The 141,689-nt window shown below is 52.0% G+C and overlaps 1 protein-coding gene across 1 annotated transcript; it reads left to right on the top strand.

The window, feature by feature from the left end:
* The first annotated feature begins 35,858 nt into the window (after nucleotides 1-35,858).
* On the top strand, nucleotides 35,859-135,837 carry KIRREL1 (kirre like nephrin family adhesion molecule 1). The gene is made up of 15 exons (XM_041003186.1): nucleotides 35,859-35,978; nucleotides 118,200-118,349; nucleotides 119,965-120,114; nucleotides 124,613-124,770; nucleotides 126,388-126,538; nucleotides 128,379-128,484; nucleotides 128,610-128,758; nucleotides 128,883-129,010; nucleotides 129,924-130,050; nucleotides 130,133-130,233; nucleotides 131,624-131,822; nucleotides 132,854-132,961; nucleotides 133,119-133,258; nucleotides 133,714-133,791; nucleotides 133,945-135,837. Exons 1-15 carry the CDS (start codon nucleotides 35,927-35,929, stop codon nucleotides 134,419-134,421), a joined length of 2,274 nt encoding a protein of 757 aa, XP_040859120.1. The 5' UTR covers nucleotides 35,859-35,926; the 3' UTR covers nucleotides 134,422-135,837.
* The last annotated feature ends 5,852 nt before the right edge of the window (nucleotides 135,838-141,689 follow it).

Below are 141,689 nucleotides of genomic sequence, written 5' to 3'. Positions count from 1 at the left end.
CAGGCATAGTGGCTCAACAGGCTAATTCTCTACCAACAAGCACTAACATTCCACGTGGGCACCAATTCCTGGCCCGGCTGTACCACTTCCTACCCAACTCCCTGTTTATAACCTGGAAAAACAGTAGAGGATGGCCTAAATCCTTGGGACCCTGCACCCATGTGGGAGACCAGGAGTAGGCTCCTGCAGGCTTCCAAGGCCGTTCTCTACTGCTTTCCCAGGCCTTAAGAAGGAAGCTGTCTGGGAAGTGGAGCAGCCAGAACATGAACCAGCATCTGTATGGGATCCTAGCACTTGCAAGGCGAAGATTTAGCCATTGAGTCATTGCGCTGGACCCTAAAAATATGCAATCTTTTAAATCAATCAACCTTTCATTTTTAAAGAAAGATTTGGTTTTATTGGAAAGACAGATCAAAGGGAAGGAGAGACAGAAATAAAAATCTTTCATCTGTTGATTCACTCCCCCAAGTTGCCACAAACAGCTGGAGCTGAGCCTATACGAAGCCAGGAGCCAGGAGCTTCTTCTGGGTCTCCCATGTGGGTGCAGGGTCCCAAAGCTTTAGGCCGTCCTCTGCTGCCTTCCCAGGCCACAAGCAGGGAGATGAATGGGAAGCAGGGCTGCCAAGATTAGAACCAGCACCCATATGGGATCCGGGGAATGCAAGACGAGGACTTTAACCACTACGCTATCATGCTGGGCCCTAAAAACTTTTTTAATAAAGTCCCCAAAGGCTTAACAGAGTTTCCCAGAGGAAAGGCAGGCTTATGTTTGGAATGATCTGGCCATCATGCTTTTTCATCTCCCAACTCGTCTCAGGCAGGCCCAGTCTTTCTCTCCACGGAGACCAATCTGTTGAATATTCCAGACCTTTTTCTTGACCACCTGCAGCTAGATTTGGGAAAGAACTTCCTGATGAGCAAGAGCCATTAGACCAGAGGTAAGAAGTGGCACATTGTATCATCTCTTCCCACTGGACAGCTGAAAACAGGGGAAATCCTCTGACTTAGTCTGTCCTTGGGCAACAGTTGGTGTTAATACTAAGAAAGAAAATCTTACTTGGCTGTTCTCAACCTCAGAAAGTCACAAGAAAGCACAGTAGTCTGGGCAGTTCTTTTGGAGTCTGGAGTCTCCCTAGAAGGCTACGGGTGGGGTAGCTGTGGCTTGGGGAGAATCTCCAATGAGAGCGCACAGGGAGGCTCCTGCTTTGGAACTGCATAATCCTCTCTGGTAAACCCGGCCCAGATTACTCCTCCTCCTTCTCAACATGAGTTCCTCTGTCTGCTTAGAGTCAGAACCTCAAAAAGCCTGGGAGATGTGACCCCACACATGCACTGCCTTTGAGATCTGCGGAGAAGCAGGACAGAGAACAGCTAACCTGACAACTCTCTTCACCATCATTGGCATCATTGCCACCTTCATCATCAACCACCTGTGCTTACTGAACTCACTGTAGGACAGGCTCCAGGGTATTGCGGAAACCCGAATCCTGGCCCTGAGGGTGTGCCCTGTGTCGCTGGGCAGACTTAGCATGTGCCACCTGCTTAATATGTGCCTGGAGCTTTGTCGGTTCTGGAAAACTGTACTGAGGGGCCAGTGTGGCTGAGAAAGTGTAAGAAGACTTCATACACCAGTGAGCTCTGAGCTGAAAGACGAACATGAAAGAGGAGCTAGACAAGAGAAAGAAGAATGAAAAAACAGGCAGGAGGATTGTAGTCAGTGAATGCATGGGAAGAGGGCTGTGCTTGTCCGGCTGATGACGAGATACGAAATGAATGGTAGGGCTGGGAAGAACCTGGGCGCAGTTCTCACAGGGTCTTAAATGTCAGACTGCAACATTCAGACTCCACGCTAGCCTGAAGAGCTGGAGCTTGTCTTCAATCTGCCTAAACCTAAGTCCTGGGATTCTTTTCTTATGTTATTTTATTCATTTGAAAGGCAGAGAGAGAGAGAGAGATTCTATCACTCCAAAAATGCTGAAGTGGCCAGGAGCCACCTACTGGGTGGTTTGCAAGGATCTAAAGTACTTGCCCCATCTCCTGCTGGCTGCCCTGGCTCACATCAGCAGGGAAGTCAGGACTGGAACCCAGATGCTGCAGTAGGGGGTGGTAGCATCCTAAATAGCATCTCCACCATTGTACCAAATGCCCACCCCAAGACCTGCTGTTTTCAGGTCAGTCCTTGAACATCTTGCTCCCTCCCCTCACTGTCTCTCACAGGTTAGACCAGGAACCAAAGTCTTGGCGGACTGTGTCATCCGTCATACTGAGAGTGGAGGCCCTTCTTGCTGGAACCGGACACCTGCCTCGGGCCTCCAGGAGGTCTCAGTCTCCGCTCCTTCCCTGGCCTTCACATTCCAATCGCCTGGCTGTGTACTCGTGTGAGATCATAAGTCACAGTACCATAAACCACTCCAGAGTGTGTAATAAGTGAATTATTTACCAATGACCCTGGCTAAATGTTCACGGGGATAAATGATTAAGCCGCAGATCTGTCAGAAAGTTCCCATAAATAAGTAATTCAGTGCTGCCTTAATGGGCTTTGTAAATTACTCATTCACGCCACTGCTGGATCACTCTCTGGGGTAAATTCCTCAGACCGGCTGATTTACTGCTGAGGTCTGTGCAGGGTGAAACAAATCCTGCTAGCCAGCTGAGCAGACACCTCAGGTGCCAGACCACCTGGCACAGACCTCGGAGATGAGGTTACTGGAAACAGGTTATTTGCCTGTGTCACCCCACAAGAATGTAGGTAAGCTGAGCGTCTTGGCCATCTGGAGTGGGTCGGGCAGAGTAGCACCGCAGGGACCTTTGCTGCGGACATTCATTGAGGGAGTGTGTTCTTGGCAATCCTGGTGTCCCCAGGTCTGTGCTGGAAGCTTGGATGCCACAAACACGGAATGAGCCCCAGTGGGTTCAGACTGGTAAAGGAGACACAATGCATGTAAACTACAGCCAGAGCCACACTGAAGTGCTACGTGAACCACTGCAAGACCGGCTGAGTCAGCAGGAGAAACGGGGCGCCTCCTGGCTCCCAGAGCTTCCAGCCAGGAGCTGGGTAGGATCCGAGTGGCCAGAGCAGGTCCCGTAGTTGTGTTTGCGTTCAACTGAAATAACACTTTCATCTGGAGAGAGAAGGAGTGAGTGGGAGGAAGGGTTGATGTGAACAGCCCCAAGGACCATCCATGTGCAAATAAGCCTTGGCTCTGTGACCTGATCAGCGCCCCCTTTGGACTGCATCTCTGTGTCCCCTCAAATTCAGGTGTGGATGCCCTCATCACCGGTGTGGTGGCTGGCAAGGTGAGGCCTTGCTGAGATGACTAAGTCCTAAGGACGAGACCTTCACAAGTGAGACGAGTGCCTTAACTCCTGCCTTGGTGGGCTACATGGTTGGCAAAGGTCCAGGTACTTCAGTCATCTTTCGTTGCCTTCCCCAGCACCTTGGCAAGAAGTTGGAGTGAAAGCAGAATAGCTGGCATTTGAACTGGTACTCCAAAATGGAATGTCAGCCTCTCAAGCAGCAGCTTAACCTGCTACACAACAGAGCCAGCCCTAGGATCGCATATGAAGGAGGTGATGCCGCTGTCTCCACCGTGTGAGAACACAGCATGCAAGTCAGGAGAACAGACTTCCCCAGAAAGCAACATACCCACACCCGGATCCTGCACATCCAGTCTGCAGAACTCTGTGAAATAAATGTCTGCTGTTCTCACTGCCCAGGCCACAGTGTCTGATATCGTGGTTCTCAGCAGCCCGAGCTACAACAGTAGCCGTGCTTCTGTGATCAGATGCCTAAAATTCTTGACTTTGCATTTCCTCAGCTATAAACAGCAGTAACATTGACTATCCCATATATATATATATACTCAGTGAGATCATCCACATAGCATTGTGCCTGACACCTGGCAGGTGCTCAGTAGCTTTGCCAACTGTTGCTAGTACGCATATCATGATCATGGTAGTTGTAGCATCCTTGTGGAAGTGGACTCTGGAAGCAGAATATTAAGGAGTGGGTCGGACACACAGACACGCTCACCTTTACCAGTCAACTTGCTCAGGAATGAACTTCCCTCCCAATTTTTTCTCACCGTCACCCCCATCAGCACCTTCAGCCAGAAACAGGCAGTGGTGCTGGGCAGTGCGGCAGGCCTGAGCTGAAATGAGCTCCTCCTCCATGTACCCAAGGCAGGTGCTGGCTTTGCACTCACCCACTCAAGGCCTTCCTACCAATTGCTCTGCGAAACCAAGAGTGGGGATCTCACATGAAGACCCAAGAGCTGAGCTGGAGGGTCCTTTGAATCTCCCACTTCCAAGCTGCCTCCTTGCAGCCTTCCTGGCCTATGGCCCTGAGCTGGTCCTCATAGGTGAACCCCCAACAGCCTGGGTGATGCACCGGGGCGAAATGGGAGGGTTCTTCAGCTGTAGCCTGGCCTTCCTGTGCTCTTCCAAAGGCCAGAGAGCCATCTGCTCCTGGGCTGTCGCATCGGCAGGAAGCGTGTGCCAAGGGAGCAGGAGGAAGGCAATCATGTAGGCTGGCTTGTTTTCATGTTCAGGCTGACTCCTAGAGGCCAGAGAACACCACTGCGGGGAGGGCTCTGAGCTCTTGTTGACCACTGTGGCTCCCTGCCTCCATCAGCAGCTGGCACCGGGGACTGTAAGGCTTAATGAGCTGACTGTTGCTTCATGGATCAGGGGTAGGCCTGCGGGCCCGCAGGTTGCAGCCCTGCCCGAGCACGCCTGAGGTGCTTTGCACTCCACATGGATAAAGAATACATGATTTCCCATCTTTCATAATCGAAGCAACTCACACTTATTCACAGCATGGCAGGCTTTCAGCACTGCGTGAGCATTAGTCAACTCCTCATGCAGTTCATTTCACGGCAAGTCCCTGCCATGAGTAAGCGGCTGTGCTGGGCAGAGGCAGGTGCTCAGACATCTCCACTGTGCTGCCTGTGCCTTCTGGAAATGGATAGACCATCAGCGGAGACAAGACGGAGGTATTGCAAAAACGGTAATCTACAGCGAAAAACATCCACAGTGGCAAAGGCTGGCAGAAAGACAACAGAGCTCTGATGACAACCGGATGAAGGGAAAGGCTCATGGCACCAGACGCTCCTCTCAACCACTAGGCAGCCTCACCGAGAGGCTGGGCCTGGCCTTGGAGATGCATGCAAAGGCGGGTGGGGGGTGGGATTATCCAGCCTGCAGGCATCGTTTGGTCCAACTCCGCCAAGGCAGCAGCAGGCGAGACTCAAAAATCCAATAAATCAATAGCAGGCTAATTTTTAGCTTGATAATTTTGTACAGCCCGCAAATGATGTTATAAATATCCAAATGGCCTTTGGCAAAAAGAAGGCCCCCCGCCACATGTCCAGGGGAAGCTGAGGTTCTCACCGCTGAGGAGGGCTGCACTGGACAGCAGTGGAGTGAGAACAGTGCAGTAGATGGGGGCAGCAGTGATGCTGTGTGGGTCCCAGGGCCAGACCATTTCAGAAATGACAGCAAGAGCTGGTCTAACAGGATATGAAAAATGGGGAAATTGGGAGCATTTTTTGGTACCTGTCCAATACTTCTGATATTGATATCAAAATAAATGTGGGGTTCTTTTTAAAAAGATTTATTTATTTGATAGGTAGAATTACACAGAGAGAAAGTCAGATCTTCCATCCACTGTTCACTCCCCCAGACGGTAGCAACCGAGGGGCTAGGCCACTTTGGAAGCTGCATCTGGGTCTCCCATATGGGTGCCACAGGTTCCAAGAACTTGGGCCATATTCTGCTGCTTTCCTAGGCACATTAGCAGGGAACTGAATTGAAGTGGGGCAGCTTGGACTTGAACTGGTTCCCATGGGGAAGTCAACGTTACAGACAGCAGCTTAACCAGCTATACCACAACACAGACACCAACATGAATGCTTATTTACATCTACCAGGTGTCATGTACTGGATTGGAGACTTTAATTCTAATATTTGATTTACACCTTACAGCAGCTCTTTGGGTGTGTTTTACAATGCCTGCTTCACAGTAACATGAAGCTCAAACAGGTCCAGTGTGATGACTTAGTGGCTAAATCCTCAACTTGCAAGCACCAGGATCCTTTATAGGTGCCAGTTGGCTCGTATCCAAGCTGCTCTACTTCCCTTCCAGCTCCCTGCTTGTAACCTGGGAAAGCAGTGGATGCTGATGCAAAGCCTTGGGACCCTACGCTCACGTAGGACACCTGGAAGAGGTTCCTGGCTTCTGGCTTTAAATCAGCTCTGCTCTGGCGGTTGTAGCCATTTGGGAAGTGAATCAGCGGATAGAAGATCTTTCACTCTGTCTCTCCTTCCCTCTGTATCCCTCTGTAAATCTGCCTTCCCAATTAAAAAAAAAAAAATTCAAGTTCAAGGAAAGAACCAATTCACACACCAAGTGTGGAGCCATAATAAAAATCAAGTCTTTTGAATCCCGCCTGGATTCCTCCACAATCATCCTCCACTAGGTGGCCACAGAGAGCCTCCTCACCCGCCCGCTCCATCACGCTCCACAGCCTAAAACCCTGCGAAGGTTTCCATTGTTCCCAGAACGAAGTCAAAACTCCTCGGTGTGGCGTCCAAGTCCGCCCGGCTCTGGCTAATTCTGTCTTCAGTCTCATTCCATCGAATCCTGCTTCATTGCCTGTTCCCAGTAATTAGACGAGCTGGCATTTACTAAGCAGCTACAATGTGCCAGGCAGTTACAAAAACTTCACATGTATTGATTTGTTTCAACCGCATGACAAGACTTCGAGGCGGACTCTGTTATATGGGGTTGAGGAAACTGATTCACAGAGTGGTTTAGTAATTTACCCAAGGTCGCATATCTTGCAGAGCCTGGGAATCCAGTCCTGGAAGAGAAATGCTTTCAATTCTTGCACACAGCCAGCTGTTTCAAGCTTCCATGCTTTGATTCACCTTCTCCTTTCTACATGAAATTCCTTTCTATTCTTCCCCCCTCCCCCCAGAAAAAAGTCTAGTTTAATTTATCTCTTCAAAGCCCCCTCCCCTCCTTCCCTACCATCACCCTGAAACTAGGTGAGAATTCTTTTCATCTTTTCTAGATTGGACCTATCACTTCCTTTTTGTGGGTCCGTATGACTCCCACACCCAGGGGAACTTGAGAACAAATCCCTGCTCATTCTTATTTCTCTAATCGTAAGAGGAAAAAGGCTTGACCCTGCGCTCCTCTTAGAGCCCCCACCCATTTCTTTCCTTTGTTGACAGTGTAACTCATTGGATTGGGGGGGTAATTAATTAATTTATTTGATAGGCAGAGTTGCAGAGTGAGAGGAGGAGACTGAGAGAGATCTTCCATCCACTGGTTCACTCTACATGGCCACAACAGCCAGGGCAGGGCCAAGCTAAGCCAGAAGCTTTTCCTGAGTCTCCCACATAGGCGGCAGGCACCCAAGCATCTGAGCCACCTTCTGCTGCTTTTCCCAGGCCATCAGCAGGGAGTTGGGTTGGAAGTGGAACAGCTGGGACTTGAACCAGCATCCATGTAGGGTGCTGGTATCACAGCTATGCCCCAGCTTTTCGGTGATCTATCCTCACTGGTCCTAATGTCCATCTCCCATTCTTTCTTAAGGCCCGGTGAGCCAGACTTCAGCATCCCGACCTCCGCAACCAATGCTTTACGTCAAAGTCACACATGACATCCTCCTTTTACTCCTCATCTTGACCGACCACAGTTCTGATGACTCTACTGCCTTGCACTCCGCTCACCCTGAGTCAGGAATACCACACGCCCTGGTTTGGTCTCCGCTCTCCTCCAAGGTCTCCTCTGCTGGTCTTTCCTCCTCCCCCTGACCTCTGAGTACTGAACACCCCCAACTTCAGTCCTTGGAACTCCTTTTGTATCCACATTCACTCACAGCTTAGGTGATCTCATCCGGTCTCATGGCTTTAAATACCATCTATATGCTAATGATTCCCAAATTTATATCTCCTGCCCAGAATATTCCTTCCTGAATTCTAGAATCTGTTATCCAACCTTTTATTAGCCATCTCCACTTGACTGTCTAACAGACACTTCACACTTTACACATCCACAAATCAGGCCCTTAACCTTCCCTCACACGCTGCATTCCCACCTACCGAGACCAGTTCCTTTTTCACCTTGCACAACGTCTTCATCCTACCAGCTCCTCAGGCCACAAACCTTGGAGTCAGCCTTGACTCAGCTCTTTCACACCCACATCTAATTCTTTAAGGAATCGTGCCCATGCATCTGCAGGATAAAGCCAGAATTCATCTCCTCACATCACCCTCACAGCTCTGCCCCTGGTCCATCCTTCCCACCCTTAACTTCCGTACTATTCAGCAATCTGTGCTATTTCCCTTTGAAGTATCACTCATTTCTTTACATTTTATTTGAAAGACAGAGAGTGACAGACAAATACCTTCCATCTAGTGGATCACTTCCACAAGAGCTCACGGTAGCTATGGCTGGATCAGACCAATGTCAAGAGACAGAAGCGCATGGATCACCCACATGGGTGACCAGGACCCAGGTACCTCAACGATCATCTGCTACCTTAAAAGCAAAAAGCTGGGGGCCCGGCGGCATGGCCTAGTGGCTAAAGCCCTCGCCTTGAATGCGTCAGGATCCCATATGGGCACCGGTTCTAATCCTGGCAACTCCACTTTCCATCCAGCTCCCTGCTTGTGGCCTTGGAAAGCAGTTGAGGACGGCCCAAACCTCGGGACTCTGCACCCGTGTGGGAGACCTGGAAGGAGGCTCCTGGCTTCGGATAGGCAGCACCGGCCATTGCATTCACTTGGGGAGTGAATCGTCGGACTGAAGATCTTCTTCTTTATCTCTCCTCCTCTCTCTATATCTGACTTTGTAATAAAAATAAATAAATCTTAAAAAAAAAAGAAAAGAAAAAGCAAAAAGCTGGATTGAAAATAGTGCGGCTAGGACCGAAACTCAGCACTACAATATGAAATGAGTGTCTCAAGTAGGAACTTACTGCACCACACGCAGTCACTTCTTAACATGGCAGTCAAAATGTCCCTGTTGAAACATGAGTCAGACCACATCTCTGTCATTCTCCCCACTTGAAACTTTCTGCTGAGAGCGCATCTTATTGGTATTAAAAGGCCAGGGTCTTGACTAGGATCTCTAAAACCCCAAGTGGCCTTTCTGTCCTTTTCTGAGCTTTTGTTATTCTCTTCTCCCTCTGGTGCAAGTCACACTCCTTGTGGTGTCTTTCCCCACCCGCTTGCCCATCTGCACACACTAAGCAACCTCCCCTGACCCAGTGTCCGGCCTTACACCACCCTGCTCTAGTGTAAGGCTGCCTCCCCACCCCCAATTTCTACCACTTTATATATATTTTTTAAAGATTTATTTGTTTTTATTGAAAAAGTCAGATTTACAGAGAGAAGGAAAGACAGAAAAATCTTCCATCCGCTGGTTCACTCCCCAAGTGGCCACCCCAGCCAGAGCTGAGCTGAGCTGAAGCCAAATGCCAGGAGCTTCTTCCTGGTCTGCCACATGGGTGCAGGGTCCCAAGGCTTTGGGCCGTCCTCAACTGCTTTCCCAGGCCACAGGCAGGGAGCAGGAAGGGAAGTGGAACAGCTGGGATACGAACAGACTCCCACATGGGATCCTGGGCATGCATGGCACTAGGCTACTGGGCCAGGATCCCCAGCAACCCCTGATTTCTCCACTTTAACTCCCTCACGTCCCACAGTTCTTGATTTAGCAGTGACTCCTTTACAGTGACTTCTTCCCTAGATAACCATTCCCCCTCCCAACACTGTCTACTCCTCCTTTCTACTTCATTTCCCAAGGCTCATCATTAAGGTACGACATACCTTATTTATCATTTTGTTCATTTCCTCTCCACAAAGGCACAGATTTGTATTTTTTTTTTTTTGACTATGTGTACCACTATCGTTTCTCCAACACCTAGTACAATACCAAGCACTTAGTAGGGGCTCAGTGTGTACACTGCTTGAATGAAAGAATAAATCCGAGTCCAGCGCCTACATAGCCCCTTAAGCATCATGTTTCCTTACTGGCAGAACTCTGCATGTTTTCAAAGCATCAGATGCTACTCCATTCACATGTAAATACAGAAACATAGCCCCTAGCCAAAGAGAAATTACTTTTGTGTTCTCCTGTCTGCTCGCACTGCCTCGGCCTCAGCCTATCTGTCAGTGAAGGAGCTCTGACAGTGGACTGGAATGTGCTTCCTGACAAATAGAAGAAACAGCTCGAAAACCAGCTATTTGATGAGCAAAGTTCTGGAAAATGCTCTCTTCAGAAGGAAAGAGGTAGTTTCTGGCTCACCTGGGAGGAAATTTCTGGTTTATTGTGTTTCTCTCCAAAGTTACGGCTTTCCAATCCTGCCAGAAGCCACCGAGGGAGCACTGCCTTTCAGAGTGGGGCTTCCAATTCTGAAAAATTAATTTTAAATAGAGACACATTACACCTCCCCACAGAGCCCTTAGCTGGAAAGTGCTACTTAGACTCAGCTCACTGCCAAGTTAGCTCAGGCTGGGGTGGCTCTCGGTCCCCCAGCCCATTCTCCCTGGCACAGCTCCTCCTCCTGTCCTTAAACTCTGCGTGCAGCCATCTCCTCTCTCTTGCTCTTCATTAGCCATTTAAGCATTAGACATATATTAAATGTCTTTCACTTTTTGCCTTGCATTGTGCTAGGTAACAGGGCAGGATATGAAAGCAGAATGAAGATTCCACGACTAGAATTGGAGAAAACATACATCATTGGGTCCTTCAAGGGTCGTAGTCTTCATTTAAGTATATTTACTGAGTACAAGCATGGAACCAGGTGCTAAGTGTAAGTGAACAGGTGAAAATGTACAGGTAGAAACACACACACACACACTCACACACCTTCAGATGCAAAGCAAGCTAAACATTTGTTAAAGAAATTCTGACCACCTGGTTGGAGGTCCTGGGTGGCCTGAAGGCTGAGAATGCTGAACTTGCTCCTGCCTCTCCGAGATGATGCGCTGTGGGTTCTCATCAGGCAATGGTGGTCTCAGGCATTTAGTCCAAGGCGGAAAAGGGGACGGGTCTGGAGCAAAGATCTGGCTGCTCACAGCAGGAATCTATTCAGTAGTGGTGGGGGCAGGTCAGACAAACATGGATGGGGAAGTGATTTTGCAGATATAATTGAAGTCCAAATTGATCTGGGTCCAGTTGATTTTGGTCCCGAGTGAGCTTGTTTAAGAGAGGAACACAGATCCCCCAACCTGAAGGAAGAGACTCAAGGCAGCTGGGAAACTCTCCTGCTGACCTGGGAGAAGCAAGTTGTGAGATGAACCACACTGGGGAAGGGCTGGCTTCCAGGAGCCCAAGACCTCAGTCCTATAACAAGGAACTGAATTGTGCCAATGACCCTGCTAAAGCAGGGGCAGGACTGTGAACTCCAGGTCAGCGTGTATCCATCTAACTCCCTAAATTCATCCAGAATAGAGTATCCACGCACAGTGTCCACACCACAGCCTAACTTTCCTGTTCCTAGTTCGCCGCTGTCCCCCATACCACATGCTGTAAATTCCCTGGGCTACTTATTGCCTGCCTTCCCTAATTCTAATATTATATCTAGCTTTTATTCTGCCAGAATTTCCACAGAACGGCATGGCTTTTTGTCCCCTAGTTCCCCAAGGCCTGCACTTGAAGATCCCTTCTGCCAGAAGGCCCTGGTATCTTAGTGTTAGGAAGCCTTGGCTGAAGAAGGTTTTCAAGTCTGTCTTCTTAAGAGGATACATAATGGAAAGACCCCGAGGAGCCTTCTTTTAGGAGTTGGTTAAATAAATCATATCATAGCCATACAACAAAATACTTCACAGTAGTTAAGGAACAAGGTGAAGCCAGTAGAGGGAAATTCCTGGATGGATTAATAGATTAAAAAAAGAAAGAAAAAGGGTCCAGCACTATGGTCTAGCAGCTAAAGTCCTCGTGTTGCAGGATTTTTGACTCCGAGTACGGCAGCAACCTCAAATTCTTGTCTCGCAGGAAAGAAGAATTTTCATGCGGACACAGTTTAGTTTTAACGCAAGATTTATTAGAAAAGCTGAGAAGAGAAACTCCCGTCCTAGCGACGGGAGGGGGTTTTGAGATAGAAAGGACCCTTACCCCCTGCCACTATGGCAGGAGGAAAAGTAAAAAAAGAACCCTAGTGCTCTGCCATAGTGGCAGGAGGACAAGAAGCAAAACCCGTATCAATGGTGGGGAATGCACCTTTTAAAGGTTTCCCTCAAAGATGTTTCTTCATAAACAAAGAAAATTCCTGGTTTCCAAGGTACCTGGCCTTGGGACAAAAGGTCACAGAGGTGCCAGACATAGGACATTCCAGGCCTTGGGCAGATGTGTATTACTTCTTCCTGCTCTCCTTTCAATGATAAAGAGATCAGCCTGAGGCCCTCCCACAATGGCCAGAGGGGATGGCCGATACTTCAGGTGGGGAATTGATATGCTAATAGCGCCCCCCGTCCCTTGGAAGAGACGTGCTCTGGTGAATCCAAGACATGGTGGGGAAATTCTCTTTTACTCGGGGACCCAGAATACCCTAACTGCCTACTACCCACTCTAACTCCTCTCTCACTCGCCTTGAACGCACCGGGATCCCATATGGACACCGGTTCTAATCCTGGCTGCCTGCTTCCCATCCAGCTCCCTGCTTGTGGCCTGGGAAAGCACTTGAGGACAGCCCAAAGCCTTGGGAACCTGCACCAGTGTGGGAGACCTGGAAGGGGTTCCAGGCTCCTTGCTTCAGATCAGCACAGCACCAGCCTTTGCACTCACTTGGGGAGTGGATATTCGGATGGAAGATCTTTCTCTCTGTCTCTCCTCCTCTCTGTATATCTGACTTTCCAATAGAAATAAATATTTTTAAATCTTTTTTTAAAAAAAGAGAGGGCCCAGCGCGAAGGCGCAGTGGTTAAGATCCTTGGCTTGCACACCCGGGATCCCATATAGGAGCCGGTTCTAATCCCAGCAGCCCCGCTTCCCATCCAGCTCCCTGCTTGTGGCCTGGGAAGGCAGTCAAGGACGGCCCAAGGTTTTGGGACCCTGCACCTGCGTGGGAGACCTGGAAGAGACTCCTGGATTCCGATTGGCTCAGCTCCAGCCATTGTGGCCGCCTGGGGAGTGAATCATCGGACGGAAGATCTTCCTCTCTGTCTCTCCTCTCTGTATATCCGCCTTTCCAATAAAAACAAAATAAATCTTTTAAAAAAGAGAGAGAGAGAAAGAAAGAATGAAATAAAGAAAGAAAGAAAGAAAGAAAGAAAGAAAGAAAGAAAGAAAGAAAATAAAAGAAAAGAAAAGAAAAGAAAAGAAAAGAAAAGAAAAGAAAAGAAAAGAAAAGAAAAGAAAACAGAAGCAGCTCCTGGGGGAGCTGGCACTGTGGCATAGTAGGTAAAGCCACTGCCAGAAGGATTGCCAACACGTATGGGCACCAGTTGGAGTCCTGGCAACTCGCATTAGTTTCCTGCTAATATACTTGGGAAAGCAGTGGAAGATAGTTCAAGTACTTTGGCCCCTGACCCACATGGAAGACCTGGAAGGAGCTCCTGGCTCCTGAATTCAAAGCAACCCAGTTCTATCCATTTCAGTCATGTGGGGAGTGACCTAGCAGACAGAAAATCTATCTCTCCCATTGTCTTTCAAATAAATAAATCTTAGGAGAGAAAGAAAGCAACTCCCTGCTGACGCATCTGGGAAACAGCAGAAGACGGCCCCAAATACTTGGGCCTCTGCCATCCATTTGGGAAATATAGATGGAGTTTCAGGCTCCTGGCTCCAGTCTGCCCCAGCCCGAGCCATTGTGACCATCTGAGAACGAAGCAGTAGATGGAAGATCTCTCTTTCTCTCTCTGATTGTCCATCAATCTCTGCCTTTCAAACACACACACAATCAAACTGAGCAGCTTCCGTAAGGGTAGGGTAAGAGCCGGGGGATGGGGATAGGAGGAGGGGAAGCTCTAACTGCCAGGTCATGTAGATCTGGGTGGCCAGTGACTTCTGAGAGGCCTTGGACACGTGAGGGAAATGTTTGGGTGTATTTGCAGGTAGCACTGTATTCAAGATAGGCTGTTGCTATAACTGGAGGCAGAGCAGACTGGTCTAGACACGGTAAGTGTTTTGGACTGAACTCAGTCCGCCAAAAATGCATGCAGAAGACCTAACTCAAGTACCTCAGAACTGATTGTACAAAGAGGTGATTACGTTCAAATAAGGTCATTGAGGTGGGTCTAATCAAATAGACCAGTGTTTTTGCAAGACCAGACATGCACAGGCGCCAGCTCTGCGGCACGGTGGATTAAGCCACCCCTAGGAACACACAGACAACCCTTCTGAGCACTGATTCAAGTCCCTGCTGCTCCACTTCTAATCCAGCTCCCGGCTAATGCACCTGAGAAAGCAGTGGAAGGTGCTCCAGTCATTCGGTCGATCAAAAAAAAAACTAATAATAAGATGTGACAAGCACAGAGGGGAGACTGAAAACACAGCAAAAAGGTGTTACTTACAAGCCAAGGAAAGAGGCCACAGGTGGCGCCATCCTCTCGGTCCTCGCGACTTTCAGCCTCCAGAGCTACCAGAAAACACATTTCTCCTGCCTGAGCCGCCCAGTCAGTCTGTGGTATTTTGCAAGGCAGCCCCGAGTAACAAAAGGCAGTGAGGAGTTTCGCCAAGAAAAGGCAGGAACTTGGAGGTAGTACTGGCATGGGGCTGGGTGAACTCAATTTAAGGGGGAGACTGTGGAGCAAAAGGCAAAGTTGCCAGAAGAAAGCAGTGGAGGGGTAGGGGAGGTGACAGGAGGCAGCAAGTCTGTCTCTTTCTTAAGATTCCCCCTTCCCCGGGGCCAGCCCTTCCCCGGGGCCACGCTCTCCCGTCCCAGCGTTCTGGCGCAGGAGCGCGAGGCTTGGCTCTGAGGCGAACCCGGAGCAGAGCTCCGCCCGGCCCTGCCCACCATCTGATAGCCTATTGTGCCCCGGCAGCCGGCCGGCGAGGAGCTGAGGGGAGGAATTCCCGCCGTTTCAATGCGGGGCGAGGAGGGGGCGCCCGGAGGCTGGGGAGGGGCTGCAGTCTAGACGCTCCCGGCGCCAAGGTTTCGCGAGGCCTCGCCCCTCCTCCATCGCCCTCTGTCCCTTCGTTCCCTGGCTCCCTGGTCCTGCTGGCCCCCAAACCCAGCGGCAGCTGGGCCCGTGCCCTCCCGCCCCCCAGCCTTTTGTGGCTCCGGTTTATTTTCCAGTTAATGAAATAGGGGAGGCCGAGGCACCGCCGCTGCCCCTGGAGACGCCGGAGTTCCGAAAGCATCTTGTCCCCTTGCCTCGGCACCTCCGCCTCAGGCTGTCGTTGGGGTCCCACCTGCCAACGGCCCTGGACACAGGCCAGTGTCTGGGTTTGAGGAGGAAAACTCCCACTTCTGCCCTGCACCTGCTGTGCGTCTTGCGGGTTGCTGCTAGGCCCCTCTGAACTCTGCTCAGTAAGGAAAGGGGAGGGAAGGCGAGGATGGAAATAAGCCTGGCTGAGAGCAGCTCTAAGAAGGTTACCTCCTCTCCTCGGAGGATGGACCTGTGCAAGGCTCCAGGGGGTGGATTCCTGCCGGTTCCGGAAGGTGTGCGGCCCAACAGTGGACGCTGGTGTGCAACCTTGCCTTACTGAAACACACGTGGTGGGGCCTGGCCACGTTGTGGCCTAGCCGGCTCTGGCCGCTGGTTCCAGTCCGCGCTGCTGCATTTCCGATCCAGCTCCCTGCTAAGACACCTTGCAAAGGCTAAATGCTTGACCACCTGCACAAATCTCAGACTACCCTGATGATGCTCCTGGCTCGTGGCCTTCTTAGGAATGAAGCAGCAGATGGAAGATTTCTCTGGCTGAGGTTCCCTCCCTCTATAACTGACTTTCAAATAAGTAATTCATTTTGTTAAAAAATGCTAACGTTCTGGGTAGAGGAATTTATGAGGCCAGCCCACACTCAGGTGAGGGTGGGAAGCTGACCTGGGATAAAGCAAAGGAAAACGAAACTGTAAATGCCACGTTAGGTAGAGGAATACATTTTCATTTAAAAAATAAGAAAAGAGGGTCCTGCCTGGTAGCCTAGAGGCTAAAGCCCTCACTTTGCAAGTGTCAGGATGCTATATGGGTACCAATTCTACTCCTGGCAGTCCCACTTCCCTTCCAGCTCCCTGCTTGTGGCCTGGGAAAGCAGTCAAGGACGGCCAACGCCTTGGGAACCTGTCCCCGTGTGGGAGACCCAAAAGAGGCTCTTGGCTCCTGGCTTCGGATTGGCCCAGCCCTGGCCATTGGTGGCCGCCTGGGGAGTGAATCATCAGTTGGAAGATCTTTCTCTCTGTTGCTCCTCTTCTTTGTATATCTGCCTTTCCAATAAAAATAAGTAATTTTTTAAAAAAAAATAAGAAAAAAATTCACAGTAAGTTACAAATGTTGAAATGTTGACAATTCAAAAGTCATTTAAAGTCTAGAATAATATTTTACTAGTTGACACTCGTAGGTAATGTTTTTTCTACTCCTTTTGGCTGCATACTCATTGATTCTTCAAAATGATTTTATAATGTTTTTTGTAGCGAGAATAGAAAGGTAATTCAGTTTTCCCATGACATGGTCGATGAAAATTGGTTTTTTTGAATTTATTGATAGTTTTTAAAAGCATCTTTCAAATTTGAGATAGCCATTAGTAACACCATATATAATACAATTTAAGGTAGTCAAACTTGGAAGAAACAATATACTTTTTAAAAATGATTGAACTGTGGGCCCAGCGCGGTGGCGTAGTGGTTAAGGTCCTCGCCTTGCACACCCGGGATCCCATATGGGCGCCAGTTCTAATCCCGGCAGCCCCGCTTCCCTTCCAGCTCCCTGCTTGTGGCCCGGGAAAGCAGTTGAGGACGGCCCAAAGCTTTGGGACCCTGCACCCGCGTGGGAGACCCGGACGAGGCTCCTGGCTTCGGATCGGCATAGCATCGGCCGTTGTGCTCACTTGGGGAGTGAATCATCGGACGGAAGATCTTCCTCTCTGTCTCTCCTCTCTATATATCTGCCTTTCCAATGAAAAAATAATAAAAATAAATCTTTAAAAAAAAATGATTGAACTGTGAGGTGTCAGGATGGTTCAAATTTTCTTATGTAGTACCAACTCATCTGAAATTCTTGTTAGTAAGGACTGTAGTCACTCACCCCTCCACCCTGGTCAGAGCGACTTCACTGAATTGTATCAGTGCTGTCATTATCAGCCCTCTAAGAAATTTAAAACTTTCTTCAAGATAGTCATATGAACTATTCTTCCCCATTAATTGGATGATTAACCTAACAACCTAAGAGCAATGTGTCTCTCTTTTTTAAAAGATTTATTGATTTTACTTGAAAGAGTTACAGAGAAAGGGAGACAGACCTTCCGTCTGCTGATTCACCCTCCAAATGACCTCAGAGCTGGGCTAATTGAAAATTGGAAGCTGTGAGATTCTTTCAATTCTCCCACTTAAGTGCAGGGGCCCATGGCCTTGGGCTGTCCTCCTCTGCTTTCCCGGATCATTAGTAGGGAGCTGGGTTAGAAATGGAGCTACAGGAACTTGCACCTAAAACTGACGCCCGTATGGAATGCCGATGTCTCAGGTGGAAGAACTGAGTTGCTACACCATGCCAACCCCTCTTCTTTTTTATTTTTTATGATTGATTTACTTGTTTGGAAGGGAAAATCACAAAGATAATGAGAGAGACAGAGAGAGATCTTCTGCCTGCTAGTTCATTTCCTAAAGGGCTGCAACAGTAAGGGCTGGGCCAGGCCAAAGCCAGAAGCTTGGAACTGCATTCTTGTTTCCTGTGAGGACAGCACAGGCCCAAGCACTTGGGCTTTCTTTTGCTACCTTTTCAGGTGTGTTAGTAGGAAGCTGAGTTGAAAGTGAAGAAAACAGGATTCAAACTGGCAGCCATAGAGGATGCTTGTATCACAGACAGTAGCTTCATTTACTGTACTACAACCAGTACCTGACCCTGTCTCCTCATTACGCAGAATCTATGGATAATCTGAGTTTTATGTTACAATGTGCTTCTTATGTCAGAATAATTTCTATCTAATTATTTCATAAACAAAGAGCTGGGAAACGTGTTTATATGATATGTTTATAATTGCACGCATTAGATTATTAAAGGATGTTCCTGGAGGGCAGGGGTTTCCATTTTGACAAATCATCAGTGAGAAGCAGACCTATGGCTCAAGAAGTTAGGCATCCAGTGATTAGAATTTTCTACAATCTGGCTTCTGGTCTCATCCACTTCCAATGTGGCTTCCAGATGCAGTCACTCGAAGGCATGTTCCAGTCACCGTGACGCCACGTGTCACGACACCGTTGGAGTGAGCTCAGTGCCTGCGGTAGTATTCCTGGAAGCCATTCCTGCACCAAAGAGTTGGCGACTGTGGCACAGACAGCATGCTGTGGGTCACATCACAAATCCTTTCAGTCCAACCCAGATTCTCAACTCAGCTTCTTCTTGGCCACACCCTCCAAATGCCCATGCACTTTGTCTCTCAAACATCCGGGGAGGCACAATGAGGGAGAAATCGTAATGGAAAAAGTAAACACACATAATCAATTGTGGTCATAATCTCTGACTCTCGCATCTTTGAGACTGAACCACATGAGCTCCTGGCAGGCTGCCGCCCGGTGCTTTCAAAGGGCCCTAGGCAAATGAGCTTGGTTAAGTTGTGCTAATTCTGCCTCTGGTAGAATTTTTCAACTGGGTATAATTTCAGGGATGCTAGGTCTCTAGAACACTCCCTCAAATGCCTTCTTTTCCAGTCTAATATGTGTATAATTACACTGTCCGAAATGTATTCCATTACTTAAGGCATTGTTCCAATGGATGTGGTGATCCCTCTATATCTCTCTCATCTCACAGCAACTTGAGAGGCTCCACACTTAAGGCTTTGTCCCCAAGCAGCAATTTGTATTTGTTTCATCTCTGCTTTCAGGAGGAGGCCATGGAAATGTTGAATCCTGGTTGTGGGGAGCTGCTTCGCCGGGTCCACAGACTGATGCAGCAGCAAAGGAATAAAAAAGTCTGAAATAGAGTGTAAAAGTGCGAGTTCGTCTATTCTCCATAAACAACAGAAGCTCCCTCCTGTGGAGGAGGGGCCCCAGAACTGGGCTTTCCTGTCCTTGCAGGCTGGCCTCTTTTTTTTTCTAAAGATTGTTTTTATTTGAAAGGTAGAGTTACAACTGAGACAGAAGGAGAGAGATCTTCCATCTGATGGTTAACTCTCCAAATGGTTGCAACAGCAGGAGCTGGACCAATCTGAAGCATCATGCTTCTTATGGGTCTCTCACATGGGTGCAGGGACCCAAGCCCTGATCTTTCCAGGCAGTTAGCAGGGTGCTGGATGGGAAGTGAAGCAGCTTTGACTGGAACAAGGATCCCTATGGAATGGCAGCATCACTGGTAGAGGCAGGCTTAACCTGGTAGCCGTGGCAGCAGGCTGGTCTCTTATATTGCTTGTTTTCTCCTTCCTCACTTATTGGTGGTACTGGTCCCACACCTATTACATGAGGCAGGCGTTGTGCTTGGATTGGCTCTGGCATCTCTGTCCTCACTCATGGAAGCGGTGAGTAACTGGTCTGCACCCCTGTTCACGAGCATAGGAATGGGCCGACAGTTCGATCCTACCACCATCACCATCTCTGTCCACCCGTAGGAAGGGTTGGCAGTTGGTTAATATTTCCCACTCTCTTATCATCCCTCTTCCTCAACTTTGATTCTATTCTAAATTGTATTTTTTTACACTTTGTTTTCTCCAGAGAGATGAAATTTTCCTGGAATTTGTCCAAAGTCCTCTCTTTGTCAAAACCTTGCCTCAGGGGGCCTCTTCCCCTATGGAAACATGCACACATCCTCACAGCATCGTTATGAAAACAGAATCTCTTCCTTCTGAGAGAACTGGAGGCAGAATTCTTGCCCAACAGAGCTGTATTATCATTGATGTCACCATATTATCAAGGGCCCTAGGGGTTCCATGTCACAACCATGTAGAAATTATGCAGCTTCCAGAACACACTGAATTTCGTTGCTTCAAGGGCGGTATTGGATGACTTCCCTACCACCACAAACTTCACCTTGGAGTTAATCACGCAACCATACACGTTGTGGTTCTCCAAGAGCCGAGCAGGCCCAGTAGAAGCTCCCTCTAGTCCACCAAGGCCTTCCCCATGCAAAGATCTTCCTGCCCACCGCATCGAGGCCTGTGTGCATTTTCCATGGGGATGCCATGGATGTAGAGGAAGTTTTCCAGGAGTTTCATGGTAATTAACACCACTATCTTGTGAGGTCCATTGTAACACACCTTTGGTGGGTAGGGAGGCATGGTATATCCATTCAGGCAAGTTTAAGCCCTTTAGAGAGTTTCCAGTGTTGTAAAACAGATGTCCCAAGGGTCAATTTCCTTCCATTCAAGCTCTGCATGTGGAAAGAATAAATAGGCTAAGTGAGGGTGAAGAGGTAGAGCAGGGGTGTACCCATAAAACATCCAGCATTATTTCTAGCTGAGAGCAAGTATGAACGATAGTAGACAAGAATGATTAATAATGTGTAATGGAAATTTTGTCTTCTTAAAAGAAAGATTTACTGAAAAGGCAGATTTACAGAGAGAAGGAGAGAGAGAATAAGCTTCCATCTGCTGATTCACTCCCCAAGTGGCCACAAACACCTGGAGCTGAGCTGATCTGAAACCAGGAACTAGAAGCTTCTTCTGGGTCTCCCACATGGGTGCAGAGTCCTAAGACTTTGGGCCATCTTCAACTGCTTTCCCAGGCCACGGGCAGGGAGCTGGAAGGGAAGTGGAGCAGCTGGGATACGAACCAGTGCCCATATGGGATCCCAGTGTGTGGGATGTTGTCCTTGAATTTCTGCCTACTACCTACCTGGTGGGTGTGACTCACAGCTTACCTGCCCATGACCTGAGGCACAGCTTTCAGCTGTGCATGAATATTACTATGACTTGGTTGGAGGATCTGGAGAGATAGACATGCTTCCAAGCCAGTTACAATGTCATTGTTGGGTGGGAATATTTCCTTCTCCTTGCCCAGTCTATATAAGTTCGTGCTCCCTTTGCAGTAAATAGACATGCTCTATTAGACTGTCCCCGCTGGTTCTTGTGCCAGAGGAACATGGTCACCTCACCCCCTCAGTGGTCTTGGGACCTGCAAGAAATCCTGACAAGATGGCACATATAAGGCAAGAAATTTAGTCACTAGGCTACTGCACTGAGCCTGGCAATTTTCTTTTTTAAAAGATTTATTTTGAATGCAGTTAGAGCCTATGCAATGGTTCAGTGGCTAAAATCCTTACAGTGCACACCCTGGGATCCCATATTGGCAATTGGTTTGTGTCCCAGCTGCCCCACTTCCCATCTAGCTCCCTGCTGAGGTCTGGGAAAGCAGTAGAGCATGTCCCAAAGCCTTAGGACCCTACACCCACGTGGGAGACACAGAAGATGTTCCTAGCTCCTGGCTTTAGATAAGCTCAACTCCAGCCACTGAGGCCACTTGGGGAGTCACTAGCAGACAGAAGATCTTTCTCTTTCTATCTCCTTCAAAATTAATTCAGATAGGAAGGGAGAAAGAGATCTTCCATCTGCTGGTTCACTCCGCAAATAGCATCAGCAGTCAGCTCTGGGCCAGGCAGAAGTCGAGAGCAAGGAGCATCTTCTGGGCCTCCCACAAGAGAGACAGGGCCCACACACTTGGGCCTTTCTCTGCTGCTTTTCCCATGCCATTAACAGGGAGCTGGATCAAAAGTGATGCAGCCAGAACTCAAACTGACAGCCATATGGAATACCAGCATCTTGGATAGCAGCTTTACCACAACACTGGCCCCCTTTAACGACAACTTTTTTTAAGATTTATTTCTTTTTATTGGAGTCAGATATACAGAGAGGAGGAGAGACAGAGGAAGATCTTCCATCTGATGATTCACTCCCCTAGTGAGCACAACAGCTGGAGCTGAGCCAGTCCAAAGCAGGAAGGTTCTTCAGGTCTCCCATATGGGTGCAGGGGCTCCCAGCCACAGGCAGGGAGCTGGATGGGAAGCAGGGCTGCTGGATTAGAACCGGCAACCATATGAGAACCCAGCATGTTCAAGTCAAGGACTTTCTTTAGCCACTAGGCCACTGTGCTGGGCCCTACCAACAATTTTCCAAAAAATCATTTTGCTTGGTAAATATTTTGGATTTCATGCAAATGACTTAGTTCAGAATGAAAGACTTGTAAGTTTTCTATTTCCTTTGCTTGCTTCTCTACCATCACCTCTCCACACTTCCCCACCTCAGGTTGCAGGAGGCCCTGACACACAGGTGCCAGGCTCTCTGAACAAGCACCCATCTCCCACCCGCCCTAGTTAACTTTTGGTCCACCTGTTCTCTGATGATGATGATATGTGTGTGAGAGAGAGGGGATCTGAGCTCACCCTGGCTTCTCTCTCCATTTAGACTTGAGTCAAGGTGATGATCAAATCACACAGGAAACTCGGAGAGCATGGCGAGGAGAGGAGTCAGTGTCGGCAGCAGTGGGGAACTAACAGCTGACCGTTTATCTCAGTCTCTAGAGCTGACTCTGAGCTTTTCCTTCCCATGGAAATGACGCAGAGTAGGAGAGGTCCCCCTGGCAGGGCTGGGGGATTCCCTGATAGCCGCTTCCTTAGCAGCTTCCTCCACTTTGATAGTCCCACTGCTGGAGCTGCCTCAGCAAACCATGGTGGAGCCCGTGGCAAAAGGAGGGCTCCCAGCAGGCTGTGTGCAGTGTCATGGAGAAGAGAAGGCAAACCTTGGAGTCCAGGGTCTGCCAGAATTGCAGGGTTAGAAGAAGCCTGGCAGAGATCGACCTACTGCATGAGGACACTATGGTCATGTCCATTCACAGTGTGCCTTTGTGGGAACCCCTTAATCTTTGTGTGCCTCGGTTCCCCTCCACACAAGTAAGCCTGGTGACACTTCCCTTATCATTTTTTTAGGATTGAAAATAACACCTGTACTGAGCCATAGGGCCAAGGGAGACTGGGTTCACTGAAAGGATTATTTTTCCCCCAAAAATCTCTTTTTCAAAAGATTCATTTATTGTTATTTTAAAGAGTTAGACAGAGATAAGGAGAAACAGAGAGATCTTCCAATCAGTGGCTCACCTCCCAAATTGCTGCAATGGGTAGAGCAGAGCTGATCCGAAGCTGGGAGCCAGAAATTTCTTCCAGGTCTCCCACATGGGTTTAGAGGCCCAAGCACTTGAGCCAGCCTCTGCTGCTTTCCCAGGGCATCAGGAGGGAGCTGGTTCAGAAGTAGAGTAGCTGGGCCTGGCACAGTAGCCTAGTGGCTAAAGTCCTTGCTGGGATCCCATATGGGTGCAGGTTCTAACGACTCAGCTCCCTATTGCGGTCACTTGGGGAATGAATCATCTGATGGAAGATCTTCCTCTGTGTTTCGCCTCTCTGTTTATCTGACTTTCCAATAATAATAATAATAATAATAAATCTTAAAAAATAAAAGAGCAGTCAGGACTTGAGCATTCTATATGGAATGCTGGCATTGCAGGCAAATTCCACAATGCTGGTATGAATATTTGGTTGAAAAAATGCTGAGCTTCTTTCACTTGGAAGATCCTGAAAGACCCTGAAGGGGATGGCTCTCCAAATTTGATGATAGAAAACGTGCACACATAGTTATCATAACAGGTGGCCTCTCCGTTAGCATGAGAGTTGGGGATAGGAGTGGAACTGACCAAGCATCTGCACCCATTGGTGCACTGTGGGCAAGCGAGTGCCAGGATGGGTCTCGGCTTACTTAGGTATGTGAGGGGCAGCAGGAGCAACATTTCAGTGCTTGTCTAGAGGCTCGAAACCTACCCCTACCCTAGGTTTCAGCCTAAGTCTTGAGACCCTTCCCCTGTCTCAGCGGCACCTTGAGATCCCTATGGACTCATGCAAGTGGTAAGAAGCCCAAGGCTGTCTGGGTATTTCCTTCCCCCTCAACCTCTTCTGGTAATTTGGGTACTTTCTAATGATTTGGTTGCCTCCTGCACCTGCCTGCCCCGGCCCACACCCATCTTGTGGTAGACTTATGCTAGTCTTGCAATAAACAATTCCAAGATGCAGGTGAGTTACGTAAGTTGTGGTGGGCTACACAGTGCCACCTGGTAAAGTACTTAATGGTTGTACTGATTGGCTAGGTTTATAATATGTGATATGCTTATATCCAATAGAAATACTATTGCTACCTTGAGACTTATTTCCCTGGACCTGGACCCTCCCTACATAAGTTGTACTTGGGCCTAACATGGTGGCCTAGCGGCTAAAGCCCTCACCTTGAACGCGCCTGTATCCCATATGGGCTCTGGTTCTAATCCCGGCTGCTCCACTTCCCATCCAGCTCCCTGCCTGTGGCCTGGGAAAGCAGTCGAGGACAGCCCAAAGCCTTGGGACCCTGCACCCGCATGAGAGACCTAGAAGAAGTTCCTGGCTCCTGGCCAGCACCAGCCGTTGTGGTTACTTGAGGAGTGAATCATCGGACAGAAGATCTTTCTCCCTGTGTCTCATTCTCACTGTATATCTGACTTTGCAATAAAAAAAATAAATAAATCTTTACAAAACAAAAATATATGTCTGTGCTTGTTTATTAATAAGTGGACAAGTTCGCCATAGCTGTCTCTGGTACTTCTCTGCTGAGAATAATGCCTTGCCAGTACCACGTTACCTGGGTAGGTAGTCTATGGCCAAGACCCGCTGCAGTGCATGCTTTGGTTGGTGCAGGGGGCAGACCTAATCCAACCCTGCACCTGCTGGCACACCTAAGAGCAAGGAATGAGAACCTCTCACGTGGGGCTTCTTGGGGGCTTCAACCATGCTCTTCTTGGAGACTTTCATTCTCAGGGAAAATCACACAGACACATGGTCCAACACATTACAGGTCCTGGCCACCTCGGTTGCTGACCCTCACGCAAGAATGGAGAGCATACCCAGATGAACACACCAAAAAACAAGTGAGCCAGTTCATCTTAGCTCATCAAAAAATGCAAAGAAGGACACGTTGAGCAATACTCTAGGCCCGACTCTATAACAAGCACTGGGATCTGTGAGCACATTGAGGTAGACAAGGACAGCCAGCAGACTTTAGAAAAAATTTTGCAGCTCTGATATAGCAAAGTCAGTAACCTCTCAGAACAATCAAGACCACTCAAGTAACACCCTTGGAACATTCTTCCCCACAATAGGGCTTCAATGGATGGTGGTCTCAGTCCCCAGGTTCTGATGTAGTGTGTCAGCAAGGAGTGGCGCCCTACCCTCCTCCCCAACCATACAGGAGGGAAACCTGAAGCATCCATCCCAACAACTTGCCCCCCAACCCTCCCATGCCAATCAGAATTGGAGACCCACATTGGTTTGTAACACCCTCACCTTTGTAATCAATATTAAAATATTTAAATAATAAAAAAGAGGAGAACCAATGGTATTTGCAAAGACAGAACAAAGGGCACATCATCTCATCTGGCAGCTCAGAGGATAAAAAAGAAATTTAAGGATTTACTTGTTTGAAATGCAGAGAGAGAGAGAATCTTCCATTGCTGGTTCATTCCTTAAATAACTACAGTGACTTGGGTAGGGCCATCCTGAAGCTAGGAGCCAGAACTCTATCTGGTCTTTCACATGAGTAGCTGGGGTCCAAGCACTTGGATCATCCCCCACTGCTTTCCCAGGCACATTAACAGTTGGACCGGAAGTAGAGCAGTTGGACCGGAAGTGGAGCAGAGTGTACTCAAACACGTGTTCACATGGGATATGGCATTATAAGCAGCAATTAGTCTGCTGTGTTTACAACACTGGCCCAGAGAAAATGTTGTATCTGAGTTGAGCCTTGAAAGGGGAGTTTTGGGGCCCAGCACGATAGCTCAGTGGCTAAATCCTTATCTCCCATGTGCCAGGATCTTATATAGGTGCCAGTTTGTGTCCCAGCTGCTCCACTTTCCATCCAGCTCGCTACTTGTGGTCTGGGAAAACAGTCAAGGATGACCCAAAGCCTTGGGACCCTGCATGGGAGACCCAGAAGAAGCTCCTGGCTTCAGATCAGCTCAGTTCTGGCCACTGTGGCCATTTGGGGAGATCATTCTGTCTCTCTTTCTGCGTATAAAATCTGTCTTTCTAATAAAAATAAATAAACCTTTAAAAAAAAAAGAAGGTGGAGTTTAGGTAGAAAAATCCACCATGTCGGGGTATGATAGGAACCAAGGCGATAAACAGCTGGAGACTATTTGGGGGAAGATTAACGGGTTGAGGATTAGAGTATGTATGACACATGTGAACAAAACTGGAAGGCCACAAAGCTGCCACTGAAGCTAGGAGGTAAGTTAAGGCCAGAGCATTTCAGGCCTGGAATACCCGGCTTATGTGTTCAGAATTTGATGGGAAACAAGGAACCCTGGCAGGTTTTTGAATGCCCAGTTTCAGAGCTACTGCCCCCCTCTGTTACAGCATCCAGATCCCCTAGAGCAGGGGCCTGGCCCAGCAACCTGCTTCATCAGAGAGCAGGCAGACGAGCGAGGGCAGGCAGGCAGGGAGAAGTACTAGTGAGTTACACCGTTATAAATACACTTTAGGACCGTGTGACTCGGCCATAAATCGCCGAACTGTGCTCAGGTGATGTCACCCAACGCTCAGTTGTATTTATAGCTTTGCTCACTACTCCATGGGATTTTTTCTTTCACATTCAAGGTAGTGTCTCGCTCTCTCTCTCTCTCTCTCTCTCTCTCACACACACACACACACACACACACTGCACAACAGAAGATAAACTTTTATTGCATTTCTGTGCATCTCCCAGCTCCTGGGAAGGGTGATTTGCTGGTGCTTATCAAATGCCAACTTAGTAGGGAAGCTCTTGCTGCAGCCTGTGAAATGGAGCCCAGCCCCACGTCCACACCAGGAAATCCTCCGAAGAACCCCAAACATGGGCCATCTCCCACTTTTATTTTTTTCTAGATCCTAAAAGCCTACTGTGTCAGGGTCTCTGGGAACAGCAGTAACCAACAATGGCACAAGCCACCCCTCTGAAGCGCTTGGGATCCAGCAGGGGAAGCAGACACTGAATACCTAATGACAAATGTGATTAATGTGACAGGTGGAAAGAGGGTGCTTGGGGACAGTGACAAGGTGAGATAAGAAGATTGGGAAATGAAGAGAGGTTTCTGTGGAGAAGTGATGTGGAGTGTGGGGTCTGAGGGATGATGAGTTAATCTAGGGAAAAGAGGGAAAATGAGGGCCCCGAGTGGGAAAGAGCACTGCAGGCAATGGAGCAGCATGCATGGAGGCTCCAATAAGGAGAGAAACAGGAGCAGACTCAGGGACTTTGAGGAGACTGTGAAAGCTGGGATACAAAGAAGAAAAAGGAGACTGGGGCACTCAGAGTCTGAGAAGTAAGGCAGAGCCACCCAGCACCCCGGCAGAGATGCCCTGCCTGACCTCAAGCAGATCAGTCGCCAGAAGCTGAGTGATGAGGTCAAGTTGAACTTGGAGATGAGCTTTGGACAATGGGACTGATGAGGAAGGGACATGACCATAGCAGGAGATAGTGCAACATGTACCAGCTAGCAACAGTGCAGACAGGAGGAAGTGGCCTTCTACCCTAGCCAAAGCCATCAGCAGGCTTTGGAGACTGGGTGTGAAAGAGGAGGAATATATAACCAAGGACACACGCACAGCTATCTGGTTTGAAAACAGGAGAGGTGTCCTTTTTTCCAGATAAGCTTGGAAATTTTTTTGTTGTAGTTTTACAATTTATTTATTTGAAAGATAGGGGAGGGGGAGAGAGAATATCTTTAACTGCTGGTTAACTCCCCAAATGGCCATAACAGCTGGCTGGATCTGGCCAGTAGCCCAGAGCTTCATCCACATCTCCCACGTTGGTGTCAGGGGTCCAAGCACTTGGACTTGGTTGGTCAGAGAAACACTGCTTCACCAGTTCATTAGCAGGGAGTTGCATCAGCAGTGGAGCAACAGGAACTCAAACTTGCTCTCTGATACAAGATAGGGGGTCTTCTGAGCAGTGGGTTAATCCACTATACCATAATGCTATACCATATTTTGTTTAAAATACCTTTGGAAATTGTTGGCTTTGAGACATCTTTGGAGGAAAAAAAGTATCTTGGAGTATTATTTTAGAGAAAGGATTTCTGAAATTCGCCAGGGTCTGCTGTTACTGGTTTGTTTTTGTCTTGTTATATATTTGTATTGGAATGACACATTTACAGAGCAAAGGAGACACAGAGAGAAAAATCATCTATCTGCTGGTTCACTCCCCAGATGGCCACAACAACCAGAGCTGAGCTGATCCAAAGCCAGGAGCTAGGAGCTTCTTCCGGGTCATCTAGGTGTGTGCAGAGTCCCGAAGCTTTGGACCATCTTCTACTGCATTCCCAGGCCACAAGCAGCAAACTAGACGGGAAGTGGAGCAGCCGAGACATGAACTGGTACCCGTATGGGACCCTAGCACTTGGGGGTGAAGGATTAGCTAATGAAGCCATCATGAGGGACCCACCTGCTTGTTTTTGAATGATGGGGGTGGGCAAGTTTTCCTCTCCATGTTTGCTTTCTCTGGATCCATTTCCAAAACCTAAAGGAGAATAAGATTCTGCATGAGGGAGGACTAGGGTTAGGGTTGAGGCTGGAGAAAGATTTGATGGTCATAACTAAAGCCTGGTGGAAGAGGGGCCGCCATTGCCCACAAGCAGGGCACTTGGTGCCAGGACAATGCTGCTGGCTGGGCTAGAAGCACTGGAGGGACATTAAACCAACATTCTCCATCTGTCCATTTAGGAAATGCTATCCGAGCCAGCAGCCAGACCCTGCCTGGCAGGCACTGCTAGGCCTGTTCCCTGGCACAGAAGCAGGGCAGTCAGTGGAAGCAGAGAGGAGGGTTACTGGCCTGAAGCATGGCTCTCATGTGGAGGAAGGCCCACCAAGTCACTTGTAGGAAGCGGGTTTCTGACCCTGGGCCTTGGGAGGAAGCTGGGTTCTGATTTCTCTTGAAGGAAAGAGCACCAAGAATTTCAACAAGCATTGGAGCATTGATTGAGCACAGCCAATAAATCCTGATGGAACCCCGCCAATGGGACTCTACAGGAATAGCATGGACTCCTTATTAGAGGCAAAGAGTCCCACAACACTAGAGGGGTCACAGGGCTAGCAGGTGGCTGAGGCCCAGAGAGGGGGTCGTCTTATCTAAGGCCACCTTTTGGAATTTGCCCGCAGATCCCACATCTCCATACTCAACTCTGGGAATCCTTTCTTACTGTTTCCAACCTGTGTTCAGTAACCCATGTTTCTGCACTCATAAGACACAGGAGCATGTTCTTTCCAACCCTGGTATAATTATCTATCCATCTTTTTCACTAGATGGTGAAGTTCTGGAGACCCAGTGTGTGTGTGTGTGTCATTTTACTTCATAATTCCAAATGCTTAGCCCAGTGCTTGACATACAGCAAGTGCTGTATGCGTGTTTGGAGGGGGAGGGTTGAATGTGTGGATGAACGCATTAATGACACATTCATTTATTAAACACCTTTAGAAAACTGCCACTGGTGCTGGGGGAGCTTAAGGTTCAGAGAGACATTGTTGTGCTTTAGGTTAATAGTCCTCCTTATAATTAGGGTTATTTAAGCTAAACCTTTCTATTTACAATCACATGACTCTCATTTACCTTTTTTACTGCAGCCTACCAGGGTGTTCAGTGTCCTCAGTGCAACATCAGGTCACAATCCCAGCTGTCAACTTAATCTTGTTTGCAACATGGATGTAAACATAACCGCGGCTTGTAACCCACTCCTGACACTGAATGGACTTAATGCTGGATGTTTTAGGCTTCCAAAGAAGCCCTGGGGAATGCTCACGGTAAAGAACCTTTAATTTCCAAGGAAACTTACATCAAAGGCTGAAGGAAGAAGGGACGTTTCCCTTTTTAGTACCCCCACTTCCTGCCCACCCGATTCTCTGATTTTCGGATGCTTACAAATCAACATTACAAAACAGTCGGGGCTGTTTGGGTATACAAAGTGCTTTTGCCAATGAAAGTTGTAGGAATGCATCTGGGGCAATAATATGGGAAAACTGAAATGAGTAAGATAGATGGGCAATTCCTGGCCTGAGAGGCAAGAGGCCGTGAACTTGGTCCCAGTTTTACTGTGATTTACCTTGTGATCTGTGGCAGATTGTTTCACCGTCTCGAAGGGGAGTGGATCTCCAAGCTATGTAAGGCCTGACCCAGTTCTGAAACTATTTGGCATCTGAGTCATTAGTTCGTATTATGTTCTAATTAAGCCTGTTCCCCTCTCTCCCCTTCCCTCCCACACACTGACTCTCCATCTTAGTGCCTCTGCTCAGGGTCTCTGAACCCTAATCCTCTCTCTCTACCTCTGAGCAGGTCTCTTCAATTGGAATGCTCATTGGAGCAGGCATCTTCCAATCCCTGTGAGCTCAGACAATGAAATCCTCATTAAACGTAATGAGAGATAACTGGTCCATTTAGCACAAATTGTCTCCCCATATTGGAGCTGGAATATGGAGCACTGCAAAGCAAAAGGCTGAAAGTGGGCAGCTGTCAATTGCGGTTCTTCATAGGCAACAATGGTACCTGCTTGGTACACACTGAGAGCTTATCTTTGCCAAGGCCAGTCTTTTAGACACCTGTCTCTAAGCAGCGTCAGCCCATCTGAACCACCTCTTCCCAAACATTCTGTACTTGCTCCTTGAGGGGTTTAATCTTTCATCCTCTACTTCAATATCAGCATTTGCTTCCTCACATATCCTCTGACGCCCAAACCCCATCCACAGAACCTGACCTTGGTCCACCATTTCCTTCTGCAGGAAGCACAGGATGGCTACGTAATGCCCCCACTGGTCCTCATTGCGCCCTGTGGTGCATACCATTATGTGTTCATGTTCCAGGGCCCTGGGCCTCCTCGAGCATCTTCTTTGCTCTGTACAGAGGTGAAAAAGGTCTTGCAGGATTTCAGCTCCTGAGACCCTGGTCCTTGGTAAAACTTTACAGACAGCTGGAGGAGATAAGATGATAAATGACAGTCTCCAGGTCCAGGATTTCTTCTTTTCTCTTTACTGAGAAGTCAGGTCTAGCTCAACCAGCCTCAGGGACCCCTGGCCATAGTGGCGTGCCCTGGGATGCTTTGGTTGATACTGTTCTTCCTCCCATCCCTGATTTTCCTCTTGAGGTACAGATTTGGGGTCTCTTGCCTGTTGCATCTGTCCTCACTTTTGTACACCTCAAAAGCTGGCATCGTAAGGAAAAGGAGAGCAAGGGAGAAGGGACTGGAGTAGTAACAGGAAGTTCAGAGCCTAAAACCCAGATGGACTTGGGCATCCACCTGGGCTGCAAGACATGAAAGTGAAGGGACCAAGAGCTGCCTTTGCTGGGAGGCTCTCTGGAGAAGGGCTCTGCACCTCGCTGCTCTGGGCTATAGCAGCATCTGTAGCAGGGGCAGAGACAAGGCTGATTTCAATGCCGCTCTCACTCTTAGGGACTCAATGTTTCCTTCAGAGTCAGGATTATTTTCCAGGCTGAAAATCAGCATCTTGGCCTTTCTGTCCTCCGTGTCTGGTTGGCAGCAGACATCCTGTACCCCCTCTAGGACAATCCTCTACCCCCTCTGGGGAGAAAGAGGACAATTTATAGAATCGCTCTGCTGCTCTTGGCCCTTGTCGAGACACAGAATTTGTTTCTGTCTTTCAAGGTGGTTTTTCCTGCTGGTGGTCATAAATTGCCTTCCTGCTTATTCCCTGACCTCTTGATCTCTTTGCTTTTGTGCTCCGAAAATTATTAATATTTCTCTTAACTCCCTATGTAACCTTTGGCTCCACCTCTCTTTTTTTCTAGGTAAAGTAGCATCCGCAGGGATGAGTGCCTCTGCCTGCATGCCCGCGTGCTGCTGTTTGGTCAAGGCTCTCTGCCACTGTGCCAGTCCATTTTCTCTGACTCTGCTTTTCCCCAAGACAGATTCACAGCAGGAAGATTCCAACGGCCCCTGCTTTGGGGGGACCCCCAAACAGAACATGATCACAGGTGGTATTTACTGTTTGTTGTGTGTCTAGCACTAATAGCAGGATAGATACACGCCCATCCCATGCTCACAATGACCGCATAAAGTGAGTGCTATTGTTATTCAAGCTTGGAAACAAAGAAATCAGGAATCAGAGAGGTCGAGGCCACGAACCATCTGAGGTCACACAGAAAGCAAGGGGCCGAACCTGGACTTGAGCCCTTTGGTCTTGTTCCAGGACCTATTTGCCTTACTCTTCGACCACTCTGCCATCTTCCCAACACACAGGAGTTTGCAAGGCTGCTTCTCTTTCCTCAGGTAACTCCAGCCCGAGGGGCATACACAGGCCTCTGCCCCCAGGTTGGACAAAGAAGGCAGATCGCTGTCCCTGTTTGAGTAGTTATGGCATTGTTCTCCAGGAGGCTCAGGCAATCCAATGCGATACAACTCTGTGAGCCTTGGAGAGATAAGGGAGAAGCATTGGAGAGCTTCACTGGGATTTCCCCCAGGGGAACAGGGTGACACAGGGAGGGCAGGAGGAAGAAGAAATACTTCAGGAGAGCAGAGGCCAGGGCACCCCTGGATATGCAGGCCCATGGAGAGCAGTGCACGGACTGTGGGGCTCTGCCACGAGGATTGGCTGGAGACATGTTTAAAAACATTGGCGCTTGGGTTCCCCTCCAAAACAGTTCATCTCTGGAGGTGAGCCCATAGCCTTCCTGCCAGCAGATTCTATTGCATAGCTGGTGTTGAAGACTCCAGGTGGAGGCTGGCTGGGGTCTGGTATGCTGAGGAACCGGGTGAAGGGCAATAGGGAGAAGTGCGTTTGCCATGGACTGAGCCTGTGAGGATGTGGAATTAGAGAGGGGGACGGAAGCAATAGAGGACCAGGGGAGAGAGATGGCTGTGTGGGCTGCCAGGGAGCTGCAGCACTTGAGTTTGTCTGTTGCTAGGGTATGGAGGTGAAATAGGAGGCCCCAGGGAAGGCAAGAGCTTTGATAACCCAGTTCCTCCTCACTGGGAAAGTAGTTATGAAGTCTGAATAACAGGATCTGAAAGGCAGGCAAGAAGCAGCACTAAGCTAAGAACATTCTTATGTAAGAATAAGGTAAAGCATATTTCCTTTCCTCGCCGGGGGACTTCCCTTCCTAATATTTTCTGTCCCTCTTCCTCTTGCCATCCATCTACGGACCGAGGCCATCACACAGGTGCCTGCAGACACATCTCCCCTGCCATAGCATCCTTGCCTTTGCTGTTCGCAGGGAGCTGCCTGAGTGAATCCCTCACTCCCTTCAGGTCCTTGACTCTTTGAGAGACTCACTACTCCTTCTCTTCCACTCTTCCTTATTTGTGTCTAGTAGCATTTAACACATCTGGTCATTTTCTGTTCTTTTTCAACAAATTATATTTGTCAGAGACAGGTGTTGTGGCCCAGTGGATTAGCATGCTGCCTGTGGTGCCTGAATTCCAGATCAGAATGCCAGTCCTAGTCCCAGATGCTGTGTTACTGGTCCAGCTTCGTAATGTTAATGGGAAAGCAGCAGGCGATGGTCCAAGGACTAGGGCCCCTGGGAAATCCAGATGAATTTCCTGGCTCCTGGCTTTAACCTAGACCAGCCCTGGCTAGTGTGGCAGTTTTGAAACAGCCAAATGAAAATTCTTGCTCTCTCTCCCTCTCTCTAGTTCCATAAATCTGCTTTTCAAATAAATAAGTAAGTCTTTAAAAATTAATCTTTTAAAAATTTGACTGGCAATGAAACATAAACAGAGAAAGAGATGAAAAAAAAAAAACCCAAAAAATGTGATATCCATCGGCTCACTTCCCAAATGGCCACAAAAGGGAGAGAGGATAAACAGAACTCATTCTAGGTCTTTCGCTTGAGAAACAGAGACGCAAGCACTTGAGCCCTCAGATATCTCCTCCCAGGGCAGGAAACTGGATCTGAAGCAGGGGTGGGACTCAAACCCAGGCTCTCTGACATGGGATGTGGGCTAAAAAAATTTCTAGTACTTTTCCCTCCCCCTCCAGAATGGAACACTAAAAAAGAGAGGATTGTTGGCGCCCATTGTTGTAGCTCCAAAGCTTAGAATTGAGACCAGAACACAGAAGACTCTGAAGAAATATCTGTGGCATGCATGATTAATGAATGAAGAGCCCTTCTGTGTGTGTTACATCCCTGGGTCTCTGAACTAGGTGTAGTTCTTTATTTCTACACCTGTGTGCCTGTGCACATGTGTCTCTGAACGTATTTAAGCTTCTCTAGGGCTCTGGATACTGGCCTCCTGAATAGGAGCGTGCGTGTCTTTTCCTGCCCACGTTTCTGTGTCCTCTGCTTGTGTGTGGATCTGTCAGGTCAGTAGCGGCTGCCACACATCAGCAGAGGGCACTAGAGAGCCATGTGCTTTTAGGTCGGGGCTGTGATGGGGAAAAAAAATCTTTGTAGCTGTGTCAAGGACCCAGGAGATCCAGAGTCTGGGAGGAAAGAGGTGGTGACTTCTCTAGACCAGCGGACGTCGCTGCTAAGTTGTGCAATTTCGGTGACTCTTCTGTTGTTTTCCCTCAGTTCACCCCTTAGGGCCCAGCCCTTCAAGCATTGCCAGCAAACCTAGCGCACCAGCTTCTGCTGAGGGGTTGGAAGAGGAGCTGGCTGCTAACCTGCACCCTTAAGAAGGAGACCCCTCCTGCAAAACCTCATCCCTTCCACCAGAAATCAGTTCGCACGCGGCTCCAGCATCCCTCACCGCCGTCCCGTCCTCGGTCCCCCCCAGGTATCGCCAACTCCTGCTCCAAGCTCTTATCTGGCTTGGTGGGCAGTCCAGGCCAGTCCTTGGCCTTCCAAGCTGAGCTTCTCCTTTTGTAGGGGTCCAAGACAAAGGAAGGAGTCAATTGTGCCTCTTCCCGGATGCCAAGGACTCCATCAGCGTGGCCCCAGAGTAACTGGAAGCAGCCCCTGGCATGGTTTGGGGGTGGGGGCAGGTCCAAGGGAATTCTTCAATTCTGGGGTTAAAAGAATGCACTCCCCTCCCCCCTCCTACATCCGTTAGTTGAGAATTCTTCATTTTGGGAATCCAGGAATTAGCTTCTGGTTGTGGCATATTTTTTTTTTAAAGGAGATCTTTATGCTATTTAACTTCCTGGCAGCGGACCCTCCCTCCCCCCAATACCACACACTCTTCCTCATCACAGTCATCCTCTGGGTACGAGGTTCGTCCTAGGATCGTGTCCCCTCTCCCCGACCCCGCCTCCTCACCCTCCTCCAACCCAATGCTTAGTTCCACAGCCCCGGACCAAGCCTTGCGGGGAGCGCGGGCGGGCAGGGGGGTCCAGCCGTGCCCGCCCCGGAGCCCGCGAAGTCACGTCCCTTCTCCCGGTTGCCTTGCCCTCAATTCCTTTCTCTCGGCCGCCCTTCCAGCTCGGTGCCAGCGAGGGGTGTTGAGTGTGCGCGCGCGTTGGGGGGCAGGGGAGGCGGTGGAGGGAGGCGCCGTCGGGGAGGGAGAGTAGACGTCAGGAGGAGGAGGAGGAGGAGGAGGAGGAGGAGGAGGAGGAGGAGGGCGGGAGGCGAGGGGAGGGAAGGGGAGGGCCGGGCGAGCTCGGGAGCGCGGCTCCCAGACCCAAAGAGAGCGGGAGAGACGGGGAAAGAAGCGGAGGGGCAGTGGGGGGGAAGAGTGCAGAGGGGCGGCCGAGGGAGGGGAAGTGAGTTTGTGCGCGCGGCGCGCGTGCAGGGGCGGGCGGCGGGGGGCGGGCTCGCGCGCTCCCCTCCTCCCCAGCCCGCTCCTCTCCCGGCTCGCCAACTCCGGGCCCCAGCCGCGGGCGGGCGCGCTGCGGGCGGACAGCATGCTGAGCCTCCTCGTCTGGATCCTCACTCTCTCCGACACTTTCTCCCAAGGTAAGGACCCCCCCCTCCCCGCGCCCCGGACACCCCTCCCTCTACATCCCCTACCCACACCCCCTCCCCGGGACGCCCGGCTCCACCCGGGGGGCGGCCCCGCGCCAACAGACGCAGCCACGAGGCGGGGGGCTCGGGTCCCGGCGCCGAGTCTCCGGGGCTGGCGAGAGGGAGTTTTCCGTTGATTCACCCAAAGTTGTTTCTTCTGGCGGAGCGCGAGCACGGAGAATCGGGGGGCTGGTGGGGTTCGGAGTGAAAACGGGACCGTAAAGTCTTGGCTGGAGCCTCCCACCCCGCCTCTCTCCTCACCCTCAGCCCTTGTGGCCGCGGGCACCTCTGGGTCTTGCCTTGCCCCGGAAGGCTGGGAAGAGGGTGGGCTTTCACATGTGGGGGTGGGGTGCGCGCGGAAAAGCTACTTCGGGGAATCGAGTCTCCGGGTCCCGGGTAACGCTTTTGGGGTGCCTGCGTCCGATCCGCCGCCTCAGACTGCCTGGAGCTGCCCGGCTCCGGGAGCGAGCGAGCCGGGGTGGGGTGAGCTCCGAGCCTCGGGGCAGGGAGGGGACCATTGGAGCCCTGGGCCGCGCAAGCCGGGGGCGGGGAGTGGAGTTCCAAATACAGCTGCGGGCCAGGTCGGTGTGTTAGGAGACACTTAACTAGGGGTGACACCCCGCTTGGGGTCTGGGAAGTGCTGATGTCTGGGTCTGATTTGAAACTGAATGGGGCAGGGGGGAGGCTGGGAGCATGTGAGTGGCTCCTGGGCTGGGGATCCGTGATGGGGAGGGAAGAGAGTGAGGGAACCCAGCCTCCAGCCAGGAATGGGGTCGGTCTGTGGCTGCGAGTTCTTATCTTCCCGCTTAAGCTCACTCTACCTCCCCCTTCCCCCGAAAGGACTTGACACTGAGAAATTGACACAGAAACACCACAAAGCAGCCGCAGACACGGAGGCCGAGTGCTCACCTCCGGAGACGTCCCCCACTTGGACACAAATATGCTGACATCTCAGGCACATGAATTCCAGCCCCAAATGGGCACACGCATTCCTACACCACAGCGCCCAAACTCACACAGTGTATGTGTGCGGGCAGCGTCTGCAAGGACACCACACACACACACACACACACAAACACACACACACACACACGTGCCCTTCCACAGACAGCAGCCCTGGAGCAAACAAAGAAACTTGAACAGATATTCACACAGCCAGACACCTACAGAGATAGGCAGGCTACAAAATGGAGGAGGTGGTCTCTTTCCTGGGGTTGAGGGATCAGTCATCTTAGAGAGGAAAGGCTCAGGAGTTGCTCTGTCCTCACTGGCTGTCCGGGGTTGGTGGGTGTGGGTGGGCCCATATTCTGGATCCCCTTGTCCCAGCCAGACCCTAGCCAGGACTGGGTTGGTGGGGGGGGGGGGGAACCAGTCTGCAGTCATCATTTCCCACAGGGCACCCTGCTCCTGCACCATCTGAAGATGAGGAAAGGGTGTGGGATGGTGTGCTGGGGAGAAAGGGGGCCAGGCCATGAGGTTGGCAGGCCAGGCTGGCTGGGCACTTGACAGAAAGTTAGGAAGGTGACTTAAGTTTTGACTTTGTTCAGCCAGGCTGGGGTGGGGGAGTGGGTGGGAAGGGCTGTGTTGGGGGAAGGGCACTAGGTCAGTGTTGGTATGTAGTGGGGGCAGGCCCGCCACTGCCCCTTCCCCGAGCCCTCACATTGCAGCAGCATGGATACGAATGAGCCTTGAGGAACAAAAGCTGCAGTTAGCAACGTGTGGATTGAATGGGGGGGAGGAAGAGGAATGGTCCCAATGAAATGTGGCTTGTGTGCCTTTCCACCCTGGGGAAGGGGGTAGGGGCTGGGAAATCCTGAGCCTCCACCAGCCTGTGTGCAAGCTGGTGAAGGCAGGACTTGGTGAGAGTGCCCAAGTGTCTGTGGTGCGGGATAGGAGACCCAAGGCAGAAACGGAGAGAATCCTCGAGAGGGAAAGGAAATTGCTGCTGAGTGCTACCAGGGGCTGGGGAGGTGCCAGGAGGAACGGGGGTCAGGAGTGGGAGCCGGGCATGCAGGGAGCATGGAGCGGGGAGGGAAGGAAGGGGAACAGGACTGGGGGTACACCTTCCCCTCAGCCTCCATCCTCAGAAGGAGTTGCAGGCCTGGGACTAGGGCAGGGAGCAAAGAAACGGAGGAGGCAGAGCGTTGCCAGGGGGTGAGGGCTGGCAGGGGGGGAAGGGGGAGGGGGGCAGAGGCTGCAGAACGGAGCGGAGAGGAGATGGGAGGTTCAGCCCAGGCCGAGAAATAAAAATCACGTTTTCAAGAATTTCAATGGGCTTCATCAATCTTCATTTTTCACTAAATAATTTTCTGTATCTTATCTAAATGAAAACCATTATCCTTCCCCCCATTTCCATCATGCGCCGGCTCCTCAGACTGATTGCGCCGAAAATTGAAATATTTATTCATTTTCTGGGAGATTTTCTCGCTCCCTAGTCTCAGGGAGGAGAAATTGAAAAAGAAAGATTATAGCTAATCAGAGCAATGTGGGATGACAGGCCGGGCGGCTGGGGCGGGAGCTGCCCTCGGAGGGGGGTGGCTCTGGGGGGGCAGGGGACAGATCTGTCCCTTTAGCCCCCAGCACACACCCTGCCGTTCCTGCCACCACTCCTGAGGGGTGTGAGAGGTGAAGGAGAGGGGCCAGAGGCCTCCTGCATTCTCAGTTTTAACTCTCTCTGTACTGCTAAATCTTGGTAGAGTACACGGAGCTCTGGGGGAATGGGTGGGAATGGTGCTCTCCTGTTGGCTGTGGGTGAGGGTGCTCCTGCATGCGCGCGCGCACACACACACACACACACACACACACACGCGCGCACACACACACACACCCATACTCCAGGTCCCACTTCTGCCCAGAGCACGGTAGGCAGGGCAGAAACCAGCATCCTGGGTCTCGCCTTGATCTTGATTGGACTCTACCTTCTGAGACCCAAAGGCATCACCCAAGTACTCAGACTCCTCAGATGCCACAACCTCCCCCCCCCCCCCCCCGGTCGGGAGGAGGCGTGTCAGGCTGTGCAGCTGCTCCGGCCAGAGCTGGCTGTCGGTTGTTCCAGCCCTGCCTGTGGTTCTGCAGTGGGTTAGGGGTGAGGAAGGCCTGCCTCTGGGCTCCCTTCCCCTTCACCCCATTGGCTTGAGAACCGCTTCTGATGGAAACTCCTCCAGGACCTCTTTATATCCTTGGCAGCCACATGTTAATTTCTTTGAAGCGCAATGCTGTGCATATGCTAAATGCCCCTTAAATCGCTGATCAATTGATTGATTTGGTGAAGGCGCCGCACGGCTGGTAGGAGGCAGTGTCAGGCTGAGGCTCCTTCACAGCCTGCCTCTGCTCCTTGGTAGTTGTGCAAACTTGAACAAGTGTCCTCTCTGGGCTTCTAGTTTTCTCAGGTGTGTGAGGACAAGATAGTAACCCCATAAGGTGTTTTTGATAGCCATCAAAGAACCATGTACAATGCGTGGGGCAGTGCCTGGCACGAATGATTACCTGTTAGGCACCTGCCTTTCCTGTCTCCTGTTTGTGATCCTCTGGTGTTTTCAGGCCCCAGCTGCTCAGCTTCTCAGTCCCGGGGCGTTAGAGGAAGCCTCTTTGTATTCCTTAGGGAGAGATGGTGTGTTGAGGCAGGCTCCCAGAGGAAACTCCATCCTCCCTCCCCCCGAGACCCCCCACTGGTTGGAGTCCCCAGGCAAGGACTGAAGAAGGGACTGAAGAAGGTGGAGCTGAAGAGGCTGGCAGGACTCCGTGTGAAATGAGGAGGGACACTAGCCCTGAGGTGGCAGCATTTCAGAGTTTGGAAATGGCATGGCTCATTTACTGAGGCCTTATGCTAACTGCTTTATATGCAATAGCTAATTTAATCTATGCAACAGCCCCCTGGGATCATCTCCATCATTTTCCCCATTCCATGGATGAGAAAGTGAGGTTTCCACTTATGACTTGTCTTGTTGATTGTGGGTGAGTACTGGCTGCCCCCGAAGCCTTCCCCTTCCTCCATTGCCAGAGAATCCACCTGCCAGCAGAGCCTGGTGCTGAGTTCACCTGTGATGTGTTCCGATTTATAGCCAAATGCGAGCTAGCAGCAAAAGGCTAAAATCATTCCCATTTTTAAAGCAGTGCTTGATTCTAAGATACCCTCTTCTACTGTTGGGTGCAGAGTCATTTTTCTTTGATGACATGACAGTGTTAGTGGATGACATTTTTTAAGGGTCTTTACTTGGCCAATAAAAAGGTTTGCAAAGTGTATTTGTGACATTAGGCACCGCCTTATTGGTCTGTGGAGTACAAATTGGAGAACTGTACCCCCGTACTGTGCGACGTTGGCTCCGGGGGAGATGCAGAGTCGTACAGAGGCAAGGAGTGAGGGGCTGGCTAGAGACTGAGGGGAAAAACCCAAGCCTGGCTCTCCCAGATCAGCTCCCACACCAGCCTGGGCCTTGGCTGCCTCCGAGGCTGGGGTCTTTGATGGCTTGTTTGGAGCCCAGACCTCAGTGTGCTTTCTGAGCTTGTGCCCTGGGCATCTTGGCTGGCCTAGGTTGGTGAAAAGTAATGCTAGGAGGTCACTTCCAAACCCTAGCATCAAAATGGCCATTTATCCAATTCATCCTCTCTGCTTTTCTTCAAGTTAATGGTACTGTCAGTTTGGTAGAAAACCAAAGAGTTTAAGTAACTTGCTGCAGGCAAGTTGTAGCCCAGGTTCAAGCCCCTTTGCACCTGCCAGCACCTCTCGCTCCCTTAGGAGACAGCTGGGGACAGACTGGAGGGAAGCCCAGGGTCTAGTCCCCTGGTGACTTGCTTGGTCATCTTCCCCACATGTCCGCCCAGGAATGCCAAGGCCACATCCATCTCCTTGCCTTGCTGTGATGATCATCTAGCTGTGAGACAAAACTTGGGTGTCAGGATACGTACTTGGATCCACAGGTCCAGGAACTGGGAATTTTGCCCAAGTCAGAAGAAGCAGGAAATCTGTAAGACCTCAGACCCTTTCCTCCACCAAGTGTGGCTGCTCTTTCACATGGCACGATCTCAGCTGATAGATGAGATCACCTGCCGTGCAGGCAGGAGAATTAATACTTACCCATTGGACACAGGAGGAAACAGACCCGGAGACACTGAGCATCTTGCGAAGGGGTGAAAGCTGGGCTGGAGGGAGGGCATGGGGGCAGTCTCCTTTATCGCCCCAGGTTCCGAGAACTGTTTCCAACTGAGGGTAGGAAAATCCATGAGTCCACAGATGAGGAAGCTAAAAGCCATACTCCTTCCTGACTGTCTTGTTTCTTCCAACAGCCTCTGGGCCTGTTTATTTGGCAATCTCCTGGAAGCGGTTTTGTCCTGAAAGAGGCTGGGATCATGTGGGAATGGTCAGCCTCAGAGGAGGAGGATGCTGCCATGCCATTGATCCTAAATTGGTAGTGAAGATATGGAGAGGTGGTCCCAGCAGAGAAAGATTAGTCATCAGTCTGTCCCAGAGTGAGGGAGAAGGTCGTTGGCCTTGGGGAAGGTCTCCTTTGCATTTTGCATCTGTTAATGATTAATTTAATACCAGTACGGACCTGTCAAAGATAGGAGATATCTTCCCCATTTCACAAATGCACAGTGAGGGACACAGAGAAGTCCGTCCATTCCCTGGGGAATCTATGTGACCAAGGTAAGGGTTCTCTGGAGCATTCTCAATCTTTGCAAGCACTGGTTCTTGCTGCACCTTCCACACTCAGCATCCTCTCTGATAGACACACACACCGCAAGGTCCTCACCCCCAGATCCTCATGGGGTGACTCTAGCCCCTCCATGACCTGCCTTCTCAGCTTTTAGGCTTTCCCATTACAGATAACTCAAAAAATGCAAACCTTGTTGATGGATTTCTTGGAGTACCCAGGACACAACCTTTGCTGATTTCCAAGCACCACTGAAGATCACATTTTTCTTTCTTTTTTTTTTTTAAATTGTTATTAACATTGTATTATGTGATACAGTTTTATAGGCACTGGGGATTCCCCCACCCCTCCCATACCCCTCTCTCCCCCCCTTTTTTTTTTTAAGATTTATTAGAAAGACAGAGTTACACAGACACACACATACAGAGAGAGAGATTTCACCACTGGCTCTGTCCCCAAATGGCTACAATGATTGGGCTTGAGCCAGGCTGAAGCTAGGAGCTTCTTCTAGGTTTCCCGTGTGGGTGCAGGATCCCAAACACTTGGACCATCCTCCATTGCTTACCAACGCGCATTAACAGGAATCTGGATTAGAAGTGGAGCAGCCAGGACTGGGATTCAGGCGCTGTACATTTTCTTTTTCCTGGTCTCTGTTCCCCCAGCAGCCTTCTCCTGCAGGGAGGGAGCTCCCAGTATCCCTTCACGCATGTTTAGTTTCTTTAGCAATTTATGAACCTCTGTGGTCTCCAGGCACTGCGATGTCATCCCTCTTGGCTCTCCTTGAGCCGTTGAACAAAATTGGGGTTATTTAGAAGTAGGTGGACCTTGTAGCCAGCCGACTGCCACAGGATGGAGGGTCTTAAACCTAGGGGAAATCTCTTGAACACTTTCTAGCAAATTACATTTGTTTCCCTAGGAAATAAAGCTGCTGCTTTACCCCCTTTGGAGTCTGGTTCTGGGATGGTGATGTGCAGATGTCCCAGCAGGCTGTGGGGCCTGGCTTTGGATTCAGGCAAGAGACCATGGAAAGCTGAGTCCTAAAGGTGGGCTCAGTGCCTGGCAGGACCACCCTATGGCTCTGTCCTACCTTAGGCTAGGTTAGGAGTCAGAGTCTTCTTCAGGACTGAGCCATTTTCTTTTCCTGTCTGCCTCGTTTATTTTGCTTCTGAGGCAATATGAGAGTGTCACTTGCTGGAAGGTTGTGGGAGGAGTAGAGACTACATTCCTTCATTCAGCGGTGATGTTTTGTGTGCCCTTAAGGAGCTCGCTTTATGGTTTAGATGCAAATTATTTAACCTTGATAGGCCTCACAATCCCCTCTTCCACAAAATGAAGAGAACTAATATCTTTTTTTTTTTTAAAAGTAAGTAAATATGCATCACTCTATACAAAACATTGTGCTGGGTAAGCTGTGTGATAAAGGATGCGACAACATGTGGTTCCTCCTCCAGAAAGCTAAGATTCCTGCTGATGGAGAGTAGGGATCCTTGGTGCCACCTTGGCAGTGTGTTGGAGGGTTCAGGAGAGTGGCGATGGCTAAAGGCTAAAGTGGCCAAGAAAAGCTCTGTGGAGGAAGTGGTTTAGGGATAGACGCAATGTGGCAGGAAGACGGAGAGCATTCCCAGGCTTTCCAACTTGGGTAGGCCTGCTGGAACTGAGGATCTGCATTAGGGAGAAAGAGAGGAGGTGATGAAAGTGGTAGACTGGGACCAGACCTGTGTGTGCTTGAAGGTCAGGCCAGAGGCTGCCCGTGTGAACTGGGGAGCCAGGCACGGAGGAGAGGTGTGTGCTCTTAAAATCCCTCTTGGCTGGAGCAGCTGTAAACATTTGCAAACTCATTAGAAAAAAAAAAAAAGAAGAAAAGAAAGAAACCAAGAGTCAAGGTTTGGCCAGGAGTGTGAGTGAGCCTTAAATATCAGATCCACTTTGGGAAGTCTCAGATCTGTACCCAAAGTTGAGGAGACTAGGGAGTGATGAGGACATCTTTTTCTCTGAAAATCCTTGCCTATCAGGAGGATGCCTGCAGGTAGAATTCACTAGAGGTGAGGAAGAGGCACGCCCTCACGGCCAGGTCCCCTCTAAACTTGGGCTCAGCTGGAGTCCGGAATCCGGGGCAAACATCTGGCTCCCTTAGAGGACCAGGGCAAGCTTAGTTCCTTCAGGATCAATCTTGGTTGGCTTCCCCTACTCAGAGACTTAGCCATGTGTGCATTTAGGAGCTGAGTGTGGATATTCTTAGATCTTTGCAAGGAAGTGAGCTCTGGATTTTCAGATGGAAGCCTTTGTAGAGGGTCCCACGGGCGGGCAGGGCGGGGCAAGGGCAGGGGGTGGGGTGGGGTGTGTGTGTGTGTGTGTGTGTGTGTGAGTGTGAGTGTGAGTGAGGTTGAGAGCTCCACATTCCCCAAACAAGCAGGGTTCCTGTTTTGTTTTTATTTTATGGGCCTGGGGATAAAATGGTAAGTGCAAATTCAGCCCTGTCCTTGAGGTGCTCTCCGCCTGGTGTGGAAGATGGCTGTGTAAACACATATTGACGATCCTATAGGATGAAGGTTGTAAGAGAGGTATGTGAAAAATGCTGAAGTCTGACCCTCCTGGAGGGGAAGGGAGGAGGCGGGAGAGGCGGTGGGAGTGGGGAGGGGACCTCCACAGATGTGAGGCTCTGGCCCTTGCTGCCTCTGGAATGCGGCGCCGTTTGAGATACCCAGGCTCTGGACAATTCCTGATTGTACCCCCTGCTCCGGATGGAAGGAGCCAGCCGCACTCCCTCCCCGGGCTTATGATTTCCAGGAACAAAGGCAGTTTATGTAAAGTGCACTTTCCCTCAGTCCCGCGTCTCTTGTACCCCACTCTCCCACAGCAGAGCTGATTTTTAAATTAACTTTATCCTCATAATCAGCTTAGCAGAGGGCTTTATAAAAAAAAAAATCGTTATTATATTTTTTTCCTGAAGTCTCCCAGGAATGGCCCTGGGACCCCATTACCCAGCATTGTCAAGGCGTGAGGTGTGTTTAACGGCTCCTTCCCATTCGATTCGCTTAACTGGGAGGTTATTAAAAGGCAGGGAGCAGAGAGGAGCCAAAGGGGACCAAGAGAGCGAGCAGGGGAGCCCCGAGAGACGGAGGGCATGTTCAAAGGAGCAGAAACTCAGGGCTAGGTCAGCTTGCTGGGGCGGGATGGGGGGTGGTCTTTGGAACCAGTTGGAGTTTTCTTCGTTCCAGAATTAATCCAGAGGACTCCTGGGATGGGGGTGTGTGTGCATATTAATGTGTATATTTATGTATTTGAAACACAGAGTGACAGAGGCAGAGAGATATTTTATTCCAGGGTTTCACACTCCAAATGCTGGCAGCAACCAGGGCTGAACCAGGCCAAGCCCCAGAACCATTCTGTGGGTGGCAAGGGCATAAGCACTAGAACCACCATCATCAACTGTCTCCTGGATGCATGAGCAGGAAGCTGGATCATAAGCAGTGCAGCTGGGACCTCGCTATGAGCTTTGGGCATAGCATGCAGTGGCTTCACCCACTCCTCCACAGTGCCCACCCCAACTCCCTAGTTTTAATTGCAGACACTGAGCCATTGACTTGCTGCTGTATGTCTCAGCCTCTACCTCCTTCCGTCTCGCTGGAAATCCACCAACCTGATGTCACTGGGAGCTGGTGGGTGGGGGCAGTAGGAGTACCCAGAGGCTGGAAGGGGCTACCCAAGAGGGCATGCTCCCCCTCAACGTGTTTACACGCGCGCGCGCGCGCACACACACACACACACACACACACTGGGGCTGGCTGTGTTACCAGTACTGTTAACCTCCAGGTCTGCTACTTTGTGGGGTGATGCTAGATCGACCCGCTAAGCACCTAGCTCACATCTGGGAAGTCTCCCCTTCACCAACCAGTGGGTAAAGTGAGAATACAAACTTATTTCAATGTCAGTTTGTGCCAAATATAATTAGAAAGGAAAATCTGACTTTGCAAAAAAAAAAAAAATCCTAATGCCTTGCAAAGCCAAGTTGAAATGACTTCCGGATTATCTGCACCACTGCTGCTTTCCATCTATGCAGAAAATTGAGAGGGGGTGGGGGGCTGTGAGACCTCCATTCAAGGGCTTTAGTCTGTGTGCACTGCTTTTCAATATCCTACCAAGGTCATGTCAAAGAGGGGCTTCTTTCGGTGCAGCCTGTCCTGGAACTGGGTAAGCTCAAGTCTGCCCTGTGACTTCCTCAGTGGGGGACCCTGGGCGAGTACCGGTCCCTTTCTCAAAGGGACTGCTGCTTGTGGAATTGTGACCAAGTCTCTCTCATTTGGAGCCCCAGTTTTCTCATCTATGAAAGGCAGATGATTATACCTACCTCCTAAGCTTGTGGGACTTGGATGAAAGAAACTATATTAAGGAACAGTATCTGGAACACAATAGGCACTCAATAAATCATTGTTATTGTTAATATTGCGCAGTGCTTGCATTTCACACTTTGTAGTCAAAGGCAGATCTGATGAAGCCGGATGACAGGGTGGGAGATGAGCTGACTGACAGGCCACAGACAGATCTGTCTCTGTTCAGGGTGCCAAGGAGGCGGGCAGCGATGTGGGGAATCCGTAGATTCTGTTCTGTGGAATTCCATGCAGGTGGAGCTTTGGGGAGGCAACACAATACAATGGAAAGCATCCTGATTTAAAATTAGGTTTGTGTCCTGGATCTGAAGACAAAGTGACCTTTTTTTTTTTAATTAATTTTTTAAAGTGATCTTTTATCCTTTGTGAGCCTCCGTCTCCTGCAAGTGGAGTGGTAGCACTCACTTATCTCTCAGGACACCGCACTTGGTGCCTGGCTGTTGTTTTAACTCCTGCCTCTGCTGCCAAAACAGCCAAGGGGGGCTTGTTAAAATCCAGATTCTGGTTGGGAACATCTGGGGTCAGGCGGAGCCTCTGCATTTGTTGCATTTGTAGCAGGCTCCCGGGTGAAGCTGGTGCTGCCTGTCCTGGGACCATTCTTTGAGGTGCTGTCAGAGGACGCTCACTTTGTCTCCCGGGAAAGTCGATCTTTAATGTTCTAATCGGAATCCAGACAGAATAGAATTCACGTAACTGAATTCGCTTTTCAGCCAGCTTAGTTGTGTAACAGAGCCCTGCCGCATCGTGGATTCTGGAGCATTGATATGGTTTTCGTAGGGAAGCATGCTATGGGGTCAGAGGGAGAACAGATTGCCAGTGGGTAGTCCCCAGCCCCCAAGGCTGACCTGTCCAGCCGCCCCCTGCCACCTCACAAGCTCCCCGCCACCTCATGCTGTCCTTGCCTAGCCTTCACTTATACTGCCAGCTGCAGAGTTGAGAAGTTACACCACTGGTATGGTGCCTGAGTCAATCACCTCCACTCAAGTTCTTAGGAAAAAAAAAATGTCACCGTAATCCATCTCTCAATGGGAGATTCAGGGAACGACATTGTGATGAAGCTTCTAGCTGGGATCTTGACCCTCTTCGACTCAATTTGAAAATTGGGTTATGAGCAAATTGTGTGATTTGGGAAGGTCTTAATGGGGGGGCATGATTTGGGGGGGGAACCTCTGGGGGCAGGTCAGCTTTCTGCACTCATTCACGTATTCCTCTAATAACTGTTCAGCCAGCACGATGAGGCAACCCACTCTCTCCCTCCCTCCTCCATCTGTGTGAAAAGCTGCAGGCTGTGGAGGAAGATCAGCAGGCCTGAGCAACCTCTGCCCTCAGGCTCTCCTGGTCTGGGGAGGGCAGGCCTGGTCCACCAGAGCCAGTAGGGATTCCCATGAGGTCTCTCCCCCAGACAACCAGCATGCTCTGTGCCATCTACAAGTGCTAGTGGGAACATGGGCAAACCAGAAGCACCTGTCCTGAGGGGGTTTGAATCAGTAAGGAAGGGAGTGGGCGTTAGTCAGATGGGGGTTTCCTGGAAGGTAGAACTCAAAGTTAGCAGTGAAAGCAGGGTGATGGTTTTCAAGAACCTCAACATCTTTAAGCTCCTAAGATTTCTCTCTTGAGGCTGGTCTAACTTACAAGCATCAGTGTTTGTCCCTTTTCTATAAGGGGATTATTAGGTCTCCACATGCCTGCTCTCGCACCTGATACTCCCTGGGAAGAAGGAAGCTCTTCTGGTTCTGATATGGAGATTGTGTAACTAAGCACTGTGAGGATATCTCCAATATTCCTTATGTCTGGAGGAATACCATTTCCCCCAGTAGGTTTGTTTTGGGGACAGTCAGAGCTCCTTGTCATAGGAAGCAAGCCGGGTGAGATCATAGGTGAGACAGCCTTCTAGTCTCCAGGGGAGCTGAAGAAAGCTGTTTTGTTAGGGGATCAGATTTGCTTTCCAAGGCTTTCCCCAACCAGAGCAGCAAGATGGAGATCACCAAAGCCTGGCTAGGTCCCCATGCCCTTACTTGTCCAGTTTGCCCTTCACAGCAGCTGGAAGGCTCTGGTGTCCTTCCTATCTTCAGTAAAGATGGCCTGAGGTCCCTCTTCCTGCTGCAAGGTCAGGCTGGGCACAGGGGCGGGAGGATGGGGGAACACGCATCTACTGCAGATACCTGGCGTGCAGGAGAGTGGGCACGGTGGGCAGGTGTGTTGCTGAGAAGGGTCTACCTCACAGTCAGAATCTGCTTCTGTTTCTGAACAGGAATATTTTCTTTGGGTCACTCAGGGATGTCCTGAGCCCAGCTCTGTTGGGATGGATCTGCAGTGATGTCTGTGTTGGCGGAGAAAGGAGAGGATGGAATATCATTTAGTGTCTGTCTTGGGGATTTCCTAATCTGATGGAGGAGTACGGGCATTTCCCTGAGATGACTGGACCAATTAGATGAGTGTACTCTCTTAGATCTGAACTTGAACTAAAGAAGGAAGCCCTGTTTTCTGCTATCAGGTAGTGGAGTATAATAGAGGAGAGATGTTGCCCATCTCCCCAGTGCATAAACACATGCAAAGATCATCTGAGCTGCGCTGTCTGGTTAGGGAACGCTGCTTGGAAGGGTTAGGAGGAAGAGACAAGAAGAAACAGTGGGACACAGAGGGAAGGAGTGAGCTGGTAGCATCCAATGAGAAAGGTGCAGGGGGCCACCTTAGAAGAAGGGTGGGGACCAATAGGGCTGTGTGGGCTGGAGGCTCTGGGGCCTGAGAATGTGGTGTCGCCTTATCTAGTGTGACCCCGGCAGCATTCACACTGGCCACATGACACACTCTTCCCACACACAGGCAGCCACACACCTCCAGGGAGGGCTGGTATGAAAGCAGCAGCTCCTGTTCCCTGGGAGGATGGGGTACAGCTAGTAAGGGACAGGGGAGCAGAGGTGGTCTGTCCTGGAGGTGCCTGGGTCGGCTTTGTGCCTGCCAGTGGGGTGGCCCACATTTGTTTGGGGGTAGTGTGCCCTTTCTCAAGGGTAGTAGGAGAGGACAGCCATGGCCTCGGGTCCTGGAAGCTCTGCCCAGTGTCCTGGCACAAGATTGTGTGCACAGCCGCTCTGTGGCTGTCGTCCGCCAGCAGAGGCGCAGCCTGGCGCTCGCGGCCATCTCCTGCCCCTGCTGTCCTTCCCTGTCTGTCGGTCTGTCGGCTGCTCGGTGGGAGCAACTGCACCCCTCTCCAGAAGCACTTGGTGCTTGATAATTTGTGGATTATAGCTAACTCTCGATACAGATTCCCCTAATTGCTTGGCTCACCTCAGGTTCTATCATCAAAGCAAAGCCATGAGGCCCCCCTCTCGCCCTCCTTTTCTTTTTATTATCTCTTAATTAATCACTCTGGCTTTCACACTTAGCAGATAATTACAGTCTCCTGGGCACGCAGCTCATTTTCATAACCTCCTGCTCCAAGCTGGCAGCAAAGGGGGTGGGGTGGGGTGGGAGAGGGAGGGGGATGGGGGAGTGGTAGAACCATGCCGGAAGAAGATGGGGGAGCAAGCAGCTGGTGGAGGAGACCCCAGGGGAGAAAGCAGGGGCATGGGGCAGCAGCAGTGGTGAGCAGGGGGTACAGGACCCCTGGTCTACCTGAGAGGCTCTGCTAGTGGGCAGAAGGCTAGGCAGTGCTTCCTGCAGAAGGCCCACCTGGTTGCACAGTCTGTATCCCCTGAGCTATGCATCTCTGCCTTGGCTTTCCTGAGGTACAGCAGGAGCTGTAGGTCATTGGCCAGAAGGCTGAGGAGCAGGAGGTGGCCTTAAGTCAATTCACCGTGCGCTTGGAAGTGGAGCAAGCGGAGTGGGAACGGTTTTGATGGGCAAAAATAGAGAACCACCAGCCAGTCCCTTTCTCATGAGAGCAAGAATCCCAGTCTGGCTAGGCATGCATAAAGGTGTCCGAGGATGACCACTCATAGCAGGGAGAGGCCTGACGTTCACTCAGTGCTGCACCGCTGGTGGTTGTGCCAGGTGGCCCCCCACAATCCCACCATGCCCTGCCCATTTTAGAGACGAGAACAGCTGTGCTTGGTGGGAGCCAATCATTTGCACACACCACACCACATTCAGTGTCCATCTATCTGGTTGGTGGCTGAGGTCATGTTCTTAGCAATGAGTGGCCCACCTCCAGGAGGTCAGAGCACAGCTCAGAATGGAAAAGCAGAAGGAGGCCCTTAGCAGGCTATTCCTACTGGGCCCATCACTGTGGTACTCAAGGCTTTCCTGTCTTCCAGACTGCAGATAAATGGAAATGATGGGTTTGAGAGGCTGCAGAGATGGAAAAGTTTACCCAACGAGGGAGACCCAGGGTTGGACTGGCACACACATCTCTGGTGTGTACTCTCGTGCCTATTCCTCTGCAAGTTTCTGTGGGCTCCTGTGGTCCCCAGAGAGGGCCTGGGGTGTACAGAAGAGTCATTTTCTCCCTGTTGAATTTTGTCTTTTCTTTCATGAAGCTAGTCCAATGTACTTGGTCTTTAGGTTGAAATATATTGGTTCCTGTTATTTTCTATGCCATTAACCAGTTATAAGGTGCTGGTGTATTTCCTCTCTCTCTCTCTCTCTTTTTTTTTTCCTTAAAGAGGAATGCCCCAAATGACTGCAATGACCAGGGCTGGGTCAGGCTGAAGCCAGGGTCATGAACTTTTTCTGTTTCTCCCACATGAGTTTTGGGGCCCAAGCGCTTGGGCCATTCTCTGCTGCTTTCTCAGGGAACTGGGATTGGAAGTGGAGCAGCCAGGATTTGAACTGATACCCATTTGGGATGCAGGAGTTGCAAGTAGGGTTACCAGCTATGCCATAATGCCGGCACCCTGAATTTTTGTTTCTCATGATGAGTAGGAATTTAGAAAAGATTGACAACATGAGTGAAATAGAGTTCCTGGCATGTGATAGAGTCTTAATAACAAATGATACCTGTTATGACTACCACTATTATTATTATCACACATGAAAGCATCTACCTAATGCATGGTCAAAAGCACATAAAAGAGATTGGTTTTCTAAAATGCTGGTGCTGGAGGAAGGATATTTAAAGATAAAGCTTTGTTTTATCTATTTCAAAGAGAGTAACAGAGAGGGAAATATATGTACAGAGAGATTTTTCTTCTGCTGATTTACTCCCCCAAATGACTGCAACTATCAGGGCTGGTCCAGACATGGAGCCAGAAACCAGAAACTCCATCAGGATTTCCCACAAAGGGTGGCAGGGCCCAGTCATTCAAGCCATCCTTTCTGCTTTCCCAGACACATCAGCAGGGAAGTGGATCAGAAGCAGAGCAGTTGGGGATTTGAAGCACTGCTCAAGGTTTAAATCCTTGCACCATAATGCTGGTCCCGGGATGTTCTGTTTACCCAGTAAGGGAGGACAGAGAAATTCTACCCTGCACTGCTCCTGGGCCGCTCTGTCCCAGTGCAGTTTTTCTTTCCACAAATAAGTCGGCTGTTGGGACCAGGCTGCCTCCAGGTCAGAGCGGCAAGCAGGGTGGATCTTCCCTTTGCTCACCACAGGCCTGGGATTGCCCATGGCCAGTCTGTGTGCCCCAGGGTCAAACATGTCAGTCTTCCAAGGCTTGTGGTTTCTGACTCAGCCTCTGGCTTCCTGGGCGCTGCCGCAGGAAAGTCTACACTTGGGAGCAGCCTGGAAATACTCTTGAATTGCTTATGCCTCTCGTGGAGAGACCTTCCTCAGTGACGGGAGCCAAGAAGGTGTATAAAATGGGGTGAATCTCTGAGATGCCTTTTGCACTGCTTTTTTTTTTTTTTTTTAATTGGAAAGTCAGAGTTACAGAGAGAAGGAAAGACAGAGAGAAAGATCTTCCATCCACTGGTTCACTCCCCAGTTGGCCGCAACAGCCAGAGGCTGATCTGAAGCCAGGAGTTAGGAGCCTCCTCCAGGTCTCCTGCATGGGGTGCAGGGTCCCAAAGCTTTGGACTATCCTCTACTGCTTTCCCAGGCCACAAATAGGGAGCTGCAAGGGAAGTGGAGCAGCCGGAATACGAACCAGTGCCCATAGGAGACTCTGGTGCATACGAGGTGAGGACTTCAGTCACCAGGCTACGGGCACTGCTCCTTACCGTACTGCACGAGTTCACAGGAAGTTCTGGTGCTTCCCAAATGAGGCCCTGGATCTCTCTGACTTGGTCTGTGGTCCACGGGCAGAGGTAGGGGTTACAGAAGGCCAGGGCAGGGTGCCTACCCCCAGGAGAAGCTCAGGAGCCAGGGTAGATGCAGAAGTTTTCCAAACTTTCAGATCTGATCTGCACCCGGGGAATGAGAGCAGGAGCTGGCCCTCCGTGTAAACACACACACACACACACACACACACACACACACACACACACACACACACACACACACACAGAGTCCTGGGAAGGAAGGGCCCAGCCTCGCCTCGACCAGCAGTGTGGGTGCTTGTGTCTGCATGTTGGTAAGAGTTTCTCCCTGAAGAAACATGCTCTGTCTTTGCCCTGAGCTTGGGTCTCTGAACAGAGTTTGCAGTCTTGTGGGAACATAAACATTTGGCAGATTTCTTTCCCTGAAAGCTATTTCTTCTCTTTTCTTTTTCTGGGAACTTTAGCCAGCAAGATGAAGGCCCCTCCACCCTCCCCTCCTCCCTCCACTTTGTGGAGACACTCAGTCTCCTCCCAACACCCCCCCCACACACACACCCTCCCTGCTCCTTTCCAAAAATGAAAGCAAAGTTAACTGGTGCGTACTGGGAATCATCTCAGAGTGAACTGGGCCAGGAGAAAGGAGTGAAGCAAACAGATAGCTCTCCCAAGAGGAGAAATTATAAGAAGGGAGAGGGAGAGAAAATAAGCAAATGGCATCAGTGGTGAATTCCAGACATTTAAAATTCTTTTGGTTTTAATCATCTCAGAGGCCGACCAGAGCCGAGCTGTGGGGGAAGGGGAAAATGAAAACCAGGGCCCTGGCCTCCAAGCTCCCAGGAATTTGTGCAGCCTAACGCCCCGTGTTACACCACCCTCCACTTCTCAGCCCAGACCCCAGAGGCTCCAGCACCCCAGGCTCAGGGGTGCAGCCCCTCTGCCCTCCCTACCCCTGGGAGCCTTCCTGCTTGCCTCCCCTTTATCTCCTTGGGCAGTTCAGTTTACCCTGGGCTTTAAAGCACTGACCTTTTCCAGCCACACTGCAAGTCCTCCAAGGCCCTGGATTATGTCCTGTTCAAAACAAAAGAGAACCAGCAAAAAAAAAAAAACAAAAAAAAACCCCAAAAACAAACAAACAAAAAACCAGACAAACTTTCCTCAGTCTTTGCAGGTTGAAGTTCTCAGAGAAGCCTCTGCACCTCTCTTGTTCCTCTGTGGGGTGGGGACCCTGTAAGGGTCTGAGAGCTGGGCTGAGCCTGATCCCCAAGCTGCCTCTCTGTGCTGGGTCTATGGAGCTCTCTGTGCTGGGTCACAGGGCTGCCCTGTGGGAGGGTCTGCGATCTTTTGTTCCCTTCCTTAAGGGTGGGGCTGGTTGGCAGCAGACAAAGCCTGTGGACCCTGCCCTGGCTGGAGGCCAGGAGATTGGGTATGCCTGTGAGGGGGAGTGGAGGAGGGCGGCTTCCACCCTCTCCCCTTTTCCCCCTACCAGGGTGGGTTTTCAGGTACTGGAATAAGGGGGCAAATCTTGTCAGCCAGGGTAAGGAGATAAGTTGGAGGCCTAGGGTGTAGCAGAGCTGTGGAAAGCCTGGAAGAGAAACAGAAAGTAGCCAGAGAGGCCAAGATGTATGGCCGCTAACAGCCGTAAAACTCCTCTATTGCTGAGTTTGAGGCAGTTTCTCTTACCCTCAGCCTCTTCCTTCTCTTTTTTTAAAACATTTACTTACTTTCATCTGCTTGAAGGTGAGGGATGAATATGATTCATTACTCAAAGGCCTGCAACAGGCAGGGCTGGGCCAGGTCAAAACCAGCAGGCCAGGACTCCACCTAGGTGTGCCACATAGGTGTCAAGGGCCCGATACTTGAGCCATCAGGTGCTGCCTCCCGGGTACATTAGCAGGAAGCTGGAGTGAAAGTGGAGTAGCTAGGACTCAAACCTGCACTCTCATATTGCAAGGCAGGCATCCCAATGGCAACTTCTCCTCCATGGTACAACACCCACCCCATCTGCCTTCTTTCTGAGCCGCCTCCCCAGCCTCTTTCCTCAGCGTGGAGTCCCTTGAATCCCTGCGTCTGTCTGGAGGCTGCTTTCATTCTCGGACTATCAGCTGTTCACCCCCCCCCCTTCCCTCCAGGTTTGATTAGACTTTGGCATGTTGTTATAGTGCATCCACCACCTCGCTGTTCCCTACCCCCATCCCCAGATTAAAATTGTGAGAGCTCAGAGTAGAGTGGGCTTGATCTTAGAATGGGAGTTAGGGACCTGGACCTTGACCTTGTCTCAGATGGCTGCTTCTTGAGCAAGCCACGTGCTCTCAAGTGGCCTCAGTTCAGCTGTAAGATGAGGAGCTCACATTATCTGCTAGATGATGCCCAGGGCTCTGAAAGTGCTCTTCAGTTCTGGGTAAGACTAAGATCTGGCGGGGGAAGGGGCTGGCATTGCGATACAGCTGACGAAACTGCCACCTGTGATACCAGCATTCTGTATGGATGCTGCTTGGTGTCCTGGCTGTCCCACTTCCCATTCAGCTCCCTGCAATGGCCTGGGAGAAGCAATTACAGATGACCCAAATGCTTGGGCCCCTGCACCTAGACCCCTGGACCCCAGACGAAGCTCCTGGCTCCTACCCTGTTGCTGGCTGTTGTGACTATCTGGGAGTGAACCAGCAGATAGATCTCCCTCTCTCTCTGTCACTCTGCCTCTCAAATAAATACGTAAATCAACAGAGACTAAGATCTGAAAGTTCAAATCCAGGTTCTGCCACCTCCTACCAGTGTGACCTTGAGCGGTTGCTTTGCTTCCTTGTGGAAGAGTATGTCCCCTGCATAGAGTGTTGGTAAAAGTGTGTTACATCATCTGTGTTGATATCTTGGCATTAGCATCTGGGAAACTTTAGACATGTGCTATATGTGAACTGTTAATATTACATTGTATCTTAACATTTTAAGGTGTGGAGTAAAAGAACCTGGGATTTGAAGTCAGGAGATCTGGGTTCAAGTCTCTCTTCCTTAGTTTGTATGACCATGGGCAAGCTGGCTTCCCTAATTAAACCAGGGAATCATCAATGCTGCTCTCCCTGTCACCCCCTCATTGGCCTTGGAGATATGCATATAAGTGGGGTGTCCTTGGGGCAAAGGCCTTCTCTCTTTTGATGTGTCTATACCCCAGTACCCAGCACACTGAGGAAGTCCATGCTGAGTGTACGCTTGAGTGGGAGATGCTCAGCTGTGAACACAGAACGTGAGTCTCAGGATGGCAGGTGACTTGTGTGGACCCTGTGCCCTGTAGGACGTTAAGCAGCATCCCTGGCCACCACTCACTGGAAGCCAGCAACACCCCTTGTACAAATGTGACTGTAAAAGGTACTTCTGACATCCTAAATGTCTCCCAAGAAGTAAAATTGTCATGCCCCTGCCTGCCTAGCTGAGGCCCACTGAGCCAGAGGAGAAATGAGAACTGAGGTCTTCTCCCATTCCATCCGTATCTTTCCTCCACATACCTCATGGCTGTCCAATTCCCTCCTTACCCATCATATTTCATTTTAACTCATGCCACATGCAATCGAAAGAAGTTTATGCTGTTGAGGAGAAAGTATTTCCTCCTCTATCCCCTTTCAGAAATGATTCGGGGTTCACAGGAGAGCTGTTTTATCTGGCTACCTGAGGCTGGGGTTGGGAAGGAGGTGATGGCAGAGTGGCCTGTGGTGGGGGTGGATGGGTGGAGGCTGATTTCTTCTGGAAACATCCAAGGCTTGTGATGAGGACTGCTGGGAGACCCTCTGCGTCTGTGCCCTGGCGATATGGGACAGCAGGGCTCCCTCGAGCTCTGGGACTCCAGGAATGTGCAGCCCTCCCTTCTCAACTAGTGCTCCTCACAGCTTCCCAGTGGCGGCTGAGGTGGCTGCGAGGACCGGGCCCCCTAGAGCACAGTTTGAAAATGGCAGGTTTGGGCCAGGGCCTTTGTATGTTACAAAAACAAGGAAACCCAGTGGCTAACTGCCCCAGAGCAGTGAGTAGAACCGCACCTTAGCTCCCCTTGCACCCCAACCAACCCCCTTGCCTCCCACCAATTGGAAGATGGTTTCGTTTTGAGGTTGCTCCACGGTCTTCCCACCCTGTTTCCACGGCACAGATCAGACAGTCCTTTCTTGGTGTCAGGGTGATGACTTCAGGACTCTCCTGCCTAATGCTCACTGGAGGAACTGAGGCCCAGAGAGGACTGGGTTGGGGGGGAGTCAACCCCAGGGAATACAGGGTGACATTGCCCCTCAGGCTGAGAGCAATACTTCCTTATCTCTTGACCTCTGCCCCATCTTTAGGGGGCTCACTCTTGCTGTCATGGCAACTGAGGGATTAGGACCAGCTTGGAAGCCCAGAGATATGGGAGTGGGCTTGGAGAGGAGGCAGGTGGAAGGAGGGAAGGAGAGAATGAGGTAAGATAAAGCTGGCGGGAGGGGGGGGAGCGGGGAGAGCGGAGGCCATGAAGGAAGGTAAAGAGACAGGGAGATGAGAGAGAAGCCTCGTCCCTAGTAAGGGAGGAAAAGGAGGGAGGAGGGGCAGGGGAGGGAGAGAGAGAAACCTCAACTTTTATTTAAAATCAGAGAGCAGTTGTACGCCTGGAGTTGTTGCCATGGCAACGGCAAAGAAAAGGAGATAGAGAGCTTGTGAAGCCGTGAAAACCCAATAGGGGTAAATGTTTAAAGCCAGGAACAAAAACCATTCAGAGATAATTAAGTAACAGGCTGCAGGTTCCACACTCCTGCCCATTGTCAGGGGACTTGGCCTGAGATGCCGGCCTGCTTCTGCCTCTCCCCTGCTCCCAGCCCTGGCTCCGCGGGACTGCAGCCAGCCTTCCTGGAGCAGGGGGCTGCCCTGCTCGCTCCAGATCAGGACTGGATGAGTTTTCTCCTCCCCTCACTGTGAAGAAAAAGACAAGTCTTTGTTGAGGGAGACAGGGCTTTGGTCAGCTGGATGGAAGGAGATCTGGGCACCGGGGCATGAGACTGTGGGTTTGCTGCCTTGGATGTTTTGAGGGTGCCGGGGTGGACACTGTGGGCCAGGCTGGCCTCTGCACAGGGAGACACTCGGGCCCATTGCAGCAGTGTTCTGGGCTGAGAGCTTTTCTGGGGCTGCTTAAGTGTGTTTAATGCAGCGTCTTATTCCCCTTTGAATACTCCTTAGGACTCTTCCAGCAGACTTAATCTTCCCAGACCTCAAGGTAGCCAATGCTAAGCTGAAATCTGGGCGGGGGGCGGGTTCTGTATGCTCTGCAGAAATTTTTTTTGAGTGTCAGTTTTTTCTTTCTAAATGAATCTCACTTAGCCACTTCCCTTCCACCCCAGACACAACAGCTGGCCGGCCCCTCACCCCACAGCTCCTTCAGGGAAATAATCCTTTGAATTCTCCTCCCCTCCCCACATACAGATGCATCCTAAGACATCGTGACTATCAGAGAGGGCTGTGATGTCCTTGTCTCTTCTGGGGAGGCAGCTCAGGGCTGGGGCCAGCGCATAAGACGGGAGAGTCCTGTTTTATATCTGCAGCTCTCCCTCCCGCTGTTATCGCCACCTCCAGTCAGTTCCCGCAGATACTCTCAATTTTGCCCTCGGACTAAGCCAGGCCGTCAGAGAGTTGTGAACCGAGACAGAATGGTTTTGGCCCCTTGAAGAATTGCTTTTACTGAGCCGGGCATCGGGCGCTGTGCCAGCAGCCGGCGCTCAGGAATGTTCTGAGGAGCAGCCCTGTGCAACTCCAGATTGTATTACTGGTGGGGACGTTGTCCAGGACATGGTTCAACACATCCGTGTCCTTTTATGAGGATCCATGGGACCAGATTCCCCAGCGGCACTTTTCCGAAGCTGCAAGTGAGTTTCTGTTCTATGGATGCCATAGCTGGTGTCACAGAGTTTGGGTGTTTTCTTTCTTGCCTTGGCTGCTGGGAAGCTGAGAGCTACAGTTTGCTGTTCATCCCTGATGAGGTGTTCAGGATTCGAGGGTGTACATTGAGCATTCCAGTTTTACTCCAGCCATGTTCTTTCCCTGCTTTTCTAACCGGCACCATTTCCTCCAGTGTCGGTTTCTTGTCTTAATTTATTCTTTAGGTCATGGACTGAGTGTGTCTGTATGTGCTGCCTCAAATGGTGTGGGGTGCAAGTCAACTAATTAAAGGAGATATGATTTATCAAACATACTGCCCAGTGTCTAGCAAGTAGTGAGAGAGCTACAAAACATTAGCTGTTATTTCAATGAATAAATAATGCCCACAGCCCCTGATCTTTGGGAGGCGCTGTGAAGATGCAGCCAAGGCTGCGGAGAGCTCCCGGAACGAAAGGCCCTCTGCAGATGTATTTAACACCCAGTTGACCCAGGAGAAGGGGGAGCCTTGGGGTGCACAACTCCTCGCCTCGATCTTTTTAATCTTCTCTAAAAACCTGGGAATGCATCATGGTGATCATAATGCTGATAATGATCAGATTTACTTTGCTTATTAGAGTTGACTTGGTTCGCCATTTAAATGAGTTTCTAATTCCCTGCTCACACCACAGACGGACAGCTGAAACATTCTGGGTGGCAAAGAGAGTCCATCTGCCCGGGATTAAGATTTGTCCAAGGATAATCTCCCAAAGTGAGAACCCACGTGTGAGCTGCTTGACCGACCATGGTGTTTTCTTGGTTTGCTTTGGCTGCCTCCTGCTTCACACTCAGGCGGGACAGAGCAGGGTGAAGGAGGAGCAGAGTTCAGCACGGTGTGACTGCTGTGTCTTGCTCAGGTGAGCTGGGCTCTGAAACTCTTTCCGTCTGTTCATTTCCAACCAGCCTTGCACCTGATCTGCTTGCGGGGAGAAGGAGAAGCAGGACAAGCATTGTTGAGTTGGCTGTGCTTTGCTGAGCAGTTACTATGTGCTGTGTGCTGGAGGCACTGTGGCTGGGCCTAGGCGCCTCCGCTCTGCTCGCTCTCTGCTGCCTGTGGCAGGTTCCTGCCCGTTCTCTGACCTCCAAGTGGGAGAAGCTGCTGGCGGTGGAGGAGTGGGTTCGTAGCCCAGGAAGGGCTTCTCAGAGCGGGCCACCCTCACCTCTTCACCTCTCCCTGCCTTTCAAGGTCCTTCTTTCCTTTGTCACATTCTCAAGGCCTTTTTTTTTTTTTTTTGCTATTAAAAGAAAATTTTGAGAGAGAACATAATTCCATGTTGGTTTTTTTTTTTTCCTCCTCTCTGTCCTAAAAAAAAAAAAGAGTTATTCCTCAGTTACTTACATGGAAAAGAAAAAACTGGGTAGGGGGGAGCAGTGCTCCCAGTCTCTTAGTTCTTTTGCTTAGAAAACAAAAGATCCTTCAGAATTAGAGAGGAAGGGGGGGAAAGGGGAAAAAAAAAAAGATTCCAGTCAGAAATCTTCATCAGGGTCAAAAACCTGACAGAAAAGCTTTGTTTGAAGGGAATGTGAAGGGGGAGGAGGAGGGAACTGGCGACTGGCAACTCTCAACCTCCAAAGGCAGATATCTTGAGAGCTGAAGGAAATGTGGCGATAGGGAGCCTTCCCACTGAAGTGGTGGCACAGCTTGGATTTCCTTTGGAGGCTGGTGGAATACGCGGAGTTAGGAGGTGGGGAGGAGGTGGAAGTGGGAAACTGCCGCTTTAATTTTCACCCTGGGTCACCTTCTGCAAACAAGGTGTGGGCCCAGAGGACCCAGGAGGGAGCCAGAAGACAGTCAGCAGATGGGAGGTGCGGCGAGAGACCCGTGGGAACCGAGCCCCAAAAGATGCCTGTGGCCAGGTGCGGGCCACCGGGCCCCAGGGGTGTGGGCTGGGAGCGGGTGAGGTGTGAGTTTGACCACAGAAAGGATGAACGTCCCCAGGATGTCCTTGATTGGAAGAAAGGGGAAAAGCAAAGGGTGACCCAGGCCATCCCTGAAAGGCTGTCTTGAGTTGGAGAGGGACAGCTGGCAGGAGGAGCAGACATGAAACTGGTTACCTGGCCTAGAGGAGGGCAAGAGACAGACGGGGCAGGAGTTTGTCATACAGTAGGCTGTGTGACAGCTGTTGGTGGCTGGTGCATCAATCCCAGGGTCCTTCTGCCCTGGCACCAGCAGCCACCCACTAAGGTCCTGGGTGGGAATATCAACCGCCTTTCCTATTAGCCCGAACAAAACAGCATGTGGAGGAGAAATTTGCTTCTGTGGTTGCGGCTGCTGCAGCTAAGAAAGTTATACAAGGATGGTTCAGATGTTGGGGAGCGGCTTCCAGTTCCTGTCTCTGTATACAACCAGAGTGGAGGCCACAACCTAGTGAACGTCCTGGAGGTAGACAGGCTTTTTGGGAGCAGGGCTACACCCATCCTGGCCTGCAGCAGACACCTCCCAAAGGCACAAATCAAAGCCAGCTACTGGTGGACCTGGGGCAGAGGGCGGGGGGACCTTAGAGAAGAGCCTTAGAGAGGAGGGGAAGCTGAGGCCTAGCTCTGTTCCTGCGCTCCTGCCATGCTGGAGAAAGGCAAGGCCAAGGCTCTGCTTTGTCCTAGAGGGATGGGGACAGATTCAGGAAGGAACGGGCTCCCTGTGTGTCCTGCGATGTTATTGTTCTGATCACACTCCGGGACAGGCAGCAGTGCAAGGATGTAGTGTTTTCGGCAGAGTCTCTGGGTGATCTGGAGTGGGGTGACTTTGCTGGGGTGGCATCTGTGCCACGGACATGTTGCAGGCCTCCTCAGACCCAGCTCTTTCACTTAACTGGGGTGGAGGGAGGCAGGAGTGGAAAGGCCAGGCCTAATTGCTGGGTCTCTCTCAGCTCTTCCAGGGAGCACGGGGCAGGAAATTCCTCAAATTCCAGGCTTGTAGGATCATTGCAGAGCCTAACCGCAGAGCGAGGGAAAGAGGCAGGAGGCGAGAGAGCTGCCTCCTCTCCATCTTTTTATTTTTTTTTCCCCCTCTCGTTGCAAGTTAAAAACAGCAAATTTGAAGGGTTTAGAAGGACTGATGGCTAAGAGAGAGACCCCAGTGTAGTGCCCTCCTGTAAAGAAAAGTCCCAGGCCTGGGAATCCTGGGGAAATGAACCCCCGGTTTGAGGAGATTTGAGATAGAAAATAGACTGCTGTGGATGGAGATGGGAATCTTTCCCAGGGTGAATTCTTTTAGCTCTCAGAAATAGCCAGAGGAAAAGAGCTCAGCAAGAACTGCCTTGTTGACGTACAGGATGGCTGAGCAGGGAGCAAATTGGAAAGGGGCTTGGGGTGACCTCATTCATTGTCTTTTGGTCCAACCATTCTGCCCCCCTCCCCTTTCTGAGCTCTGGGTTGGCATGCTGTTTCACCCACTGTTCGCCAGATCAATTCTCTGAAATATGGGGTTGTCTTCTAGATGCACCTGGCGTGCCCCTCTTGGAAGGCTGTCTTCTCCCTCTGTTCCCTAGAAGTAACTGGCTTTGTGTCTATCTGTTCTCTTCTGTCTTATTCCTTGTGAGTCTTCTGCCTCTGCCCCCTGGGCTAGACTGTGCTCCTGGAGAACAGGGAATGTGGCTTGTTCATGCTTGTGACTTCGCTGCCTTGGCTTTGCTTCCTGCACACTGCAGTGGCTACCACACAGTAAATCCGTACACACACACACACACACACAAGCTTATTGAGTGAATATCCCAGTTTTGTGAATGTGGATTATCTGTTTGGTAGGGCTTCGTAATGAAGGTTTAATCTGAAGTCTGGTTCCTCTTCCAGTTCAGCTCCTTGCACTATCACTTAATAGGAGCTCAGAGAATGCAAACACTTTTTAAAATAATATCTTTGGTAGAATGCAATTAGGTGCTGCTAAAAATTCATTATCATACTTTCCAAAGCCAAAAAGAAATGACTTTTGCATTATCCACCCCACTGCTCTTTCTTAATGGTGTGAATAACTGAGATGTGTTTTCATCGGAATTGATGATGGGACCTGTTTAAAGGGCAGTTGGGCTTATGGGATCTAGGGAGGAAGAAGCAGCGGGCCACATTCTCTGTAATTCATCTTCGTGGTTGCTCTGCCCCTGGGGTTTGCGTGGATCACTTGGAGCTGGAGGTTGTGTCCGCACCAGCAGCCTAAAAATGGCCAGAACAAGAACGTGTCTCCACCGCAACCTTAAACATCCACAGTCAAAAATACTGTGTCCTGGGGTTGTCAAAAGTCTTTTTTTGGGATGGGATTATGAAATTCTTTCCATTCTTCTGCAGATCTATGTGTTCCATTTTGGTATTGAGACTCTTCTTTGGGGAAGAGGGTGACTGGGATAGGTCTGCCACAGTATTCTAAAGCAATTCTCCAATAAAAGAGCAGAGTTTGGCCAGCCACATGAGACCGGAGAGACCCCTGGGTTTGTCTCCATCAGTCCGCTGGGCGGTGATGGTGGTGTTGTGGGAAGAGCCTTGTTCAAGGCAGGACTGTCATCTTGCCTTCGTTCTTCATTCTGCTGCTTCTGAGCTGTAGCACTTTAGGAAAGCAGAGGCTCTCTTTAGCTATCATATTTTTCACGTAACTGTAATGGGAGTTAAAAAGAAACATATGCACATGATTCTTGATTCAATATAATTTGCTTTTATAGCCATGTAAGGGATACATTTGGGAAACTATGTTGTGGTGCGGCATGTTGAGCGGCTGCCTGGGATGTCAGCATCCCAGATGAGCACTAGTGTGAGACATGGCTGCCCTGCTCCCTCTCCAGCTCCCTGCTGATGTGCCTGGGAAAGCAACGCGAGATGTCCCTGTACGCATGTGGGAGACCTGGGTGGAATTCCAGGCTCCTGGCTTTGGCCTACCCATCTCTGGCTGTTGCAGCCATTTGGGAAGTGAACTAGAAGGTAGATGATCTGTCTCTCCCTCTTCTCTTTCACACTACCTCTCAAATACCTAAATATTTTGAAAAGATATGACAGACTTCAAAAAAAATTCATGGAAAAGTAGAATTAAAAGATTTTGGCTCCCGATTTTAATTTTTAAATCCCTGGCAAGCTTTTTTCATAATATACCTTTTCTGTGACCCTCCTGCCTGCGTACACATACGTGTGTACAATGATGTCTTCAACCTTGCTGTCTTACCTGGAGAGACCTTAAAGCGAGCCGAGTGCTACGGTTATGACAGATGTCGTGAGCCCTAGCCCTTTAGCCGCCTCTGTTGGTCTGCAGGGTTTCAGAGGCAAACCAGGCCTATTCTTACCAGGACCTAAATAGGCAAGTGTGATAAATGTAGTGCAGAAACAGGATGCAGTGCTGGATGTGGAGTGGACGAAATGAATCTGGAGCTGCTCTCAGGCATAGCCTGAATTGCAGGGGGCTGGGGGAGCCCTGTCCAGATGTATGGGTGGGCAGGGGAATTCCTGCCCAGATGTGTGGGTGGCTGGGCTTGGCGGTCACTAAGCCTTCTTTCTGCACCTGAACTCTGAAACATGGGCCAGTGTGATGATGATGTTAAGGAGGCCGCATGCCAATTTCTGCACACATCTCATGAGGAAGGGAAGGAATTAAGGAGGTTAGGGGAGGCAGATGGCTTCTCCCAGTGAGAACAGCCACAGGGACCTGAGGGGTGCAGGAGCATTCCAAACATCGAGGGGAAGGGAATCTTGGAATTCTGTCCATTCAAGCAGGCCAAGGATCTTGTGTTCAACAGCTGTGGTGTCCTGGGTGTCTGTCCTGGGAGGAATCTTAGAGGCATCTGTCCCGCAAATGAGCAAACTGCAGACCGGAGAAGGACTGTGAGCTGCCCAGTGCCACAGAGCTGATACTTGTCCTCAGTTTCCCTCCTGCATTTGGTGCCTGAGAGGGCTCTACCGAGGATGAGTTGCCCTCTGTCGGGAAAAGCCAGAACGTGCCCCGGATCCTTTGCCACTTGCCAATATCCCGGGCTTAAAACTGCCCTGCAGCCACCGGAAGAGATTGCACAATAACTTAATTGGAAGAGGGGGAACAGAGCGGGGTCCAAGTGTTTAGGCAGGTCCTGCTCTGCCAGGCTTGTCCCTCACCTATGCCCATCGCTATGCCTTTGTCTGGTATTGGGCATCATTTGCAGGCTTTCTGTTCACATGCCCTGAGCCCCAGCTCTTTTGCAGCCTGCTTCTTCTTTACAGTCTTTGATCTGCACATACTTACTGTGGGCACAAATAAGGAGAGACCTTGGGTTTAGTCCAGAAGGAGTGAAGAGGTCCCAGAAACAACTGTCCTAGATTCTTTGAGACCCACAGACATTTTTCCAGAAATCCTCTTGGGAGCCCTCTGTGGCCCCTACTATCTCCGCTCAGGTTGGACCTTGAGTGGGCCACAGTGATGCAGTTTCTTACCTGGAAGGTTTTGCCTTTCCCTTTTAGCCTTGGAATAAGGACGCAAAGTGCCCCTGCTGTCCCTGGATATCATGGCATCGTTCTGCCCTCCTGCCTGTGTCATCCTTGTCCATGAAAGCCTCGTCCTCCCATAGGTGATGAGGACTCCAGTGTTTCGGACAGTTGGTGGCATGCTTTCGTTTCTGTTTCAGTTCTGTAAGCGTGTATTTAGTACCAGGCACTGTTAAGTGCTGAGGAAGCCAAGACGGCTACATTATAGAGACTGCCTTCCTCGAGCTCACAGTTAAGTGTATTTTCAGTTCAGACCAACAACACCTGTTTCAAATATAGCAGAGATACTGATTACGGTGAAAGGAATTGGGGGCTGAGAATATGGGGCATGACTATAACAACCCCCAGCCACCACACAGGAGTGTCAGTTCTCCATCTCTGATGAGAAGACAGCTTTGGGGGTTAAGGGAGCAGCACTGTAGCGTTGTATGTTAAGTCACAAACTACAGTGCCAAGACCCATATGGATTGCAGAACTAGTTCCCAGTTGCTCTACCTCTGATCCAGCTGCCTGCTGATGTACCTGGGAAAGCATCAAAGGATGGCCCAAGTGCTCAGGTCCCTGCACACATGTGGGGTACCCGGAAGAAACTCCTGGCTTTGGCCTGACCCAACCCCTGCCATTGCAGCTATTTGGGAACTGAACCAGCAGGTAGAAGACCTCTCTACTTCTCCATCAGTCCATATAATACTGATTTTTAAGCAAATAAGACAGATCTTTTTTTAAAAAAGGAGGAGGAAGCTGACACTGTGGCATAGTAGGTTAAACCTGTACCTGTGGCACCGGTGCTCAATATGTGCATTGCTTCTAGTCTTGGTCTTTGGACCCAGTTGCAGGAGAAACTACCTGAAATATCACAGTTGCTAGAGGACCGCTTGGAGCAGAGGTGGTTGCTTTCCTTGTGGTCAGTGTCTCTCTTAGCCAAGGGTCCGCCCTGACCTCACAATTGAAGGCCTCTCACCACCAGCAGCATTTTTAGAAGAAGGGAAACATGGCCAAACCAAGTAACTCCTCCAGGGTTGGGACTGCTTGCTCTGCCTACGGAAACCCAACCCAGAGCGGGGGCGCTCGCCTCGGGGGTTCCTGCCTCGCAGCTGTGGGCAGCTCCTGTGTGTCCTGCCCCTCCTATATAGAGCCTTTGTTCCTGGTCAGCTCTGACTCCACAATTGCTACTTTTTTTTTTTAAAGATTTATTTTATTTTTATTGGAAAGGCGGATATACAGAGAGGAGAGACAGAGAGGAAGATCTTCCGTCCAATGATTCACTCCCCAGGTGGCTGCAATGGCTGGAGCTGAGCCAATCGGAAGCCAGGAGCCTCTTCCAGTTCTCCCACGCGGGTGCAGGGTCCCAAAGCTTTGGGCCGTCCTCGACTGCTTTCCTGGGCCACAGGCTGGATGGGAAGCGGGGCTGCCGGGATTAGAACCAGCGCCTATATGAGATCCCGGGCGTGCAAGGCGAGGACCTTAACCACTGCGCCATTGCGCCGGGCCCCACAATTGCTACTTTTCACGGCCAGGACTGACCAGTGGAATTGGAGTACGGAAGGTGCTTAGGCTGGGAGAGGCCGGATTATCCTCCCCAAGGCTCCCCTCATTCTCCCCATGCACCAGGAAAGGGAAGTAATGGAAGGGGACAGGAGAAGGCGAGGGGAGACATGGATGGGCCAGTGGCATGGAAGACAGGAGACCAGGGGCAGAGGCAGAGGATCATAGCAGCGGGAAGAAGCCGGAGCGAAAGTGGTCTGAGGGGGTGCGGGTAGAGGAAGAAAGGTGGGAGGAAAGAGGAGACACAGAGCGAGCCGGGCAGGGAAGGCTGCTCCCAAAAGTTAAAGGAATGGGTGAGAGATGGAGAGGGAAGTGGAGCAGAGGAGAGGGCAAGGAGGAGGCAGAAGAGGCCCCGGTGGCTGCTTTAATGAGCCATTCTCCTCTCCCACTCCCCAGGAGGAGCCTCTGCTAATTATGTCTCCATCCTCCTGGGTGGGAGGAGGTCAGAGGTCTGAAGAAATGCCCTCACCAAGCACATCAGCAGAGGGAGTGAGCGGGGAGTGGGGGCAGGGGCAGGGTGCAGGCAGGAGCGCTGAGCTGGCAGGCACTGGAGCTCCTGCCCTGGGAAGCCAGCCTTGCTCACTGCTCACTCCGGCTGGGCCTGAGGGCCTCCTGCCAGCCCAGGGAGGGGGTGGGGACAGAGGTGGTGGAGGGGGCACACCCATTTTGCTTGGCACTGTAGTGCTGCGATTCTCCTGGGTCTTAAGGAAGCCGGAAGCTGCCCAGGAGGCAGAAAAGGAGCTGTGGGCAGAGCTTGCTCCTCGCTGGCACCTCCAAGGGGCCTTGGATTTGGCTGCTCCGGGAAGAGACACCAGGGTCCCGGGAGCAGTGTGTCTAACCTAACGGGAAGAAGCTATGAGAAATGGGGGGGGCCACACTTAGGGGATCTCCCACACTCCAAAGCCTTTCTGGAGATGATTATGCAACCAAACACAGGATAATTGGGAGAAGTAGGTCAGCGTAAAGCGCGAAGCACACAGTAAGTCCACAAGATATCGGTGTCGGCTCAGAGCATCGCCATAGATGCTGAATTGCTGTTAAGAGTAGCCTAGCCAGGACAAGTCGCTTCTTATTATGGTGCCTGGAGAAGATGTGACCTTCAGGGAGAATGAATGAAATTTCAGCTTAGAGATAGGGCCAGGGCAGTCAGTCCTTGGGGCGGGATGGGGATTTAGAGACCTCTTCAAAAAGAACCAGCACTTCTGCCTCCTAGTCCCCCCACCCTCCAGTCCAGCTTGGTTTCTCCTTATTCCTCTACGCAACCCCATGCCACACCCTCTCCCACTGGTCTGCTGCCCAGCCTCTAACCCCTGGCCCCCTCGCTCCACCTCCAGGCTTCAGGCTTGCTACTGTCTCTCTCCACAATCATCCCTTGACCTTGACGTCCTGCCAAAGCAGCCACAAAGCTCCTTCATCACCCCGTTTCTGCCTGCCGCAGACCCCTTCCCGGTGCCTGCCTCCTCAGGGGGTACTGTTGCATGGTAATTTGCCCTGGTTGCTCTGTTAACTTGAACAAACCCGCTGTAGTGTTAGAGGAGCATGTAGTAGCATGGTGTGTCCCATCCTCAAGGACTGGAGATGGGCCAATTCAGCGAAGTCCGGGGAGAATCCGAGTTGTTCGCATCCTAAGTTCTTCCCAAAGCTTTGGGGTGCACATCTTGTTTTCAAGCTGGTAGCAGATCTCCAGGGTTACTGATGTTGTGCCAGGACCAGGGCAAGGCAGTTTCCAACACTGGAGATGGAAAACGTAGGAATCATTTTCCTGGTGTTTGCATTTTAGGTGTTTGCTCAATTGCTGTTTTTATTTATTTATCTAATTTTCTCCTCTCTGCACTGTACAATGGATATCTGGCACTTTGCTGTAAACTAAGAATTTCATGGTCTCTTCACTTGATTCTTACTGCAGTCAATCAAATAAGCATCGTTATCTCCATTTTAGAGGTGGACAAACTGGTGACTGAGAGGCTGATTCTCTGGTTCTGGATGTGGGTAGAACCTGGCAGAGCCTGGGTGCAGATCCTGATCTTCCTGCTGGTAGTTGCGCTTACTTCACGGCACAGCACTTCTGGCAAAAATTACCCTGCCTGGAGGCCTTGTTCTCTTTAAGTTGGAATAAATGACCTTTATCTTCCTGGTCATCTGCTCAGACCTTGATTAAGCACATAATTGTGTCTGGCTCAAGTGTGGATGTGTTATAAAGAGATTCATGTGGCCCAGTTGCCGTCCTCCACAGGCTGTTGTCTGAACTGGAGACACTGACATGGAGAAACCTGTGCAGAGCATGCAGACGGCAGAAGGAAAACAATAACCCAGCGTGAATCGACAGCAAAGTATTTACAAGACCGTGCAGAGCAAGGATACGTGCCTTTCGGGGCAAGGACAGAGTGAACACTTGCCAAGTTGCCTGGGCGGATCTCTGCCATGCCAGATCACGGAATGGTGCTTTCAATCACCTCTCTCATTTTCTCTCCTTTTTGGTGTAACAGAAGCCAGTGTGTGTGCATATATATATATATATATACTTTTATAAAAATACTTTTCTTCGGACTGCCAGTGCACAATTGAGTTGGTTGTAAGGCGTGTAGTTATGGGAGTCCTATATTTAGATAATGATAGGGAAATGTTTAGCCCTCCTGTAGCAAGATAGTGACATTTATTCTCCATTGTTTCAACTTTATCTTCTCCATTGTTGAACTCTTATGATGTAGAATGAGTACCTGCAATATGGGAGGGAGAGTGGCAGAGAGAAGAGCAGGTAGCAACTGTGAAGTCAGAGGGACATAGATTTTAATCTTAGACCTGCTCGTAATTAGTCACCTTGATGACAGAGGGTGACTTCACCTGAGCTTGCTAAACCTCTGTTGCGTCTTAGGCAGCTGGGAAAGTTATCTCTGCTTTGCAGGCCTGTTCAGAGAATTAGGTGAGACTATGTGTAAAACACTCCGTAACCTGGCGGCTTAATGCATTTTTGTTAAACATTTAATTTCATATTTTTAGGCGACAATGCATACGATGCAAAACTCAAAAATGTGAAAGAGCAAACAGTGCAAATTACTTTTCTCTCCCATCCTTGTCTTCCAGCCCACAGTTTGCGTTTTTCTCTAATGTGTTTTGGTCATCACAGGATCCCTGGGTGCCAGGCAGGGCAGGGTTTATGATCCTTAGTCTTCAGGTATAGAGATGGAAGAAGCACCACCAGGTTAAACAGGCTATAAAATCCACCTGGATGGCAATGATAGCATTAGAAGCTGGGTCCTCCTGCTGCTTCCCTGATCATGTCATGCTGGAGCACCTGATGATGGGCTCCAGGGCTGTGGACTCCTGAGATTCTCACGTGTGAGGATTCCTCCCGCCTCACCCCCTCACATGCACATGCTGTTCAGACTCTTGGTACCATTTTAGGTGATTCCTCCACAGGAGCTGTGCTCTATGGGACTTCCTTGGAGAGCCGTCCCTGCCCAGCCTCCTGCTCCCCCACATGCCTCGGATCCTGGAGTCTGAAAATCCAGGTTGTTGGGCTTGGCACGTCTCAGTTTCTCCAAACGTCCCCTTTCTTTTCTTTTTTTTTTTTTTTTTCTTTTTAAGATTTATTTATTTATTGGAAAGTCAGATATACAGAGAGGAGGAGAGAAAGAGAGGAAGATCTTCCGTCCGATGATTCACTCCCCAAGTGAGCCCAATGTCCGATGCTATGCTGATCCGAAGCCAGGATCCAGGAACCTCTTCCGGGAATCCCACACAGGTGCAGGGTCCCAAAGCTTTGGACCATCCTCGACTGCTTTCCCAAGGCCACAAGCAGGGAGCTGGAAGGGAAGTGGAGCTGCTGGGATTAGAACTGGCGTCCATGTGGGATCCTGGTGTGTTCAAGGTGAGGACTTTAGCTGCTAGGCCACGCCGCCGGACCCATCCCTTTCTTTTCTATTAACTGATGTTGGTACTCTCTGCCCTCAAAGAGAGGTGAACTAATATTGATATAGAGCCATTTTGCAAACTGTGGGATGATGAACAGGTCTACATTACTATTTCTCACTGACTGAAGGGATGAGAAAGTACTGTTTCTGTCCTGCGCTGTGCCCTGTCTGGGGATTTGGCACCCTGAATCAAGGTCCGCAGCACTAGGTGTGGGTGTGGACTCAGGGCGGTGGCTCTGATCATCCCGTCATCACCTCTCAACCCCCTCTGCGTGACTTGGTGCAAAGTGAGTGACAATCCTCATTATTCAGATCTGTCTCATTAAGACATGTCTGAGGTGGAGCCAGCACCAGCCTGATTGAATCGAGGCTGCTGCCGGAAACAGCTTCCCCTCCCCTCCCCCTCTTAGTAATGAGTATGGGAGGTTTTATTCTCCTCCCCCTCCACACAAAAGTGTTAATTAGACATAGTTCTGAACAGGGATATTACACAAATGAATTAAACTCAAACCAATCAACAAGCCAGCTCTGTGCTTCAGGTCTCCTGAACGAGTGAAGAACTGAAGGCTGTAATGGGGAACAAATGGTAGGATGACTTCTCTAATATAGAATAATAACCGGGAAGGTTCCTTTCAGTTCTAGCACTGTTTAAAGTAAACACTCTCGGGCCCGGCGTGATGGTGTAGTGGTTAAGGTCCTCGCCTTGCACGCCCAGGATCCCATATGGGCGCCGGTTCTAATCCCGGCAGCCCCACTTCCCATCCAGCTCCCTGTTTGTGGCCCGGGAAAGCAGTCGAGGACGGCCCAAAGCCTTGGGACCCTGCACCACATGGGAGACCTGGAAGAGCTCCTGGCTCCTGGCTTCGGCTGGGTGCAGCAACTCCCCGTTGCAGTCACTTAGGGAGTGAATCATCAGACAGAAGATCTTCCTCTCTGTCTCTCCTCTCTGTATATCTGCCTTTCCAATAAAAATAAAATAAGTCTTTTAAAAAAAATAAAGTAAACACTCTCTCTTTCTCTCTCTCCACCCCCAGTTCATAGGCTTGGAGAGTTAGGATCCATTCTTGTGTTCTCAGCTGGCCTACACTGCCTAGTCGTGCATGCCAGGCGTGCTGTGTAGACAGAGAGGGAAGAGACCAGAGAAAGTTTTTCACTCCTCATGCTTTGAGGGTTTTAAGTTGATTGGGGGAGAGATTACAGAACATGGAAAAGACTTTGGAAAATATGCAAACAGGAATGTGAGAGCAAAATGAGACATTAAGCACTTGGTGTCTAGCGAGAAGTGGGGACTGGGGTCTGTTGGGGACATGAGAGCAGGAGGTGATTTGTCCGGGGACTGGGAGGCTGGAAGGGGAAGGTTAGCAGGATGTGTAGGCCTCGGGATGGGGAGGTGACAGACACATCCTTGGGGAGCCAGGGCTGGTTGTGTGTGGGGTCCCTGCAGGCAGGTCCCCCTTTCCCTGCATCTCAGTGCATGGTCCTCTGATGAATGTGTTGTGTCCCGTTGGAGTTTGTGCACGTGGAGTGTGAGGAGCTGGAACCTCCGTCTCTGGAGTCCAAAAGGAATTGAAGGAATAATTTAGGAATGCTTTTCCTTAAGTGTAGGGAAGAAAGTCCACCCAGAACACCCTCCCCCATCTGAGAGGAGGTGAGCTCAGGGGTGTCCTTTTGTATAATTCCAGATCACCTAGTCTCAGGACTAAGAATCCACTCCAGACCAAATGCTTCCTTCCAAAGCTTTTATTTATTTGAGAGACAGACTAACACAGGAAGAGAGAAAGAGAGCCTCCGTGTGCTGGTTCATTCACCAAATACCTCCAGCAGCCAAGGCGGAGCCAGGCTGTTCCAAAACCAGTAGCCCAGAATTCCATCCTCGTCCCTCACATGGGTGATAGGAATCCAGGTACTCGAGCTGCCTCCCAGACGCAGTAGCGGAAAGCCAGTCCGAAGCAGTGTCGGGATTGGATCCCAGGTACTCCAGTATGGCTTGCAGGTGTCCCAAGCAGCTGCTTTAATGCACTGCCTCACAACGCCCTCCTGGTCCTCACATTCTTTTCACTTTATGACTGCTCTGGGGTGGGGGGCCGGGGGAGCATTGCTCTTCTCTGAGAGTACCTTCCACTGCTCCGGATGGGGGACCACAGCTTTGCATGAGCAGCATCCGCCCTTGCCAGGAACACTGGACAGTGCTGGGCGAGATGATGGGTCTCTTGGTGTCCTTTGTCCCTCTCTTCCTTGCTTTGCCATTCATTATGACTTGTCTTCCCCCATCGGGAAGTAGTTTGAGCCTCTCAACCTCTGGCTGTACGGAGTGTTGTTAACATTTCAGAGAGAGAGGATGAGTTTTTGTTCTTCCTTCTTGTGGATTTTCAGTGCCTCAGTTTCCCAGATTTCCCTTTCCCATCTCCGTTCTGTTGTTCCTGAAACCTAGCTTGGTCCTTTGATTTTCCGTGCAGTAAGTGAAAAGACAGCGCGAATGAGGACAGCGGTGTGGGTTTGGATGGATCACCTTCTCTCACTGCTGTGAGGCAGCAGGGTCTTTACTCAGCTTCTCTGAGATTCGGCTTCCTGGGGCCGAGCTTTCGTGGGTCAAGAAAGAAGATTAGCGTGAAAGTGACTTGTGCATTGTCAGCTGTTGGTCAAATATGATTGTTTTTTCTTGCTGATGTGATGTTAGACCTCGTGTCACTTGTTTAGTCAACAGGGCTTGAGGGATAGAAAGCCCTGGTAGATGATCCACCCTTCGTGGGAGACAGGATAGCAATATTATGGCGTCATGTGAGACTATGCAGTTATTACTGGGAATTTGCACATTTGTTTCTCCTCTCACAGATACACATTTTTTTTTTATTAAAGAAATTGAGTATTCTCTATCTAATAAACATTTCTCCCAAACTGGTTGTGTATCAGCATGCATGTGTGTCTTAGTGTGCATATATATATATATATATATTTTTTTTTCTTTTGCCATTGCTTTGTTTTTCTTGCCCTCTTTCCTCCTACTGCTTTGGGCATATGTTGTATTGTGTAGTCTGGAAATTGAAGCAAGAACTGGTAGGAGCAACCATCCCCCACTGCCTTCTGGTTAGGCAGCTATGCAGGTGCCCTTTCTACCTCTTTAAGGGATCAATTACTTGCCATCAGTCAGTTTCTTTTTCATTTTAGAAGAAAACCTGTTTAAAACAGCCCCTTTGGGACTGGGGCCCAAGGCAGTATCACAGAGAAGGAGGAGGGAGAGTCCAAATGCTGTGTGTTGATGACACAGTTGCACCTGCACCCAATATCAAGAATTACAGGATGTTCTGCCCCGATTTCTGGCCTCCTACTGCTGTTAGTAGAAGGGCTGGGAGTAGCTGGAGGGAGGTGAAATCCTGCCCTGCTCACCAGGAACATAGATGCAGAGAGGGAGAGAAATCAAGGGGGTGAGAATGAAAATATAATGAGTACTTACTCTGCCCAGACACTGCTAGATAGTCTACTTACTGTTGACCCATTTAACTCAATTCTCCTGGAGCCCTGTTAAATAAAAATTACTAACCCTACTTTCCGGAGGATGTGTTAAGGCCTGGGGGTGGGGTGGAGTGGGGTGTAATGAAGGCAGAGCTGGAATTCAAGTCCAGACATGTCTGACCCAAAGTTGTGGCTCTCTTTTTGCCAGTCCATGATCTGATAGGGCTTTCAAGAACCACTCTTGGAACAGACAGGCTGTTAGGTGGATGGAGACTGTGGTTAATAACAGTAATTGGATGTTTGGGTGGTTTTAACCACAAGCTGTATCTTAAGAACAAGAGTGCCGATAGTTTGAGAGAAAAATACCTTTATCCCTCTCCCCAGGAACCTACAGAATAACACAGAGTCAAGGAGATTTGGGGTTTCTAGCGGTGGGGCATTGCCAGGAGTTTACTGCCCAGCCCTCAATTCTAAACAAAGGCCGAGATCCAGGGTACAGAGAGAGACTTTCCTAAAGCAGCAGCCACCAGCAGTAGATATTGTAGGCCATCCAGAAGTGTTGTGGTTTGTTTGTTTTCTGATGTGGAAGGGACCTGGGACCTCCACACTGCGTGTCAGGGGCATTAGCCAGGCAGACTTGTGCAAATGGCGCCCCCTGGAGCACATAGAGTATGAAATTCTGTTCCTATATCCATGCATCTGTTTATTCTTGTTCCAGACTGATTTTCCTGGTGGTAATTCATTCACTGCATGCTGTGATGGACTTTTGGCACCAAGTATACAGATCAGGAGTACTCGTGGGTGTTTTCATGGTAGGGTAAGGGATGAGGCTGTAATAGAAGGCAGCCCACGGGGCAACCAAGTTTTACAAATTGAGAAAGCACACTAAGAGGGTGTGCAAAAAGGAGAGGGACAAGTTTCACAGAGGGAACCCATGAGTTTGTGCTAGTCCGTGAGTTCTCGGGACAGGTATGGCCCATGAGTGGGAGGTAGTTTGATGGAACACTTGGACCCCTGCTGAACCTGGAGCCTTTTGCAACCTTGGCTAGCCCACTAGGGCTGCTGTTTTTTTTTTTTTTTTTAAAGATTTATTTATTTTTATTACATAGTTGGATATACAGAGAGGAGGAGAGACAGAGAGGAAGATCTTCCGTCCGATGATTCACTCCCCAAGTGACCACAACGGCTGGTGCTGCGCCGATCCGAAGCTGGGAACCAGGAACCTCTTCCGGGTATCCCACATGGGTGCAGGATCCCAAAGCTTTGGGCCGTCCTTGACTGCTTTCCCAGGCCACAAGCAGGGAGCTAGATGGGAAGTGGAGCTACCACGATTAGAACCAGCGCCCATATGGGATCCTGGCGCGTTCAAGGCGAGGACTTTAGTCGCTAGGCCACGGCACCGGGCCCTAGGGCTGCTGACTTATACTCTGTAGTGAGAAGGGGTCAGGCTGGACGAGGTCTGTGGTTTCCCAAGAGCTGTCAGCTTTTGTATTCCCCGTCTTAAAGCAGGGAAAACACAGGTGACTTAGCATGAAGAGTGTGTCCTCTGGAGAATAAAGACCGTGGATGAGGGTGGTCAGACAGGAGGGCAGGTGCACTGTGTAGCTTTGATCTAGCCAAGGAGCCTAGGCAGGTCAGCCTTCAACTTCGGTGGTTCTCACAACCAGGGTCAGTCTCAGCTGTGCCTTTGAGGGGCCCCCATCTCCCCATGTCTCCTGTGATTCTCTTACAGCAGAGGGATCTCAGGATGCCCTGGGGCCCACCAGGGTTGTGCAGTGACACCATAGGATATGGAATCCCTGCTCTCTGGGTACCAGTCTTCCTGTTGCCTCGGACTAGCACTGGATTTTGGCCGAGTTGCTTCATCCTACTAAGCTTCAGTTTCTCTGTTTGTGAAAAGGATTAATCATACTGACTTCTCAGGGCGTGAGAGCACTTAATGAATCAGTGTCTGTACAGTGGTTAGCAGAGTGCCTGGTGTACAGGCGTGTTCAGTAGGTGCCCGTTATTTTAATTATCGTGAGCCATCAAGTCCTGTGTCTTCCCAAGCCCTCTGTTCCCCTTGCAACACTCTTCTTCCAGGAAACATGCTCAGGTTGAGCTCATAGGACTCTGGGTATTCCCACACACTCAGCCTAGGTTCCCAGGTAGCTGGAGGCTTGTGGTCCCAAGTGTCCTAGGAACATGGTCTCTTCTCTCCAGATCTGCTGTCTTTCTTGCCTGCAGGCGCAGGACACCAGGCTGAGCTCAAAGTGCCTGACTGATCACCTCCCTGAGACTCACACCTGTCTCCTCAGCAGGGAACAGCCCAAGCTCTGACAGCCGGACATGGGGTAGGACCAGCCTGCCAGCTGCTGGAGGTTGAATGGGGGTCTGGCTCAGTGCCCACAGACCTTCCAAGGAAACCTTCCTCGCCTGCCACCCATCTGTCTGGCTGTTTCTTTCTGCCTGAGTAATGAAGGCTCTCCTTGCATCCTGTGCATCCATCCATGGAGTCCTCAATGGATACTGAGTGTTCTACGAGCCGACTTCAACGAGTTCTTGGAACGTAGAGTTAAATGATGAGCTTAATTTGAGGAAGAAAAAAGAAAAAAAAAATCATTACCTCAGATGATCTTGAAAAATATTAGGGAAAATGCATACCATGTTCTTGTAGTGTTCTAGTTCCTGGTGATGTAGCCCAGGTGCAGGAGACGGCCCTTTCAAAATGCAGCGGCCCCTTTAGTGGTGGTGGGAGTGGGTAGTGGACACCAAGTAAACAGGAACTTATCAGTTGGGAATGAGTGACACTGAAGATAAAATGGGGCCCGGGTGTCATGGTCCAGCACGCTAAGCCGTGACTCACTTCCCCGTGCCATGTTTGAGCTTCAGCTGCTCCTCTTCCCATCCAGTTTCCTGCTATGTACTCTTGGAGGCAGCAGATGGAGGTTCAACTGCTTGAGTCCCCTGTGACAGATCTGAGTGAAGTTCTTGGGCTCCTGGCTCTGGCCTGACCCAGTGCTGGTTCTTAGGACCATTTAGAGAGTAAACCAGCAGATGGAAGCTCCCTCTGTCTCTCTAAAACTTTGCCTTCCTCTGAGGAGTCCTTCTTGGTGTGTATTGGGAGAAAATGTTTTTAGTCCTCAGACCTTAACAGCCTCAGACCAAACACAGATAGGGGTCATAAGGGCCTGGGGAGCAGGGAAAAAGTCCTTGGTCACATGGAAGAAAAAAAAAATAATAGGCTTACCCAGTTTTGTTCACCTGTGTAACTTCACAATCTAGTGGTTCACAAAGGTCATCAACTCCAGAAGACTGACCTGGGGTGAGTGACTGTGGACAGAGTCCACAGACAGTAAAGAACAGCAGGGTTGTCAGCCAGCCGACCGGGTTGCTTCAGGAGGCTGCAAGCTCTGCCACCTGGGAGGGTTCAGGAAGAGCCTGCATGGCCACCTGCTGGGAGCGTTGGACAGGGACTTATGATGGAGAGGGAGGGTAGACAAGGTGACCTCCACTGTCCCTTCCAACACTGAAGCTGCACTTTTCCGTTCACACCCCTCCCCAAGCTGGCCTGTCTGGTTTTGCATCATAAATGCCCAGACTTTGCTGACAATGCCTGTGACTTGCCTGCCATAGAATTGTCCATGAAGAGGAGCCCTGACTGCTCAGCACTAAAAGGGAAAACCATTTGGAAATATCCTTCCCTTTCCTGCCCCTGCAGCTCTGTTCTCATTTTATTTTGCTCTGTAAATTGCCAACAGTAAAATTGCTGGATGCACAGCATGTGCTGTTCGCTTCCTTTACGGCCCCTCATTCCCACCAGTTGGCCAGTGGAGAAAACAATTAGCGGCATTGGCTCGAGATGTGGGCTGCGGGACACAAGAGCACGGGGGCTGAGCAGGGCTGTGGGAAGCCTGCACGGGGCCAGGACGGGCGTGCATTCATGTCCACGTATGCCTGCCCCGCACCTCCACCTGTTCATGGCACTGGCTTTCCCTTCTGTCACTCCAGGTGTTCTTGCATCCATTGTCTCGAGGAGACCTCACAACCTGAGCACCTTGTTGCCTCTGCTCCCCCCCCCCCGCATGCCTTCCCATCTCCTGTTGAGCCAGGGGTGTAGCTGGAGTCTGTCTGGTCCTGCACCACGTTGATGGTCTGTTTCTCCGTCTTCCTTCCAAATGGCCTTTCTGTTGCTACCTGTGTTGGTGTGTCAGTCTCAGAGGGACGTCCCCAAAGACCGAGAACCTGTCTGTCTTGCCTTTTAAAGGAAGTTGCGCTTGTCACCTCTGGGTGTTGTTGTTATGTTTTTGGTTTGTTTTGCTATGTTTGGCCTTCTGTTTTTTGGCAACCGTGCCATCTCCTTGCGGGCTGTTGATTTGCTTATAAAACAGAGCTCCAAAGAGAGGAGACAATTGATGCACAAGGGGTTCTTTGGCTGAGAGCATGAGACTGCATCTCTCTTGTGTGTTTTTCCTCTGGACAATTCCTTCATTACTGCTCATATCTGAGAGGAGTGATGTAACTGGCAGTGCATTCATTTCTTCATCTACTTGGTCACTTGTTTGCGCAGTTAACCGCATTGTTTTTTAAGGCTCCTCTCTAAGCTTGTTCTTGGGCTTGGTAAGAAACAGCCTCAAATTTTACTGACAGACTGAAAACGCCATAACAAATCCTGTAAGAGGAGTTAAGAGGCAGTGAGATGGAGAAGAGAGAGCAGAAACTTCAGTGTCAGGAAGGCAAGGGTTCAAATCCTGGCTTCCAGCTTTTACTACTTTTGCAACCCATTGGAGCCAAGGTTTTGTGGAATAATGTCCATCTGTCCGCTATGATTGTTGTGAGAGAAAATTAAATCAGATCATAAGCAGTCACCATTCTAAGGCTGGGTCCTTCCTCTCACTTGTCTGGGATAGGCTAGAATGAGTGACTCACTTTGCCTGGGCAAGTTAGGAGGGCTGCTCAGTGGAGATTTTAGCCTTGATCTTTTAACACAGAGTCATTTTTTAAGGGAAAATGTCTCAGAAAGTAGGAGCAAGCATGACCATGACTTTAACCCCAATTCCTACTAAGGAAAGGCCTGGTCTTGGAGAAGGAGAGGTGGTAAGGAATGAGACAAGACCAGGTGAAAAGAAATCTGGAGCTTAGGTAACCAAGTAAGCATTTTGAATGCCGTTGTTAACAGCAGGAACATAATGGAGGTTTTTAAGCAGTAAGTGACATGCATTGATTTTGTGTTTTAGGATAATAAACTCTGGGGGGCTGAGGGGAAGCAAAGTGGAACGAGGGAGAGTCAGCAGGGTGGGTTGTGCCTTGGGGAGAAGACTACAGGCAACAAATGTTTATTGAACAGCTATTATGTGCCAGGTATTGGGACTACAAAGATGAATTCAATAGGATCCCTGGGGGAGACACATGAATAGAAACCATTGTGAGCTGCAGCAAAAGGTATGCTTAGAGGGAGGGAAGCAGGGCCCTAGTGGAGCCTAAGGGAGGGTCTGCGAGTGAAAGAGGCTGTGGACAAGGCCACTTAGTGACCCCACAGGTGTGCATGCATCACACAGTTCCTGAGTTGTCATCCACAGACAGACAACCATGGAAGCTTTTCATGTTATTGAAATTGTCCCAGGGAGAAGGAATACAGATGTGGACCAAGGGTGTGGAGTTCAGGAGCGAGAAGGAGGTGTTTAATGCAGAAACAATTAGTTGCGGAATGGGGAGGCGGGGAGGAAGGAGCCAGGAAGGAAGGGGCAGCTAGTTCTTCTGAGGGTTCTTAGTTTGTCCAGGGAAGGGAACCAAAGCTGGCAGAGCCTTGGGCGGCAGTGACCTGAAGGTTGAGGGAGCCCAGCTCTGTGAGCACCACCGTCCTTACCTGGGGACCTGATCCTGAGTGGGACTTGGCTCTGCCTGCCCCTGAACTTTGCCGCCCCTCTCTTCTGATGTCCTACGGCAGTGTTCTCCTGGCACAGACTGGAGTCTCAGCTCCAGGCCTTAGCAGCATATGGGCCTCTCCTCTCGCTGGTTTAGGCAAGGAGCAACAAGGGAAGTGCCCTAGGCTGGGATCAGAACTTTAGCTGTCATCGCCATGGGCATCAAGCTGGCCAAGATGGCATGGTGAGCTGAAGAAGAGGAAGAGGTTGGGGAGCTGGTCCATTTCAGAGCTTCTTTCTGAGCAAGGAGGTAGAAAGACCAAAGTAGAACTCAGAAGTTCAAGGGCCTTTGCGGGAGCTCAGAGAACTTGCTATTCTGTCTGGTGGTGAGGACCAGGGAGATGAAGTGAGCACCTCAGAAACCTGAGAGCGGAGGCAGATGCTGGCTTCGGGCTGCAATGCTGACACTCCCCAGGGGACACTGTGTGCCAGGGTATGTGTGTGAGTCTGACTCAGAGTGCGCTGGTAACTGAACAAGGCTTCCATTGGACACGCAGGTAACCAGAGGCCTTGCCGGGACACTCAGAGTTTGGAGGCTGGAAGGAGTATTCCGTGTGGGCCCATGACATCAACACCTGTTACCCTTACCCCAGTCTCTTCCCTGAGCCTGGGTTTCTGCATCTGTGAGATAAATGCTGGCCCCTCCCCTCAGGCTGTTGTGGGATGAGGTAGGGGATGGGCAGGATAACCTGAAAGGCACACACTGCTGTAACGACAACTGATGTGACGATCGCTGAAGATGACAAGTCCTACCTATACGCTCTGCACACCCACATGGCCCATAAATCTTGCAACTGCTTGAAGCAGCTTCCAGTCATCTCCCAGCTGTGTAGATAAGGGTGCAGATGCACACACAGGTTGTGAGTTGCCAGGCCATGTGGTGGCTGTGCTCTTACTGTGTGGATTATCTGAGTCCATGGGAAGTCTTGTTATACTTCACACCATACCCACTGTCCAGACACCAACAGCAGAGAGAGCAGGCCATGACATCCATGCTGGAGAAGCTGAAGATAAGAGAGGGAGAGGGCTGCAAACTTGTCAAAAAATCAAAGCAGTAGGGCCTGTGTTAGGGACAGTGTTTAAGATGCTGTGTGGAATATCCGTGTCCCATGTAGGAAAGCGTGGTTCATAGTCCAGGTCCTCTGCTTCACACCCAGCTTCCTGACCAGGTGGCTGGCAAAGGCATTCCTAACGCTGCCCTCTCTCATGGTGAGGGGAGGGGAACTCCACGGAACATCAGAGCTCCCGGATATAGGGCGCCCTAGAACTCAACAGATGCTGGCTCGGGTTCTTGGATCCCTGCCACCCATATGGAATACCCAGATGGACTCCTGGTTTCTTGGCGTTGGCCTGGCCCAGCTCTGGATGTTTGGGGAGTAAACCAGAAGATGGAAGATCTCTGTCTCTCTTGGTGTTTCTCTGCCTTTCAAAGAAAATGAAAATAAATAGAAATTAAAAAGATGACACAGCCTGAGATGCTTTGTCCCCACCTTTCCAGCCTCTATGTCTTGTCAACGTCTGTTACTGAGAGAGGAAGAAGAGCCTGGACTCCAGGCGCATTCCTGCCCAGAGTCACCTCCGCCCTGACCTGGCCCCTTTGCTGGCCTCCCTTCCCTCAGCCTGTGGCTTCTACCCCAGCCCGGATCAGCTGTGGCCTTTGTCTTTCTGCCTGGCTGCTCCCTTTCAGGGGATAAAGGCCTCTGTATCCGGGAGCTCTGATGTTCCGTGGAGTTCCCCTCCCCTCACCTCACCCTGGGAGAGGGCAGCTTTAGGAACGCCTTTACCAGCCACCTGGTCAGTCGCCATTTCTCCCCAACACCTTCTGCTATCCTGGGCACCCAACACAGTGGCCTCAAGGGGTTGTGGACAAGGACAGGTCCTCTCCTGGGTTCCTGTGTAGCAGCAAAGGGAGAAGCAGCAGAAAATGTGCCTTCTGAAGGGGCACTGGGGAGGCAGTGGTGGGCTCTTGGTCTCCCTGGAGCTGAGAACATGGGGCTGGGACAAGACCTCCTCCCCTACTCTTCCTGCAGGCTCCCATGGAGACTAGCTATGGCTGTGCTGAGAAGCGGCCAGGGTCCTTGGCAGCCCATGCCAGAGTGGGCGATGCCCTTCCCTGTGAGGATACTGTGGGCAGGAAAAGTACCAACTGCTGAGAAGCTTCAGGTGAGCTGAGAACCTGTGTGTGGATGACAAAGTGACCAGTGTAGCTTTAGGTCACTTTATGATCATATTATCACTGGCATTTATATGGCTAAGTGCTTCCATTCGTCTAATCTTTGCAAGCGTGGTGTATAAGGGAAGAGCCCAGTTAACCTTCTGTGTTGTCCATGGCAATTTTATTACCTTTGCAGCAACACATCAGTGAGTTTAGGATCATGCTCCTCAAAGCCAAAAGACCTCATGCTTTTAACCCTGATTGTGTATTCTGGCTCTGAAAATTACTGCTTATTTTCTCTTATCCTCCACTTTTCTATCTGTAAAATGGGATTGAAAATGTATATTTTTAATGGTGACTATGGAAGACTCAAGACAATCAGGTAGAATGCTGGGCTTGGGGTCTTAAACTCTTGAATTCTTCATTTGTTCAGCACATGTAAACTGGATGCTAACTTTGGGGAGGAACTGTGCTACTTGCTACAGAAACGGGAACAAGGGCCAGACCTCCAGGCTGGCGGTCAAGTTGCTATTTGAGACATCTGTGCCCCACATCGCAGTACCTGGGCTCAGTTCCCATCTCCGGCTGCTGAGTCAAAGTTCCTGCTCAAGTGGACCCTCGGAAGCAGCAGTGATGATGGCTCAACGGGTTCAATTGCTACCACCCATGTGAGAGACATGGTTTCAACTCTTAGCTCCTGGGTTTGGCTTTCCAGCTCATACAGGCATTTGAAGACTGAACCCATGGCTGGACATATACTCTCTGTTTCTTTGCCTCTTGAGTATTGAGTAAATAACCAATAAATAAATAGATAGTGAACTGATTTTTTTAAGGTTTTTTTTTTTTTTTTTAAGTGAGCAAGATGGGAGGGCATTGTGCAGAGATTAAACAGCTGCTTGGAGTGGCTGTATTCCATATCAGAGTGTCTGGTTTGAGTCCTAGCTACTCAGTGCTTTTCAGTCCAACTTTGTGCTGATGCACCTAAGGCAGCAAATAATGGCCCACGTCCCTGGGTGCACGCCACCCACACAGAGGTCAGATGGAATTTCCTGGCTCCCAGCTGGCATTGGTGAAGTGAACCTGTGGATGGAAGATCCCTCTCTCGCTACCTTTTTCCCCTCTCTCTGTCACTCTGCTCTTTTAAATGAATAAGCATTTTGTTTTTTAAGTGAACAAGGTAGACACGGTCTGTGCCTTGGGGAAAAGCAGCCACCTCTGCAAGGTATGCTGAGTGCCACACCGGGGAGATGGTGTGTGAAGGCAGCTGTGAAGGTGAAATCCTCCATGGGGTACATCAGTTGGAAGGGGCATGCCTAGAGATAGCATGGATCCTTTCTGGACCCCCACTTTAATGTACGTAGGCAAAGTTTCCCAAAAGAGGACAGCGATAAAACTTGTAGCAGATCGTAAGAATGTCCAATCAGTTTACCCAATCAGTATTTTTAAAATGCCCAGCACTTTTCTTGCAGAGGATATGGCAGTGGACAAAATGGGAAATCCAAAACTGTACCTCAGGGAGGTTACGAGGTTCAGGTCAGAGTGAGCCAAGAAACACGAAGAATGGGTGGACAACGGTGAATTCCATTAATGACCCCTGAGAGGGAGAGGAATCTTGTAGTGGAACCTGGGATCTGGAATGTGGTGGGGCGGTGGTACTGAATCTGGAGGTGGGATGAGGGAGAGGCCTGTAATGAAGTCAGATCTAAAGGGGATAAGAGAGCGTGCATATCAATGGCAGAAAGCACCCTGGGCAGAAGGAGCAGCAGAACAAAGGAACTGGGAGTGAAGGTGAGAAGGGGCCTGGCTTGTTGGAGGAGAAAGCTGCGGGGGTGTCAGAAAGTGAGCCAAGGAAAGTGGAAGTAGAGGGAAGGGGTGTACAAACCTTGAAGAGCTACAATAGTGTAATATCACTCTGCTGCCAACCGCCTAGAGCTAGTGCAGACTCCACCGGTGAAGGCCGCAGTCCACCAGGGACTGCCCCCATGTCAGATGCCAGCCTCACCTGCTGGGAGTCCCTAGGCCACCCACCCCAGGCCCTCTAAGGTTCAATAATTTGGTAGGATGGCTCAGAACTCAGGAAAGTGCTATACTTGAGTTTTGTGATGAATATAGACAGCTCACAGGAGGCGAGGTCTGGAAGGGTCTGTGCCCCCTACCTGTGGAATCAAGAGCCATCCTCCCCGCCTCCCCCCGGGACACTTGTGTGTCCATCCACCAGAAAGCAGCCGTGAATCATGGGCCTGGAGAACTGAATTCAGTGTCAGCAGGTTATGCTGATAACACAAAACCCCAAGCCAGTAATCTCAGAACTTCCAGCCCCATCCTGAGTGCTTCATTAACACATTCCCAGATGTGGTTCGCTTGTCAAATTTCCAGGGGTTAGAACTTCTGTCCATGGAAATGGGACCAAAGTTTTGAAAGAACCTAAAATGTTTGGATTTTTTTTACTTTGAATGAGATAGGGAGGCTTTGGTGGGTTTTGAGCTGAGGCGTGGCACGATTTGTTTGCCCAAAGCCTCCCTGGCTGCTAGATTAAAAAAAGACTGTGTGGGGACAGGGTGGGAGAAGAGGACCCAGTAGGCCATGAAATGTGGTAAACCAAGCAAGCACAGGATGGTGGGTGGGCAGCCTTCCCACTTGCACCCCCCTCTTCCATAGAGCCCATGCACAGTGATCCATCTCTGAAGTTAGAAGTGCCAGCAGGATATGCTGGCGGATCAGATGCAGGGCGAGAGGGAAAGCAAAATCAAGGGTGATGCTGGAGTTCTGTCTTGCAAAACTGGAGGAGTGAAATTGCTGTTTCCTAAGAGGACATGTTTGGGGGTCGATAGAAATTCAGAGGCTCAGTTTGGGTCATGGTAAGGATGAAATGCCAGTCAGATACCCACTTGGTGATGCTAAATAAGCAGCTTGACAAGTGCATCTGGAGGGAGAGATCTGAGCTGGAGTAAAGCATCAGGAGAGCTGATGTAGATCCACCTCAGGAGTGAATGGAGGACAGGATCAAGGCAGGACCCTGGAGCGTGGGACAGTCCCTCCTAGCAAGAAGGTGAGGAGGAACAGTCAGGGGCCTCTGGATAGGGCAGTGGAAAAGGAAAAAAGGCAGTGGAGTGTGGTATCCTGCCAGACTGGCGAGCAAGTGACCTGTAGCAAGTGCTGTTAACGCATCAAACAACATGAGGACCGGCATGGTGACTGGTGTTGAGTTCAGCACCCTGGAGCGCACCGGAGACTTTGGCAAAGAAAGTTATGGGGAAGTGTGTGAGAGACTTGAGAGGAGGATATGTGCTTCGGTACTTTAACTATGAAGAGGAAAGTGTGTTCCGCACCTCCCCCTACTCAATCCCTTACACTGTGGTGTTGTGGGTAAAGCCATCACTTGGCAGTACTGGCATCCCCTATGGGCTCCAGTTTGAGTCCCAGCTGCTCCACTTTTGATCCAGCTCTTTGCTTATTTGCTAGGAAAACAATGAAAGATGGCCCAAATGCCTGGGCTCCTGCACCCAAGTGGGCGATTTGGATGAATTTGTTGGCTTTGGCCATTACAGCCATTGAGGGAGTGAACTGGTGAATAGAACATCTCTCTCTATCTCTCCCTCCATCCCCCCTTATCCTTCCTTCTCTCTTTCTCTATCTTTCTATATGTATATGTGTGTGTTCTTTGTGTCTTTCAAATAAAATTTTTTAAAAGAGGGAGGGGTAGGGTGTGGCTGGATATGAGGTCTTTGGGGGTTTTTAAAGGGAGAAAATACAGTCCATTTGTATGCTGGTGCTTATGGAAATAGCAGTTTAGGAACCTGAGGATGTTTGGTCATGAGAAGAGGAGACTCTGGGGGCATGCCATAACTCTCCTTACTCGCTTAAAGGACTGTCATTCGGAAGAGAATTAGATTCATTTTATGTGACTCCAGAGAGAAGAACTAGGACCAACGGTTAGAAGCTATAAAGAGGAGGCTCGTATTGCAACCTAAGTAAGAATTATGCGTCTTATTATGCATGTATTTACTCACTCAGGAAGTCAATGTTCAGTGCCTACTGTGTGTCAGTGGCCTAGGCACCAGGGAGGGAGTCTCGGTGAAGACTTAGCCCTTCGAGGCCGCTGCAAAACAGCAACATAGAGCAATTACAGTGTGGTGTGCAAAATGCTGACGGATGCCCCTGCGTCTGGCAGGGGTGGGGAGTGGGGTTCAGGGAAAGGTCAGGCTGGGCGGGGACGCCATAATTATTGGCTGAGGACATTCCACCTCCTGATAAGGGAGAGCCTATTTGGCCTAAATAAATGAGGCTTAAAAGGCACTTGAACCTCAGTTATCAGGTACATTTTCTGGATGACTAGGCCATGTAGATACAGCCTTCATAAAAATGATGTCTGATAGATGGATGGTGCTTCATCATTTACAGGGCACTTTTAATCCTCACAACAGCCCTGCCAGAGTTGGTTGTGCCGTCAGTGTTTTGTAGGTTGGATTGACTGAGGCTCAGCATGGTGAGCCTTGCCTGCAGTCCCTTAAGTGTGATCAAGACAGAGGTGCTGCCTAAACTGAGGTCATGAAACCCTGGTCCAGTGGCCCCTGCACTCTACCCCACCCTCACCCCAGAGCTGTAAAAACCTCCCTGCTCTGACTCAGGTGCTAAACTGCGCCCTGAAGCTAAGGGACTGGGTCTCAGGAGAGGCATTTCTCCCCCCTGTGCCGTGCCCCTGCCCTCCCCTCGATGCCCTGGAGCTTGCCCCAGACTTTTGTCCCAGCAAAAGAATCAGCTGGGTGACGCTGGGAATGCCTGTGCTTCCTGGGCTAGCAGTCCTGGGCATCTCTGGAATGTTGGTGAGACCCACTGAGTGCAGAAAGTCAGGGAAATAGACATTGTTTTTGAATGTAGGGGTTTTGTGCAGCTGTTGAGATGCTGGTTGGGATGTCTGTATCTCCTGACTTGAGCCCTGCCTCCACTCCCAACTGCAGCTTCCTGTGCACCCTGGGAGGCAGCAGAGGGTGATTCGTCACCTACTTGGGTCGCCACCACCCGTCTGGGAGACACAGGTGCGGTTTCCGGATCCTGGCTTTGTCTTGGCCTAACTCCAGCTGTTGCGAGCATCTGGGGGAGCAAAGCACCAAATGAGAGATCTCTGTGTCTCTAACCCTTTCAAGGAAAGAAGAGAAAAAAAAAAACCAGTAATTAAGACTTACTATGTATGAGGAAATACTAACGTTATCTCCATTTTACAAATAAGGAAACCGGGACAAGGACAAGTAGAACAGATTGCCATTGAGTGGACTTGTGCAGCCACCATGCTCATGCTCTACTGGCGGCCTTAAGGGGGAACAGCAGGAGAAACAAGACCAGGAGGGGCTTTTATTCCCATGATCTTTTTTTTGAACATTGCATCTACTGAAGCAGTAGAGGAAGAAATAGATCTAGAAACCCTGCCCTCCTTGAACTCACAGCTATAGAATCACAGCACATCAGAAAGAAAAGACCTTGAGATGGAGCCTAAATTGGGACGGGGTGGGGGAGAGTGAAGTGCAACACCCAGGAAGGAAAAGGGGATGCACCCCTTTGCGCACACACACACAAACACACCCACACACAAGTTGGCCGAGCAAGGCTGGCCCTTCACCCCTGCGGTTAGGCACCGGTTAGAGTAAATAAGGTGCTGGGTGCTGGGTGGTGCTGCGAGGGTACAACCAAGTCTGGTTTCCAACTGGAGGGAAAATTACAGGGTGGGAAATAGTGTGACATGGACCGAGAGAGTGTGACGCGTTTAACATGTTGGAGAAGTAATGAGCAGCCCCATTTGATAGGAATCAAGCTAATTTCTAATGGAGAAGGGAAAGGTAAGTGAAGTGGAATTGATAAGGAGTGTGACACAGACAATCCAGAGAGAAGCGTTGGGGAGTGGAACTTAACAGGAAAGGCTTCCCGGAAGAAGGGGAATTTGGGTCGTATTTAGGAAGGAGAAAAAATTTGAATTAAGAAGCGCGGAGGCGGAATGAATAAGATATTCACAGGAGAAGATGGGAGAGGAGGAAACTAATTTGAGGGGTTCAGTTCAGTAAATGATAGTTGAGGTTTTGCTTAGAGCCAGGCAGTCTTGATGAGTCTAAAGTTGCATTTAAGAATGTAGTGCCTGTCTGCAAGGAATTTGTCATTCAGTGCTTCAAAATTAGTATCATGGGAGCTCAGGTGGTGCCCCTAAGGTAGGATGGGCATTGAAGGGAGGCTCCTGGGAGACAAATTTGAACTGTGTTGTGAAAGATGAAGAGGATGAGCCAAGGACTGGAGCAGGGCAGCAACTGAGGGCTCAGATGGGATGTAGCTTGGCGTGGGCAGGACCCTCGGACAGGCTGGGGTTTCCAGAAGGCCAAGTGCACCTGGGAGAGAGCAGAGTAGGATGTCAAAGAAATAAACAGCAGCTAGACCGGGCAGGGCCTCACCTAATTTGTACTTCATCTGAAGTCAAGGGGGAGCCATTGAAGTGTTTTACACAAAGCAGTGGTATCATTACATTTGTGTTTCAGAAAGAGCAATCTGGCAGATGTGTCGAGAATGCATTTAAGGGGAGCAGACTTGAGGCAGGGGACCTAATTAGGGGGTGATCGCCACAGTCCAAGGGAATGATGAAGAAGACCTCAACCAAAGTAACAGGGGATGAGAAGAGGGGTAGTTAGGAGGGGTGTTGGGTAGTGGTCCCAGCTGCAAGGTGGAGTTGGGGGTGAGTCACCTCTCTAAATGAGGGTCTCGCGGGGTCCAGGCTGAGAACAACACCCTTCTTACAGCAGCCATTGTCTCCAGTGAACCACAAAGGCAATCAGAACCAACTCTCCTGTGCTTAAGGGCTGGGCTAGTCGCTGGAAATGCCCACATAAGGACCAAGAAGTCAGCAGCCTTTCACATTTGAAACCAAAATCTGATGCCTGGTGGAGCTTGAAGGTGCTGGGTATGTAGGTATATGTGTTTGTGCACATGTGAGCTGTGGCAGGCAGGGAAGGACCTGTAGTGGACCAGGAGCTGCTGTGTTCCAAGGGACTGGTCCCGGGCAGCAATTCCGCCCTGCACCGGCAGCCTCCTCGTGAAAGACAGAGGATCGATTCAAATTCTGTCCATCCCAGAGTTCTCCAAGGGGTCGACGAAATCAGATAGAGGCCTTGGAGGCTAACAGGAATACAGCAGAATCTTGCCCATTGAAGTGGAAAGTCACTTGCTTGAGAGGCCGCTGAGCCCTGCAGTGCCTTGTGCTGAGTGTCCAGGGGACCTCTGTGGTGACAGGCACAGGGCAGGGGAGGAGTGGAGACGGCACTGAGGAGGAGTCCACATGGACCAGAGGCACCTGTCTGATTTGGCTGTTTACTGCCTCTGTGACTTCAGGGGATTCGTGTCACTTCTCTGGGTCCTCCGGGTTCTCATCTTGAAATAGAATTGGATTAGAGCATCTTGTGAATGTTTCCAACTCTAAAATTCCATGGTTCTGAAGAATGCGTTCAGATTTCTGCTCTCTCAGCTGATCCTCCCCCTAATCCCAATATCTACACGCTTAGCAACTGGGAGAGCGGAAGTCCTCCTTCATGCCTTCCCACTCTTTGTCCTGCTTCAGCATAGCACTTACTGTGGCTCAGAATGGAGACTCGTTGCTCACCATTCAGTAAATCCACAGTTCTGACGAGGAGGTAGCGAGCAGACGCACAGTCTAGTACACTGTTGCCAGGTTTGCTCATACTCAGCACGTATGAGGGGCCTTTGCTGTCCTCCTCGCTCTGTGCCCAAACTCATACCGTTCCCTGTGCCTGGAAAGGAAGGTCTTCCATCTACTGGTTCAATCCTCAAGTGGCCCCAATGGCTAGTGCTAAGCTGATGCAAAGCCAGGAGCTTCCTCTGGGTCTCCCACACAGGTGCAGAGTCCCAAGGCTTTGGGTCATCCTCCACGGCTTTCCCAGGCCACAAGCAGGGAGCTGGATTGGAAGGGCGGCCGCCAGGATCAGAACCTGTGCTCATATGGGATCCCGGTGTGTGCAAGGCGAGGACTTTAGTGACTAGGCTACTGCACTGGACTCCCTGACTCCCAGCTCTTAACCATCTATGATACACCTGATCTTAACCAAAAGCTTGAGGAGTGATTAACCATCTACAATAAAAATGATGGGCTATAATTATTAATGGTCCATGCTCATACATAAATACCTATAGATGACAGAGTTGATGTTAATGAAGTAGTAACAACAATGTGGTATTTAAAAATATTTGCAATGTGTGTGTCTCCTTGGATGTTCATAGTCAGAACTGTCAACAACCAACCCCCAGCCATAACGGACCAGCACTTGGGTGACGTCACCACGGATGACTTTTGTTTAGTGAGTTTTTGGAGGGACACGGTAAATGGGACTCTGAAGTCTTCCTCTCATCTGCAGGATAAAGGCCAGCCTCCTTCTGGTGACCTTGAATGGCTGCCAGATCGCTTCTTAGCCGCCCCTGCCCCCTCACCACAACAGCCTCTTTCCTTCGCCGGGTCTTCCAAATGTGCCACGGCTTGCTGTCTGGTTATCTAGACTGAAAACGAGATCCCCCCCTTCTCCCCAGCTTTCACATCCTCTCAATCATCTAATCCTGTTGATTCTATCCCCTTCATAGATTTCATATCCATTCCATTTGTCTTTATCCACTGTCTTAGTTTTACATCCTTATAATTTCTCTCCAGGAGCAGTGCAGCAGCTCCCTGCAGTGCCCTCCCTCCTGCTCCTGGCAGAGTGTTCTGTCTCATCAGTTCTCGTAACCACCAGGATAACATTCACACTCTGGGTCCAGCATGCCTCCCCCACCCCCTGTCTTTTCTCTCTCTCTCTCTTCACTCCTGCTTAGCAGAAGCCCTTACTGATCCCATAGTCCACCAGGCATCTTTGCCTCTGAGCCTTTGCTTACATGTATCTTCTGCTTGGGTGAACCCTACCCCAACACCCCTCTTGACTGCATGGTGAACACCCCCCCGCTTGTCAAATCTTATCCTAAGTGATACCCCTTTAGGAAGCCTTTTATTTTAAGATCTATTTATTCGAAATGTAGAATGACACAGAGACAGAAAGAGATCTTCCATCCACTGGTTTGCTCCGTAATAGCCAGGGCTAAATCAGACCCAAACTCTGGAACCTGGAACTCCAGAGGCTGTCTGGGTCCAGAGGGAGCTGATTGAAAGTGGGACAACTAGGATTTGAACCAGCACTCTGATATGGAGTTAAGCGGTGATTTAATGCGCTGTACCACAGTGCTAGCCCATGTAGCCTTTTTGACTCACCTGGCTTTTATTGGAAAGATAGATCAGATCTACAGAGTAAAGGAAAGAAAGATCTTTCATCCACTGGTTCACTCAATGGTTGGAGCTGAGCCAATCCAAAGCCAGGAGCCAGGAGTTTCCTCCAGGTCTTTCACATGGGTGCAGGGTTCCAAGACCTTGGGCCGTCCTCCACTGCTTTCCCAGGCCATAAGCAAGCAGCTGGAAGGGAAGTGGGGCATCTGGGACACATTCTCTTGTCATCCCCATGTTGCACTTAGGTGCAGAAGTCTGTACACACCTGTATATTCCTTTAGAGCAGGAAATGTGGGATTCTACTTCCTGTCTGTATCCTCTCATAGAGTGCCTGATGCCTAGCTAGGTCACTGTGATGAAATATTGAGCGAATAACATTCAAGACCCTCCGCAATCTGACCCCAGTCTCCCTGTCCTTTCTTATCTTGCATGAACAATAAAAATGCAGCCCTTTATAATTGCAGTGCACTGGTAGCTTGCAAGTGTATTTAAGGGGATTATCACCTTTAATCCCCACAACCCTGCCCTTCCACAAACACCATGTCCCAGCCCTGCCAGCCTATCCCCCAGCAGCCCCACAAATCTCCCTGTTTTTGTCCTCCCCTTTCTTCCTGGGGCCCACTCCCTTCCCTCTAGTCTGCTGGCTCCGAGGTTTCATATGGCCCCTTGCACAAAGGACCCTGTTCAGAATCAGCCTCTTCCCCTCCCCAACCATTGGAATCCAGCATTGCTCTCCTAAATACCAAAGCTGATGATTGACATGAGCCTTCTATTGAACTAAAGATGGCTTATTATGAATACCTCAAGGGCAAGGCTATGCCCTGTTAATCCCTTTATCTCTACCGTGCTCAGCAGCAACTCTGGCACGTAGTAGGTCCCTACTCATCAGAAGAGAACAGAACTTAACCTAATGCCCTTGTTTAGATTTCAGAGTTCTTCCAGTTTTCACCGGAACCACAGACTCAAGACTGTAGTGGGAATGGGTTGGAATGGAGAATGAGGTAGGGAGGGGTGGAGGACTGCTTCAGCTTGACAGAAATTCTTTCATAAAAGTTATAAACAAGACTTCCTGCCAACAAGTTGCCTGTGGATATTTCTGGAAGCATCATTATTACTATTATTTAATTTTTCATTATCTCAAACAGCATGCTGAGCTCTGAGTAATGTGCCGGTGGCCAGCCCAAGCCCATGCCAGGAACTCATCATGACATTTTCTTAGAGATTCTCCGGGTCCCCTGAGGACTGTTGCCATCTTAGGGGTTGCCAGGCCTCTTCCCGATCTTCCATCCAGCCCATTCCCTGTAGAGATAAGGAAACCAGCCCTGAAAAGGGTGCTGGCTCACTTTGGTAGTAAGTGGCACGATTGGAGTTCAAGCCCAGTTCTTCCCATGGCCAGCTGGTGTGTTTTTGACTGCTCTGTCTGCTAAACTCAGCCCCCACCAAGTTGTTGTTAGAATCCCTTCCGCTCTGTCTTCCTCAGTCCTGTTCAGTTCCAGCAACTGTTTATTTAATCACGTGTCTTCCCCTGCAGAGAGACCTGTGCAGGGGGGAGACTGACTGATGGGGAGGTGGGAGTTCTGATCTTCACGAGCTTGCTGCCCAAGCTGTGGGTAAAGATGGGGGATATCTAAGGGTGTTGAGGGGGTGGTTCTTACTTTCCTGGAGCACTTACTTATCTGAGCATCTTGCCCTCGTCCCCTGATTGTCTTGCTACCTTCTTGGGCTATCCACTTTAACTGTTGCTACTGATGACCCCGGGGGCTCTGAGCGGGCATTTGACTGAACCACAGCCCCAAGCATTTGCCACTCTGCCACCTGCCTTCTCCTCTGAATGAATGAGAACAAAGACACTTGAGACAGCCCAGGCCATCGTCGGCCACTTAAAGAAGATGGGACTGGGGTGGGTGGGGGGCGGTCAGGAAAGAGACCGAACCAAGGAGGGGGAGAGCTCTGCCTCGCTCTGAGAGCCTGACATTGACTGTCAGTGACGACAGCTGTTTGCAGCTCAGCAGCTCCCCTCTCCTTGGTCCCCCAGGTCCCCTATACTCTCTTCTAGAAGGAATACAGCTACAGATCCTTTGCCTTTTCAGCTCTAGAAGAACTGGGGATCCAAAGGAGCCATGCTGGTAGGTGTAGGGGACCACCTGAGTAGGGAGCATCTTGGCTGAGAGACTGAGGAGAGCTGTAAGTCTGTCGCCTCACTTCCCCCGGCCTCACAGGCAAGAGCAGCGGTCTCCCTCCCTGTGCCCTGGCTGTCCAAGCACCGCCTCGGGAATGCCAACACGCCGTTAATTTGTGTGCCTTGCAAACGCTTTATTGGCATCTTGTGGTGTTGAAAGTCATGTAATTATAAGCAGAATTTATACGTCGCCAGGGCTGCCTGGGCGCCCTCCCTGCGTCTCCTTATAGGCACGGCAAATATTGAAGACTGGCTTAGGCAAGAGTCAAACCTAGCTGCCTTTCTGTCTATGCACCCTGTAGATAAGGTTTTAATTGAAAATTGGTTCGTCTGTTGCCTGTGCCTAATTACAAGCCGCCTGTGCTGCAGTGGAGCCCACAGCCAGGAGCCCCGCACCCTCAAGGAAGACTTGAGGTTGGGGGCCCGGGTGGGGACGGCAGGGACCTGGGCAGCTTTCCCTCTTAAAGGTCCACCACCCGAGGCCCTCTGGCTCCTTGCCAAGGAGCAGGCCCTGGCGTTCTGCAGGCAGGACTGCCCCTCCCCTCCCCCCCTGCCTCCCTCTCCCTGGCTGGTGCTTCCCCAGTGGGGACAGGATGCAGCTTACCGCCTGCTTCCTCCCTTCTGCCCTGCCGGGGACTACTCCTCCCACCCCATCCTGCCCACTCCTTTCCTCCCAGCCCCAGTTGGCAAAATCAGTCCCTGTCTGTCAACACTTGCCCTTTCCCTGCTCTAGGCCTGCCTGGAGGCCCTTACCCCACCTCCTTTCTCATCCTGCTCTATCCCCTCCTTTTCCAAGAAGCCTTTGCACCATGGTGACAGGTCTTCCATGCTTCTCCTGTCAGACTGGGGTATCTCCCACCCTCTGCAGTGCCTCTTCACAGGGTTAGACAAGGTCCTGTACCAGGGCAGGGCTCAGCAGAGGCCTGGGTGTGAGGGAGTGGGCCACAGACTCCACCTGCCCTGCGTCTGGCACTCCTGACAGGTGATTGCCACAAAAGGGCAAAAGTGTGAGGCAGGGGCGGAATGGTTGCCTTGCTTGGTTGGGTCCCAGGCAGAAGCGGAGCACCCAGGACGTGCTCCAGGTGGATGCCCATGGCCTCCACTTCAGCCACCCTCTCCTAGCCCCCAGTCACATGTCACTGCTGTCACATTTGGCTCCAACAATAATTCGCCTGCCGGAGAGCAAGGGGAAGAATTCATTTTCCAGCTCCAACCAGGCGGCTGTGAAATATGATTTCTAAAGTGTTAATAATGCATCACGTTTAGATAGCACTCTACATCTTCCTGAGCAGCTGGCTGGGCCTGGGGCTGGGGGGCTGACTCCTGGGCTTCTCAGCTGGAATTCACGCCTCCTCCTGGAGTGGGGGGCGCAGTTTCTCTCTCTGGAACAGGGAAGGGGTCATTCCCATTTGGTCTTGGCCTTCTGCCAAAAGGTGGAGGTGCTGCCCCCATGCCACCCTCCTATCTCCTTGTTCTAAGCAGTATTTTTCTTTCCTTAGTCTCCTGGAGAACTCCTAGTGAGCCTTCATTCATTCATTAGATCCTAATTAAGTGCCAGGGCCTGCTATGCAGCTCTGGCTTCCGGGCTCCTGGGAGTGGACGGGATTCAGGGGTAGTGAGTCCCTGATCCTAGCTGTGTGGCCTAGTGCAAAGGCAGCCAAGGGCTGGCTCCTCCATCCTGCTTAGGTGAGGGAATGGAGAGGCATGGGATGTTCTCTGCAGCCTGCCAGGGCTTCCCGGGGAAGCCAGCCAACTCAGCTGGCCTGCTGGGAGCTCTTAAGTCTTCAGGACCTGGACCTTCTGAGGCTTGTGGTAGCCCTGCTACCAGAGCTCCCATGCTTTCTCACATGCAAGACAAGTACCCCAGCTTTGCATTTGTCTCCTGAGCTTCTCACAGAGTATTGCCTCACCGTGCTATAGAGACATTTCCCACACTCACAGCCACTGCTTTCAGGAAGCCCTCCTGGGATGATCCAAGGAAATCAGAAGTTGGGTCATGATTAGGATGGCTTGCCTTGGGTTTCCCCTTAGCTCCCAGCCAGAAGGTGGCTGCCGGAAAACCTTTCCTACAATGGTTGGTGCTTAAAAGGCAGGCAGAAATTCTGTTCCGGGTGTGAACTCAGTTACATTTTGGGGAGGTCCAGGAGTCCTGCTCTGCCACCCATTAATTCTCTGCAGTGTCTTTGGGCCCCCCGTGTCCTCAATGAAAAACGAGGCTGTTGAAACCCGGGCTTTCTCTAACCTTCATTGGTGATGCTGCCGCTTCAGACAATTCCTTGGTGAATTATTAGGTAAAGAAAAGAAACCCTTTGAAAAGCGTGTAATTGCCTTGCTCTTGACTGATTTCACAGGGCAAGTTGGGGGGACGTGCCTTTCTGGAGGGGTGTCCTGGCTGTGCTCCATCCTGGGCCTCTGAGTCCCCCTGGTGGCCTGTGGGACTGGCTCAGAGTGGAAGCTCCCGGAGGGCCAGGCTGGGGAGCCGTGTCATTCTGTGTGCACTTTTGTCCCCTTGCTGCTGTCTGGCTGCTAACTCGAGCTTTGTGGTGCTGAGGGATAAGGCAGCCACTTCCTCCCGGCCCTCAGCCCCTCTGACTCCTCTCACTTCCTGGGAAGACAATTCCTCACCGAGTTTTCCCCATGGGTTGTGCTGCCGCTGCTGCTCGGCTGACACCGTAGCTGACGAGTTATTAAAAATCCTTCATTATTATTCTGTGCTGTCTCTCCCTCCTCCCTCCCTGCCCTGCCCCAGGCTTCCGAGGCCCATGGCTGTCACAGAGAAATGCCTGGAGGCCCCTAGCCAAGAGCAGAGGCAGGCTTTCTCACCCCCTCCCACCAGGCGGGCCCCCACAGATGTTGGCAGCTGCCCAGAGGCGGCGCATTCCACCCAGGGCTGGGGCCTCTGGGACCTGGGTTTCTGGGCCTGTTCTCTGCAGACCCTGGGGAGCAGGTGCAGGGGCGCCTGGGCACAAAGGTCTTCATAAGAAGAAATGATTGGGTGTGGAGGAGGTGGGAGGGGGGTGGAGATTTTCAGTCTGCCAGGGACCTTGAGGAGGGAGACATCTCTGAGGTCTGCAAGTTCCACAGGACATCTGGGACCCGATGTTTCATCCCCTGGGGAAAGAGTGACAGGCCAACTCCATCATCCACTCACTGAGCCGGGGGTCCAGGCCCGCCTCATCCATCATACGTCCTGATAATCAGATTTGGCTGCAGTTCGAGCAGAACGTAATACTCAGCTCCCATCTCCAACGCCCCCTAACACACACACAAGTCCTGAAAGATGGGGAGAGTCTTGCTCCTTGGAGATGCAAAGGCGGAGCTCGGAGCCCTGTGCAGGCTTCTTAGCACCCTCCAGCCTATGGCGCCCAGTGGGTGATCTTGTCCCCTGCATCAGCTGGGCTGTGGGTGGTGTGATGTTCAGCCTCTGCCCGCTGAACCAGGCTGTGCACCTGCCCTCTGGTCTCTCGCTGCTCAAGGTACCTCTACTGGTCTTACCCTGACGGCTGTCTCAGGCTCCATGTTCGTTTGTCCTGAATGTCACAACTGCCTGGAACCAGACGCATATTCAGTCCCAGTACCCAGAACTCAGCCGCTGGAGGTAGCACAAGGGGGCTGTGGGTGGCCACCATAGAGACAGTCTGAACATTTGGGCATGTGTGTTGGCACCTCAGCTGGCCTTCATTCAGGTTGACACCTTGTGTCTGTTTTCCTGTTGCCTCATCTAGGCAGAGGTGTAAGGTCTGAAGAACTGGAAATAGAGGCAGGAAAAGAAAGTTGAGGCTGGGACCACTGAGTGGCCTTTAAGCAGGAGCTGGGGCTTGGGACTGAGGCCTGCTCAGCACTGCGGTAGGGATGGGCAGGAGGGCCCGTGCTAGAAGCAGGGCCTGTCGTCAAGGAGAGAGCTTCAGGCTTGTCCTAGCTTCTCCACCCAGTGATGGCCCTCTGCAGGCCCTGGGGGAGAGGCCTCCCCTTGGAGAAGTTCCTGCTTGGAATGATTGCTAGCTTGCGTTTGGGTTGGATTCAGCCTTGGGGTTGAAGCAGGCGTGTGGATTACCACCTCAGCCAGGGTTGAAGTAGGAGCGAGGCTAGCTATCCAGAACAGATGCGACGTTTCCATGTAGGTTCCTTCGTCCCAGCCTTTGTTCCTTCATCCTCCCCTCCCACCACTCACCCTGGCCTGTCAGTGCTGTCTAAGGCTTCCCGGACTTACTGGAATCCATTTAGTGACAGCGACCATCTGCCACCCCTCCTGGTGATTGGCCCCTTCTCCTTTCCTCTCCCAGTGGGGAGCCTGCGGCCTGCAGTCCTGGTGTGGGGGGAAGGGGGAGACGCGGCTTTGCTCTTCTACCACCTCTCACACCTCTCAGGGCTCACGGTGTGGGACCTCTGATCCCAGCTCCTCCTCTTCCTCTTCTTCCTCCATCTGCCTCTAGTCCCTTGGATGAACCCTCCCCTGCACAGCGGGGTTACTCACACCTGGCCCTCACACCTCTGTCTTCACCGGTGTGTGCAGGGCAGCCTTCTCACCATTTTCTGGGGGAGCTGGTCTCCTCCTCCTTGCCTTTAAGCAACATCTTCCTCCTCCCTCCCTGCCCTTCCTCTTTTCTTTTGATCCCTTTCCGAGGTCCACGGAAATCGTGTCCCTCCCCTTTCTGCTTGCTCCTCCCTGCTCCACCAACTCCCTTCTGAGAACACCCCCACCGCACCCCTCTGGTGCTGCAGTTTTCTTTCCTTTTCATCTCACGTGGGGCAGAGCCCTCAGTGAATCCCTGATCCTGTTGGCAGGCAGCAAGTGTTAGGAAGTCATTCCACGGGATCCAGGTGTCCAGGCATGAAGCGGGTGGGCTGGGAGTGGAAGCACGCAGAAGGGAAGTGTGTCTGTCTCCCTCTCGGTCTTATGCCACGGTGTGAAGGGGCACAGCTCCAGGATTATCCCCAGGCCCAGATATTAGGGGGTGGTTGGATGCAACACTGGGATTTGCTTTGGGAAGGAAGTTCCAGAGCTCTCGGAGCAAAGGTCAGACTGCTCCCATCCTCCTCTTCCATTTCCGAGAGTTCTGCACCTACAGCCACGGAGGGCCAGGTTTCCGGAGGTTTCTCTGTGCCCTGCCCCCTCTTCCACCTCTTCCTTGCTCTTGGAGCCCTCCCAGGAGCCTTCCCCACCCCAGCCATCTGTGGGAGGACTGTGAGTTTGATTGACTCTGATATCTGGGGAAGGCCTCGGCGGCTCGTTGGAATGCACAGCGCCCCGTCCCCCTTGCCAGGAGATAATCGAGGGGGAATATCGGCTCGTCCAGGAAACGAGGTGCTAAATTTGTTGTGAGATTGGTGTCACAAGCAATCAGAGGGAGCCTGTCCTCATGGAGGGCTTGGGCAGCTAAATGAGAAATCATTAGGTTATTGCAGAGACCAGTGACAACAGAGAGGGGAAGGAGAGACCCTCCTCCTCATTCCCGGGGTGCACAGCACGGGGAGATCAAAAGGGCAGGAAAGAACGGAGATGCAGAGGAAGAGTTTGAAGGAAGAGGTGTCTGTCCCCTCCTTGTCAGGACTCCCACCAGCTTCCTTTGCCTCCAGCTCTGGGGGTGCCCTCACTCATAACTCGCCTTGGCCCTGGGGGAGAGATGTATTACGCAGGACCAAGAGATAAGTGAATAGTGATGGGTGTCCACAGAGCAGCGCAGTCTTAGGTGAATGGAAAGGGGAAAGGCCCAAGTATTGAGGGCCCATGCTGGAACTTTGAGTTTGGATGGTCAGGGAAAGGAAAGTCAGTGTGTTCTTGACAGCTTCTACTGTAGGACTGCCTGGAGGAGGAGGGTTTGAAAGGGCGGGTACAGGGCCCAGCGCAGTAGCCTTGAATCTCAGTTCCTCACTTTGCACACACCAGGATCCCCTCTGGGCTCTGGTTCTAATCCTGGCAGCCCTGCTTCCCACCCAACCCCCTACTTGTCGCCTGGGAAAGCAGTCAAGGACGGCCCAAAGCCTTGGGACCCTGCACCTGTGTGGGAGACCCGGAAGAAGCTCCTGGTTTTGGATTGGCTCAGCTCTGGTCATTGCGGTAACTTGGGGAGTGAACCATCCGTATGGAAGATCTTCCTCTCTGTCCTCCTTGCTGTATGCCTGACTTCCCAATAAAAATATATATATTTAAAGACTTATTTATTTTTATTGGAAAGTCAGATATACAGAGAGGAGGAGAGACGGAAAGATCTTCCGTCTGATGATTCACTCCCCAAGTGAGCACAACAGCCGATGCTATCCCGATCCAAAGCCAGGATCCAGGAACTTCTCTCAGGTGTCCCACACGGGTGCAGGGTCCCAAGGCTTTGGGCTGTCCTTGACTGCTTTTCCAGGCCACAAGCAGGAAGCTGGATGGGAAGTGGAGCTACCGGGATTAGAACCAGCACCATATAGGATTCCAACGTGTTCAAGATGAGGACTTTAACTGCTAGGCCACGCCGCCAGGCCCCTAATAAAAATATTTTTAAAGAAAGAAAGGGTGAGTACAGGTTTTCTGGGAGACAGCAGAGCAGCTGGCAAGGGAAGGGCAGGTTTGTTCTCCCTGCGGAATCCTTGCCTCCTGTGTGGACATGAGGCCACGGAGAAGCATCCCTGGCTTTCACAGGCTTTGGGGTTCCGGGAGCAATCATTGGAATGCATAATGTTGAAGAGAAAGTCCCACCGGGCAACCATGACATGGATTCCCATGAGGCAGCCACCACCATGTCCCTAGAAACTTCAAAGACAAACAGTTTTAGCCTCTGTGGGTTATTTTTGCTCTCGAGGCATTTGTCCTCACAAGGAAACCAAGTCAGACTGGAGCTCCCACCCTGGCTCCCGCTCCAAGGTGCTCAGGTCCAAAGACCTGTCCCCTCGTGCTGCCTCCGGCGGCCACTCCCTTCCCGCCATATTGAGACCCTGCTCAGATAGCCGGTAATTACCATGCCTCCGTTTACAGAGCTCCCTCAGCTCCCTGTGGCAAATTCAGACTCCATGCCCCTTGCATGTGTGGAATGAACCCAGTGGGATGGATCGATTCTGCAGGTGGTCAGGGCTGCTTTTACTTTAGACAGGATTTATCTAGATGACCCCAGTTGGGGGTTGGGGGCTTCTAGAAGTGCCTTTGCGGGAAATTTTGCGGGAAAGCCTGTCTGCTTCTCCCTTTTGGCGAGCATGCTTGTTATGTGGATATGTAGTGACTCACACACACACACCTAGCCAGACATTCAGGAACAGGTACACATATGCCCACCCCCCCAACACACACACACCTGCAAAACGTGCTGTCACTCCACTGTGTACATCCGTGCTTCCTCTGCTGCTTCTCAAGCCTGTCCCCGAGCCGCACCTGACTGTATGCAACTTGGGACAGGAGGCAGATCAGATTCCCTGCCTGACTTCTGTGTGCATTTTGTCTCAACTGCCTAGAAGTTTCTGGAGAGCAGAGACTGAGGAATACCCAGAAGGAGGATGTGTAAGATGTTTAAAGATGTCTGATCTTGGTTCCAGTTTCTTTATGTGTCTGAATCCCAGCCACTTCCAACTGCTCACTGGGCTTTCATGTCCCGTTGTCTTGATTCCTGCGGTTTCCTTTGTCTGAAACACCCTTCCCCCAGCTCCAGCTGTTAAAATCCTTCTTGTCTTCAAGGCTCAAGGTAATTCCTATCAGTGAATGCACGTTTTTTGAATGTCTGCTGTGTGCAGTATGGCAGTGGAGAGCCGACCTCTGTTGCCATAGAAAGGGCCTTCAGAGGTCAGCGTTGTGGCGTGATGGTTTAGGCCGACACCTGCAATGCCAGCATCCCATATTGGAGTGTCAGTTCCAGGCCCAGCTGCTCTGCTTTTTGTCGAGTTTCCTGCTGGTGCACCTGAGAAAGCAGCAGAGGATGGCCCGAGCACTCGTGTCCCTGCCTCCAGATCAGCGTTGGTCATTCCTATAGAGCTTGGCACTAGGAGAAGTGTTCAGTACTTATTTGATGGTTTAATTCATTTGTCTCCTCTGGTGGAATGTGAAAGACAACTTCCCATTTGCCTAGAATGCCGGTGCCACCAAGCACAACATCAGCTTCCGGAAGAGCTTTGCTTGACCCAGAGCAGGGCCGAACTATCTCTGGAATCCTAAGAGGCCATGCCTTCCCACCTTGGCACCAATGCCCAGACCTTCTCTCTTCTGCTGCTTCCTGGGACAGCCCCCGCCCCGACCCTCCCCAACCCAGAGTACTGCAAGGACATCACTTCCTGTAGGGGTATTTGTCCAGGTACTGTGGCCTTGTCGCTGCACTGTGGCACTTAACTACCCTGCATAGCCCGAATGCCTGCGTGTATCTACCAGACTTTAGCTTTAGGGCCGGGACTATCGTCTCCACTTTCACATCCCAGGGTCCAGATAGTGCTTGATAGGCTGTGGTCATTCAGTACATATATATATTTTTAAAAGATTTATTTCTGAATCATTTTAAAGGCAGAGGTACACAGAGAGAGAGAGAGAGAGAGAGAGAGAGAGAGAGAGAGAGACAGGTCCAATCCCTAAATGACTGCATCTACCAGGGCTCGGTCAGACTAAAGCCAGGAGCTTATTCCGCGTCTCCTGTGTGGATGCAGGAACCCGAAGGACTTGCATCGTCTTCTGCTGCTTTCCCAAATGCATTACTAGGGAGCTGGCTTGGAAGCAGAGCAGCCAGGACTTGAACCAGTGCCTGTACAGTGTTCCCGTATTCCAGGTAGTGGCTTTACCTGATACTCCACAATGCTGGCCCCTCGATAAATACTTTTTAAACGATTTATGTATTGATTTATTTGAAAGGAAGAGTGACACAGAGAGCTTTTTTTCCCTAAACACTAGTTCACTGCCCAAATGACTCCAACATCCAGGGCTAGGCAAGACTGAAGCCAGGTGCTAGGAATACCATTTACATCACCCACCTGATGGCAGGGATCCAGGCACTCAGTCCATCCTCCACTGCCGTCTCGGGTGTGTTAGCATGGAGCTGGATTGGAAGCAGAGCAGCCGGGAGTCAAACCAGCACTTGATGTGGGCTGCCGGTGTTGTAACTGGCACCCTCCCAGGCAGCACCACAATGCTTAGCTCCTCGGAAAGTCTTTATTGTATGAATGAGTGTATATCGCTCCTCTTGGGTCTTTTCCAAGCAGGGGCAGGAGATGTTTTCATCATGAATCATTCATCCACACACCCAGAGAGCAACGATTTAGTAAACATGTGTGCCGCTTGGTCGTGCTACGCGTTTTGGAAGGTGCAGTTAACTTCACACGTATGCTGGGACTTCGCAAGGTTTGTGGGGAAATAGTGTGGAAAGACCATGTGCTACGTGTCCCTTGAACATTGTGAAGTTCCATTGCCTCCAGGAGTTTGCCGTGCCATCATCTGTGAAAAGGCAACCAGAATAAAATACAGCTCAGTTGCAGGTCTGGATCAGCGTCTGCACGTTTGTGTCCCATGCCTGACTTGTCAGATTCCGATGGTCAGCTGTGTGGGATGAATGCTTTTGACTTAATTCCCCACCTTGGCTTTTGATCTGCTCTTTTGCCTTCAGGTCGCTCTGTTTAGAATTCCTTCTTTTCCATCTCCAGTCCACTTAGATCCAACTGCAGAAACTATTTGATAGCTCTATGTCCGAAGTAAAAGGAAAGCAGGAGCCGCTGTTGTGGCACAGTGTGTTAAGCCTCCACTTGGGACCTCTGCTAACAATACAGCTTCCTGCTAAAGCATCCTAGAAGGCATCAGATGGTTGCCCAAGTGCCTGGGATCCTGCCCCTGGTGGGTGGAGGTCTGAGTTCCTGGCTTTGGCCTGGCCCAGCCCTGTCTGGTTATTGTGAAAATTTGGAGATTGACCCAGTGGATGGAAGATGTCTCTGTCTGTCACTCTCCCTTTCAAGTAGGTGAAAATGAAAACAAAAAACTCTTCAAGAGCAGGAAATGCATGAGTATGTAGATAGAATCATGCTGGTTTAGAGCTGAAAGGGATCCCAGGTGCTGCCCAGAGCCCTCTGGGGCATAACTACCAGGGGTCATCCAGCCTTACCTTGAATGCCTCTGGTGATGGGGAGCTCACTGCCATGTACTGTTCTTCCTTAATGAGAAAACTGCTCCCTGGGGTCTACCGACATTGTCTGGCTTGTTTGGCAGGTGCCTTGGTGTGCTCTGCGGATGCCCTTGAGTTATCCGGGTTAGTGTAAGTCAGCCACGTTGGCCTTCTTCCAGGCACTCCTGCTGCCCACCTGACTCCTGGTCTCCAGTGGTCCATCTGGACAAGCTAGAGGGGCTGCAATCACTTGTAAGGTTGCTCCCCAGGTACTGAAAAGAGTGTGTCTGTAGTTTTTTTTTTTTTGTTTTGTTTTTTAAAGATTTATTTATTTATTGGAAAGTCAGATATACAGAGAAGAGGAGAGACAGAGAGGAAGATCTTTTGTCCGATGGTTCACTCCCCTAGTGGCTGCAACGCTTGGAGCTGAGCCAATCTGAAGCCAGGAGCCCGGAGCTCTTCCAGGTCTCCCACTCAGATACAGGGTCCCAAAGCTTTGGACCATCCTCTGCTACTTTCCCAGGCCACAAGCAGGGAGCTGGATGGGAAGTGGGGTCACTGCGACACGAACTGGCGTCCAAAGGGGATCCTGGTGCGTTCAAGGGAAGGACTTGAGCTGTTATGCTGTCGCGCTGGGCCCTTTAAATTAATTTTTTAAGGAGGAGATTGAGGCAGGGGGTGGCATCAGTGGGGCAGAGACATGCAAATGGAGTAAATTTATTAAATTTACAATAAACTCAAGAGCAGATGTCTGCTGTCAGAAAACCTGCTTTGCCTTCTGATGCTCCTGGCCTCTGGGTACAGGAGAGACTACCCTGCTCGCTGATCTCCCAGCCCCTTCTGCATTTCTCAGTGGAGCCCATTTATTCAGGAGGCCTTTGTGGACAGGGTCTGGGGACCGGCCTGTGAATCCTCCCAGGCTTCGAACCTGTTAGAGGCGCCCCGAGGTACGGTCCTCAGTCCTCCCAGGCCGCACTGTGAAGCCCTGTTCCCCACAGCAGTAACTGCTGGAGCAGGCTGAGCGAGGCATCGGAGCGGAACACGCACTTCTCAATGCTGCAGCCCGGGGGAAGGCATGCAGCCCGGCTCGGCTCACCCACCCGCCAGCCAGAGGGGATGGCTTTCATGCGTGAAGACGGGAATACGGTAGAGCCCGTGGAAAACAGTGTGTGTGCCGCGAGAAAAGCAGGATGGCCAGAGATAAGGGGGAACTGGTGGGCTCCCTCCTCCGAGGGGGAGACAAGAACCACGTGCCCGCCTCATTCTCCCTTCCTCCCGCTCCTTGGCTAATCCGTTCAAATATCCCTTCCGTTTCTGAAGGAATTTCACTTCTCTGCTTTGACCTAAAAGCTCCAGACTTTCGGTTGAGGCCACAGCCTGGAAATCCTCCCATCACCTCCCTGCCCCTCCTCCCCTCATCCTTGGCCTCCAGTGGGTGACTTGCCCTCTTGCTCCTCTTTCATGGGCTTCTTCCCGTTTTTCCCTCCCAAAGGGCCTTCTTCTCCTTCTTGGTTCTCCTTTCTCTCTCTCTCTTTAAAAATGTGTATTTGAGGAGTTCGGTCCTTGGGCTCTGGGGCAACTGACGCTCCCTACAGTGTGGCTACTGTGGGGGGTGCCCCTGCCGGGTCGGACCCAATGCGGGGGACTCACGCCAAAGACACTGCCACAAGGCAGTGAACGAGTCCTCGGCCTCCCCCAGGACCCAAGAGAGCTCTTCCCTCAGGGTAAGTCCGCCATGAGGGAACTTGGGAACTGGGTGGAAATTCCTAGCTCCGCCCAGCTGCTAAGACCATGCGGCTGGGGGAGTTTGGGAGGAGTTCGGTCCTTGGGCTCTGGGGCAACTGACGCTCCCTACAGTGTGGCTACTGTGGGGGGTGCCCCTGCCGGGTCGGACCCAATGCGGGGGACTCACGCCAAAGACACTGCCACAAGGCAGTGAACGAGTCCTCGGCCTCCCCCAGGGCGGCCAGTGCACCACATGGTGCCAGGCATTGCCTGCTGGCCGCCCGGAAGGGCAAACTCTGGGGTTTTCAAGATATGTAGTTGCTGCCTGGGTCACTCATGACTAAGACTAGGTTGAATGTAGGTGCAAAGTGAATTTTCGGGTATTCTCAGTGACAGGGTCATGAAAGATTTAAGCAGGCATGGGGACCAAGACCTAGTGGTTTGGGGGAAGTGTCCAGAAGATAATTTTAGTAAGACAGATGCAACAGCTCAATTATGAATTCAGAGATGGGATATTAGTATAGAACATCACTGATCACCACATACTAGCCCACACCGAAGCTATGGATGGGGGCCTCTTTGGTAGTGTTGGGTACCATTGCCCGACTGAGTGTTGGAGTTGTGGAGTGGTCACATTTGGCAGGATCAAGACACTCTCCAGCACACAAGAGAACTTGGGCTGGGGGTAGGCTCTGTGGGGTTGTGTGGGCCTAACCCTTTGGAATACAAGTCCCCCGGGTTAGTTCCCAAGCTGGGGTTGCAATGGTCTAAGCTAGGTGTGACCACGCCATCTGCCATCACTCATGGGTAAAGGAATCCACAACAGTCAGGGTAGGTCAAGGCAGCAGCACCCAAATGTGCATCTTTAAACAAGATGTGGGGTGGGCCGGGCTGCCACTGGAAGGGGGCAGAATGGGCAGGGCTGAACAAACCTTAACTCACAAGTAACAACAGAAATCAGGTTGGAGCACAGCTCATGCCAGGTAGGTCCTTGCACATACTGATCTGTGTGAGGCAGAGGCACTAAGCCACAGCATCCAAGGGGCCAGGACAAGTGAGGGGCTCTGCCAAGCGGAGACAGAACAACCACCGGCCTACACCTGCTCTATGGCAGGGAAGAGGCCCAGTTGGGGCAACAACGGGACACCCTAGCTGGGTTGAGTTTCCCACCAAGGAGCGCATGGGCTGGAACTGAGGCTACATTCTGATCAGGATACGATCGTAATCTCACTTGGCACAATTGTGGACTGGGATGGGAAGCACCAAGCCAGGCCAAATTCCAACACCATCTGGTGCTCTGGAGGACCGGGGAGGGTTGTGTGACAGACTAGGTTAGGTCTCAGCCCTTACTGAACCATGTGTGAGCTGGGTAGGGGTATGGAAGAGCCATGGATGGGTTGAAATATCCAACAACAAGAACCAGCTTGGGTCGGAGGCCAGGCAGGAAAAGCCACTGTTCCTCCTAGGATAGCAGGCGAACTGAGTAGTGCTGGCTCATGGACCCACTGGTATGCGCGAAAACTGGCATTGGGAGAGGTTCTGGTGGAGGAGCCTGGGCAACTTCTCTGGCAGGACACAGTCCCATGCAGGTAAGCGCAACAAGCACAATAGGGAACAACCCAGAACAGGCAATGAAAATTATCCCACTGGCATACACATGGCATGGGTTGGGGGCAGACCAGCCTGAATCTGTTCACATTACCTTCTGGTGAATCCGAGCACCAGAACAGAGTGTGGGCCGAGCCAGGTTCGGTTGCAACACATACCAGTACACAACAAGTAATGCCAAGGTGAGATGAGCCGTACCAGATGTGGCTGCAGCACACAAACAGCACATGTGACAATCAGGGAGGAGGCAAAGCCAACAGGGGAACGTGGGCACCCCTGCTGGATAACTACTTCCATTGGAAAGTGTGAATACGGATGGGGGCAGTTCAGACTAGGCAGGGCTATAGCACCTGTGGGCCTCACGGTGAGCTGACTGTTCTGACTGGTGCAAGTTAAAATTAGAGTGGGTTGAGGGGTGTTTGGGCTTAGCCACAGCGTTAGCTGGCAGAGGCTGGTACTAGGAGCCAATTCTGACAAGTCAAATGCCAAAACTACCTGGAGACGGCATACTCTGGGAGTGGGTGTGACCTAGTAGGGAAATAGTGGGCACCTCCCTCAGGGTTACCACCCTCACTGGACAGCATGAAACCCAGGCTAGGAGCAGGGGTGGCTTGACAGAAAGGCACCTGCCAGTGGGTGTATGGGCTGGATAATAGGTTGGTTGGGTTGAACCAGGCTTCAACGTCCATTGACGTGTGCGAGAGCTAATTGGGATGTGGGACAGACTGGACAAGCCTGCAGTGCATACTGGCAAGCATGGGAACCAGGGTAGGGGGCAGAACTGGTAGGGGTTATGGGGAGTCGCCCCAACTAGGCTGTAGCTCCAACTGGTTTGCATGAAGACCGAGTATGAAGTGGGTAGAATCGAGCTGGACTACAACACCCATTGGTTCACAAGGAAGACAGGGCTGGAAGCCGAACGGACCCAGCAATCGCAACGACCAGCATATGCATAAGCTGATTGGTGTGACGAACAGTGTTGGAGTCTGTACTAGCAAACTCACTCAAGAATCAGATCTGGGATCAACTCAGATGAAGTTTCTTTGGATATTTCTCGAACTGAACTGCTGATCTTGGAACCCCAACCATCAAGAGACTGTCAGCCAGTAGACTCTGAATAGGTTTCATTACGGTTGGGACGGAGAGATTGGCAGCAATCCAGAACTGATTGAACTATCAAAACTGTATGAGCAGGACCCTTGGAGCGCGCCTCATGTTGGGGATCGGGGATGAGTGGGAGGTAGGGTGGGGCTTTCCCCTTTGTTACTCCCCTAACCCTAGATACAGGGCAAAATGATTATATTAGTGTGGAAACAATGATATTACCCACTTTCACCCTGTAGCCCGTGACCCTTTGTACCCTAATAAACTAAGATTATTAAAAAAAAAACAAAAAACAAAAAAAATAAAAATGAAATTCTAGAAAGAAAAAAAAAAATGTGTATTTGAAAGATAGAGGGCCCTGCATGGTGGCCTAACGGCTAAAGTCCTCACCTTGAATGCGCCAGGATCCCATATGGATGCTGGTTCTAATCCCGGCAGCTCCACTTCCCATAGCTCCCTGTCTGTGGCCTGGGAAAGCAGTCGAGGACAGCCCAAAGCCTTGGGACCCTACACTCACGTGGGGGACCTGGAGGAAGTTCCTGACTCCTGGCTTCGGATTCACTCAGCACTGGCTGTTGTGGTCACTTGGGGAGTAAATTATCGGACAGAAGATCTTTTTATCTGTATATCTGACTTTGCAATAAAAATAAATAAATCTTTAAAAAAAGAGAGAGAAATACCTTCCACCCATTGGTTTACTTCCCAAATGACCATAGTAGCTGGGGCGAGGCCAGATTGAAGGCAAGAACCAGTAGCTCCATCCTGGTCTTCCACACAGGCGGCAGGGGCTGAGCCCATGGGTCGTCTTCTGCTGCCTTCTCTGCATTGGCAGGGAGCTGGATCCCAGGATTTGAACCAAAGCTCCAACATGGATTTCTGGTGCTGCCAGCAGAGGGGCCCTCACTTCTCACTTCTTATTCATCTTTCCCTCCTCTTCCAAAACTCCTCTCACCACCCCTTTTTTGCTTCTTCTTTTGTTGGAGGAGAGTTTCGGGGCGGTTTCTCACCGCAACCTGTCCCACCATCCACGCCGGAAAAGCAGGCTCAGAAGCCACCATGGAGACTTGCCCATCCTCAGTTGCTGCCCCGGCTGGCCACATCATCATCTTGCAGCTTTCTTCTCACTCTGCCGCCAACCTTTATCTGCTTTTATCTTTATCTGCTTTGCTCTTGATTTTTCTCTCTGCTGCTTTTTCTTGCCATCCTTCTCTGCCTTCTTGTCTCATCTTTGCATCATGCAGCTTCTCTGTGTCTCCATTTCTTCCCAAGTCCCTGACTATGACTGGGACCGCAGGGAACCGAGACCTTTGGGGGCTGGGGAGGGAGGCACTGGGGGACTGTGTTGGGTGGAGGACAGAGGCTCCACTTCGTTCCCTTCCTTCCCTCGCCAGCTCCTGGTATCTTTCTCCATCTCTTAAATCTGCATCTCTTCCTGGGCTCTGCCCTAGTTTCCGCTTGCTCTTCTTCCCTCTGTATTCGTCTTTTGCTCCTTCCTCTTAGCTTCTGTTCCTGTCTGAGCTAAGTCCTTGCCTGCCACCTGCCTGCTTTCTCCCCCACATCCCTGCCCTTCCCACCGAAGCCAGATGGAATTCGATTTTTCCGCAGCAGCAGCTACCAGCCCTGCCCCCCGCCTGTCATACCTGCTACAGCCAACCCCACTTGGGCTCTTCACTCCGTTGTCTTTCCTAGCGTCCCCTGCCAGGGCACATTTGCATAAATTTGTCAGATTAGGTCTGGCCCGGGTGCCCTGCGGCTAGAGGCCCGGAATGGGACGTGGCGGTGTGTGTGTGTGGGGGGGGGGGGTGGAAATTTCCAGCCACACCTGCCAGACTTTTCAGTTGGAACTCTTGGTCCCTGGGAATTGGCGTAGGCTGGCAGATCCATTCAGTGTCCCAGACTGGCCTGCCCTTTTCTGCTCCATTCACCCACCCTAAGCCCCTTGGAAAGGGTGGAAGGCACTCCACTGGGTAGTACCTTACAGGGCAGAACAAAGAATGGCCTCTCTTTTGTGCTGGATGGTTCTGCTGGGTCCTCTCTGCCACTGCCTCAAACCCACAGCCACCACCGCCATAAAGGAAATGCCAGGTTGGGTCCCATGTAACACAGCTTCTCTTGCAATCTGGGAGTGACTGGCTTGGGACTGAGTCCTCACGGTTTGGCTGAGGTCCCAGGACAGCAGGAGGCAGCGAAGAGTCTTAGAACATCATAGTTGGCTCCCTAAGGGCCAGAGAAGTGACATGACCTTCCCCCGGGTCACACAGCTAGTTGGTCACAGAGCCAGGACCAGCTGAACCCAGAGCTCCAGATTGGTGGCAGGGGCGGGGGGCTTCAACTTCTGCTTGGCAGGGCCCTGCTGGCTGGTCCCCCTGGCCTTTTTCAGGGCTTTGTTCCTGCCTCTCTGGATCATTCCATAGTCGCCGCTCATACCAGTCAGCCCACTTGTCCTGTCCCTGTGTCAGCCAGCCCTTGCAGCTGGCCCCTATGGCCTGCTCAAATGTAAGCAAAGCAGCCCAGGCTGTGGCCACTTGATTATGCCATCTGGTCCTTGGAAAGAGTCCCCTTTGGCTGTTCCTACCATACCCAACCTTAGAAATGGGCATTGGGGTGGTTGTGGCCAGACAGGATGCGCTGTGGGGTAGGTTCCTGGCCTTTTGCTTGGCTTCCTGGGGGTGAGAAAGGCCTGGAAATGGAAGGAGGAGAAGGTGGCTGCATCCCCACCCATTCAGGCCACATTGACTGTGAAGTAGAGACAGGCTTTGGTAGGCTTTGGGGACAGCAGGGGTGACAGTCCTGGCTCTTCAGAAGCTTTTTGGGGGTGCAGTTAGTCATCTCCCGTTACTGGACATCAACCCATAGTCACTTCTCTGAGCAGGTCAGTGGAGATTTCTGAACCCTGAGGACTCAACTGTCAAAAGAGGAGTTTCTAGAAAGTCAGCAGAGAGTGGCATTTTAGCATTCTGGGCTGGACTGAGTATGTAAGGCAAAGTCAGCAGGGGTGGGCATCTGCCTCCATTGCTTTGGACACCCCCATGCCAGGTCAGAGCACCTGGGTTCAAGTCCACCCTGCCCTCCCCACTTCAGCTCCCTACTCATGCACATCCCGGAAGGCAGAGGTGGTGGCTCATGGACACGGGTTCCCTGTCTCCCGCTTTGGAGACCCGGGCTGAGTGGCTTTGACCTTGTTGCACTGAGCATTTGGGGAGTAAAACAACACCTGGAAGATGTCTGTTTCTATCTTGCAAATAAATAGAAGTAAATGAATTTTGAACAAAATCAGTTTAGCCCTGGGGGCCCAATCAAATGGGTGAGCATAGAGCTGTCTTAGCCTGACTCCTAGGCACTTTGGTGTGAAGGTCAGCCCCTGTTTGTCCTGGGGTGGCCAGGCCAAGGATTCTTTCTTTCCAGCCTTACTGTGCAGCTCCAACCCAGCACTGTGATCTCTCTCTCCCTCCCTCTTTTCCTAGTCTTAGTGCGTCCCTCTCTCTTCTTCCCTATCCTTCCCTCCTCTATCAGAAGTGCCAATATCTCCCTCTCTTCTCTTCTTCCCTCTACCAGCAGCCCGAGCTGGAGAATTAAAATCCTCTTTGCTGCAGAGAGAATCTTACCTATCCGGCTGTTGTGTTTTCCACAGATCAGGAAGGGAATGGTCAAGGTGGGGGAAGGAGGGTCCAGTGGGGATGGGAGAGCGGAATGTGGAGAGATTTAGTTCCATCTGAAAGCTGTCGGTGCGAATCAAAGGCTTCCCTTTGAACCAACCGCGATCTGGAGTGCGGAGCGCGGGGACTGCTCCGGCCCAGGGGTTCATTACTGCTCGTTTGATAAATCCAGGGAGACAGGGCCTGGCCTCCACCCCCTTCTCCTGTGCCCACTCCCGGGCTTCTCATGTGCTTGGCCCTACTCTCTCTGTGGCTCCTGGCTGGCCTGGAAGGACATTGCTGAGAACAGGGCCTTCAGGACAGCGGAGCAGACAGGCGCCTGTGGGTGCAGGGACAGAAGTGGGCTTGAACGCAGAGGAACCAGGGCTGGGTGTGTACGTGTGTCAGAGGCTGCATGTGTTTGTGTGTTGCTCTGTGTGTGTGCCCAGGGAACGAGATGTCTGAGTACTCCTCCCATCCACTGCAGCAGGAGCAGGGGTCACTTCCTGCTGGCTGGTGTCTTCTCTGTGGACCTCAGTACCGGTGACAAGGACACCAGAACTTCAGTCTGGTAGCCCCTGGAAAATCGGGCTGAGAAGGTCAGATTGGGGAATAGGTCCTGGGGTGAGACAGTGGCAGTGGCCAGAGCCTGAGCTAAATGACCCCAAGAGGAGGCAGCAGCAATAGCCAGGCTGTTGATATGACATTGCGGAGGGCGCCAGGTTCTGGTCCCTGGCTGTGCTTGCCAGGCCAGATACTCTCCAGGAATTTAATGTCCCTGGGCCTTAGTTTCCTAAGGATAGTGACTGTCCCTGGCCCATGTTGGGGAGTGGGGGTGGGAAGAGATGAATTCCTGCCAGTGAGGTACTCGGCACGGGTGACTGCCACCTGGTTAGCAAGAACCATCATGTTGTTCTGCCACCCCTGCTGGTGGCTCTTGGTGGCACTGTGGGAGTTGGCAATAGCTCTCTGGATGCTGTTGACAAGATTCCAGCCTGGACTGCCACTCTGCACTTTGTGCATGGATGCTTGGTAGCAGCATGCAGGGCTGGTCCCCTGTGTGCAGGACACAGGCCAGTCCTAGCTCTTGTGAGCACTGCCCTCCCAGAAGGGAAACAGGGTGGTGAGAGTCTGCACTATCAGGTGGGAAGGGGCAGGACCTGGGGTGACAGTTTCAGGACCCTCCTGTACCTTAAGCCAGCAAGAGCAGGACCCATGGAGCCTCAAGGGTCTGAGTCCAGGTCCCAGATCTGGTATTCGGGGACCTTGCCATAAGTATCCAGGGCCTCATTCCCCTTTCTGTGAAATGGGCGCGGGAACATGCGAGTGCAGATCAGAACCCTGGAAACCGTGCCTGCCCCCAGCTCAAGGATGCGTGTCAAGGCTGCGTGTTGTTAATTGATTACTAAGGAATGCTGCTAAGGTTGAAGCGACAAGAGTTAAATGGGAGCCATCTCTATCTTCGGGATTTCCCAGGACAGTCAGGGACCAGGAACTGACAGGAGTGACTTCTAATGGCAAGGATGGCAAGTGAGGACACCCTTACGCCATGGTGGGACATGGGGGGAGGGCTCCAGGGGCTGTGAGGGAGAAACAGGTTTCCCCAGCTCCCATCGCGCCTCCCTTTTGGCAAAAAGCAAAGCACCTGCCCACCGTGGGCACACTGCTCCCCATGCCTGTGGCTCTCTTCACGTTATTTAGCCATCCACCTACCTGCAGACCCAGCCTCACCCTGCCTGCAGTGGTCCAGGCCTCAGACCCGCCTCTGGCACGCTCTCCTGGTATCTCCTCTGCCTTCCTTCTTTACAGTCTCTGTCTGGGTCCGCTGGGCTGATGCTTTTCACTCTAGGGGTCCCTGCTGGCCTCAGGTTATGTCCCTCCCATTCTGGATTCTTCCGCACCTAGGCCTCCCCTTCTCTTCCTGCTCCCCTCCCCTAGTCTCCTTCACCCTGCCCCTGCCTCTCTGCAGGTGTCTGTCTGTTTGCCAGAGCTCCGCTTTGTGTGTGTACACGTGTGTGCACACTCCCCAGCCCCTCCAGCCCATCTGCAGATAGCTCTGTGCTTTCCTGCCGGCATCAGCAGGGCTGCTTTAAGATAAGTTCACTACATCTGTGGTGGTATCTGAAGCCCTGGAGGAGCGAGATCAAAGCAGGTGGGGAGTCACTCAGGAACACACACAGAGTGGACTGGCCACAAAGTCAGGGCTCTTGACTGCCGCTGTCTGGAGAGGCTGCTGTGCATGCACTTCACGGTTCCCCTCCCACCTCGCTCTTCATCCTGCTGGGAACTGTTTCTCTACCTGCCAGGTGCAGGTGTGGTTTCCTGGAAGTAGGTGCAGGCACAGGTGTGGGACTAAAAGTTCACTCCTGCCTCAGGACAGGTCTGCTATGTGGCAGAATCGGTGGGCAGCCAGATACCCTGGCCCTCGGAGGTACGTGTGTGCTCAGTCGTGTGCGTGCCACTTGCCAGGCTTCTTGACCGTCAAGGACACAACCTGAGTCTCACCACTCCCCTCCCCGCCATACTCCCTTTCCTTGTAAGGCAGCCAGGGAACCGCTTCCAGCTGAAGGAATTCTGATGTTCCTGTCTTCTCTGCTCACTCTGTAGCTCTCTCCTCTTTGCCCATTCCCCACCAGCCCTTCCTTGCACCTGTTACCCCTGCCAAGAGGGGCTCCAAGTCCTGCCCTAGCTCTTCCCATAGGATGGAGAATGCTAGAGCCCTTCACCCCCTTGTCCTGCCTGAAGTCCTGGCTATTGGTCCCAGCATTTGTTCAGCTCTGTTTCATCGATCAACACATATTTGGAGCATCTGTGCCAGGTGATGGGGTATGGCCTGTGGGTGACGAGGTCCAGACTGAAGGAGTTACCCCTGATAACTGTTATAGGGGCCAAGAGGCCAGTGCAGTGTCGTCTCTACTGCGGCAGAAGTAAGAGTACACAGGACTCTGAGGAAGTAGGCCAATCAGGGGAGACTTCCCAGAGGATTTCCCAAGAGAGAAGAGGCTAGGTGGTTCCTCCCACCCCAGGGCACAGCCTGTGCAGGGGCCGGAAGGGAGATAGTGGAAGTACCTTGAGGGTAAAGCTAGCAGGAGCTGGGGAGGTCAGATTTGGGGCTTTTCCCCAATCAGGAACCAGCTGGAACCACCCCGGGCATCCACCCTCAGATGTTGTCCTGCCTGCAAGGGCAGTTTTTGAAACCAGGATACACTGCCTGTGGCTTTTTTTTTTTTTTAAGATTTATTTATTTATGTTAGGCAGATTTACAGAGAGAAAGAGAAAGATCTTTTGTCTGTTGCTTCACTCCCTAAGTGGCCATAGTGGCTAGGGCTGAGCCAATCCAAGACCAGGAGCCAGAAGCTTCTTCTGAGTCTCCCATGCAGGTACAGGGTCCCAAGTCTTTGGGCCTTCCTCGTCTACTTTCCCAGGCCACAAGCAGGGAGCTGGATGGAAAGTGGGGCAGCCGGGACACGAACCAGTACTCATATAGGATCCCTGCGTGTGCAAGGTCAGGATTTAGCCACTGATCCATTGTGCTAGGTCCTGCCTGTGGCTATTGCAGACCCAGGATCTAGACTGCCTTTCTTTCCAAATTTCTCCCCGCCCATCTCCTCTGGACCTCTCTGCAGGGATGTTGCTTCCTTACTTAATCTGCTTCAACCAGGCCTAAACCAGGAGGAAGTTCTGCTTCAAGGTGCCCAGGAAGACAGGCACCCCTTTGTCAAGCCCCAGCTCCTGTTCAGTGGAGTGTGCAGGAGGCTATCTCAGGCACGGCATGTGCATCTCACTGCATGTCCACAGCAGTCTGGGAGGCAGGTGTTCCCATTCTTCATCGTATGAAGGAAGAAAAGGAAGCTCGGAGGGCTTGTCACTTGGCCAAGGTCACTTGGCCTGAAACTTAAGTCCTTAAGTACTTGAGCATAGGGCAGACATGGTGGCTCAGTGAACTAAGCTGCCACCAGGCAACCCACATCCCATATCAGAGTGCCTGGTTTGAGCCCGGGCTGCTCTGAATTTCTCTCTCTGTCTCTCTCTCTCTCTTTTAAAATATTTATTTATTTTAAAAGCACAGTTACAAAGAGAGAGGGTGGCAGAGTGAGAGGTGTTTCGTCTGCTGCTTTACTCAGCAAATGGCCACAGCAGCTGGAAATGGGCTGGTTAGAAGACAGGAGTTTCTTCTGGGCTTCCCACACAGGCACAGGGATCCAAACACGTCCCAGGTGCATTAGCAGCCAACTAATCAGAAGTAGATCAGCCAGGACAGAAACCAACCCTCCTGCGGGATGCTGACAGTACAGGTAGTGGTTTTATGCGCTATGCCGTAACACCAGCCCCTGCTCCAGTTTTCTGATCCAGCTTTCTGCTAGTGTACCTGGGAGGCATTAGATGATGTTCCAAATACTTAGGTCCCTGCCACGCATGTGGGAGACCATGATGGGGTTTCTGGCTCCTGACTTTGGCCTGGCCTAGCTCTAAATGTTGTAGGGGAGATCTATATCTCCCCTGACCCCTTCTCATTCCCCCGACCCCGTTAATTTGTCCTTCAGTTAAATAAATGTATATATTTTTTAAAAAGTCGTTATGCATAAAGGGATCTTTGCAGGCCTTGGTCCAGGCTTGTCACTATGTGAAAGCCCATCATCTCCTGACCCTGACTGCCTGTGCGTGTGTCCCCTCTCCAGCCTGCTGCAGGGTCAGTGCCCTCGCACTTGGAGTGGACAGGGAGCCAGCTGCTCACCTCACCCTGGAGGCTTCACCAGGACGCCAGTGTGTCCAGGCTTCCTGCGACGCCATGGACAGAAATTCCATCTCTGAGCCAAGGCTCACAGGCCGCTCCACTCTCAAGCCCTTGACTTGGGCTCCAGGGGCCATGGGAAGGAGAAACGTGAGTGTGGCGCGTTTGCAGCATGTAGCTGTACTGGAGAAATGCGCCAAGGATATGAATAAATTTGAATAATAATGAGGGCAATGCTTGAATTAATAATACCGGCTGCTCACCTGACCCGCTCCTTCCCCAGGATCTCAGCACTGTGTCACCATCATCCCTCCAAACATGGATGAGCCTTACATTTCCCTTCTTGAGAGAATGGAAGTCAGGATGGCAGAGTTGGGGGACCACTCATGGAGGATGGGCCCTCTTTCTAAATTCCTGGCTCCTTCAGACCCAAAGAGCTGAGTTGGCACAGTTGGCAGCATGTGTTCTGACCATTGATCGATCTACTCCTGGCCCCTGCTGCCTCTTCTTTTTTTTTTTTTTTTAAGATGCATTTGAAAGGCAGAGTTATAGGAAGTTCTTCCATCTGCTGGTTCACTCCCCAAATGTCCACAACATACAGGGCTGGGTCAGGCCAGGCCAAAGCCAGGAGCTTCTAGGTCTCCCACATGGGTGCAGGGCTCCAAGCACTTGGGCCAGCCTCTGCTGCTTTCCCAGCCCATAGGCAGGGAGCTGAGTCAGAAGTGGAATAACCAAGACTGGAACCTGCGACTATATGGGCTGCTGACCTCAAAGGCAGCGGCTTTACTCACCATGCCATGGAGCTGGCCCCTTTGCTGCCTCTTTCTCAATCCCCTTTGTGTGCAGCAACCAGCATGGATGAATGTCAAAGTCTCTACAGAAATCCAGCTGGAGACAAGGTTCTCATTCATCTTGAATGGACAGAGCAATACCTCTGCCTGCTGTGCCCCAATGCTGCCCTCCACTTCCTAACAAGGGAAAACTGGGTGTAAACCCTCTTGGCTGGAGCTGTGGAAGCAGAGCTGAGAGATGGGAGAGAACTGCACTTGCCCACTGGACCAAGGAGTTCATCTAGAAGGGCTTCTGGGAAGAGGGGGGGAATGTGGCAGGTTGGAGAAGAAATGAGGCCAAAGGAAAACAAAGAAGGGAAGCCATGCAACTGGGACCTGGCCTCTGCCGGGTTAAAGGGAGGTCTTGAAATGGGAAGGGTTGAGTTATGCTGCCTAACACATGGATGATGGCGGGGTGACAAGCTGGGTTTGGAAAGGGCTCTGCCAGGTCTGAGGAGTAGGGCCCCTGAGTCCTGATCTTGGGGGCAGGGTTTGGTTACCTTGTTGTGATGGATGGAGGGCCCCTTCCTTCCCCGAGCCGAGCCGTGTCCTCCCTCTCCTCGCTTTTCCCCAGTTTGCCCCACCATTGGGGCCAACCAGCAACAGTGGGAGTGGGTGGGTGGGAGCAGGGGGGAGAGGTGGGGAGAAGCTGCAATCCAATTCCCTGCTCCATTTAGGCTCCACAATTAAAGGCAATTACTCTGCAGTTCTCTAATCAAATGCTCCCGGGCCGAGCTGCCAGCCGGGCAGCCATGTGTAGCTCACAGCCGGGGGGTGGCGGGGGGGAAAGAGTGGGACAAAGTCACACGGCCTCTCAACTCCCACCGTGTGCAGGTGTGTCGATGTGTGCACACTCATGGGCTTGGCGGCAAGGGCCGGTGTACCAGGACATTGGTTCAGAGCGCTTCTGTACAGGATACGCTCCCCACCCTGGCAGCTTCTGTGGGCACTGTTGTCTGCCCCCACAGACTCCGTCAGCCCTCCCACACCTTCCGGATGCTCCGGAGGGTATTATGCATGCAGGTGCACACTTACGTTGCCTGGTGTTGGCTCAAGTGACACATGTCATGGTGCTTTCACATGTGTGGGTCTGAGTTCTGAGCAGCGTCCCCAGTGGCCACTGTTAAAAATGCATCGTCTGTTAGCCTGGGTGTGGGGTGAGGCAGCGTGGGTGTGAGTGGGACAGCAGCATGGCACGCGCTCTAACCCCAGCCCTGTCCTGGAAGTTCCCGTCGTTTTGGCCCTGGATCCTCCTGTTTTCCTTTGTGAAGTGAGAGCCTTGGATTGGCCCCATCTCTAAGCCTTTACATAACACTGCACCACTTGCCCTGACTGCGGCTCTGCACTTCAGCTGCTAGAGCCCATTCCCCAGGGCCGTGGAGAAAGCAATATGCAAAGGGTTTAGAGGACCGGGGTCAGGGCTGAAGTGGGGGCAGAGGCTGTCTCCTTCCTGCCCCTTGCAGGCTGCAGTGGGGTGAACCTGGGAGAGAGTAGGGTAGCCTCTTCGTGGAGCCCCCTCTCTTCACTCATCTGACATAGTGCCGGCTTTGACTTTGCCAGGGACCCAGACCCGCTTCAGCCAGGAGCCAGCCGACCAGACCGTGGTGGCCGGGCAGCGTGCCGTGCTGCCGTGTGTGCTGCTCAACTACTCCGGCATCGTGCAATGGACCAAGGACGGACTGGCCCTGGGCATGGGCCAGGGCCTCAAAGGTGAGTTGCAGCTGTCCGGCCAGCCTAGCATGCCAGCTGTTGGATCGTCGCCCCCCCCCGCCCCCCGCAGGGCGCCCCCGCCATTCCCCATCTGAGCATGGACTCCTGGATCAGCACCCCTAAGCTTTCTCACTACCTTCCTCCTCCTCTCCCTTTCCTGCTAAGCCCTCCTCTGCTTTCCTGCCTCACAGCTGCAACAGGGGACAGAACCCAGAACCTAGAGAGGAAAAGGAAACCAAGAAAGCTTTACAAAGAGAGCTCCAGGCAGGCGCCAACAGGGTTGTGCAGGCAGACAGAGGTCAAGCAGGAGGCACTGGGAGCCTCCAGGGCCCTGCAGGTGTCGGGGAGGGAACTTTTCATGTCCTGCAAGTGGCCCTCTGACAGCCTGGGCTGCAGCCTCTGTCCTCCCCTTTCCCTGGCAGCATCTGCTCAGAGGCCGGCAGCTCATTGATATCGGCCTGAGCACTCATTTGTTTATTTGTTCATTTAATAAGCATTTACTTAGCATTGACTGTGTAGCTGGTACTGAAGAAAACCTAATAATTCAAAGGCAGAAAACAAACCAGCCTCCTTAAGCAAGCGCAGAGACCTTGGAAAGGCTCCAGCTGAGTGGGCAGGGAGTCGGGACACCTGGATTCCAGCCCTGCCTCTGACACCTGCCAGCTGGGTAGCTTTAGGAAAGCCATTTGTCATCTCTGAACCTCAGTTTGCCGACTGGTGAATGGGCCCGTCTGCCTCAGCTGCCCCCTTGGGAGTCTTGAATCCTGGGAGAGAACCCAGTGCGGTGGTAGAAGCGAGGAGGAATGGGGGGCTTCACCATTTGAGTCCTGCTGTGGAGGGGACTGAGGTTATTTGCTGTGGGCCCCACATGTTTGCGCAGGTAATGGAGTTGTGTGTGGAGCCCTCTGTGTGAAGGAAAGAGATGGGTCTGGTAGAGCTATTGATGAGAGAGAGGTCGATAGATATGGAGTGAGAACAATCAATAGCCTCTGGACACAAGGAGACAATGGGAGGGAGCTGGTGCTGGGGACTGGGGACGGGGAGTGGGAGGAGGAAGGTGAGAGCCAGCGGCACCCCACCAGGGGGCTGCCAGGACCCTCCCTCCCGTGTGAGTGGGGGTGAGACCTCAGCCTGCCTCTGCCCACGAAGGTGCCCCCAAATGAGCTCATGTCTGTGCTGCAATGCCCTAATTTCCTCGCGCCTACACTCTCCCCCTCTCTTTTCCTCCCTGCTGTCTGCCTTTTTTTTCTCCCTCCTTTCTCTCCTATCATTATGAAAGACATTTGTCTGCAAACAGCTTCAGAAATTTTGTCCGCTCCTGCTCATCTCCCGGCTTCTGCTCGCCCCACTGTCTGCCCCTCCTGCGCCCACACTCCCTTCTCGCTGTGGTGGTGGCGGGGGGAGCCGTGGGAGGAGTGCCGTGACATCACAGTCTGGGATCTCACTACCTCAGGTGCCCATGCTGTGCCAGGAGAGGGTAGAGGGTGGAGTGCTGGCCCGGCCGGGGCGGGGCAGCCCTCCTCTCCCTCACCTCTTCCGACCTGAGGATGAAAGGTGGGGGGGCCAGGTAGTCCCTAAGCCTCACCCTGGGTCTCCCCCTTTTCTGTCCCTGCAGCCTGGCCGCGGTACCGGGTCGTGGGCTCTGCCGACTCGGGGCAGTACAACCTGGAGATCGCAGACGCCGAGCTGTCTGACGACGCTGCCTACGAGTGCCAGGCCACGGAGGCCGCCCTGCGCTCCCGGAGGGCCAAGCTCACCGTGCTCAGTAATGATTCCACACCCCTCGTGCCCCCAGTCTCTCCCCATGCCCCACTGTGCCCGTTCTCGCCCAGGCCTTCCCTCTCCATCTCCTGCTTTAAGTTCCTCCGAAGTGCACATAGAAGAGAGTGGGCAGAGGGTGCAGGCACTCACACCAGCGGGACACAGCCTCTCTCTCCCCCAGCTCCTTGGCAGACAGGCTCACTGGGAAGGCAGCTTCCTTCTCTCTCTCACCAACTCCTCGCTCCTCTCCTTCTTGCACCACCTCCCAGTCCTTCCTCCCCCATCAGTGCCCACCCCCTCTCTCTGGGAACCCCCTTGGGGAGCAGGGGAGCAGGGCTGGAAGGGCTGAGCATGGGATCGGGTGGGGAGGGCTCCCGTGGCTGCCGTGGGAGGGCCTATCTCCTGGAAGTCAAACGCCTGGCAGCAGTGCACAGGCAGGCAGAGCAGATGTCCGTCTATGGTAACCCCGGGGCCATTTGCATAATGAGGGCCGGCCCCTCGCTCACAGCACCCGAATGAGGCCAGCTCTGGCTGGCCCCTCGCTCCTCAGTCTTTCTGCCCCCGTCCGGCTCTGTTGTGTCACTCGCTGTGTGCCCCCTGCCTCTCTGGCGCTTTCAATATCTCTGGCTGTACTCTTCTGCCCGTGGTGGCCCTCTGCCCACCCTGCCATCACCAACCCCGCCCCTATCTGCCTTCCTGCCCCCGCCCACTTCTGGCCGAAAGCACTGCTTTGAGGGAAGATCCCAGGGAGGAAGGAGTTGGAAGCCAGCAAAGGTTTGGCGTGGGGGGAGGGCAGTGAGAATGTGAGTGCAGCACGAAGAGCCTTCATCTGCTGGGCCCCTGACACACCTCAGCCTTGTGTACACCATGACCACAAGGGGCATCCCATCCCGTCTGCGGGATCAGCTTGCATAGTGTGGTGCCACCTGCTGCCCCACCACTCGCTGTAGTGGGTGCTGCCAAGTGCAGGGGTACACACTGGTGCCTGGCGTCACAGCAGGTGAGGCTGGGAGCACTGGACTGCCCGTTTCTTTGGCTGTGAAGGCCCTTCAGTACTAGGACTGGTGGATGCCTCGTTTCCCCTTCTCTAGGACTCAAGAGGGAGGACTCAGCCAGGAGCAGGAGCAGGATTCCAGAGCAAGACTAGTCCACACCCTCCGTGGAGTATGGAGTGTCATTCTGTACCGGGTGGGGAAGGAGGACATGTAGAAGACCTTCCCTCCCCCTTCCTCCATTGCTCATGCCCTGGAGAGCTGCCATCCTCACCAGGGGCCCTTTGCTGTCACATCTCAGCACAAGAAGGAGAGACGGAGCAAAATTCAACACAGCTCCCACGTGCTGCAGGATAAAGCCTTAAAGTGGCATCTTCCAGTGGCTTGGCTTAATCCAGGAAAGATTCCTGGAGGAGGAGAATGTCCTGGGAGAGTGCTTTATTAAAACTCCTGCAAGCTCAGTGAATCAGAGCTCTACAAGCCGGAGACCAGCTGTGGGGCTGAGGATGGGGACCCTCCCTAACCCAGTGGGGTCATTTGAGAACGCGAGAGGAAAGGAGAGACAGGAATGGTTAGTTGGCCTGGCCCTTCTGCCACTCCTCTTGTTTACATTCTGCACCTGCAGCCACACTCAGGCAGGAGGAATCACAGCCGCCCTAGACCCTCTCCTGCCTGCCTGCCCACGCAGTCTGGACACAGTCCACTTTGGCTGGACACAGTCTGGGGACCCAGAGATGAAGCAGTGCAGAAACGAGGAGTGGGCTGACCTAACGTCTGGGATCAGCCTTCCCACCCATCACCAGCGCCCACACATGCCCTTCTTCCCCTACCATGCCCGGTTATGGTCCCTCTAGCTCCCTGGGGTTGGCTCTTTTCAGAACAGTCTCCTTTGGTGCTGAGCTTTGAGATGAGGCCCCTACCCCCTTGGTCTGGTCCCTGCAGACAGAGTGCAAGGCGCCCTCATCATTCACTGCGATAACAACACGGCTGTAGCTAAAATGAGCACGGCTTCCGGTCAGGCTGGCTGGTTCATGGCCCAACTCTGCCATTTCACTCACCCTCAGGTCTCCAAGCTTGTGGGCGTCACCTCCCGAACCTGGGCTCCTTATCTGTAAATTGGGGTTAATGATATTTACCGTGAAAGGATTAATGAGATGCACTTTGTGGTGAGGATTAAATGAAATCATAGACATGAGCCCTCGAGCTGAGCGGTGCTGGCCGGCCCCGAGTGAACATGGAAGTGGCTGCCTCTCACATTACAGTGTGCTGCAGGCTTCAAGGCCCAGAGCTCCTGTTACCTCCACAGTGACACCTGGGTGGGGGTGGGGAGGAACAGGTGTCGCTTGGAGACTTAACAAGGAAACTGAGGCCACGTGGTCACCCAGGTGTAAGTCATGGCTCCTAACAGCTCGTCCATGAGTGCATGGACTCCCAGTGGGTGCTCTCCCTGCAGGGTGAACAGACACCAGCAGCAACCTCACTTCCCTTTACCCCCCTCCACCACCACACCCTGTGCTGATGGCGTCGATGGCCGAGAAATCCTTGAGAAAGATGGGTTAGTGGCACAGGTGACAGGTGGATGCTCTTTGTCTCAACAAAACAGAAGAAACATAAGAAGAATAAGGAGGGAACACCCCTTCCCTTCCCCCAGGGGGGTCTCCACACACCTGGGCACCTGGGTGTGGGTGGTATCTCTGCTTGTGCAAATTTAGCACTCTTCTCCCCAGGCCCCCACTCTCAGGCGTGGCAGCAGCGTGTGGCCTTGCAGGGGCCAGGCTGAGCCACACTCACAGACCTTGAGCCGCAGCCCTGTAACCTCTCCTGTCCACCTGTTCTTCCTGTCCCCACCCCCAGACCTGCACTCATGTGGCCTCGGAACACATTACAGCAAGGAGTGAGGAGAAGGCGCCAGGTCAGAGGATGGGTAACCTGCCATAAGTCAGTGCAGCTGTTGGCTGTGTCTGGGCCCTGACCCTCACCTGTCTGGGCCATGACCCTCACCCGTGCCCACGCCACAGACCCTGCACCTCACAGCCTAGGTTTTGCCTCTGATGAAGGGGGAAAAACAACTTGAGATTTGATGGCTTTATGATAGGGACTTACCCAAGATCCCTGGGAAGGCCAACATAAAGGTATCAGAATTTGAAACCAGGACAGTCAGACCCTGCATGGGTCATTCTACAGACCCCCCCCCCCCAACATGGGGAGAAATGGACCAGGACAGCCAGACCCTACGTGGGTCATTCTGCAGGATCACCCCCACACACACCAACATGGGGAGGCGGGGGAATAGACGGCAGGGCCAGGGCACCCACCAGGGATGTCTTAACCCTGGAAGCCCAAAGGCCCAGGCCCTTGTCTCCTAAACTCCCGGGACAGGCCTGTTCACCTCCAGGGAGCTCCTGCTGTTCGGTCTCAAGGGTTCACTCTAGAAAACTTCAGAGTTTTTCTTGTCTTTCCCGGAAAGGAGCATGCAAAACCATTTCTGGTTTCTGGCTGAAGAGGGAGCTGGTCAGAAAGATGATGATCAGGGACCCTTTGTTTTTGTCCCTTCCATCATCTACTCATCCATCCAGCAGACAGCCCTGCTGTCAGCACAGCTCTGCCTGTGACATTGGGGTTGGAGATAAGCAGCCTCTATCAGGGAACTTCCCATCTGGCTCACCTGCCCCGTCCCCAACCTCATCCTCATCTCCTGCTTGTTAGCATCAGTCATCAGTTCCCAAGCGTTGAGCAGGGGCCCACATTGGCCACACTGAGGGCTCTGGAGAGCATCCAGAGTAAGACAGGGGTCTGGGAAGGGAAGCAGTTTGGGTTGGGAGAGGGCCAGATGATCAGTGGATCCCAGGGGGATGGTGCGAAGAGTGACCTACGTGGTGGAGTGGGGTGGAGGCATAGAACACCCTGTGTCCCTCACTCTTGGGCCGCTGGGTGACACTCTGTTAGAAGCTGTGAGGGCAGGACGCGTGGAAGCAGTAGCATTAACAAGGATGATGAGGTGAGAAATTGCAGGGGGTTAGCTCAGGGACACGGGAACAAACAGCAGGCTGAGGCACTTGGAACTCACGCAGTTGTAGCCATTGAAGGCGTCAGAACAAGGGAGTGGCCCAGTCCCGTCTGAGCTACAGGAAAATGCTGGCCTTGCCCCAGGGGGTGGCTGTAACAGGCCTACCCTGTCCGGCTGCCCGGGTGCAGAGGGACAAACAAGAAAGGAAGGGCACAAGCCACGTGTGGAATGGCTGCCTTGTGGTGAACACAAGCCCCAAGGCAGCCCGCAACCCCATCCAGTTGGGAGTGCTAGCACCTGGGATGAACTAGGAGAGGAAGGCGTGAACTTCCAGGGTGGGGAGTGGGGGTGATGGCTGGGAATCCCTGATGTGAGCCGAGAATCATGGGTGAAGCTGCCACCCGAGGAGCAGGGCTGGGGCAACTGCAGTCAGGGACAGTGTCAGCCACTGCCCCCTCCACCGACACTGGGCTGACTCACCCCGCTATCCGCTGTCCCTACAGTCCCGCCGGAGGACACCAGGATTGACGGAGGCCCTGTGATCCTGCTGCAGGCAGGCACTCCCCACAACCTCACGTGCCGTGCCTTCAACGCCAAGCCTGCCGCCACCATCATCTGGTTCCGGGACGGGACGCAGCAGGAAGGCGCTGTGGCCAGCACGGTAAGACTTGGCTTGCTCCCCCTGCCCTTCTCGGGCCCAGCCTGCCCTCATCTTTCCTTCTCCAGGTGTCCGCCCATGGACACAGACGCGAGGAAGGGCTGTGGAATGTCTCAGGATACACTTGGGAAATCCGGGGCTCCGAGTCAGGATGTGGATTCCTGAGTTCGCTGCCTAAGTCTCCCTAAGCAGAGGCTTAGGCAGCGAGGGTCATTCTACCAGGCGCTGAATGCCAGGCACTGTGTATGCCCAGCACTTCATGCACAGACTCCCTCCATCCTCACTGGAGCCCCATCAAGTAGGTATGGACCGGAGGGAGCCGGCGGTCACCGGCGGTCACCTCACTGGAAGGCAGCAGAGCTGGGATTCATACTGTTCCCCACAGTTCGCTTTGTTAACACCTTGTCCCAGACACCACGACCAAGGGGTAGGAGAAGCAGGGTCTCTGACCGTGCACGTTTCAGAGAGGCAGAAACCATGGCAGAGAAAGATGTCGGGTGCTTCATCCAGGGCCACGCACCAGAGAATCAGAATCTACATCCGCTGTTCAGGGTCCCTTCTGCCAGCTGGGGGCAGGTGCACCTGTGTGCCCCAGTCATCTACTTCAAGTGCTGGAGGAGAGGCTGCTCTCCCGCGTGGTGAGGAGGGCCTCCTGCGTGCCTGTGGACTCTGGCCTCGGCATCACCGTTGGACAAACAGTGATGTGGCCTCAGTGGTGCTCAGCCTCTTCCCTCTTCCCTGGCTGCATCTTTGGAAACATCCCGACTTCTTGGCTGCATCCCTACACATGGGTTTCTTAATGGCCACTTCCCACCCACCCCATTTTTCATGTCCTTAGAGATGGTGGGTTTGCAGAGCAGTGTAGGGGAGCCAGGATGCATGCATGGCAGTGAAGCTCCAGCCTGCCTTAGAGTCACAGTATATTTCTCATGGGTGCTTTGTGATAACAAGAAACAACACGCAGGTTCCTGGGACCACATTCAGGGACTCTAGGGATGGGCAACACCACGCCAGCAAGACGGGGAGACTTTTGAACCCCTTCATCACCCCCCAAGGAATGTGCAAGTTAGTACAGAAACCCCTGGTGGCTACCACTGTGGTGTAGTGGGTGAGGCTACTGTCTGCAGTGCCAGCATCCTGTATGGGCACTGGTTTTTGTCCTGGCTGCACCACTTTTTAAAGAAAAAAAATTTTTTTTAATTGGAAAGTCAGATTTATAGAGAGAAGGAGAGACGAGAGGAAGATCTTCCATCTACTGGTTTGCTCCCCAGATGGCAGCAATGGCTAGGGCTGGGCCAAGCAGAAGCCAGGAGCTTCTTCTGGATCTCCCACACGGGTACAAAGTCCCAAGGCTTTAAGCCATCTTCTCCTGTTTTCCCAGGCCACAAGCAGGGAGCTGGATGGGAAGTGGAGCAGCTGGGATGTGAACCAGTGCCCACACGGCATCCTGGCACACGCAAGGCGAGAATTTTAGCCACTAGGCTACTGCGCCGGGCCAAGGCTGTCCCACTTCAGCTCAAAGTGGTTCTGCATCCCAAGCTCCACTCCGAGAGGGCGCCCCTTGGCAGCAGAGGAGGGGCTTCTGGCCTGACCTTGTCTGCCCGCCTCGCCCCTCCCCAGGAGCTGCTCAAGGATGGGAAGCGGGAGACAACCGTCAGCCAGCTGCTCATTAACCCCACGGACCTGGACATCGGGCGCGTCTTCACGTGCCGCAGCGTGAACGAGGCCATCCCAAGCGGCAAGGAGACGTCCATTGAGCTCGACGTGCACCGTGAGTGGGGGCCAGGGAGCAGCCTGGGGCAGGGCGGTGCGGAGGGGAGGGACGTGGCCTCCCGGGGAGCACAGGGCGGCACCGCAGACCCTGAGGGCATCGACTGTGGAGTCGGGCTGTCCCTGGTTCTAGGCCAGTGTGTTCTTTGGGGCAATGGTTTAACTTCTCTCAGCCTCAGTTTCCAGTTCTATATACTTGGCAGAAAGTAAAATGAGGACCTGTAATCCCTGACCCATAGTTCCAAATGAAAAGTGATTTGGGAACCAGACACTGTGGCTCCGGAGGACCAGCCGGCTCTGGGAAGCTGCCCGCCCGTCCTGCAGTGCCCGAGCTCAAGTGCCCGCCTTCTCTTCCGGTGCAGCTTCCCGCTAATGTGATTCAAGCCTTTTTTTTTTTTTTAAATTTTGTCAATCTTTACAAAGTTAATTTGGGCAAAAAGGGTCAGGGGCTACAGGAAAGTGGGTAAGACTATTATTTCCACATTGTTTCCTTCATACATCTGAGGTACAGGGGGATATTGAGGGAGAAGCCCCACCCGGTTTCCCACCCACCCCAAGTCCCGCAAGTGGGGCATGCTCCGAGATGCTCATTGAAGTGGTTTCAATAGGTCACCAGTTTTGAAATTGCTGCCAATCTTGCCTCTCCAAACACGATGAGGTTGTTGAAAAATCCATTAATTGACATTGTCCATCATAGCGTCTCTATTTGCCTGGTATTTTGTTGCCAACCTATAGCTGAGGTGGTTGATTAACTTGTTCCATCTTCTGTCCCTTCATGGTTAGGGTTCTGTCTGGCATTTCAATTGGGGAGATCACCAAAGAAACTTCGTCTGAGGTGTTCCCAGGCCAGATACTTGTATGCACCAGCAAGCACAGGGCCCAGCACAGTCCATCACCCAGTCAGCTGGTTGTTGCAATTGCTGGGTTGGTTCTGAAGCCTTTTATTAAGGAAAAGGTTTTAATTTGTTTTACTTGAAAGTCAGAGTGACAGAGAGAGAGACAAAAAGATCTTCCTGCTGGTTCACTGTCCAGCTGGCCCCAACAACCAGAACTGAATGAGTTTAAACTGGGAGTTCCCATGTAGGTGCAGGGGCCTAAGGCTTTCAGCCCTCCTCCACACTTAGGGGATTGGATTGGAAGTGGAGAACCTGGGATTTGAACCAGTGCCCATGTGGGATCCTGGTGCCACAGTCAGAGGATTAGCTGGCTATGTCACCACACCAACCCCAGTAAATCTTGAAAAAAAATAATAAATTGGTGATTTGGTGACCAAGACTGAGCTGAGACTGTCCCTGGTCATTTGGTGGCTGTGTATCGCTGCAGCTGTATTCAAGCATGTGATTATGGGGTGTTCCCCAGATACTGCCGCGGGCCTTACGTAGTTCATGGCCTTTTGCATATACAGAAAAATTCCAAATTCTGTAACATGTCCAATTCCAAGGATTGAAAGTTAGATACTGTGGACCTGTCCTGCTTCCGGAGGCTGTGAGCATGAAATAAGTCATAGTGCAGAGCATCCAGCACCCACTGTGCCATCCTTGTAAGGGCTCAACAGATACCCCTGCCCAGGGAGACCCACCAGGTGGTGTTGCAATGGAGAGCCAAGTGAGCCCGCACTGACGCCTAGTGGCCACCAGCAGTCATTACATTAGCTGACTTCTATGTTCCCTTTACCATCCTCTATGATCACCCCTGCCGGTCCCCTAGAGGCTTCATGTGGGAAAAGGTGAGAAAGAGAGCTTGCTTCTGGAGCTGCACACTCAGATCCCTCCCTCAGTGCTGAGCGTTGAGGTCTCAGTGTATGCGCCGGGGATCCTGACTTGCTGTGACCTGCATTACAGATCCTCCTACCGTGACCCTGTCCATCGAGCCACAGACAGTGCAGGAGGGCGAGCGCGTCGTCTTCACGTGCCAGGCTACTGCCAACCCCGAGATCCTGGGCTACAGGTGAAGGGGTCGGGCGGGAGTGCTCTAGGGAGGCCGGGAGGATGGTGGATGTCTGCAGGAAGGGTGACAGCAGCAGGAGGCCGGGTCAGAGCCCTGATCCCAGCTGTCTGTTGCCTCCTCCCCAGGTGGGCCAAGGGGGGCTTCCTAATTGAGGACGCCCATGAGAGTCGCTATGAGACCAATGTGGATTACTCCTTCTTTACGGAGCCTGTGTCCTGCGAGGTCCACAACAAAGTGGGGAGCACCAACGTCAGCACTTTAGTGAACGTCCACTGTGAGTGGTTAGATGGCCGGGCCTGGAGGGGGAGGAGGGAAGATGGGGTGGGGAGGGCCCCAGAGCAGGAGGGTTAGAGCCATGATGGCCGAGGACCCTCACGAGCTGCCCCTGTCTGCCTCAGTTGCCCCCCGCATCGTAGTGGACCCCAAGCCTACGACCACAGACATTGGATCTGATGTGACCCTCACCTGTGTCTGGGTTGGGAATCCCCCTCTCACCCTCACCTGGACCAAGAAGGACTCCAACATGGTAAGACTTGCCTTGTCTTTTCCTGATGGAAGGCAGGGGTGTGGGCTGCGGTGGGGTGTGGGCTGCGGTGGGGTGTGGGCTGCGGTGGGGTGTGGGCTGCGCTGGGGTGTGGGCTGCGCTGGGGTGTGGGCTGCGGTGGGGTGTGGGCTGCGGTGGGGTGTGGGCTGCGGTGGGGTGTGGGCTGCGGTGGGGTGTGGGCTGCGGTGGGGTGTGGGCTGTGGTGGGGTGTGGGCTGCGCTGGGGTGTGGGCTGCGGTGGGGTGTGGGCTGTGGTGGGGTGTGGGCTGCGGTGGGGTGTGGGTGTGGAAGAGGAATCTTTGTAGCATCTTAAGATTGGGAGGAAAAGGATAGTACTTGTGGTTGGCCCCCACCTCATGTCACAGGACAGCTCCGGTCCAGCTGGGGGAGGGGCGGGCAGGACGTGGTCGGGGCAGCCGCGGGATGGAGGGGAGAGGGTCTCCAGATAGAGCTGCTGCCGTGGTGAGAGATGGGACAAGTGGATGCCACACAGGAGAGTCGAGAAGGGGGTGGGATTGGCTCAAGAAGCTTGGAGCTGTAGCTTTCACGCTTAGAGGGTTTGGTTTGGAATCCCAGGAAGAAATTTTAGAGGAGGGTGTCCCACCCCTTTGGGCAATGAAAACAGGACAGGCCATGTCCTCTTGAAAGTATTACAGCCTTCACTTGCCGTCTCTGCCCCTGCCTCCTGCCCCATCCCCTCCCACTCTTGTAGCTGTATAAGTGCCAGACTGTTTAGTAGAGCTGGGGAGGGACCGAACGGGCTCAGGAACCCTGTTTCTGGGAATTCACTTGTGGCCCTTCCTGCTTTCTTTCCAATGCCTCCAACGCGGGGGCCCTCCTGGACCTAGGGGCCCAGGCCTCCTGGCTCCCCACCCGAGGCTGCTCTCTCTGCCCAGGTCCTGAGTAACAGTAACCAGCTGCTGCTGAAGTCTGTGACCCAGGCTGATGCGGGCACCTACACCTGCCGGGCCATCGTGCCTCGCATCGGGGTGGCTGAGCGGGAGGTGCCGCTGTATGTGAACGGTGAGTGGTCTGGGAGGGCGCTGGGTCCCGGGCGGGCAGCGCAGCAGGCTGTGACCGACCCCACGGGTCTTGTCGCTCACAGGTCCCCCCATCATCTCCAGCGAGGCCGTGCAGTACGCTGTTAGGGGTGATGGTGGCAAAGTGGAGTGTTTCATCGGGAGCACCCCACCCCCAGACCGCATCGTGAGTGTCGGCCCTTCCTCCCCCGCTGCCCATCTTGCTCTCTGGCCCAGCCACCTTCCTGCCCTCTCGCTTTGCATCTCTGACTTCTGCATCCCTCCGCTGCACTTGCTGCTCCTCCTCTGCCTCTCTGCCCTCTATGCCTTTACCTGCTCACACAGCCCATCTTCCCTCTCGCATCCCACGTGGCCTGCAGCAGGTGACTTGGAGTTTTGAACTTCAGTCTCCGCTTCTGTAAAACAGAGGCCACACCCCTTGGCCAACCCCCAGGCTTGCTGAGAAGTGTTCGCAGCAACAGGTGTGGCACCTGCTAAGGGCGTGCAGTCACTTCTGGCCAGCACTCTTGCTGTTTCTGCTCCCCGGCCATTCCTTTGTCTCCTGATTGCTCTGCTGTGCTCCTCTCCTCCTATTCGCCCCTCTCCCTCTACCCGCCATCCAGTTCTGGCTTCCCACCTCGTCCCACTCTTTCCTCCTTCTTGCTCCTGGCCCCCTCGCCACCTCCTCGCTTCTTTCTCCTCTCCCCCACGCTATGAGCCATTAATTCCTTCTGTGACCATTAACCGTCAAACCCCTCATCACATTTAATGACCATTTGGCTAACTCCAGGGCTGCCCAGGGACACTTCATTACCACGGCCGCCTGGGCTGCGGGCAGCTGGGCTCCTGGGAGGCTCTGCTTCGCCGAGCGGGAGGAACGATTCCTGGAAAGGAGCCAGCTCTCAGCTGCTCCCCTCCCGTGGGCTCCACTTTGAGGGGAACACACGTGGGAGATCAGGGATTGGCGGGGAGTGGTCCAGGGAACTCTTCTGGGGAACCTGGGTCAGCCAGGCAGGTGCCTGTGGGCGGGTTAAAACGCACGGCTGAGTGTTGTGGCTTGTGCTCCGTTTGAATCATAGACCATCCAAGCTGTAAGAATCCTCGAACACCATCCAGCACTGGCCTAGTTCTCCCATTTTACAGATGAGAAAACTGAGACTTACAGAAGTAGACATTCCCACCCCCCAACCTCCCACGACACACACACACACAGGGACTTGGCGGGAAAGAGCCAAAAGTTTCCAAATGTTGGCTGGTTGGACCAACTAGACCCACAGCACACTGGGTCTTTACAAAGACCGTGAGTCCTGGACCCCTTTTTGGAGGTTCCCGTTAAGGATGTGCTCCCCAGAATCTCCCTCCGAGGTGCAGTGTTAGCCGTGTTGGGGAGCCACTGCTTCTCCGGCTGAGCGTTTGGGGCTGTGGGTGAACAGGTTCCTTCCAGGGCAAACCTGAGGCCACACTCAAGCACACAGGGGAGTAAGTGAGGGGACCTTGGGGGAAGCTCTGGTGACACTTTAGGCAGATGCTGCTGCCACCGGCCGCTCCTCCACTCCTTTCTGCCCTCCACACTGCAGGCTTGGGCGTGGAAGGAGAACTTCCTGGAGGTGGGGACCCTGGAGCGCTATACGGTGGAAAGAACCAACTCGGGCAGCGGCGTGCTGTCCACACTCACCATCAACAACGTCATGGAGGCCGACTTCCAGACACATTACAACTGCACTGCCTGGAACAGCTTCGGGCCGGGCACGGCCATCATCCAGCTGGAAGAGCGAGGTGACTGGCTGTGCTGGTGTCCGCCGGCGTGCAGGGCAGCCAGGGCCTGACGCTGGGCTTGGAGCTGGAGCACTTTTGGTGCTATGCTGGGTAGATCCACTCACTCGGTGGACCATGGCTTGGGCCTCTGTGTGTGCCAGGCGCCCTTGACCCATCCCTGCATCTAAGAAACATTTAGTTTGGTGGTGGAACTTGGAGCAGATGAGTTCAGAGGGAGAAAAATCAAGTGATCCATGAAAAAGAGTGCCCTTGCCTCTCTTCCTGGGCCCGTTGAGGATCGCCTGAGCGCGTTTATACAAGAGTGCCTGGCACACAAGAGGCGTTCGGTAGACCTGCCTGCCTCTCCAGGAATTCTTAGTCTACGGGGATGAAAGGTTGCGTTGCTTAAGGTGTGGGTAGACCCAAGAAGGGGGATTTATAACCTTGGCTTTTGGGAACTCTCAGGTCTGGCAAGGAAAGGACAGCTTGGGTTGGTTGGTCTGCATTGTTTCTGGAGAGCCAGCCACTTGACATCAGGGAGATTGGTGGAAAACGGTTGGGGGGTCCCAGGAGCTTGGTCCTGGCTGAGGAAGCCTGTAGGGAAGACAGAGGACTGAGTGGAAGAGCAGCGTGGGCCTCTGTGAGGAAGGTCCCAGAGGGGCAGAGTTGGGAGCAGGCTCTGGGTTCAAGGAGGGCTGCTAGGAGCAGGCAGGCTGAAGGCAGGCATCCTGAGCCCTGGGTGGGCAGGGCTGTCAGGGTGCGCGCAGGGGGGCATGCTGCAGCAGGGGTCATTGCATGAGAAAGGGACCAAGCCTGGAGGTCAAGTTGCTGCCCCACCTGCAGAGCTGAGACCTAACCATGACGTCAGCGCTCACCAAGCTGGAGCCAACTTGAATCCAAACACAGTGTATCCCCAAAGCCACCTTGACCTCCATCTAGTGTTGCTCACAGACTCAGTAAGCCGCAGCCCTGCACACACTCCAGAGCTGCCACCAGGCTTCAGGCAACCCTCGGCCTCACCCCTCCTCCCCTCCTGCTTCCCTCCCTGACAGAGGTGCTCCCTGTGGGCATCATCGCCGGGGCCACCATCGGCGCGGGCATCCTGCTCATCTTCTTCTTCATCGCCTTGGCGTTCTTCCTCTACCGACGCCGCAAAGGCAGTAAGTGCAGGCTCCACCCACGGCCACAGCCCTCTCCTCCCCATTCCAGGGCATGGGGACAGGGAGAGGGAGGGCGTGACCACCAGGGAGAGGGGGGTTGGGATAGCTGGGCTCCCCTGCCCAGAGGCCAGCGGATAGCAGCCCCTACGTGTCCCAGGTCGCAAGGACGTGACCCTGAGGAAGCTGGACATCAAGGTGGAGACAGTGAACCGAGAGCCCCTCACGATGCATTCTGACCGCGAGGACGACACTGCCAGCGTCTCCACGGCCACCCGGGTCATGAAGGCCATCTACTCGGTGAGGGGCCCCTCCCCGTGCACCTGCCCTCTTCCGGCCCTTGGGAGCAGCTGCACCCTAACTCTCTAATGATCCTCCTGCCTGGATCTGTCACACACGCGTACCAGGGTCAGACTGATCCCCCTCCCCACGGTTCTCCACACATTCTCGTCACCCCATCTTTCATCATTTGCTGCCACAGTGTTGGGGGCTGTGACAGAAGTTCTGGATCTAGTGGCACCTGCATTGGGATGAGCCAAAACAAACCCAGAGGGGAGGAGGCCGACCAAGGTTGCTGTAGCCGCGGACTCAGCGCTAGCGCCAGCAACTCAGGCTCCTTCCGCCACATCCTCTGCTGAGGGGACTCGGAGCTCAAGGATGCCTTTGACCTCAAACCCCGGGCATGGGGCGGGGCTGGGGAGGGGGCCACCACCTCAGGGCCTGTGTCCTGACCCCACCCTCCGGCTCCTGTGCAGTCCTTTAAGGATGATGTGGATCTGAAGCAGGACCTGCGCTGTGACACCATCGACACCCGGGAGGAGTACGAGATGAAGGTGAGGAGAGGACGGGGGCCTGGGAGGGCATGAGGAGGCATGCATGGGGACTGAACAGAAACCTGGGGGGGAGCCAGAGGAGGCAGCCTAGACAGCCACGGGAACCCTACTCCCCACCCCCCACCTCCATCCTCTCCTCTTCCTGCCCGCCAGGACCCCACCAATGGCTACTACAACGTGCGTGCCCATGAAGACCGGCCATCCTCCAGGGCCGTGCTCTATGCTGACTACCGTGCCCCCGGCCCTGCCCGCTTTGACGGCCGTCCCTCATCCCGGCTCTCCCACTCCAGTGGCTATGCCCAACTCAACACCTATAGCCGGGCACCCGCCTCTGACTACGGCCCTGAGCCCACCCCCGCTGGCCCTGCCGCCCCAGCTGGCACCGACACAACCAGCCAGCTGTCCTATGAGAACTATGAGAAGTTCAACTCCCACCCTTTCCCTGGGGCAGCCGGGTACCCTACCTACCGGCTGGGCTACCCTCAGGCTCCCCCCTCTGGCTTGGAGCGGACCCCGTATGAGGCGTACGATCCCATTGGCAAGTACGCCACGGCCACTCGGTTCTCCTACACCTCCCAGCATTCGGACTACGGCCAGCGATTCCAGCAGCGCATGCAGACTCACGTGTAGGGACCCTGAGCCCGGCTGGGGCATCTCTGCGGGGCAGAGGAGGCCTTCACAGCTGTTCCCTGATATTCAGGGGCGTTGCTCGTCGCTCCCTGCTCGGACCAGCCTTCCTCCTCCCGCGTGGCAGGTGGGGAGCAGGTCTCCCGGCAACACCACATCCTGAGGATGGTGCTCCGTGCTCGCCCTGGCCTCCCAGGCCTGCTCTTCCCTCTTCTTGAGGAAGTGTCTCTTCTGACCTGTGCTCTGTCCAGGCTCCCGCTCGGCAACAGGGAAGGAGAAGGCTGGGGAGAGCTGAGGGGGCACTTTTTAGCATTCCTTTTCCGTCCTGCCCCTCTGGTCACCTGTGGGTGGAAAAAGGGGTACACAGCGGGGGAAGACAGAGTTTGGCAAAGAGGACGTGAAGGATGGGAGTGCTAGGGCACAGGCAGGTGGGAACTAGGATGCCCCTGCCAGTCCCTCTGTTGTTTGCATTCAAGCCCAGAGTGCATCTCTTCCCACCTTAGGGGACTGCAAAAGGGAACCTCGGATTCACTTAGCTCCTGTTGCTAAAACAGCCCTGAGTTCAAGTCTAGCCTTCGTGTAGCTGAGGCCAAAATGCCAGGTGCCCTGGCCTCCTGTGGGGAACACCTCCGTCAGCGAGCAGAGGGCTCCAGGAGTCCCTGGCAACCCTGCTCCCTTTCCTGTTCTACCCTGGGGCTAGCAGGATGAGTCTGTCTTCACGGAAAGAAAGGGCAGGACCAGCTCCTGAGCTGTGACCAGCCAGCGGGGGGGACTGCTGTGGCTTGCAGAGCTGTCTCCAGCAGCGACACTAGGGGAGCCCCCTCCCACCCCTTTTCTCTCCTCAGGCAACCCCACTTCCTGGCTTTTAACTCTTGAGCCTGCCTGGGATCTGGTGGGGTGGGGTGCTACATTATAGGATGTTTTTCAAAGATAACCTCATTTGGAAAAATGAACAATGAAAACCTCATTTGGAAAACGGACAAAAAAAACTGTAGGGATCTCCCCCCTCCCAAATACAAAGTCCCAGTGGCACGGAAAGGGGGCACCTGTACTCCGCCAGGTTCCTAACTTCCTCCATTACTCTTTGCGTCTCAAGCACTTTGACCCATTTTTTACACATTCAGGTGGTGAGGCCTGTCGCAGAGGCGAGCGCTGTTTGGGTGAAGGACCCCTGCTCTCTGCCTCTGCCAACCTCCCCAGGACCCTACTAGCTGGTCAGGATACGGGAGGTGTTGAGGCAGGCTTCAGTTTGAGTGTCTGTGTTTTATGTTGTTGTTTTTGGACCAATCAGATTCCTTCTTCCACTGTCAGTGCCTTGAGTGTCCAGCTATGGATGACCAGCCCTGCAGGGGGCAGGTGTGTGGGGAGTGGGTATTTGTGAACCAGAGATGTGCTGTCAAAGTGTTCATAGTAATAGGGCAGGGGAGAGCTGAGTGGGGCATTTGCAGAGGAAGCTGGCCAGGAAGTGGCCCTGCTGGAGGAGACCCTGTGCTGTCCTGGGGCATGCTCCAGAAGGGCACCTAGGCACCCACAGCCTGGCCTGGCTGTTGCTTTTTCCATGTGCACACCCACACACATTCCACATGACCAAAGAGAACAGGCACTTCCAAAAGAACTTGTCCCCTGCCCTGGTCTCCCTCCCCAAGAAGCAGCGAGGCGGCTCCTGAAGTCTCTTGGCCTCCCCAGCTGTGCCCAGTGGGAGGGGAGACGCCTGCGGTGCAATTCCCAGAATGCTCCTTGCCCTTTCTCGGTGGTCGCCATTCATTAGTCATGTTCACTTTAATGAGTTACATGCTCATCAGCCACGGGCCATCAGCACCCTTATGGATGGGCCTGTGGGGTGACATTCCCGGTCTTGCTGGTAGTGCCCAGGGAGCCAGCAGCTCCGCCTCCCGTCCCACCGCAACCCCTTGGGCACATTTCGGGCTCCCAGCCGTCTGCCATCCCCAGCAGCCTACACTTTCCCGCAGAGTCCTTTCACAGGACCGCCCTGGGCAGGTGTGCTAAGAAAGCAGGTCCCTGTGCCGACAAATTAATGCAAATTGCGATGATTCTCACAGAAACCAGAAGTCACGGGTAATCCCAATGCAAGCTAAAGATGATAGCGTTTTTTTAAACATGAATATTCCTCAAAGGAAAAAAAAAAGCTTTTTTGGGAGTTTGGCCAGATTCTCTGATTCATACCCTACCCTTTTTGTTGTGAAGTAGCAGGTCCCTTCTGTTGATGGAAAGGCACCTCAGCTGATGGAGAAAGTTGTTAAGGCAGGCAGCTCCTTGGCTGGTCAACCTCTCGGGTGTCAAGTAAGAATGGAGCGAGGGCCAGGGGAACATCTGCAGCCAGGTAAGGCTCTGCCACCTGCCACTGATGCTGCGTCAGAATCTGAAGGGGGACCTGTACCCAGGCCAAATAGGGCAGCTTCCATGGCACATGGGAGGCACTGCCATCAGGGTGTCCCATCATCTGTGGCTGGAGCCCTGAAGGCCCATTCAGATCATCATAGGTCCGGGATGGCCCCGGCCACCGTTGACTTTCTTGCTTCTGTGGGACGAGCCAGGTCGTACAAGTCAAGAACCCAGGTCAGAAACTGCCATTTCTTGGGTGACTTGGCTTAACCTCTTTAGATCTATGGCACACACTCTACCCCCCACCAGTTTCTGGCCTGTGAAGTGACAGGGAAGGCTTCTGTTCTTGCTGTATTCGTTTGGTGGGGCAGGGGCAGCAAGTTGCCCAACCCTGGCAGAGAGCTGGGAAGAGTGCGGGTAAGGTGAGAGCTGGGAGCCAAGAGGGCCTCTCCTGTTGGAAGAAGCCATAGACTTGGGCTTCATTTTGTTGGAAGTGCTGTGAGTTAGTTGCCATCAGGAAATCCCTTTATCCCAAACTGCAACAGATTCACATCCTTGACCTCAGAATAAGATTGATGTGGGGTCAGGCTTTGGCCATTCTCTTATCCGGTATGGTTTCTCTTCAGTTCTGGCAGGTTGGCATAGGGACCAGGGCAAGGTGTGGTGAGTGTTTAGGTTTCAGACAATTACTGTGGGGAAGATAGGGGCAGCTGTCCCCCATCCTAATCTTCAGAAACATGGTCCCCATGACTCAGCGCCGTGAAAAACCTTTGGTTCAAGATGTCTGTGAGCCAGAGGTCCTGGAAAGATTGCAGCTGACCCTTCCATGAAGGGGAGCCCTGAATCAACCCCCCGGTGCAGAGCCATGATGGGCCGTTTGGCTTGAAAGCCCCACACGAAGGAGTGAACAGGCTCAGTATCTCCTGTGCTCTTTGCCCCCACACCTGAACACCAGGGCTGCCCTGGCTTTCCTGCAGTTGGATCTGAACAGCATCGCTGCTCTGCATTTGGCCTGAGGAAGTCATCCCTGAAAGGCCCAGGGAAGCCTCCAGTTGGAGGTGGCCTCAGAACCCAAGCGCATAGGCTAAGGGATTCCGTCGACAAAGCAGCTTTAACAAGAGGCTATTCAGTTAGCATTTTGATATCTCCTTTTGCCTGCCCCGGTCCCCTTCTTGCTGTTTGTCTACATAGGTGCTAGGCATCAACTTGGTCCTCCCAGCTGGTGGGGAGGATCCCATTTTCTTGCATCACTGTGAGGGAGCTCCAGGCTCTGTACCTGGAGAGAATCATTGCGGCATGGAAGTCACAGGCCATACCGGGTGGGCAGTCCTGGCACTAGCCTGCCCTTGAAAATAATAACAGTTACAATAATAATAACTTCATTTGCATTGAACTGTCACTCATTCCTACCAGCTGTCCCCTATCCTCCTTCCTCTCCTACAGTCCCCAAACACTGGCTTCTGCAAGTGTCCATGGTCCTCAAGCTCTTTCAGAGGCTGCCCCTAAGATTCCCCTCACTCGGGTGAGAGCAGCCAAGTCGCCAACACGGCCCATCTCGGCAGTTGTCACTTGGCCTCCAGCATCCCCAGGGAGGCCCAGAGCCCCCTGTGGTGGCCCTCGGAGTGGGGGAGTGGGGGAGAGGGGGAGGCCGAGCCATTCTTGGGATTGTAACCTTTTCTGGCTCCAGTTGAATTTTCTCCCTCCAAACCCCAAGAATAGATGAATCCATGATGATAAGAGGAGAGAAGAAAAATATTATTTTTGTTAGGACAAACCATCGTAGATTTTTTAGAAATGTGTATCTGTGTGTCCCTCACACCTTTTCCTATTCTGCCTTTTTTTTCCTTTTTTTTAAATATTATGTACTATATTTTTAGTCTCAAACACACTATATATTATATATATTTAATTTTTATATATATATAAATACAAATGTTTTAAAAAGTGTCATGTTTTGTGTTATCTAATGCATGCGTAGCTTAGAAGCCTGCTTGGTCTTGAGTGTAATAGTTGCATTTGGGGGAGAGATTGTGGAGACTGTATCTGTGTCACCTTCAGGCTGTGGAATGAACACTGTTTTATTCACCAGTTTGTAACTTGCGGAACCCTGAGGCCATCTGTGGCAGTACAAGGACACATTGCTAGAAAATTCACATTTTTGGAATATAGCATCCGCACGTGTGCCAAATCTGATCATGGGCAGGAGAGACTCTGAATCTGGGATTGAGATCCCAAAGGAATTGGGAGTGAGTATCCAGCCATTTGGTTGGAGTTGAAAGCACAGTTTCCAGAGCTGCACGCTTTTGAACTTGGAGGAAAGAGCAGGTGCTGCAGCAGTGTCTACACAGAGACCATCCTGCCGAGACTCAGCTGCTCTCAGTTGGGTGGTCCTGGCAGGAATTTCACTCTACTCATTTTCCTGGAGTGTTTAGGACACCTGAAGTTGTTTTCTGATCACGTTTTGGAAGTACATCATTAGAGAAATACAAGGGTTTATTGTTTTCATCCAGTTAGTAACCAAACAAACTCATAGTAGCCTTTTTGTGCACAAGGGGCACAGAACACCATCAAGGCAGAGATCGGATGTAAAAGCTTTAAAAAAAAAGATAATGTAATCCATTTACTTTCTGGGGCCCACTGAGGAAGAAGATGGAGTGCATTAGGGGCCTGGTTTGGAACGGTGTAGGTAGGACCAAGGACTTGTAGGGGAGCAGAGGTGAAGGCAATGTGGATGGAAATGAGGCCTGGGTACAGGGTGAATCCAAAGGCTGCAACTGGGTAGGCTGTGCTAACACAAGTGAAAGAAATGACATGAACAGTCAGGAGTCAAACAAAAGGACAGAAGAGCAGGGGTTGGTACAGGCAAAGCTGTGCACACCTAGAGGCCAGAGGGAATTGTGGGAGCAGTTGGGTATGGATTCCCTTGGGATACATTTCATTCATCTGCATCCCCAGGGAGCCAGCAGGTACTGTGAGACAAGCTGGTGCATGGGGTACCACCTCAGGCTCCAGATGCCTCAGGTGCCTCAGGCACAGGAGCCTTTTCCTGTGTTAGGAGCCCCAGCCCTTTTTTTTTTTTTTTTTTTTTTTTCCTGTTACAAACAGAAAAGTTTATTTGCAAAGGGACCAGGGAGCAGGGAAGGGAAGGAAAGGGAAGCACCTCCGGAAGAGAAGCCGGGAGGTGGGGTGCTCTCAAAAGAGGAGGGAGAGAGAGACACCAAAGGGTTGAGGAAGGGTCTAGGGGTTTTAAGCCTTCCTTGACCCCTCCTTGTTGGGCGGGGAACCTATAGGTGAGATGTTCCCCATTGGTGATCTCTTGATTAATTAGGAAATGGGTGGACAATGCTGCTACCGCCCACCTGAAGGTGTGGCCAAGACCTCAGAGGACCTGGATGGTCTCAATCCCCCCTCTTGAAATCCCACATCCTACTTCTGTAGGGGAAAAGGGGCGACGATGTCTTCTGGCTGCTTCCTGCTGAATTGGGACGACGTTTGGGTAAGGGGCCCCCGAAGGTGTGGGATCCAGAGAGATGGTCCAGGTCATCCAAGTTGCCATGGCAGAAGTTGGTCTGGTTGTCACACAAGTTTGCATGTACAAGGCCACCTTGAGTCTGAAGACCCCTTGTGAAGTCTTCTCTCAGTTGAGCTGGGCCACGTGGCTCCCGTCTAGTTTCTTTTTTCGAGCCCCACGTTGGGCGCCAGGGAAAATATGTTACCAGAAATGCCCGGTGGGTTCTTTCCTCAGCTTAGTATAGAAATAAAAAGCCGGGAATCTGTTACAAACAGAAAAGTTTATTTGCAAAGGGACCAGGGAGCAGGGAAGGGAAGGAAGGGGAAGCACCTCCGGAAAAGAAGCCGGGAGGTGGGGTGCTCTCAAAAGAGGAGGGAGAGAGAGACACCACGCCCCAGCCCTTTTAAGTCACCTCTAGCTAGAGCACGAGTCACAGGGACACAGCTTTTTGGTGGTCAGTCTTTGAGGACATCTGAAGAGCCACTCCCCTCCTGTGAGATCCTCTGTCATCACAGGAGCTGCTAGGCTGGGGCAGGCAGGTTTCTAGGCTCCTATCCTCACACAGCCACGTGTGGAGCTCCAAGTCCTCGGTGACCCTCCCAAAGAATGATTCAACCCTCTCTTTTCCTTAACCTACCTTCCAACACATCCAAATGGGATCAGCAAGATTTGCAAAGTACCTCTGCACCTTCTTGCTCCTGAGCAGTTGTCCAAGCGCTCTTCTTTGCCTGTAAAGTGCATACATAGCCTTGCCACCTTTCCAAATTTTGCTTTAGTTTAGGAGCCAGCTCGAAAGCTCACTCCTCCAGGTAGTTTTTGCTTGACTACCTTCCCTTCCTCCTGGGACATCCTGGGGGATCGGCTGTAGCTTGCTGACCTCTTCTTTTTAACCTGCTCTGAGCACTGGATTTCATGTAGGACACATTGGCACTAAGGGGCTGTTACAGCGTAAGATTCCCACTGCCACCCAGGGTGCTTGCTGGGCATGCCGGAGCTGGGCGAGTGCAGGGCGGAGAGGAGAAGAGAGGCGTGAGGCAAACTCACATTGCATAAGGGGACAGACCCTGGAGGAGTTGACCAGCTCTGACAGCAGGCTGATTGACAGCACGGACTCTACCAGCCGTCTGCCGCAGAGGCAGACAGCAGCAGCACCTACTGGCAGTGACAGCATCCCCTGGCTGCTGGGAAAGGCCAGCCTGACCAGTGCTGGCCAAGCTGTTAGAAACAGAAGGCGGATGTCACTTTGAGACCCAGGCATTGAATTGCAGATGTGAGACCCTGTGGGATGGGGGGTACACTCCTTGCTACAGGGGCAGGAGCTGGTGTATGCTCTGTAGTGTAGCAGCTTGGTGACAGTGCAGTCTGCCTGGATTCTTGAGTGGCATATATTCCCTGATGGATGTGGTGTTTGAGACAG

This window comes from Ochotona curzoniae, unplaced genomic scaffold (assembly GCF_017591425.1).
Source record: "Ochotona curzoniae isolate NIBS_2020 unplaced genomic scaffold, NIBS_Ocur_1.0 scaffold_2683, whole genome shotgun sequence".
Classification (NCBI taxonomy): domain Eukaryota; kingdom Metazoa; phylum Chordata; class Mammalia; order Lagomorpha; family Ochotonidae; genus Ochotona; species Ochotona curzoniae.
This window is presented reverse-complemented; position numbering and strand designations above follow the sequence as displayed.

Coding starts and splice junctions, on each gene's coding strand:
- KIRREL1 (XM_041003186.1), top strand. CDS start 35,927: ATGCTGAGCCTCCTCGTCTGGATCCTCACTCTCTCCGACACTTTCTCC. Junction 35,979..118,199: donor CTCCGACACTTTCTCCCAAG/GTAAGGACCCCC, acceptor TGACTTTGCCAG/GGACCCAGACCCGCTTCAGC. Junction 126,539..128,378: donor CATTGAGCTCGACGTGCACC/GTGAGTGGGGGC, acceptor CCTGCATTACAG/ATCCTCCTACCGTGACCCTG.